The 144,179-nt window shown below is 32.2% G+C and overlaps 13 protein-coding genes and 1 long non-coding RNA gene across 50 annotated transcripts in view; 7 read left to right on the top strand and 7 right to left on the bottom strand.

The window, feature by feature from the left end:
• Positions 1 to 29,210, top strand: part of Mid1 (calcium-permeable channel component Mid1) — a 37,174-nt gene extending 7,964 nt beyond the window's left edge. Inside the window, exons 2-3 of the mRNA XM_088195820.1 lie at positions 23,883 to 24,663; positions 28,689 to 29,210. Of these exons, the coding sequence (XP_088051946.1) occupies positions 23,883 to 24,663; positions 28,689 to 29,077 (1,170 nt within the window). The 3' untranslated portion in view covers positions 29,078 to 29,210. The remainder of the gene's footprint in view (positions 1 to 23,882; positions 24,664 to 28,688) is intronic.
• LOC148230935 (uncharacterized) overlaps positions 1 to 44,534 on the bottom strand; it is a 565,745-nt gene extending 521,211 nt beyond the window's left edge. Inside the window, exon 1 of the long non-coding RNA XR_015811188.1 lies at positions 44,440 to 44,534. This is a non-coding gene — a long non-coding RNA (uncharacterized LOC148230935). The remainder of the gene's footprint in view (positions 1 to 44,439) is intronic.
• Positions 37,599 to 55,779, bottom strand: NaPi-III (Na[+]-dependent inorganic phosphate cotransporter type III). Of its 3 annotated transcripts, none has more exons than XM_088195806.1 (9): positions 55,636 to 55,779; positions 41,549 to 42,233; positions 41,153 to 41,395; positions 40,900 to 41,082; positions 40,677 to 40,835; positions 38,727 to 39,720; positions 38,226 to 38,411; positions 38,008 to 38,160; positions 37,599 to 37,937 (listed from the first exon to the last, which is right to left on the bottom strand). In XM_088195806.1, exons 2-9 carry the CDS (start codon positions 41,739 to 41,741, stop codon positions 37,847 to 37,849), a joined length of 2,202 nt encoding a protein of 733 aa, XP_088051932.1. In that variant the 5' UTR covers positions 41,742 to 42,233; positions 55,636 to 55,779; the 3' UTR covers positions 37,599 to 37,846. The 3 variants fall into 3 exon arrangements, with proteins under 3 accessions (XP_088051932.1, XP_088051934.1, XP_088051933.1); XM_088195808.1 differs by lacking the exon at positions 55,636 to 55,779 and adding an exon at positions 54,000 to 54,377; XM_088195807.1 differs by lacking the exon at positions 55,636 to 55,779 and adding an exon at positions 48,445 to 48,524.
• Positions 49,850 to 52,125, top strand: LOC148230934 (uncharacterized). The gene is made up of 2 exons (XM_088194671.1): positions 49,850 to 49,977; positions 50,268 to 52,125. Exon 2 carries the CDS (start codon positions 50,282 to 50,284, stop codon positions 52,010 to 52,012), a length of 1,731 nt encoding a protein of 576 aa, XP_088050797.1. The 5' UTR covers positions 49,850 to 49,977; positions 50,268 to 50,281; the 3' UTR covers positions 52,013 to 52,125.
• A 1,082-nt stretch (positions 55,780 to 56,861) lies between the features above and the next one.
• Positions 56,862 to 60,736, top strand: rho-7 (rhomboid family intramembrane serine protease rho-7). Of its 2 annotated transcripts, none has more exons than XM_088195501.1 (9): positions 56,862 to 57,059; positions 57,123 to 57,342; positions 59,503 to 59,619; positions 59,687 to 59,849; positions 59,914 to 60,009; positions 60,073 to 60,197; positions 60,262 to 60,363; positions 60,436 to 60,533; positions 60,595 to 60,736. In XM_088195501.1, the coding sequence occupies exons 1-9, from the start codon at positions 57,007 to 57,009 to the stop codon at positions 60,686 to 60,688; spliced, it is 1,068 nt and encodes a 355-aa protein (XP_088051627.1). In that variant the 5' UTR covers positions 56,862 to 57,006; the 3' UTR covers positions 60,689 to 60,736. The 2 variants fall into 2 exon arrangements, with proteins under 2 accessions (XP_088051627.1, XP_088051628.1); XM_088195502.1 differs by having other exon boundaries at positions 56,888 to 57,059; positions 57,126 to 57,342.
• On the bottom strand, positions 60,731 to 65,577 carry LOC148230931 (uncharacterized). 5 transcript variants are annotated; one of them, XM_088195507.1, is made up of 11 exons: positions 65,349 to 65,577; positions 65,140 to 65,278; positions 64,438 to 64,630; positions 64,048 to 64,372; positions 62,075 to 62,187; positions 61,868 to 62,003; positions 61,628 to 61,799; positions 61,427 to 61,557; positions 61,302 to 61,365; positions 61,123 to 61,231; positions 60,731 to 61,064 (listed from the first exon to the last, which is right to left on the bottom strand). In XM_088195507.1, the coding sequence occupies exons 6-11, from the start codon at positions 61,929 to 61,931 to the stop codon at positions 60,867 to 60,869; spliced, it is 738 nt and encodes a 245-aa protein (XP_088051633.1). In that variant the 5' UTR covers positions 61,932 to 62,003; positions 62,075 to 62,187; positions 64,048 to 64,372; positions 64,438 to 64,630; positions 65,140 to 65,278; positions 65,349 to 65,577; the 3' UTR covers positions 60,731 to 60,866. The 5 variants fall into 5 exon arrangements, with proteins under 5 accessions (XP_088051633.1, XP_088051631.1, XP_088051629.1 ...); XM_088195505.1 differs by having other exon boundaries at positions 64,048 to 64,204; positions 64,285 to 64,372; positions 64,857 to 65,576; XM_088195503.1 differs by lacking the exons at positions 65,140 to 65,278; positions 65,349 to 65,577 and adding an exon at positions 64,857 to 64,959 and having other exon boundaries at positions 61,868 to 61,989.
• Positions 65,578 to 66,014: 437 nt separating this feature from the next.
• LOC148230930 (TAR DNA-binding protein 43-like) lies at positions 66,015 to 71,519 on the top strand. Of its 2 annotated transcripts, XR_015811113.1 has the most exons (4): positions 66,015 to 66,654; positions 69,026 to 69,766; positions 69,923 to 70,054; positions 71,425 to 71,519. XR_015811113.1 is itself a non-coding variant. In XM_088195500.1 (3 exons), the coding sequence occupies exons 1-2, from the start codon at positions 66,079 to 66,081 to the stop codon at positions 69,755 to 69,757; spliced, it is 1,308 nt and encodes a 435-aa protein (XP_088051626.1). In that variant the 5' UTR covers positions 66,015 to 66,078; the 3' UTR covers positions 69,758 to 69,766; positions 69,923 to 70,107. The 2 variants fall into 2 exon arrangements, 1 of the variants encoding a protein (XP_088051626.1); XM_088195500.1 differs by lacking the exon at positions 71,425 to 71,519 and having other exon boundaries at positions 69,923 to 70,107.
• A 1,022-nt stretch (positions 71,520 to 72,541) lies between these two features.
• hyd (E3 ubiquitin-protein ligase hyd) lies at positions 72,542 to 92,840 on the bottom strand. Of its 21 annotated transcripts, none has more exons than XM_088195476.1 (46): positions 92,558 to 92,840; positions 87,252 to 87,452; positions 87,033 to 87,190; positions 86,808 to 86,962; positions 86,510 to 86,733; positions 86,230 to 86,447; positions 85,962 to 86,164; positions 85,617 to 85,894; positions 85,370 to 85,542; positions 85,154 to 85,293; positions 84,705 to 85,083; positions 84,495 to 84,617; positions 84,113 to 84,414; positions 81,897 to 82,356; positions 81,712 to 81,825; positions 81,502 to 81,646; positions 81,290 to 81,427; positions 80,999 to 81,218; positions 80,863 to 80,928; positions 80,618 to 80,790; positions 79,851 to 80,286; positions 79,610 to 79,782; positions 79,287 to 79,535; positions 78,997 to 79,218; positions 78,706 to 78,881; positions 78,396 to 78,630; positions 77,980 to 78,324; positions 77,727 to 77,911; positions 77,498 to 77,654; positions 77,356 to 77,422; positions 77,054 to 77,237; positions 76,787 to 76,936; positions 76,590 to 76,723; positions 76,256 to 76,521; positions 76,068 to 76,189; positions 75,851 to 75,997; positions 75,681 to 75,769; positions 74,848 to 75,608; positions 74,501 to 74,654; positions 74,264 to 74,426; positions 73,979 to 74,180; positions 73,693 to 73,899; positions 73,479 to 73,626; positions 73,175 to 73,405; positions 72,878 to 73,107; positions 72,542 to 72,809 (listed from the first exon to the last, which is right to left on the bottom strand). In XM_088195476.1, the coding sequence occupies exons 1-45, from the start codon at positions 92,608 to 92,610 to the stop codon at positions 72,895 to 72,897; spliced, it is 9,339 nt and encodes a 3,112-aa protein (XP_088051602.1). In that variant the 5' UTR covers positions 92,611 to 92,840; the 3' UTR covers positions 72,542 to 72,809; positions 72,878 to 72,894. The 21 variants fall into 21 exon arrangements, with proteins under 21 accessions (XP_088051602.1, XP_088051603.1, XP_088051609.1 ...); XM_088195477.1 differs by having other exon boundaries at positions 75,681 to 75,763; XM_088195483.1 differs by having other exon boundaries at positions 76,802 to 76,936.
• Positions 92,841 to 93,892: 1,052 nt separating this feature from the next.
• Positions 93,893 to 101,525, top strand: LOC148230928 (uncharacterized). Of its 2 annotated transcripts, none has more exons than XR_015810946.1 (7): positions 93,893 to 94,346; positions 98,173 to 98,415; positions 98,494 to 98,620; positions 98,748 to 98,977; positions 99,049 to 99,852; positions 99,930 to 100,227; positions 100,297 to 100,830. XR_015810946.1 is itself a non-coding variant. In XM_088194364.1 (7 exons), exons 1-7 carry the CDS (start codon positions 93,952 to 93,954, stop codon positions 100,963 to 100,965), a joined length of 1,830 nt encoding a protein of 609 aa, XP_088050490.1. In that variant the 5' UTR covers positions 93,893 to 93,951; the 3' UTR covers positions 100,966 to 101,525. The 2 variants fall into 2 exon arrangements, 1 of the variants encoding a protein (XP_088050490.1); XM_088194364.1 differs by having other exon boundaries at positions 99,049 to 99,120; positions 100,134 to 100,227; positions 100,297 to 101,525.
• Positions 101,526 to 101,595: 70 nt separating this feature from the next.
• On the bottom strand, positions 101,596 to 103,420 carry Alg3 (Alg3, alpha-1,3- mannosyltransferase). Its single transcript, XM_088194365.1, has 2 exons — positions 103,334 to 103,420; positions 101,596 to 103,165 (listed from the first exon to the last, which is right to left on the bottom strand). Exon 2 carries the CDS (start codon positions 103,125 to 103,127, stop codon positions 101,676 to 101,678), a length of 1,452 nt encoding a protein of 483 aa, XP_088050491.1. The 5' UTR covers positions 103,128 to 103,165; positions 103,334 to 103,420; the 3' UTR covers positions 101,596 to 101,675.
• A 2,672-nt stretch (positions 103,421 to 106,092) lies between these two features.
• Positions 106,093 to 110,932, top strand: eIF2A (eukaryotic translation initiation factor 2A). Its single transcript, XM_088195095.1, has 11 exons — positions 106,093 to 106,234; positions 106,303 to 106,444; positions 106,507 to 106,648; positions 108,592 to 108,671; positions 108,739 to 108,917; positions 108,977 to 109,065; positions 109,134 to 109,284; positions 109,351 to 109,521; positions 109,592 to 109,766; positions 109,838 to 110,324; positions 110,405 to 110,932. Exons 1-11 carry the CDS (start codon positions 106,213 to 106,215, stop codon positions 110,528 to 110,530), a joined length of 1,764 nt encoding a protein of 587 aa, XP_088051221.1. The 5' UTR covers positions 106,093 to 106,212; the 3' UTR covers positions 110,531 to 110,932.
• Positions 110,933 to 114,125: 3,193 nt separating this feature from the next.
• Positions 114,126 to 123,885, top strand: LOC148230925 (MFS-type transporter SLC18B1-like). Of its 6 annotated transcripts, none has more exons than XM_088193794.1 (13): positions 114,126 to 114,219; positions 119,503 to 119,877; positions 119,935 to 120,181; positions 120,255 to 120,328; positions 120,399 to 120,615; positions 120,689 to 120,783; positions 120,857 to 121,091; positions 121,155 to 121,253; positions 121,316 to 121,411; positions 121,479 to 121,650; positions 121,711 to 121,912; positions 123,446 to 123,612; positions 123,677 to 123,885. In XM_088193794.1, the coding sequence occupies exons 6-13, from the start codon at positions 120,735 to 120,737 to the stop codon at positions 123,758 to 123,760; spliced, it is 1,104 nt and encodes a 367-aa protein (XP_088049920.1). In that variant the 5' UTR covers positions 114,126 to 114,219; positions 119,503 to 119,877; positions 119,935 to 120,181; positions 120,255 to 120,328; positions 120,399 to 120,615; positions 120,689 to 120,734; the 3' UTR covers positions 123,761 to 123,885. The 6 variants fall into 6 exon arrangements, with proteins under 6 accessions (XP_088049920.1, XP_088049918.1, XP_088049916.1 ...); XM_088193792.1 differs by having other exon boundaries at positions 114,140 to 114,219; positions 120,399 to 120,619; positions 120,697 to 120,783; XM_088193790.1 differs by having other exon boundaries at positions 114,154 to 114,219; positions 120,693 to 120,783.
• Positions 123,886 to 123,980: 95 nt separating this feature from the next.
• On the bottom strand, positions 123,981 to 131,179 carry Csp (Cysteine string protein). Of its 2 annotated transcripts, none has more exons than XM_088193797.1 (2): positions 130,533 to 131,179; positions 123,981 to 126,105 (listed from the first exon to the last, which is right to left on the bottom strand). In XM_088193797.1, exons 1-2 carry the CDS (start codon positions 131,107 to 131,109, stop codon positions 126,092 to 126,094), a joined length of 591 nt encoding a protein of 196 aa, XP_088049923.1. In that variant the 5' UTR covers positions 131,110 to 131,179; the 3' UTR covers positions 123,981 to 126,091. The 2 variants fall into 2 exon arrangements, with proteins under 2 accessions (XP_088049923.1, XP_088049922.1); XM_088193796.1 differs by having other exon boundaries at positions 123,981 to 124,962.
• A 2,433-nt stretch (positions 131,180 to 133,612) lies between these two features.
• Positions 133,613 to 140,884, bottom strand: LOC148230923 (uncharacterized). 2 transcript variants are annotated; one of them, XM_088193849.1, is made up of 5 exons: positions 140,700 to 140,884; positions 140,167 to 140,313; positions 135,230 to 135,390; positions 134,973 to 135,161; positions 133,613 to 134,001 (listed from the first exon to the last, which is right to left on the bottom strand). In XM_088193849.1, exons 2-5 carry the CDS (start codon positions 140,303 to 140,305, stop codon positions 133,828 to 133,830), a joined length of 663 nt encoding a protein of 220 aa, XP_088049975.1. In that variant the 5' UTR covers positions 140,306 to 140,313; positions 140,700 to 140,884; the 3' UTR covers positions 133,613 to 133,827. The 2 variants fall into 2 exon arrangements, with proteins under 2 accessions (XP_088049975.1, XP_088049974.1); XM_088193848.1 differs by having other exon boundaries at positions 140,749 to 140,884.
• Between the last annotated feature and the right edge of the window lie 3,295 nt (positions 140,885 to 144,179).

Genomic DNA, 144,179 nt, shown 5'->3' with positions numbered 1-144,179 from the left:
ATATCTTCTATTTGATTATGAACTTCTTTATGAAATATTTATAAATATTATATACATTTTTATCTTATGATTCAATAAGTAAAAATATAATTAATATAATGACAGCGTTTCCTCTTGTTTCTCAAATTCAGTCTATAAAATATGTTTAATTATTACTACTGTACATACTATTTATATTTAGTTTAGTCAGCTTTTAAGTTAATAATTATAGCAGATCACTAACATAAAATAAATTACATAGAATTGACCATTTTCAACTTACTTAATTATTGTGTAGAATACGATATTTTTTAATATTATAAATTATTATACGTGTTGTTCTTATAACTCTATCTCGCGTAGACAAACTAGAGATTGAATTCTTGGATTTCAGTCGTTGGTGGATCAGGGTTGACGTGAAGTTAAAAGCGGCTCCTTCCTCGGTCTTCTCGGTCTATATTGCGCTTGGTGCTAAGAAGTAGAAAAGTCAAGTTCTGACTTAAATCTGATAAAAGTGTATACTAAAAAGAAGAAAGATATGTTCGTACTTATACTGTTATTGAGATAGGGGAACAGTAACAGAAACAGACTGTTGTCTTTTACTTTTCTTAAAATAATTATTTTTGTAGGTTCTTGTAATCCGGGTACCTGCCAGCGAATGCCACCGACTTCTCGGCATTTGTGTTGACCCCTTTTTATTTCTATAGATACTGCTTGTTCTTTGTTAACCTCTATTTGAAAGGTCATTTGCAAATGGTTCTAATCTGTCCAAATATCTGATCGTCACGTGCGCTTCTATAGCACCGCAAGATTATTAAACTTGTACTGCAAGTCTCAAATACTTTAGTTTTAATTAGACTAAAGTTATTGCTACAAATTTTAGTCTCACGCTAATGAGTGATCCTAAGTCTCAAACTTCAGAGTAACATAGTAAAGGGTCTATTCAATAATAAGTTTTTATAGACTTTGTGTAATATTTTATTGCGATTACACTTTCAAAAGAAAAAAATGTCTAACACCTACTGTGCTTAGCTAGCTCATATAACAACATACGCATACAAACTATTTTTAAAAATGTTTGATAATATTAATTTAAAATTTAAACTTTAGTGTCTTTGCATACCAAGATATTCAAGCTTTCAGGAAAAAGATAGCTTTAGAGGTTTCCCATTCTTTCTATGCCAGATTTGTCGATGGTAAATATAAATTATATTAAATTATTAAGAGACATATTTTTAATTATTTTAATACTATGTTAATGCAAAAAAGTATTGTAACTAGAGTATGCCTATTTGTTATCAACAGTGCAAATAATTTGTTCAATTACATTATGATTATGAATTTCGAAATTTTCATAATAATATGCATTTAAAAAAGATTTAGTTTACTTCATAAAACAATACTTATTAACTTTACATTTTTCATTACCTTTTATAAAAAAAATCAATTTTAGTAAAAGAAAAGCGTTTTACTGCTTATTGAAAAAGAAAACTTTTACTTCTTATCGAATAAGAAAATGTTATATTAGTATCCTCAAAATATGCCTATATAGCTTATGCTTTCATATAAGATATATGTAAGCGTACGTTTTGCCTATTTTTCCTCAAACTTATTGATAATATCGACGTAACCTATTGCGGCACAGTTTCGTAACGACCGAAATGTCAGTGGCCCGTACTTTTAAACGGACAGCTCTAATCACGTAATAATTTCTAGGGTAAACCATTTCGAGATTTATATAGGTCGTGAAATATATTGATTTTTACCCATTTTTTCAGTCAAGTCATGCCGCCCACCGGATAGGGCGCGATTTCCCGTTCATTTTACGTTAAGGTATAGGATATGTAGATACTTTTTCTAAGAATCGGCAATGGTCGCTAAAAGGGGTGTCACGACCAACGCTCGAAAAATCGCCCGATCGCGAGTTCGGAACGACTCCGGCCAGAGGGGGTGTGTCGGGGTAGGGGTGTGAGGGGGTGCGCGGGTCGGCCATTGACGGGCGGGCGTCGCCCTGCGCCTGCGCCCACTCGCTCAATGGACGCGTGTTTACGCGCCCACAACACACGCACACGTGGACCTCCGTCTGCACATTGACATTCTGCGACGTTGCAACTCGTGCAAAAATAATTACGCCAGATTTTCCGATGGCAGCGCGTCGTTTGAATTCGCCGCGGCGGACGGCGCGCCGCGCAGCACTGCTACCAACTGTCAAATTCAACTTTTCCGAAAGCGGAGTTGTCTATGGTTCGATTTGAATGAATGCGGCTGTCTATCGGAGCGCGGCGAGTCGTACTCTCACGCGGCAGCCCATCCTATTATAAAAGTAGAATACACATTCTTTTTCAAAATATAATTCAAAAACTTATTTATTATTACATTTTTTTTTATAAAACTTAGACATATGCCATATTAAATTGCAATATATATTTGTACCGTTTCTTTAGTGCTTTTTAAATCATTTATTTGTATTTATAAAAATAAGTTTAATCAAGTATGTATTTATGTGTCATATTTCTGGTAGTTCTGGTTAGGATTTCTCTAACAATTCCTAAGATTTGAATGTTTATGGCAGTAGTTCAAATATGGTAAATATATTAGATGTTGTGGATGCACTAAAACATCGTAGTCAAATCTACAAATAAGTGTGGTCTTGTCACGATTAAACAGCTTTAACTCTGGGCTCTTTCAGTCGAATGTTTCTTTTAGTTTGTTTAATCGTAGAATTGATAGCTTGGTTATGTGTCAGCAGCTCGTAGTATACGATACCCTTCTAATCTCACGGTCTTCTTTGAGCCATATAGCTAGCCTTTACAATGGTCTACGATTGTTGTTGTAATAAATTCATTTTTTATTGCCTTTAAGTAACATATCGCAAGCAGGAATTCGGTTCATGTCCGATTCGGTTCGGTTAAATTTTTATCACTTGATTGATGTGGCACCCAACTATTGAACTTATTCACCATCCGTAAACGGAGCGTTCGTAAACGTCCCAAAACAGTAACGGTACTATCAATCATGTTCTAATTTTATCCACATCTGGACTTACATATGTATATGAAAAGATCTCGATATTCGCCCTGAGCGGCTAAAATAAAATAAGATAGTAAATTTAAATTCAAACTTGTAATATTTTGTAATATATTATCATATCCTTTACATTCGTGAAATTAAAAAATCTTCCGGTTCTGGCCGCAAATTTAATGTGGATTTCTGTGTGCAAAAATATATTTTATGTTAAAATCTGTTATAATTTTTTTTTTGTACTTTTCACTTTAATATTTGCATAGCAGCTATTTGAAAACAAATTTTAACGAACTTAGCCGTGAATTTTAGAAGTTTAACGTAAATTTTATTAAAATGTCAATTTTCCTCAAAATAAAATAAAAAAATTAGCGCTGAAATACGTTTTTTAATATATTTAAAGCATATTCATTTTTGCGCACTATTGTCCAGTGCACTCACGTAGGTTCACAATTTTGACGGCGCGTTTTTGTCCTGCGCGCTATCATTACTGCACAATTCTTGATTAAGTTTTTAAGTTACGGCATGTAACCCTTTGCAATTAATAGTATTCAAATTGAAATTTACTTAATCTAATAAATTTAAATTATTGTAAATGCAAGAATTAAATTTTTCTAGAGAATTTAATTAAGCAAAATATTCGAAAATGTTGCGCTGCTGGGGCCAAACGTTTCTCATCAACTGTCAACAAAAACTAGCAGATCCTTCGTTAAATAGCACTTATACCTCTATCCGTCCGTCCCCATTCACCCTCAGACATACCTTGGCTTAGTCTAAGAAAGTAATGATCTACCACACGAGTAATTCTTAGTGCTGGTCTATATTTATTTTACTTAAAAATTAAATGCACATGTGAAGATGCTCAGCTACGTTATGCGTAGCGCGTGTCACTTTCACAATTTAATGGCGATTCGCGTTCTGTGCGATACGCTAGTACGTATAAGTGAAGCTTAGTACTTTTCGTTGTTGGAGAGAATTTAAAGAAAAATTCTGAGATATATCTACAAGAAGGAGCGCGGCTCGTATCCGTATTTGTATCATATCGTATTTTTGCTAGGAGCGTTGGGCATAGCGTCTACTCAATGCAGCACTTTTTAAAATTGCTAAAGGGGCGGTTTAAACAACCCATCGGTTTTAAAGAGTCGCGATCACGGCCCTTGTTCTTAACCGTTGCGGCCAAGACATCAACGATTAAGTGCGCTCTTCTTGCATGATCTATGCAGCTTCTCAACGAGCTTACCAAACACAAGGATGTTTTCGGCAATATCTATTAGTTCGGTAAAAAACAACAACAATTTCTTATAATTTTCATTACACGGCCAACTCATTGGCATTTTCTTTCAGCGATATAGCAGTTTATGATTAAAATTACGATGACCTTATGGGTAAATTCGCTAACTCGACTTAGTAGTGAATATGACCTATTAATTTTATCTTTGTGTATGTGAATGTACTGATTAAAATGTCGTCTATAAAAATACACAAAATATATTTTTACTGCATCTTTACTTAGACCAATTAAAATTTTATAGATCAGTTTATAAATTTGTAGATAAAGTAACATACATATGTATATTGATATCGTATGTGTGTATTTATATCTCAACTTGTATTTTATTTTAAATTACGGTCTTAAGTAACACACTTAACTTTTTTGTGGGTGTATAGGATAAATTTCAAATAGGTATCTAGTTTAAGCATATAGTTGTATTTGGCTTCCGTAGAAAAATAATTTATTTGCTGCTACACATTTTATTCGTTTTCGAGAAATACGAGTGTGTTAATTTGAAAGAATTTTTTCACAAAAATATCGGATACTTTAAGGTTTATCTGTTATTTGTAAATATTGTTGTATACAAAATATGGTTGAAATTACTCAATTAGATACAACTATTTTTCATGTTTATTCGATTATTAGCAGAAATAGATAATAGATTGTTAGAAATATTCAAGACTATGTTTTTTTCGTAACATTAAATTATGCTATGATGACTAATATTTGAAAATACACAAAATAATCCTTGAATTTATGTAATAACTTTTCTAGGTTAAGGATCACACAAAACTAGTATGAATAGTATGAGTATTTTTTGATAAAAATGTTCATTAAAGTGTTCCATATATATGCGTATGTATTTTGATAATAATAATTATACTATGTATATAACGCCTTTGTGCTAATTTTATATTACTGTCAAACCAGATTCCGGAAAGTGTAATTTGTACCTATCTATTATGTGGTCGGTTGTTAAAGAAAGACTTGCTTTTACAAAGAAAGAAAGCTTTATTTTCACATTGAAAAAATATTTTTTCTTATGCAACTTGGAGCGAAAAATTAGTCTTTTGAAGAATAAATCTAGTGATATTTCACGTTCAAAAATACGAAACGAAAGTATATAAGCGGACTAGATATTTTATATTAAATACATATTCAGATCTTTTGATGTATACATATGTATATCAACTTAAAATAACTTAAATAAAAAGTAGGTTAAAAGATGGTTCAATATTAAGATCACATAATAATACACATCATTTAAAAAATAACACTAGGAAGATTTTTGAGATGATTATCGTCTCATGCATTGAACATTATAGTCCACTTCAATCAATTGACGTTGTTATATCGTCTAAAACTTCCACCCAATATATTGAAACGCCTTATATAACATATTATTTAATTACGCCTATATGTGTTTTATATTATACATCCAACAACCCAAAACTTACAAAACTCAGTATGTTTACCAAACGGCGTGATGTAAACCGCCTATAAATTCTGTCCTAAACTATCTATCATACACTTACATTATTGTACATGCCTTAACATAGTGTGCAATATTTCAAATGATAAGATATTTGGGAAATCATGATATGTATTGATTTTTTGTTCTTTGAATCTCTTTTAATAATAAACTTATTATTTATTATTATGTACACGTACATAAAAATACTCATAAAAACGAATACAATATACAGTTTATTATAATTGACACCGTGCTATTAATACGTACAATCAGATAAATCTTTTAACGATATTGATCGACAACAATTTGCCGATCGATTAATGCACGTCGCGATTGTCGAACGTAACGAAAAGAAATGAGCGCGGTTAACAAGTTGTCGGTTAGAAAATAATAAATTTGCCCATCGTAAAAGGCACAGTTAATGTGTTTTTGTCGCTGTACAAATCCGGACCTTCGCGAAATAGGGGGCAGGGGCTCCTTGCGCCCCCTGCTCACCCTTAGCGAGCCTCAGGGGAGTGACAGACGCCCAAGAAAGGGATTCCCGTAATGCAAATGTGGCAATTCAAAACATTACCAGTATAGTTAAATTAGAACAGAGCAGCGACTTCCGGTTTAATACATAAATAAACACTAATAAAAAACGGTGATCGTTTCCCAGCATTTTTCCATATCGACGGGGGAAAACCGTGTCAAAGGCTTTGTAATAATCTAATGATACGTTTGGTTGCGCGGAACACGTAATTTGTATGAATGCTCTCTCTATCTCCCTTTCTCTCTATCTTTCAAAGTAGTATTTGGTTTGCTACGCTTATGAAAATTTTGATCAATAAATCAAAACGATACATTTAATAATTAATTGTGAAAAGTTGAACAGTAGTATTACCCTTAAAGACTTAAATGTATCATATGAAGAAATATATATACAACTTTTTATTTTTGATTGAGAGTGGGTGTTTTGCCACGTGTATCCTTTACTCGCTTAACGACAATTTTATGGATTCAAATGGCATCGTTAAGATAGGTTAAACTGTATTATTACCTCCTGTCTATATATAGATCGTTTTACGTAGTATACGCGTGTGTAACAGAGCTCTCGTACTTACACATTTACCTTATCTTTGAAATTTTAAAATGGTAAATTTTTATATTTTTAATATTAATAACATTTATTAATAAATGCAGCATCAATGATACATACAAACATACATACTTTTTAATTTAATATCATGAAAAATAAAATTGTGTCAAAAATATTGAATATCATAAGCAATAGAAATCTTTAATTTTTTTTTATTTTCATGTCAGTAAAATATACAAATATTTTGCACTACGCGTTTAAAAAAACTTCTACACCTAGAAAATATCAATTTATGAAAACATTTTCGTGACAACTAACGACATTTTATCTAAAGAAAATAACTTTAAAAATCTTTATATTTCCATTATGTAAAATAACCGTAAAATATCCTAAATTTTCGCACAAGGTTGATCTTATTTTTTATTTTTTAATTAATTAACTATTGTTTAATTTTAGCCCACATGTCTAATAAATTACCGAGTTATGTAGGCCCGAGGCAACTAATATTTTTGAGGCCCTTCAAAATCAAATGTTAATGCTTGTTCAATGGTAATTGATATTTATAACTTGATTCACGTTCTATCTGGTATTTTTAGCGTCGTCAGTCAATCGTCGATCGTAAAAAGTTTTTAATCCTTTTAGGAACACTGAGTGATCTTTATCAGCGACACTCACAGGCTTTGAAAAAATATGCGAATCACGATCGCTTTGTTAGAATCTATTATTGTTAATTACTTGATAATTAATTCTGCCGGTTTAATTTGTAAACACGCTTCAACAATATTAGTTATTCTACGATTCATGTTTATATTTATTTTAAACAATTTCGTTTTTGAAACTTTTAAGTCAATCAATCATATCCAGATTCATTTCATTCAATTTTTTTTAAATTAAAATACTGTATATAGAGAATATGCCTAAAATCTTTGCGTAAGTACAAATCAATGATATTGCCAAAAAAAAATTCTTCAACAAATATTTGGTCCTTTAATCGGCGATTTATGTAGTATTTTGCAATGATTTTATTTTTTTACACTCGACAAAAACTAACTTTTTGGTGTTATTTATTCTAAACACCCTGAAAAAATTTTAATTTGCTAAAGAAAATTACACTTTATTCAAAATAAAATATTTATTATTTATTTTTATTCTAACTTCTACACCCCTGGATAGAACTTGGATGCATGCAAAAAATTTTCCACTGAAACTCGTACAATATTTGAATTCTAATAATATGATTTGTTTACTTTTTAAATAATATAAAATTGTTATACGCAGACAACATACAAATCATTATTTTTTATAAGAGTTCCAGATATTTTTTAATCTTCTGTTAAGACCTGAGATGTGTAAGCCCAATTGCATTACAACGAGATAATACAGTACCAACTGGGTAAATCGAAAAAGCAAACAATACCTACAAGTAATTATTGACCACTGAATGGTGCTATCTACATATAATTAATATAAATTGTTATATCAATACAATTAATATAAACTATATATCTATATAATTAATATAAACTAAAATAGATGCCGTATTGCAGATGAGGTGTTTTTTAATAAAAGCGCATTTTTAAAAAGTCTGCTGCGGAGACTCGAACCTGTGACCTATGGGTTATCGTCAGGGCTTCTCTATTCCGGCCTTTTTTGTCTTAGTTTTGCTGAATTCATTTTACATTGTTGTTGCTATTTTATTTATGTTCCTTATAACCTGTCATTTCAACAAATATTTTTAAAATATTGCTATATTTCAGCGATATAATTTCACAAAAGTGTCATTAAAAGTCGTCGTTTTTGGATAAAAGCGAAGAAGCCTTAATACTAGTATTTGCAGCACGGTATGGTTCATTGGTCGCAATGACCACCGCCAATTTCCATATCTCACATTAAATCATCATCATTACGAATGAGATTTATACAAAAACTAGTTTTTAACAACAACAGAAACAACAAAAAATATTTATTCCTATATTATTGTTACTAAAAATATATAACAAAATAAACTACACCATTATGAACATAAAATAATCATCAAACTATCACTTAATCTTACTCGTATTCTAGATTTAAAAATACTAGAAATATAAAAATTCTCTTACTAACTATTGAGCTAAGTGCTATTTTTTTCATGACATCAAAAAATAAAAACTGTTTTTTTGTTCCATAAATAACTATAACATTTTTCCATATATTATGTTATTTTAATATTCCTCTCAGGTAAAAAAAAAACTAAAACAGAAATGTGTCCAAATGAATTATTTAAAATATATTCCAAAGCGAATGCTCTAAAAAATAGTAAAATATATATTTATTTAAATACATATAACAGTTTTACGCCAATGCAATCTGGGAAAAAAAATATATATTAACAAAATATACATAAAAAATATTTACAGTTATATTTGGATTATATTATATATTATAATAATGGCTAAACGATAATCAATATTATCCGACAGATGGTTAAAAAGTCTTATTGCTGTATTTATTAGGAAGTTGTTCAATACCCTTGTTTTTGCATGCGGCGCTGGTAATTAGGTGGCACACAAAAACTTCCGGATTCTTTATAATCCCTACTAGCAACTCGAAAACGTGCTTTCACAAGTACACTTTTCATATCCCATCATATGTAGCAGTAATACCTTTTTTGTACCTTTTGTATTAAAAGTGAGTCAGTTGCACTATTTGGCAATCAGACCAGAGAAGCATTTGCAAGTGTATTGCGCACTAAGGCACACAGTGGCTTCGAGCTCCTCAATTGCTTCCAAGATAAATCCAATTATTTTAGATACTTTAGAATTATTATCAGTAAATTAAGAAACCCTTATCGGCTACCGCTTCTGTGTGATGAACCACATTGCACATCATGGAATGACATTTTTTGATGCTAAATAGTATAGTCTGAAGTGGAATATATTTTTGAGGAATACTGTAAAGTGATAGGCATTCATTAAAATCATTAATAGACAGATTAAAACCTTGAGGAATTCTTATTGTAACATTGTACATATATAATAACATTGTGTGTTTGTATAAAATACAACACTATTTTAAAGCATTTATGATTGATAATATATTTAGAGCATTTCGGTTGATTTATACTACATCTATATATATCAACGAGTATGTAACTAGTTAAAAATAGCACATGAACAAAAATATATACAAGGTGATTTAAACGCTGAACGCCGTCGATTTATAAAAACGATAATGAATCAATTTAAAGGCGCTCGGAGGTAGCTACGCGAAGAAGGCAGACCCTCGCTCAAATCCACTTCTGACTTTCTTCACTCCTCCACCAGGGCATGAAGGGTGCTCAACAGCGACACAGACGACGGGGATACATTTTTTCGGTTTTACCAATAAGCACGTAAAATCAACGCCGACACAATCGATATCCACGCGCGAGTCTAATGGCCTCCCCGCGACGAAAAATCTCACGCGTACCGCGGACGGCCTTGACTCAGGAAAATTCCACTAGAAGAAAAATCGAGCCTCTGTAACTAGATAACCAGAACTTTCATTTTTCCAATAACATTGTATGTTCTCGTCGCTTTTTGTGCAATTTGTGATATCTACCATTCGACGAAAAAGTGTAATCCGTACGATACCAGGCTAATAGTATTAACTTCGATTCCCAGCAGCAGAATCGATTTTGTATTTACGATAAAAAGACATATTTTAATCATGGTTTAAAAATTAAATGGCAATTAATGTATCCGTTGCAAACCTTTCACTAGAGTGTTAGTATAATAACACTATACTGCTATAATTTTATAATGGTAAAATTTCACTGGTGATGCTCGCGAAACGTATTTTCAGATCTTTCGCCGCAATGCGACTCGGGAGTTAAAAATTCAGTTGACTGATCACGAAATGGAGCTAAAAAGAAAAAGTCATCTGAACACTCAGAAGCCGGCAACATTTTTTTAACACATTTGTGACGATGGTCTAAATTTAATTTAAATAAATAAATATAAAAAATATATAAATAATAATCAAAAACTCTGATTGGAAAACACTATGGTACGTATGGGATTTGAATTCAAGTCTTTCAGATATTAGTAACTGACTTACACCACTGGTCTATTATGCTGAAATAGTGACCAAATTATTATGCAAACGAAAATTCTGAATATAGGTGATTGTTTCATTGTCAAATATATGTTACTCTTATGTAATTCCAACGGCTTAATATTTTTCTCTATTTTTAAGTTTTTTTTTTGCAATTATAGAAATTGTAAGTATATCATATAAATTTAAATTACTAATAGTATCTGAGGCGCGGGCGGTTAGATACTTTCCCTCTCGATCGCTCGCGTGTTTCGTGACGAGAGTGAGCGAGAGATAAGAGCATGCGGTTCGCATGCCCATATTTCTCATTCACTCTCGTCACTTAACACGCGAGCGATCGAGAGGGAAAGTATCTCACCGCCCGCCCCTGATATGTATGTATAATATATATGACTAATCTTTTAATTTGTAATAAAAAAAGACTACCGCAAGATTATATCAAATTTGTAATTTTAAATATTTTCAAATATTTCAATTTTTTTAATTTTGACTGCTAAAGTAATCTATCTTAGTAAAGTTATTTTAATTGTTAGATGAGATATAATAGATGAATATTAAGTGAAGACATTTCTAAAACTAAAATATTATTTTATTAAATTGCATACATACGAATCTCTCAAAAGAGTTGGTTTTAGAAAAATTACGTTTTTATAGTAATTTTCTCTCTCAAAAATATTCAAAACTTTGCAAGAAATTACTTTTTTTAAGGTCATTCAGAGATTTAGTCTTAAATGTTTTCAGAATAAATTACGTTTTTAAATGATCACTTCGATTTTGCATCCACAAAAAAATTAAAACGTTAAAATATAGAATAGATGCAAAAAATATAAATCAAAATACGGAAATTGAAAAAAAATATTTTAAAAATAAATATATGTTAATGTCGTTTTAATAAGTTTGATATCTTATGTTTTTTATGTAATTATTGTGTCAATCTTACTTTACATTTTATTTTGCCACGAAGAAATATATCAAAGATTGATTACCTCTGTTTTATGTATAACGTAATAACATGACACATAAAAGTAGCGCGCTCTGATTTAACTCTAAATGTAAACAACATACAAGCGATACATTTCAAAAGGAAGCTGAAAGATAGCTGTCCGCTTTATACTCGTGTGGCATTTCAGTTCCGGTCTAGACTGACCTCAAATATCAAATCTGAGTGCTCAAACGTGTGAATATTGCACGAAGATGCATCGAAATAATACAAATATGTCAAATATCCTAGCGAGGTTTTCTCGGCTAGGCACAGCAGGTGAAAATGGGTTTGTGGGTCAAGCATGATATACATGCTGCGGTAGATAATCCGCCTCCTACTATACCTACTAGTACCTACCTCACGACGACTGGGGAGAAGCTCTGTTAGGTCCTTGCACCCTCCGCAAAGCCCCACCTCTCATTGTTATCGATGCTACATGCAATCTCATATTGTTATTACACCCACACTGAGTACTGTGCTCTCGTGAATACTATTATCGTCCATAAATAAATTAAAATTATATTTCATTTGCATCAATAAAATCTAATAGCTTTGTACTAGATATTGGATTGGAACGGATTAAGCTATCATCAATCACCTCGATCTGAGCTGATCTCCAAACACGACAAAAGCTATTTAACTTCGCAACTACATATCTATCGCCCTTGTTCATTTATATGTTTTATTAAAAATATGAATATTCCAAAAGTGTGTATGTGTACGCAATAGCGTTAACTACGACCTGTGTGTGTTTATGTTTTTGGCTCTTTGTGTAAAAATTTACATAATTAGGGCGACTGTTTAATTGGGCCAAAGGATAAATTGTACGAACATATACACATATTCATACGTATACTATATATATATACTTTCGTGTTTTTATAACATTGAGGTCGAGTGTATGTATGTATTACTTGCGTGTGTGCCTAGATCAAGATCCAATCACATAACCCGAAGCGACGTGTAAATAGCGCTACACGGCTGAAATAGCCAGATTTATAGACAAATCCTAGAGATTTTTATAAGTTTCAACATAAAAGATAGGATGCGAAAAGTCGTATATAATTTTTTGGAGCTATATTCAAGAAAATTAAATTGTAACACACTGTTTTTCACTGCAGCGTAAAACTCGAAAACAATTGAAGGTATGCAAGGTGGGGTGTTATAAGGGGTTGCTTTCCCACCCGAATGCTAACCAGACGATAGCTCTGCTAAGCTCGGTTGCTGCTGATAGGTTTTACTAAAAATATTAAAAAAGCAAAGTCTATTCATTCAACTTCCAATATGCCAAAAACATTTTTTTTAATAATAAATTTGTTTTTTAACGTACTTTAATTGAAATTTTATATAAAGGGTGGAATAATACCGCACGATGCAATAAATAAGTTTACGACAAGATGAATTGTTTCATCATTTTCCTTTATAAGCGAAATAAAATAAAATTTGAGTATGTACCTTATATTGTAGCTAGAATTGGTCAACAAAATCTTGATTCTTTATTAATAACATACAAATCTTAATCTACACATCACTCTTTACTTAATCATTATGCACAATATCAATGCTTTGAAAACTAGTGTACAAGGAGAGGGATTTATTTTAAGTAACACAAGGTAGTTCCAATTCTTAATTTATAATATAATCTTTCGTTATAACACGCAAGATTTAGTTCAATGCGTTACAACGAAGTCAACACAATCAACAACTACTAAATAAATCGTGAGACGACACACTGAAATCAGGATATGTTAATCAGTGACAATTATTTTGTTAATTTTATACTATGCACGACCTAGCTCGATTTGATTTTAATTTTTCATATGTAAGATTTAATCTTTTTTTATTGCCTCGAATATTAAAAACTGACTTTTAATATTCATATTTTTCATGACTTATTTCCAAGCTTAGAAGATAGTAGTTACAAAAGGTCAAGTAGTAATAGTGGTATACTGTAAAATAAGTTTTTTTTTGTGTATGGTATGGTTTTGTGTAAGATACATTCCCTTTGACGTGACGAGAGTGAGTGATAATATGTGGGCGTGCGAAATGCATGTAACGCACGCCCATATCTCTCACTCACTCTCGTCACTTAACACGCGAGCGAGTGAAAGGGAATGTATCTCACCTTACGCGCCTAGTATATGGTGAGATTGCGAAAGCCTGGCCAAACAATAACAGCGAGCTTATATTGTGATCATCTGAATCGTTTACACGAGAAAGAAAATAAAAAGCCTACATTTGTCAACACTAGTCGAATAGTTTTACAACAAGACAATGTTCGTCCTTATGTGGAGAAATTGACTCTCTATGAGATCAAGGAACTTGGCTGGAATGCTCGGAGAAATAATATTTAAATTATTTTTGTCACATAAATAACTACTACAATTCTGTATATATATGATACATGCATATATCGTTTTAGGATAATATAATATATCTATAGATACAGATGACTAAATTTGGATAATAACATTGGCAGGTCACACAGCTGTACAAGAATCTGGAACACATTCAAATGTGAATTCTCTTCATTAAACAGCACTCCAATAGCGTTTCCTTATCATATGACTATCTTGAAACTAATCAAGTGTAGTTATTTAATACGATACAAACACAAGTATTATTTAATGATGAATATTATCTAATAAAATGTATTTATCATATTTTGTTCTTCATATGCTAATGAAATGCCTATTTTTCTCAGCCTATAAATGGATTTGATTTTCAGTTTGTTCATGGACGTGGTAGTTTGACGTATGCTTGTTTTTTTTTTCGCTAAAAAAACTCGAATCGTGCTATATCATCAGAGTTGGAGAGGAGCCATAATAGTTGCCAGGGAGACCGCTATCTTTCTTAATTGCTTTTTCGATAAATATGGTCCATACGTTATAAAAGTGTCATAAAAAATGCAGTAGATAATTTAATTAGATGATTTTATAAAGTAAATAAAATAATTTTAAATGTTTGTGTTGTGTTTATACGTTTGTATAGTGAATGTTTCTAAAGCACGGTAATTATTTTTGGGATAGCGCAAAAGGCAAAGTTTAAACCACAACGTCAGCAAAACAATCAAGAAGCGAGTTTTAGTGATGTGAAAGCAAAAAGCAAGTAAAGAGAAACTAGAATTTTTTTTATGGCTTTTATTTCATATTTATTCTTACAGATATCTATTTGATTATAATATGATAAAATCTATCGCGTTTATCTTAGCCTTTGTTGATGTACGTTTCTTGCAGATGCTTTCATAGCAGTGAATTTCCAATGAGGGCGCATCTGGATCTGGCAATCATATCTTTACAATTTAATTATACATAAATGCTGCCAGAAAATACTCATTCCAACGTTAGTACCCATGACTAAAATTTTACGCCAAACCTCATAATAATTCTAGTTTGAATTGTTCTTAAAAAATAGCACCCTATTAATGCGAAAATAATAAATTTTATGGATAAAAGTTTCACAAAATCTAGTGCCAAATGAGTGAAATTCGTTGTGGTTGAGCTTGCATTTTCGGCACTGGATATAGCCGGGTTTTTGAGGGTGAAGGAGGAATCTAGCAATGTGGACACGCCGTGTTAGGAAAAGTTTGAAATTGTGTTAAAGCAAGTTAGCCTATCTAGTTTTGCGGGTAAGCTGGCAAGGTTTTTAGTTTCGGATTTCGTTGCATAACTTTTTTCCGCGTTACAGAATTAAACGCTTTGATTGAGAGTACCCAGATTCTGTATTAGACGTGCATGTATAGTACACGTACAAGTCGATAAATTAAGTATTGAAACTACGTTAGAAGTAAACTAGATCGAAACTCGATTTTGCCAACACAATTCCGATGTCTAGTCATGTCATAATAGTATGTATAGCTAATCTTCCGTTATGTGTACATATAACACAACATGATCATATTTCTTCCAGGCGAAAGTCACCGCATCCATCAATTTTGACAGGATTGCGTGACAACGTTTTTTTTTATTGGTAACATAATTCACAAATTGAACTTTATTGTTACTTTATATATGTTATACATACATATATATAAAATACACCACGTGTATGTTGATAATTGATCGGAGGTCAACATATCTATAAGACATGCCTTGCGTGTATTAGTTTGTTTCATATTATAAGACGTTTGTAGTTAATAACTATATGAAATGCAATACGGCGCAGGCCATGTAAAATTTTAATTTGAGATTTGGCGAATGTACTGTTAGTCAGAGAACTGAAAGGCGTTGTTTCGATAAATTTATTATTAACGATATTTCTGCTTTTGATGAAAAAATGATAAGAATCATTGTTGAAGCAAATCCACAAACAATTATTCGGAAAACTCATGCAACCTTTTCACGACATTTGGATGCCATATAAAATGTGAAAAAACGAACAAATGGGTACCGCACAAATTACGTTCAAGAATCATTCATTGTTAAATTGTTGGCAAAAGACCATTTCAATAAATGGAGCATATTTTAATTGTTACAAATATTCATTAATGCTCATTCAATTTATTTAAAAAGTAATTAATGTATGTTTATGATAAATGATAAACACTATACAACATTGAAATTAAAATTATTATTAAGAAAAAGGTAAAAGAATAGTCTAACGAATATATGGAGAAAATATGGTTATTGGGTCATTTTTTGCATTTTCCGATACTTTTACACATCAAACATACACTAAAAAGATAAATAAACATCTTATATTAAAGTATTATTTAATACGATTTTTACATAAAAAATACTCTACTGCATTAATTTTAAAACGTTTGACCTTGAAATTAAAGATGTAAAGATATGAAATTATGCATTTATTGTTGTATTTTAAGTTTATTGCATATACCACTAATATAAAATCGTATACAAATCAGCCTATATTACACAATAAAATCAGGAAAATTAAAGAAAACTGTCTGATTGATCTAAAAAAATTAAAATAACAACATGTTAATGTTGAATATTTGATAACTTTTTAGGTAAGATATTTTCCTCATCATTGAAAATCATATCTTGCTTCTCCTATCCCTTATATTTCCTTCTGTATTTCGACAGTTTATATTGGACCTCTTCAATCATTGACATATTAGTATTTAGTGCTTTATCGTTCAGACTTTAAAAATGTTTGTTAAATAGAGAAATATAAAAAAATAAACCTCAAACTATAAAAATACTTCGTCGATATGGCAATACTTAGATCTCTCCATTATCTATAACTACACATAACATTGCACTTAGATATCCCGATTCGTCTTTTTATTTCCGACTCACATCCAACGTTAACGGACAGAGTTGATTCAATATAAACTAACTCGTTTACAACCTCTAGATGCGGAAGACAATTTGCTCTTTCTAAGAGGTTGTGTCTGTCAACTGCTATGAGTTTTGCCGTCAATCTATTTATTTATCTTAATAATTTAGTTGACTTCAATATGGCGTAATAATGCAGTCATCTGTTTTGGTTTTAACTATCTATGTTATATAATCAGTATTGCTTCTTATCAATAATTTCTCAAGAATCAAATAGCATTTTTTAAGCTTATGGCAAAAAATAATCATTACAATAAAAATTTGTATACGATTAAACCTACGTCCACTCAAAACGAACAGAATTTTACGTTTGCAAATTGTTTTAATGGCAAACTCAACGTTACATTTAATTATTTATTGTAAATCTTTTGTTGAAATATGACAGGCGTTAGCCCAATGTGTTACAACTGGGTAAACACAATCAACTACTATGTAATTAGTGAGTAGGCATTCTGATTCTGAGCAAAAATATAATTTTCTTTTTTAACTACTCGTTTTGATGAATAAAAAAATATAATAAATAAAATCTTTACATATGTAAAATATTTTTTTTACAATATTTATTTGATAATATTCAAGCATGTAAATTATATTATTCATAGTAATTAAAATAAAATAAACTTTTATCATTTAATTAAATATATTAGTAGCAAATTATTTAAATATCTACGTCGATTGATTACAGAACGTCGAGTTACTAAGGAATTTTTGGTATCATAGAGAAAATTGTCAATAAAAGCTGATAATTTTTTATATTTCGAACAAGATAAGCTACTTATTATATGATTATGGGTTCGATTTAACAGGGAATATTTAAAGCGATGTGTGCTTTTAAATAAATACATTGTTTTAAAAAGGAATTGTGTGTGCATTGCAATGATAAAAAAATGATCAATAAATAAATATATCTATGTTAAATAAAACATATCATATTGAGCAACATTTTATTTGTAGTGTCCACTAAAACGAATTATTTGTGCATTAAAATGTTAAAAAGTGGCATTAAATAATAGTCATACTATTGAAAATATAAATTCACTGTAACCGTTATTATTTAAACCCAAACCTAACCTAATGAAAGTTCCAAAACTAATTTAAAAAATAGTGTATAAATATTAATATTTCTTAAATCTAAAAGTTTTTAGTTTTATAGATAATTAGAATATTTCTTAATTTATTATACTTTTTATTGAAAATAGTTTGTTTAATGCTCATTTTTGAATATTTTAATACCCAAATGATTTATTTTAATGCACACTACAGATAAAATATTGCTCGGTACAATATTTTTAATTGAATAAAGATATATTTATTTACTGCTCTTTTTTAAATTGCTTCGTAATCGACTGGCCACCACTAATAAATACGATAAGCAATAACTGTAGATAAATCATATAACATGTATAATATAAACGTCATAGCTGTATAAAATGTTAACAAATATAAATCTCCAATTCAAATTATGAGAAGTAATATTAACGTGTCTTAAAACAATGCACAGAAAATCCGGAGAAATTTCACGCAAACCATAAATATACAACGTAGACACGTAAACGGCGCAAATTAATAAGTCGGTCAGCCGGCCGGCGCTTTTTGTTCACTTTTTAATTAATGTCCGAGTAAATTGCATCAGACGTCTCCCATCTATCACGGCACTATATCGATTTAGTACGCCGCCGCCACGTTCGTATATCCGACGGATATTAAATGAGACTCCGGCTTAGATGGGGTGATCGCTCTCTACCCCATCGACAACACCTTCAATACACCGCCAACATCGCGGCTAAATATAATCGGTCGCGACTCTTATTATCATGCGACCCTCTATCTCTACTCCATAGCACCAGTGCCCAGAGATCGATCTGGCTAAAATGCCTAAAATGCCACTTTTCGGGTTGATTGCGGCCGAATTTTCGCTCAATTTCGCGCACGGGCCCCAATAAAAGCCCGCCCGGTTTGTTAGACAACGTTTATATTGCTAGGTATAACATGTGTATGTATGTATGTGCATACATACATTGTAGGTATACACGTGGGGCGTTTCAGAGAATCGCCATACGTGTGTGACTTGAGTTTATTGTTAGCCGTTGCCCGGTTTGATGATGCAGGGTATATATATTTATGTATATATAAATAAATATAAATACATAAAGGTGGTATGTATTTCAATCCACATGATAAAACAAGTGCTTTTTATACTTCAAGTCATAAGTATTCTAATATGTACTATATTTTCCGGTATAATTTTTTAAAAGTTCTGAGAATGTGACAAAATGACAATATCAGAAAATTAAATATGTAAATAAAACTATAGAAACTCAACTTGTTGAAAATAAAAACTTGTTTATTACAAGTATTTTTCATTCAACCCTTTACCAGAAAATCCCGCATGTGATCAAATGCCCAGACAAACCGCAATCCTGTATATATAACGTATCTTTATGTACATACACGCTTGCAAAATTTGCATATTGTTTCGTAGGCTCCCTTTTCCTGGATGTATTTTGCTGAATGGTTTATGAAAACGTTTTACTAAAATATTTATGTTTTAAACACAGCGCATATCATTGATGTGCAAGAAAAAGTTTTTTAATATCTAATGTTGATATTTAAATTTTATTCAGGTAGATTAGCTTTATTAAATACATAATTCACTTAGTGACTTAGAAGATAGAACATTGTATATAAAAAAAGAATAATAAATATTAAAATAAAGATAAGAGCTGAACCAAACGGGTTACCCCAATGCGCCACAATATTCGATAAACAATACTAAGTATTATTTCAATACACAAAAAATATGTAATAAAAATAATACATATTATAAAATACTGCAAATTAATGGGATATATTAGGGAACGGATAGTAACAAAATATCTTTAAATAAAGGTATCTCAAAAATCTTTTCTAAACTTCTAGAAATAAGATGGAGTACTTGGATACAAAGATCTTGATTCAAGACTGCTGCGAACTAAAGTGTCATAGATTATACTGTAGAGGTCTTATTCTTAACACTCAAAATGATCATCCATTACAAGAAAATAAGACAATACCGTATAACACGAGTTTTGTTCTTACAGTAAATATTCTCCGTCATTGAGAGAATTTTCCTTTATTGCGAATCGGTCACGGATATAATAAATCACCTGATTCACAAGATTCCCGTTGCAATTCAATACGACCTTGGACAATGCCCATCAAGAGAATGTCGCTTTCTAAAAAGCGACTGCAGCGATTGGCTGGATGATCGCTGCAGTATACTTGATACTTGGGGTTTGGAGACCAGCAGCCACTCGATGAGACCAGCAGACGCCCGCGGACAACATACGATCATGGACTCATACATCCTGCCGCCAGCTTCTCCACCACCGCTCGGAGAATATACTGTCGCTGCCACACCAATCAGAACTCTGATGATCGTCCACTGACATCATCCCTCCGCCAGCTTTTCCACCACCGCTCGGAGAAAACATCTCGCCATTTATCGTCTGTCGCAACATATGTAAATATAATATAATATAACTCTAACGAGTCTCGCTGGCTATGAAGTCATTACCCCCTAAGGTTCTTAAACCTTAAAATACCAATAACTGACGGACCAGCAAAGTGAAACGTGTTTATCGTAACAAATGCTAGCATCTAAAAAGATTTTTCGCAGACGTCGTTTACATGTAGATAATCTCCACTTACTCTAAAAAGTGATTCCGAGATCTTTAGTGAATGTTTCAATGGTGAATAAGACAAATAATTTTCTGACACTAAAATGCAGACGGTTACCGGAAGCACATCTCCATTAAAAAAATAGAGAGAAAGAGTCCATAACAGACGAATTTTAAATCATCGGCATACAAAATAAAACTAAAATTTTTAAATACTGTATTTATGTCATTAGTGAATAACCAGAAGACCATTGGACTCAGGTTGCACCCTTGAAGAACCTGAAGGGTTGAAATACTATTCCGACAATCGGCTGCCATAGGTTACGAACTGTCTGCGATCGCTCTAATAACTCAGACAATGGCCTATTATGTATCATATAACTTACATAGTATATGTATATATATATATTGAAACCCTCAAAGTTTCTTGTGACATTTGCCCAGTATTCAAAGTTCGTTAGGTTAGGTTATGTTATAATTTATATAATTTAAACGTTTAACAACGATAAGTTAATCGGTTAATTTAACAGTCTCACTTGACTTACTTTCTCACGGAATCATGTAAACCATTCAGCTATCTTTAAAACGTTTATGGGACCATAAATATGGATCTTTAACTTAAATACTTCGCACATCCCTAAATTATGATATATGCTTTTAAAAGGATGATAGCTCTAGATTATCCATAGAAAATATAATAGGAGTGTGGGTATGTCATATTTCTCTTATGAATATATTTTTATATAAATCTGAAGAATGTTATTTTTAAATTAAATTAAATAATGGACTAAGATTAGAACAGAGGGATTAAATAGTTTAAACATCAACTAAGCTAGCCAGCTCAATATATCAGTGGTATAAACCATTGTTTACCAACTGAAGTGTCGTGGACACAAATTCCAATTTTATCATCATAATAATAATAATAATAATAATAGTTGATATTATATTTATAATTCTGAAAATATATATTTATCTTATCTGTACAAAGCTATGATTTGAGTAAATACGATTAGAAATATTGAGAATGATTAAGGTATAGAAGGCCAAATATGAAACATTTAAGGATAGTGAAAATTATGTAGAAGGCAACTTTTAGATTACAGTGAACTAGAAGCACTGACTTTTTAACAAAATTTATGAATGTGGAGAAATTTCATTTTTTTTAATTTTTTTAATTTCATTTAGTTCAATAAAACAGGCAAAATTTGTATTTATAAATTTTTTTGTAAATATTTATATTGAACATGGTATATTTAATTTAAATATGTAGATAGTTATATAAAATCCATACAAACAAAAACATTCAATCAAAATCCGTTTGTTTTCCAAAAATGTTTGGTGAAATAAAATTAACCGTAAAAGAAGCGTAGATTTACTCAACTCATGTCATATTGATCGATTATACTTCCTAATTATATATTGTCATGGTGAAGGCAATGCGATTTGGGAATTTAAACCACTTAAATTAAAAATTAAAATCACTAACCATATACACATGTTCGCCTACAATCGTTGCATTAATGTGTTGTATTCCTGCTGCACAATCTATCATGTTCTATTGAACAATTCCGATTCCTTAGTAGAATTATGGTGCTTCCAACCTCGAGGTTCTCACTTGTCCATTATTTAGTCAATTAGCGTGCTGCAACTGGCATTATCTCTTCAATGGAACAAGTAATTTCATCGACGTTTGCTGCAAGAAATTATAGTTTTTGTAGTTATTTAAATAATTACATTACGTAGTGAAATGTATAATTATATGAGTAAATATCTTGACAATACTATATATATAAACAGAAAGGCAAATTAGTCTAGATAAATAATGTATACATAAATATATACCTACTAAAAAAATAGCTGGACAGTGAGGCGTGTAGAGCGACCTGCGATTTATTGCTTGCAATCTACTGCGTTTACAGTTTTATAGCTTTCGAAATGGTCGTTACATGATCGAAATGAAATTTTTAATGTAATTAATATGTTTTTTATATGTATGTATTTGTGCAATTAAGACTCCCTTATCTGTCTTTCTTGGTCTTCCACTTCCACGACTTTTTCAGATCCAAATTTTCAGATTAAAACTTCTATAACAATATCTAACATTTTCAATCGTCCAACACTTAGTAAAAGTGTTTTAAGTTGCGGTCTCTTTGATATAGCTTAAAATTTTATAGTGATATAGCATCAAATTACGAATAAATGTTTAGTACAACATAACACAAAATAATAATAAAAAAACATGCAAGTGATCGATAAAAAATATTATTTTTCAATCCATATACTATTTATATGTATAAATCTTTAATCTCAAATTAAAATTAAAATTAAAACCTATAATATTTAAGAAATTATATAATTTAAGCAATTGTAACAACTCTTCGAAAGCTTACCGATGTACGCTGACAAAATAGACGTCATTTCCAGTTCTTACGGTCTTAGCCAATTGTAGAATTAAATTACAAAAATCTCAAATAATTTAATCAAGATAAAACGGTAGCTATTACATTTACAACTCGTAGACAACCCCTACCTTCACCTTTCAAAGGTGGACAAGTAAATAGCATAAAATAGCGAGCGTCAAATGCTTGGGGTCTGAACTCGAAGCTTAAATTTATTAAACATATTACGGAACTAAGACCGAATGTTAGAAAGAAAAGCGCGTGATGGAGAAAAACTAAAATTGTAATTAATACTCAAAAGCGATACAATAATATATAATATACATTAATATAGTAGCTTGAATTAAAAACCGCTGCAGTGATCATACTGAAAAAATCATATAAAAATGTAACGCGAAATCATATTATTAACTTCTAAAATGGAGACAAACCAAACTAAATTTAAATATAAAAATAATAACAAATCCAGGCTTTCTAAAATTCTTGCATAATGTTCATCATATGTAGTATATTCGGCAGGTATCTAAGTTTTGAATATTATTAGAATTACATATTGAAAAAGTAAGATTTTCATGATAGTCGGATTTGTAATAAATAAATATAATAGATTAAATTGGTCGTTTTTTGTTGATTTCAGGATGCATACAGACGCTGGGTTTGCAGTTCACTAGTGCCGCTGTTCGTGTCGGAGACCACGCTGCTGACAGAATGGGGTTCCGAGGCGGGGGTGGGGGCGGGGGCGGGGTCGGAGGAAGAGGACACAGGGCACACGGGACAAGACCGGGGGGCGGAATCCCCGCGCGACGACGCAGCCGAGGCGAGGCTCGGCCGCCGCGCGCGCACCGCGTTCTCCATAGACACTTACACCGGCGGCAAAAACACAAAGTTAAAAAATAATAATTACTTTATTACTAATAATAATAATAATAATAATAACGACGATATGAATACGAATAAATACGACGATTTGTTATTGTTTCTGAACGCGAACGTGATTAGGGAGTACTACGCGGGCGACTACGCGGGTAGTGGCTCGGGTTCTTTTTACGATAGTAGTGACGAGGGCGGCGTCGGTGGCAACTCGACGACGGCGCTATCGGACGCGAGCGTCGCTTTGTGGTCGAACGAGCGTCCGCACAGCAAGAAGAGGGACTCGCGGCCAGAGCACAATATAGTGGAGGCGCGCAAGGAGCTGGACAACCGGTTAGGGGCGCGCAACCACACAGCCGCAACCATAAGTGCCGGGGGCGCGCGAACCCGCCGACAGGGCGCGCGCCAGGAGGAGCCCTACCTCAGGGTCAAGCCCTGCCTCTCCGTGTGTCAGGACGTCGAGCAGGCCTGCCCCTACTTCCTGCCCGCCGACAGGGCGCCCTCCTACCCCACGCAGTACGCCGGAGAACCCACCTTTCTTTGCCTAGGTATGTACATCTTCACTCCAAACTACTAAGCCACACGCAGTGCTGTAAGAGTAGTTTGCACCTTATTTTTTCACAATTTATATAATATATTATTATAAAATTTTGAACAATAAATACATAGATAGAAAAAATAAAAAAACAAACGAATTGAATTGAATTATATCAAATATAATCACCAAATAGTATCCATAATCACTGGGAAGTCTTTAAGCAGATGGAATAAATATTGTATATAAATATCCACTTAAAAATTACAGCAAAATATATATGTAACACATATAATATTGAAACATCAGTAAGCAAATACGTTCGGACCGGTGGTGTCATGCTAAGGTTTCCTTGTGTATCAGAAAATTCATGTAACTTTTATTAAAAATTTCATTTATACGAATGTTTTAAAATTATTTTTAAAACAAGTTAAAGCAGATTCACAATCGAATACATAGAAGATAAGAGGAGGTCCTTTTATGTGTAAGCGAATTTAGCACTTAGCTATTCAATGTGAACTGCATGCACTCAGTCCTTCCCAATAAAAAGTCATAAACTTTGTTTTCCTAGTTGTGGGAATAACGGAACCTGAAAACCAGTCGATATTTTTTCGAACATGCAGATTTACTTCAAATCAAAACGGACATATTTTTATTTCTGTTTTGCTTAATTTAATTGCTAGACTTTATTTTCATTTATTAAGATTTTTAGATTTAGATTAAGACTAATATTTTAATTTTATATAAAAGATTAAAAAAAATAATCTTCACTGTAATTATTAGTGTGAAATTAATTGTTAATGAGTATTATTTGTAAGTTATATTGCATGTTATTTTTTTCCAAAATATATTATTATTTTACTTAAGTTTCGTCACTTTTCATTTACATATCATATACGTTAATTGCATGATTTTATAAACATATATTCGCCTTTTGTCGACGGGTACGATATTTCAAGTTTTTCCAGGGAGGGGGACCAAACTTGGCCATTATGTGGTAGATTTTTCATATTACAATTTCATTAAAATTCATAGTATTTCATTAAATGACATGCCCCTAATATTAAATAAAAACGATTACTGACTGGCTAATTTACGCCTTCCCCCCCCCCCTCCCTGAAAAAGACTGAAATGACGTTCCTGATTTTATACTACAAATTATCGGGTTATCCCTCAAAGAAAATCTAAAAAAACTGCTTCGAATCTATCCCAAAATGTCATTTCAGTGAAATCATATCGATATACATTTTCACCGGTTGATATATATTTTTAACAGTGAAAATATAATTTATCTGGCAGGTGCTTGAAAAATGATATGATTTCAACTTTTTCGTATATTTACATACTTATCATTATTTATTTACAAGCAATGTATAAATCTTATAGTGAATATGTATTTTTTAGTAAAGTTATATATTCACTAGTGAAGTCCAAATACATTTTAACCAGTAGATATGTATTTTAACTAGTGAAAATATAATTTAACCGATAGGCGCTAGCGAAATTATATGCTGCTCTAAAAAGTCTATGAAACTCAATTTGACAGTTGCGAAACATCCATTTATTATTCGAACCCAAATGTAACCTAATGACGGTTTTAAAACTATAATTAGTTTTAGAATTTTCATTACATCAAGTCCAAAATACAAACTAAACCAACTCATCTCTCAGGGATAAATGAAAAGTAGAATCTCGCATATTGCTCCATACTTGGATGGTATCTATGACTTAAAAATATGATAGCTATCCTTACCGATATTACTATGGACTTCTGATATAAGAAGGCTGATCAAAGTATATTCAAACCGAATTTTGGGCAATAGGAGGGCGCAAAAACAATTATTACTTCTCAGAAGTCAAAAATCCACGTCAAAAGCAATAAAGTCGTGTCGGCGCCGTTACAGTTGAAACGCTCGGTAACGAGTGTTTTTTCAATTTTATTCTCTATATAAGAGATAATTACATCATCAACTCATACTAAAACAGAATAGAAGAAAAAACAAAATAAAACGCTATTTCCTAAAAAAGACGAACATCCTTCCTCCATCCATAGACCTCGGTACAGCATAAAATTTCACCTGTACGCCTTGGGAATCCCTCTCCGCGAAGCTCCACGCATTATTCATTCAAGAGTGGGCACTCCCACAACCCATATTTAGAATCCTGTCGTTCATGTCTACATGGGCAATCGCAAGCAAAATTTGAAAAAAAATTACAACTATTTATTTTTCGATTTCCTTTATCTTTCCAGACCATTTAACCTGAATGCACTGCTCGATAATAGTACACTTATTAAGAGACGCTGCCACCTTGCAACAACTGCTTCTCTGTTTTGCTCTTGCGATTGTCGAACATAAAATGACAACTGAATAATACTGCCATCTAGCGCCTCATTCAAAAACGTATATTACTACTTCAATTTTGAACTACTTAACCAACTCTAATGTACTATATGTGATTTGTAGAAAAGCATTTGATCAAAATGTAGCAATTCAATCAAAAGTTTGGAATAGCGCAGGCCGTAACATCTCAGACTATAGTAACACTGTGGTTGCAGTTTTGAGCCCCAACGGGAGCATGCTCTATTTTTTATTTACAAAAATGCGCTATTATTAAAACCGACTCTAGTTTCAAAATTACATCTATTGATTATAAATTATATTACCCATAATAATTAGTAATATAGATATCACCGACTCCCAGACTTTTTCAGTTTGGTAGTTAATACTAACTTCTAGGTATTCATTGTGTCTGATTGACTTACCCGGTTAGTATAACAAAAAATTCATATAAAATATAAATATAATATAAGCATCGCTGCAGTTTCTGCTGTAATTTATTAGATCATAGGAGTATTTCACGAGAATTAAAAAATCATAAAACATTCAATTTTTAAGTTCCTGCATATATACTAATAATTATTATATACACATGCAGAAAAAAATCACGAACTAATTCGTTTCTTATAACTTGATAACAACAAAAATCATTGCATAAAATACCATGAATCTTTGTAATCCAAGATCACGCTTTCTTACTGCCTAAGATTTTCAAGAAATATAAAAATCTAATACATATACAATAAGAATGAGCCAAAAGCATAATGTGTATCATTGAGGCAAAGTCCAAATACACTGTGAAAGTGTCAAAAACTACTTTTTTATGTAAAAACACTACGTACACGAGAAAGTCAAATTTATTTTAGCACTAATATTTATGCCTCTAACTTTTACATAAAGGATTTTTTATAACATTTGTTATACTATATAAAATCATATGTAAAATAAAACAATTATATTTAAACGTTTTGTTTCAAAACTTGTGCGAAACAGTTTTCAAGAACTGAAATTACTTTTTAGTTAAAGAGAAAATATATTATACATATAATCTGAATGTAAAACAGAAGTATTTAGATTAATTTATTTATTCTAAGTCTTCCGTTGGAACATGACAGACGTGCATACCCAATGCTTTATAAACTTTTCTATCATTACCTCTCAACATATAAAATCCAATAACTATCAATGCATTATACAATATCACATAATACACAAATCAGTATATAATAGACATTTTTTGTTGCAATACTAGACAAACCAAAGTCTGGGTTTCGGTGACATCTATATATCGATGGGTGAACTAAAAAGATAGTTCTTATATAATATATTTCTCGGATAAAATAAATAATTCAAGTCATTCGTAATTACATAAAAGATATTTATTTAATTATTTGTACATATGTACATATATAATTTAAAATATAAGTTACTTCAGTATTATGGCAACTAAAATATTTATAACAATATGTATATGTATATAATAAATTCTAATAGCTATAAACGTACCATAATACTTTTATACAATTATCATCTCCATAAAAAACAATATGATTGGATATGCAAAAAATTATTATCAAATGTCTATTGAATAGTATTTTTTAACACTGTCACTGCGGTAAAAGTTTCTGAAATATTCACATTAAAATAAATACAAAAATTATTTATAAACAATATACATTTTGATTTAACTCTTTTTCAGATCCTAATATACAAGAGACTGGAGAACAACTTCTTAAGTCAAATTATGGTATACCAGATTGCTGTTATGTTCACTGCGGAATCAACGGAGAAGAGCTGTGTCATCGGTGTACGCTCCTCCCTCCACAAGATCAGCCGTACGCGCCTCAATGCGTGAACTCTTCAACTATCCTGACGGCGTCATCCGCTTCCGTACCGTCGTCGTCGTCGTCATCCGTTATCGTATTCTTCGTAACTTCGCTCAACTTAATCTACAGTGCGTACAATAAAATAGTGTTATCCGAGCGACGAGACGCTTATCATATTAAATCAGTGAACTTTGTGACTTTCGATACTATTTATTATTACATAAAACAAATTATGAAAATTTTTCCACGTACAAGGTTATAGTTATACGTTACGCAAAGGTGGAGAAGAAGGGACGGATTACCCTCGCTCTCCCCTTTCGGCGTTGGCAAATTGACCGCTCATCTGTTTATGTATGTTCCTAACATTGCCAATTCTCTTACAGCCGTCTTCGTTGTCGCCTTCATGTACGACATGTCATTGAACGTTCGATAACGACGACCATCGCTTAAACTCTTTGTTTGAATAAATTCATCGTTAACGTCTCGAGTGGCAGTTTTGATACTTTTTTTATAACATCGAACCACGTTTGTAACGATATGGTATATACGTACATATATTGTATGATAATATAATATGTATATAAAGACTCCTTTTAATGATTTGTACTTAAGACCCGTTGCGGGTGACGGTGAACGATTGATTCAGTTTTGATTATAGGCGTTCAATATGTGCTGTGCAAAGAGTATATTTTGCATGTAAGCAATATGATTATATTCTCGTCTTATTCGGCACAAATTAACCTATTGAAAACATTTTGGTGTAATAAGTTTAAAACCTTCGTTCGCCTGATGTGATGTTTTCATTTTCAATATCATTTTATAATAAAAGGAGAGAAATTCTATAAAAAATAAATATATAAGATTCTAATTATTAAATTTTAAACGGTTTTCGTCTATTTTCATACTTGCCTTTATGAGATCCTATGATGTGCTAAACGAATTTTTAATTCAGATTTTATCAAAATTTTAAAGACAAGGAAAATATGTGCATATTATTTGTTCTAAATTCCCACAGCAAAATTATATAATATATACATATACACAATTGAGTGTTCTTCTTAATTTCATATTATAGAGAAATAAAACACTGTAGGTTAACCATAGATTTTTAAATAGCAATGACTAAGTTATTTATTAGCTATATATAAAAAAAGGTGATCTACTGCTTATCGATTCAATTTTCTAAAATGATTTTTATCTTTTATATAGTAATATATTAATAGGACGCAATACTGCTAATGTAATTTACAACATGATCAACAATAAAAAGCAATATGAGTTAAATGTAAATATGTATTATGTATTTATTTAAAAGATAATAAAAAATTATATAGTATAAACACCAAAAAAGCATTTTATGTAACTGTTATAATTGATTGATAAGGATTATAAGAAGTAAAGTAAAATATAAATCTGTAGCCATATTAATTGCCTTCATCTTAATAACTGCATTGATAAATTTTAACAATAATTGATAATGATCTCATGTTGGCTGTGAAAAAATATGCGTGTCACTTATATGGTTTTACAGCGTTCACAATTTTTAAGATACATTTAATGTAATAGTGTAATATGAGAAATTTGACAATGTTGGGGATAACATATTTTTTTAAGAAAGAAATTAACAATGATGCGTTTTGTTGACATCTTAATTTAAGAAAATAATATGAGAAAGAGCGGTATGATTGTGTCAGATGCATTGGTCAATTTATTTTACATTTTTTTTTCATTTGTAAAGACTGTGAAATATTTATATATGTATATGTATGTATGTATATTGAATATGAATTAATATGTACACACACATATATACATATTATATATTTGTACTTGAATTGCAAATCTCGTTACCTTTGAGATGCAACGTAGTTTATTATTAATCTGATGATATGATATAGATCATGTATAAAGCATAAAATATTCCTGCAATAGTTATTGATATACAATTATTGTTTTATCTCTTGTGATAAATTATTAGAAATGCATCTTCATTATATTTATTTTTTTATAACTAGGAAGATTATATTTATGTTATGTTAGAAAATAACTTGTTAAAGCTTATTCTTACTGTTGTCATTTGATCTGTGAAAAATAGATTCATAATATATAGTATGTACCCACACCATCCACATTAACAAAGTTGTATTGATAATTTATGATATATATACATATATGTTTTCATGCGTGTTTATAAATTTGTTAAATGTTAGTTCACTTTAATGGTTATTTTTTATCGGTTTTGTTGCACAAAACGAATGGCAAGTTATTTTCTATTTATGAATAATAACAAATAAAATGCTGAATAAATATTTAGTTTAAAGTAATATATTCTAAGCACGAAATGCTGGTATTTTAAATAATATTATATATATATATGAATAATCATTTTGTCCAACAATGTGATTTTAACACTGTTAAGTCGTAATGAAATTTATAAAATTTTAAAATATCACTTAAAAAGAGTGCAAATTTAATTGCATTCTTCTGAAATAATTGAATTGTACAATGTATACACAGATATACACCACTAAAACCTCAACTTATGATATTAATCAATTGCGGACGTTGTTTAAATAACTGAGAAGCGACCGATGCACACGTAATAAATTAACACTAATATATATATATTTACATATATATGAATAAAAGATATGTAATAATGTGATATAATATGCATTATTTGATATGTTATATTATATAATGTTATTTTCATATATTGATGATAAACAATACAAGATTTAAAATTCGCCAATTAATGCACCGTTCTATCCAAACCGATCATTATTATGTTTTATTTAATCATTTATTAAGTTAATTATGGTTTTATTTTTATTTAAATCGAAAATACCTTGTTTGTGCCGAAATACTGACTATAATACGATATAGAAATTTGTGGGGACATCTTCATGAATATATACATATATATGTATATTTATATGTATATATACATATATGTATGTACATACAGAGCTGTGCTTATTATAAATGCATAAATGAAAATGAAAAGAGAAAGAAATAGAAACACATTTTCCTTTGAACACTATTTATCAAACATATATAGAAGAGAAAATATATTACTAGTAGAACGAATATTTACAGTCACTGTGTAATATTAAATAAATATAGATTTTTTTTAAATATTCTTAGTACAGCTCTGTATGTATTATATATATTATACATACATATAATTAACGATTGTTGTTGAAATTTATCATTAAAAGCACAGCCGACGTGTTTGATTATGATTTTTCATATAAAACAGATATGAAAATATTGTTGCATGAAAGTTATAAAATATTTAATAAATGAAAAAAGATTAATAAATATAACTAAAAAATATTTGTCATACAAATGAATTGATTTTTTAATACATATATACTTTGTAACTATTGATTAATTATAAAAAAATTGTTATAAATAATAAGTGTGGTTGAATTATGATATTTATAGAATTTTAAAGAGGAGTAGTTGTTTTAAATAAATGGTATAGTAGTTACTTAAAAATACCGTCTTATGAAAATTTAAATTGCCAAAGAGTGAGATGAAGAAAAAGTTCACCAAAAAAAAACTTTACAAAAACAAATTAGGAATCAATTTTTATTTACATCAATTTAATTAGTAATAAGTTTTCTTGCATTCTCTTCACTCAGTAATATTTCTAGATTTTTTTTCCATTTTTATTGTATTTATTTTACATCCATTGAAACTATAAACCAAAAATATGAACTACACTTTATTTTTCTCAAGAATCAGTGAACAAAAACAGGGCTGAATTACAACAAATTAAACATTTTTTGTTATTAAATAAAACAGTATTAATATTAGAAATAAATAAAATTAAAAAATACACAACCAAAGCAAGATTGTAATAAATAAAAAAACAATACTGTCGCGTGTACTTACACATACCGGTACCACCCCTCAGGGTGATTGACCAATCATAGTGCAGAAAGCACCTGATGATTACGCATTGAACAATGTTGTTGTGCACTGATTGTTGAAAAGAAATGGACTGTAAGTCATTTCACATTAAATGGCCGATATAAAAGAAAATAAAAGTACATTTAAAAAGTTGTAGTGCTTTAAACTAACAAGCTACTATCTCCCTCAGCTTTAAGATTTTAATTATACCAATAATTTCATAACTCAATTATTGCAACTCGATTGAAATGTGATAAATTATTAAATAAATCCAGGGCTCGGAATTGAAAATTCAACAAAAATGAACGAACAATAACTTCTGACACATTATATATTTTAATACAACGTATATAATATTTTTTATTATATGTAAAACTATCAAACGATTAACTTTTATCAATTTTACGAACTGGAGCTGCATTCCGGTTTATTTCTGCCCTTTTTCGAGCCTTACCCGAATCAGTTATTTGACAGTGCCTTTCGATAAAGCAAAATATTAGTTTTTAGCTTTAATATATGTAAAATGACTTATTCAATTAGGTCGATTATGAACAAAATCGGCCATTTAATAAGTAATGACCTAAAGTCTACTTACATTTATTTTTAATTTATTATCCTTTTCTGTATTTTTTTTTATTGAACAACATTTTTTTTTATGAATGTACTATTTTATTTAAAAATATTATAGTTCTGAAAACAGTAATAATATAAATGTGTATTAAAATTATGCAATATATATATTAGGGTTGCCAGGCGTTTCGTAGCATTAAATAATGTCCTGAAAAATATGTGCTATGTGTAGTTTTAATCTGACAACCCTAATGTATATACTATTTTTTAAATAAAAGAAAACACAAATTAAATTCACTGATAATTACATTTATCTTTCAGCAAACTAATTATTACATCAACACATTCAACATACATATATTTATTATTTTATTTGTAATAGATGACATATCATTACTTAAAAAAATAAAACACTAAATTGAAATTTTGCAGGATGAAATACAAAACCATTATATTATATTTATACTATATTAGTTATTTATGATTCGCCTACCAGATATATTGCCGAAACTTGTATTATGTGTGTATTTAGTTTTTATTTTGTATAACTACTAAAATTCCTAAAACCCATAAACAAAGAGAGTAGATTTTTTTTAAATTCATATAATAAATTCTAAATGTATCGTATTAAATATACTTTTTAGAGTATATCGCATAATTAAACTTTAATTTGCCTTTAATTATTTTGATTTATAGAACATTATTGTGATTTTATACCATTATTATATAACAATGTATTAAGGATTGTAATTATTTGTTTGTATTGTTTGTAAAAAATTCTACTCTCTGTACTTTCTCACTTTACTCTCTCTTTCTCTCTCTCTCTTGTTAAATGGATATTAAGAATATTTTTTATTTTATGATAAATACACGATTGACAATGTCAACATATTCTTATGAATATTACACATTGATTGTATGTAATTTAAACAACAAATAGTAAAGGGTTACATTTATTACGAATAACTACTAAATAGTATGGACATTTTTTAAGTGCAATTAGTTTAAAAAATAATGAAAATTGTTCATTTGGATAAAAAAAATGCAATACAAAATATAATAAAACGAAAAATTAGATTATACTCTTTTTAATTCTGTTTACCTCATTCTTCAAATCCACATAGATAATTTGTATGTGGTGCTTGGCACTTTTTTAAATATTTTTTTGTAATCTAGTCATATATGGTGATAAATTTAATTTATAGTTTAATTTTGAAAACTAGAGTATCACATTTTCATAAAAGTTTCATAAAAATGAGATATGAAGTAGGTTTCCCTTAAGTAAATATTATACCTATTAAAAATATTGCCATACCATACAGCTTTATCAAACACATATACAATACATACAACGACTTTTTTTCGTAAACAATTTTAAGAAATGGCTATTGCCTTATTAATTAATAGAAAAAATGTATATGAGAATATAAATATTATAATTTACTCTAATGCAAAATTTTGTATTTGATCACTTTGTATTATTATGTCCATATTCATATTTCAACCTTTTTTAAAACATAACATAAAAAGTTTCAGTAGTTGAGTGGTCTAAAAAATAAATAAAATTTGATTTTAAAAAGTCGATTAAAAGTCAGTTATCATTTTAACAAGACACTCCCATTTTATTGAAATACACATTTAACATATCAAACAATATGAACTATTTTTATGTATACGTACTGTGAAATCTTTCATTGGGTCATTTTATCACTGTGTTATATTATTTTTTGCTTTACCATTTAATGTTATAATTTTCCAATGCAAATAAGAAAGTTGGTGGACAAAATAACTTATACTCATTAATAAATGTGTATATATTGTGTATCTTTTTGGCATTTCATAAATCCGACGATGCCTGGAGATAATCCAAATGGTCGGGTGAAGCTATTCAATTTCAAAATTTGGTCTATGATGGCCCAAATTATTTATATAAATGTGTGGTGTTGCAACAAATAAGTGGATAAAATAATTTTCTAAGAGTCGAAAACATCTATTTTTAAGATCTAAAAATCCAAAGCCTTAATTACTTCACCACAAATGGATATCATGCTTTAAATTTTGTATAGTAATTGCAAGATCAATTGATGATGGAAGTCACAATTCATTTCAAAGGTGTAATGTTTATTTTACTTAGTGATAATTAAATTATATAGAAAAAAAATGTATATTTCTAACAAATTGAGAGATATACCATAAATTAATTTGAGAATATAATTTAACTTATATTTTTAATAACAAATTCTACGATCTGCGTTTTTAATGCAGTTTTATCTGTGAAATAAATCATTTTATTACGTTGAATGATACACTTAGATGTTATAATTGACTTTTATGTATATAATGAATGAAATAAGTCAAAGTAGATACAAACTTAAATTTCTCTTAATAAATTATGTGTGTTTTTTATACTTTTGATATAGTGATCATATTTATTGGCAAAACAATCAATCTTAACATCAATTTTATGATAAACGTTTTTTGCGAGTTTAACGTGAATAATCTGCTTTTGAGTTTAAAAAGATTGTTGGTTAAATGCTAATACGATTAGTTCAAATGAAAAAGTCCTTTAAAAACGTGCAATAATTTACAATGATAATTGTTAGATTAATCTAAATAAAATAACAAGAACTAATGAAATCCAAGAAAGCGGATCAACATGTTTTGTATGTTTACTGCCACTGCCACTATTTGTAGAATATTCATATCGCACAAAAATCGTCATGGACAAATTATTTAGTATGTACTGCTATAAATTTAATATGAATTAAAAGCATAATGTTGACTTTGATTTTCTGTAACATTTTAACATATTTATTTTATATTTTGCACATTTTTTTAAATTATTTTATTTCAAGGTACTCATTTTAAGTCATGAATAATCGTTTAGAAGATGAACGTTAGAAAGTCTATAATATATTAAGACTTTGATTAATAGTATTATTAATAATAACGTAATTTAATTTTATATTACATGTGTTCTTTTTCAATTGTTAAAAAGTTAAAAAAAATACAATAAATATTTAAAAAATACATATGTTAGTAAAAAAAAACTATAAAGTAAAAAATTGTTCACATGTATTAAAAGAGAAAAAAAAAGTTATAACATATACTGGGTGAGCGAGATAATCTTACACCATAGAACGTTCAACGAGAATGAAAAAAACAATAATGTTATTGTACAATATTAGTTCGAGATCGACTGTTGCGATTGTCCGATATTATATATTTTATAATATTAAAATTAAAGAGTTACCTTTTTCGTTCTTCTTGCGCTGCCTATGGTGTACGACTTTACGCCACTCAAGTATATAGATATATATAGTTGAGGACCTTACTTCGTTATATGAATATAAAGGCCCACGACTGTCTTTTAGCCGCACAATGTAAGTAAATTCATATTAAAATGAATAGTTAATATTTAGGTATGTATTTGAAAATTTATATATAATATTTATATTGTTTATTATTTATTGTTCATGTACAAATAGTGTAAATGAATAATTTCATATCTGGGAATGCATTAACAAGTATGTACTATAAATTAATACTTAATATTTACATATACAATCACTTACGTTATTCTCGTAATTATTTCAAACACAATTTCATTTCAGTCGATGAAAGATGTATAAAAATTTGTACACTAAATTTGTCATATTTTTATATTATGTTTCATATGAATGTAAATTGTCTACACCTATGACAATTCTTATGCAAAACAGCTATTGTATTAAGCTTTTTATACATACATTTTCTCTTTTGTACGTTGCAACATTGCAATACATGAGCTTTTACATCTTACGAAGACTGCACCTTTACTTACTTATCTCATCGCCCACACAACTGTCTCTCGTTTGACTTCTCAACTAAGCTAACCGTGTCTATTTAACGGTTAATAAGAAATGCAATCCCAGATTTGACTATTCAGTACGAATACAATGCAAACGTATTTTTTGCGAAACAGTTTTGGTGGCTTTTGATTTTTACCATGTTTGATGTAACAATATCCTATATTGATAATCATTATAAATAATATATATTATTTTAATAAAGTTATATATAAATACATCATTCCAAGAGATGATTTTAGTAGAAAACTGGTATTTTCATTGCTGAAAACCACATTGATCGAAATTTAATTCCCAGATGAAAAAAGGCGATACATCACGTCGCTTTTTGTTTATTCGATTTGATCAGTAAGCCTTATATCAAAGCAATACGATTATTACGTGTATTTATAATTTCCTAAAAAAATACCGAATTGATTTTTTCTAATAAATGAAACGAGAACATGTTTTCCAAAAATATATTTATTAATATACTTTATGTTTCAACATAATAAAAATTGTAAAAAGCAATGAATTTTTTCATTACAAATCTAAGTAACTATATATTCATTCGATAACGCCAAAACAACCATAAAAAATACAAATCCGTATGCAACATTTAGTGACTGAAATACACGAGATGTAACATTTTCCCACTGTCGTTTAAGTTGGTGAAACAATTTTTATTACCGAAACATGGAGTGTAACGAAACTTATAAGACTAACTTCATAAAAACAAACATGCTTAACGCGGAAAACAAACCAGCTATTGGAACTGTTACAACCCAGGCAAATATAATGTTTCTGTAACATAAATAAGATATTGTTAAAAAAATAACATTATTTTTAATAATATTCAATCTATAAATATAACCTGAATATTGTCCAATCGACTCCATCCGACTTTCCCTTTGAATATCCAACAAAAACTACTGAACCGACTTTACAATGCGTTGTCGATATAGGAATCCCAACCTTTGATGCTATCAACACAGTAAGAGCTGCGCCTATTTCGATCGTAAAACCACTGAAATGAACACACATTATTAATAATCAATATTGAATGAAAAATATTCCATTAAGACTGATTACGTTGAAGGTGTTATCTCTGTGAGATCCTCTCCGACAGTTTGTATCACTCGACGTCCCCAGAGCCAAAGTCCCACGGATATTCCGATGCCGCCATAAAACAGAATGAGCAATGGAGTTTCTGAAGTTTGCTTACTTGAACCTTCAACGTATAACAACCAAAGACCGACAACAGGGCCTATCGCATTACTAAAAATAATTGAATATATAAAAAGTAAGCTCATAAGTATGGTCCGGATTCTAGGCGCTAACAGTCTGCGAGTTCAAACATATAACTGGATGCGGGAAAACCTCATTTGATTAGATCTAGAAGTCCATTGAGGCATTTTTAATATTTATATAAAAATAGAATAGATTATTTCAATAAAAATGAATGGCCTATTTGGCCCAAATAATATATTAGTATATCCCATATCCCATCACACTCTTGTGCTATTAGCGCTTGTAATCCGGAGCCAACTCATAAGTCACACTTTTCATTGAATATGTGAAATATATGCTCACCTAACATCGTTACCTCCATGAGCAAAACTACCAAATGTCGCCGTCAAAACTTGCAAAAATGAAAATAAATGTCCGATTCCGCTGCGTCTCTCCTCTTCGGCACCGTGAACTCCGATTCTCTTCCTTTTAGCCGCCTTATCGTCTTTGCCCTTGTTCTTCAACTTATTGGATGTAACAATCAAAGGTACGGCGCTCGAGTTGGGAGTCAAAGCTGGATTTAAGTCAGCCAGACTCACTCCACTCTGCACGCTTTGCATCTTAACAATGGACTTCGCAATAGATATGCTACCAGTCGACATTCTGTGTCCCAGACGATCCTTGTGCGGTCTATTTCCATTTATTTCAGATCCGTTTTGAATCGTGACATTGCCTTTGCAATCGTCGCCTTCCAACATTTTAGAAGTGTCACTCTTCTTCTTCTGCGGTTGGAAGAGAGCTTTCAGATTACTGGGTACATCGCCTTTGTCATGTATTCCATCAGCAAAATTTCTTAAATAGCCGCTTCGGTTTGAATCGTAGCTATTCGCTAGTTCGCACGGATTAGAATCTACACTTTTAGAGAAGCTCATGGTGTCGTCTATGAATCGCAAGCTTGTTACCGTTAAATCGACATTGTTCAAGGAATTAATATTTGACTCTAACATTTCTCTGCGGAGATGCCCCACTTTAGGCGGGCTTAGACTCGTCGATAAAACACTATTGCAGTCTTCGATGGATGCTAATATGGCTCTCGGTATTGCAGGTTTTATTTGAGTTCCGTCACACACTGGTTTCTCCATGATGAAATGATCTTGTTGGAATTCTACGTTTGAATCACCTTCGTTCGGCAGCGTGATAGACTCGCCCAATTGTTGAAGATTAAAATTTTCCGTCGATTCCGATACTGTGGTGAGACCTGTTTGCCAATCGGTCAAAAGGTGTGTCTTTCTATCTGGTGCGTTCGGATCCATGGTGATTTCTACTTGATGGGTCGGAGATATTACAGGTGATATTTCTACAAAAAAAATTCAGAATCAATTAATATGTAATAACACTACAAATTTAAAAATTTTTTGCTACAAAAATACGATAACCTGAAATATATCTACGTAAAACTGTTTTAGTAACTAATCTAATGTAATGACGATGGCAAGGCGAGTTGAAAATTAAAGCGAAAAGGCACATTGACTGTCAGGATCATTGCCAGCCCTGAAAGTTAGCTATCCTCTTGGTGACTTTTTATTCATCCATTAATTTGTCATTTTAGTAAAATAAACATACTATAATTAAATCTAAAAAATATTTCTCAAATATTGTTCCTTTTTTAATCCATTCGTTGTAGATAGTGTGGAAATGATGCGAGCTGAATGATTCTATTATTCCCTCCAAAAAAGAAATATAGCACATTCATAAAATAAAGTTTTGAGTTTTATTCAATAAATAAAAATCATAACTTATTAGCGTTATTTCTATTATTTAATCCAATGAAGATTTATTCAATAAATAAAAATCATAACTTATTAGCGTTATTTCTATTATTTAATCCAATGAAGATTGCTTGTGAAGAATATATCGACTCATTCGAAATGTATCTGATTCTTTCTTCAATGATGACATTGAATATGACAATTTTCGACAAAGTAGCTAATGCCAATATATATATAGATTTTGCCAACAAAAGGGTTAATATCAAGCAATAACGGTCGGTGTTTCTTTATTTTAGTTAATTTTAACTCAAAATGAGTTGTCATTTCATAGAACGCAAAATTTTTAATTCACCTAATTGTTTATAAATCATTTATGACGACTTTAACATAAAAAATCTATGTCAAAAAAAATATGAATTACAGCAATAAACACTAGTTCACTGTGATCATATAATTACAAATGATTTTTTGGTATTTTGTCAAAGCATAGTAGCAATACACATTTTACATGTAAATCAGGTTATCGTATCTTATAACGGCATACCTTCTGATCCCATTGTAAAATTAGGTCGCGTGGTAACAGCAGAATCGTTACGCTTTCCGTGAGGTACGAGAATCAGCCACGCCAAGAAGGCAGCTAATAATCCAGCGCCGATTCCACATAGCAAAGCGCCCCATAGCGGTATGCGATCCATATAAAGTACTACAAACACGAATCAATATCAAATATGCATCTTAAGGTGTTCCTAAATACAAAATTTACTTACATTTGGGACCATCGTGAACGATACTAAATACATTAATCAGTACGGTAAAGCCATAAAAGAGGGGTAGAGCCGTGTAACCGTTCAAAAGCGGTTGTTCAGTATGCAAAATGCAACGCCTTATAATAGAGAAGATAACGACGGAGACCAATCCACTCATCAACGGTGAAATGAACCACGAAGACACTGAAAAACATAGTAAGTAATTAAGAATAGTTTATATTCGATGTCTGTTTTACAATGACTGTTTTCTTACCAACGGTTATGAGAGTAGTCCATCGTAAGCCGCTAGGACCGTGAGCGACAAGGCTGAAACCGACTGTCGCCCCTACGATACTATGGGTTCCAGATATTGGGAGTTTCAGAAACGTTGCCAGCAACATCCACACAGAACTAGACAGCAAACTTGACAGGAAGCCCAGCATCAACTCTACTTCGTGACCTTCGTAAATTGTCACGTCTAATATTCCTTTACGCATAGTATCGGATACTTTATAGCCTGCATTATAACATTTAACAATCAAGTATTTTATTTATAAAATGGGAAATCTAAGGATAAGAGCAATATCTGCATAAATCTAAGAATAACTCATCCTCATTTTCACAAGCAATGTGAATAACTTTATAATAAGTAAATGTATTTAAAACTCACCTATCAATATGGCTCCGGCGATCTCGAAGACCGTTGCAAGATAGCATGCCTGTCTCACGGTCAATACTTTAGCTCCAACACTCGTACCAAACGAATTAGCAACATCGTTCGCACCAATACCAAACGCCAATACGAATGCAATTATAAAACCGACAATAACAATCCACAAAACAGACTCAGAATACGGCTCCATTGTTATTAAGAATGCAAAACTCGAAACCCTCTCGAAGGCGGTGTTGGCGGTCAAACGTAACTATATAATTCTCTTTGCAATCAACATACTTTATAATTTACCAATATTAATAATACACTATATAAACTATTGTTTCCCTTTTTCAATTAGAGAATATCTGCATATTTCATATCGTTTAAGAAAAATGTAGATCGGATCACAGAAATACTATTATAATAAATACAGTTATATTAAGAAGTGTTTGACAGCGAATAAATAGTGTTGTAATTGACGAATTCTTCTAATCTTGTGACGAAAATCATCTTCTTGATTATATGCTCGACCAACTTAGGTTTTATATGCAAGCAAGCAAACTATGGAACTATGGCTCTGTGGGTTATTTAAAGTATTTAATTAAAAATTCTTAAATAAAATTTCGTCAGATAGTAACGATGATCGTTTTCATGATGTTTGAATAGTGACTGCTTCGTAATCGCCATAGAGTGAACATTTCTGAAACAAACAAAATGATAGTTCAATAATTGTATATGAATCATACGAAACGGACACCGTCTCGCTATTAACGACTGTGATCAAATTAAGGTCAATTAGATAAAGACACGTGCAAAACTGTTCCACAATTGTGAACTAATTGTATTTCTATGACGAATAACAAAATTAACCATAGTACAAAATAATTTAATGACACAAAATTATAACGTCTAGAATTAATATCAGTAATGTAACGTTTGCTTACTTGAAAAAAGTTGATTGCAAAAATCTGTTTTTATTTTTTTAAATCATTACTCGTTTATATTGTATGTATATGTCACAGTGAAGTTATATTTTACTAGTATAAATATGATTTCACTTACTCAGCCAGTTAAAATGTATCAAACAACTGATTTAGAATTTCACTGCTCAGTATTAGAGTAAAACTGTATTTGTTCACAAACGGATGATCTAGTATGTGTACTTCACATGAAAAGAGAAGCACAGAATTGTGATAAAAGACTACAATTTTAAAATAAATTAAACCAAACCCAAAACTAGCCTAGAATTAACCTAATGTAAATTCAAAAACTATAGTTAGTTTTAGTACTTTTATTAGGTTTAGTTGGGTTGGGTTAATTTACTTAATTAGGTTGGTTTTGAACGGTAAATGAACATTTCGCAACTGTCTAATTGAGTTTCATAGACATTTTAGAGCAGCATATAATTTGACTAGTGCCTAGTGAAATATATATTTCGATGAAAATGTATTTAAATATGATAATATAACTTCACTAGTAATACGCATTCACTGTAAACCAATAAGGACTTATCTCACATGATATTCTATTTTGCCCACAAATTTGTGAGCAATTTACTTATTTTACTACTGATAGTCTTCTTTAAATCGTGGCAAGGCTACTTTTCGATTAAATTAACCAAAAATAAGTATATCAAATTGTGTATACAAAAATATCAAAAAAATGTTTCATTGACCTATATATTCACTCTGGTCTAAATAAGTATTTCGCAAGTGTAGCTATAATGTTTGATAACTCTGTAAACATCGTTTATGTACATTTCTTCACAAAGAACACATTAAAAGTACACATTTGTTGTATAAAGTGAGACCTCTCCAAGGGCAAACAAAACAAATTCAATGTATATAATGTATTGCATTATGACTATTAAATTACCCTTCATAAGAAATAAATAAAAGTAATTCAGTATATTTTTTCCCGCAGAAGGTTGTGCGCATGATTTCTTGGTTTCCAGGTGGTAGTGAATCCATGCTTATGAAACTGCAGAATATCAGTGATTTGGTTTGGTTCTTTATATTCAAATGCAATATAATCAATGTAGTCTGCTACAGAACTCACTGATTAAGCTTGCTTATTTTACTGGTACTTGTGCTGTAGTGACAGACATTCATCATTTTATACTAAACTGCCAATTATCGGGCAGTCTTAAAGCTATATATAACACTGCTGCCAATTCACAGGACAATACAGTGTTTTGAATCATGATTCATTAACCACGAATAATCATCTTTATCCAGATTGTAATTTGCTATTTCATATCCTCTTCTAGAATAACTGGAGGAGCACATTTAGATATATAGTCTATCTTCATTCTTCAATGATTGATCCAACTTATGCAACACTACATCTACTCCATTTTAAAGATATATTTCTTAACTCTATAAAGAAATGAAAGAGCAACAACATTAATTTTCGTTGATGTAATGATAGATAATTACTTGTGTATGTTCAGTAAATGGCGAATAATAACGTGCCGAAAGGCGTGGTATTACAGAAGGGGAAAACAAGTCTCTCGGGGCAATACAATCGCGAGCAATTCGAATAAAATGGGCGCAGCATGGTTAGACAGACAATGTGTCGCGATGATGAAGGTCCGACCTTTAAAATCATGACCGTGTCGTGTCAAATGTAACGTACAATTTTAACGTGAAAACGATCAGCGTAATTCGCATGCACGATGGGCGCCGGATACAATGACCGAATTTGAACACCTCTTCCTGTCTGATTTGTATGCTATCTTAGATGTGGACAAAAGGTGATAAAAAAACATTCAATTGATGAGGTTAAAGCCATATGAATACACCAGTAGCGGAACTACGTGGCGCCAGAGCTCACAACGCGGGGAAAGCGAAGGGGGCCATTGGATAGATTTTGATCCAAGACGCTAAGATAAAAGATGATTCAACTTCAGTTTTCGAACTTAAAAAAACACACAAATTTAAGGATATCTTCGATTATTCTATTAACCAAACATTGGATGTATTTCATTAATTATGAAAAATACTATCAATTAAATGTCCGCCACTGGACTTTTTGCAGCAGCCGATCCATTCGATGTATTTTTTGAAGACTTTTTCGTACATTTCGGGCGGTATCTCGGCTATAACTTGACGGATGTTGGTTTTTATGTGCTTCAACGTTTCGGGTTTGTCGGCGTAAACATGACTCTTAGCGCAACTTCACAAAAAATCAGTGGCGTTAAATCGCATAAATCTTGGCGGCCAGTTGACGTCACAAAAACGTGAAATACTGCGACCTAAGGACTTTTCACGCAAAACATCCAACGTTGCACTCGATTTGTGGCAAGTTGCGCTATCTTGTTATAACCACATGTCTTCCACATCAATATCTTTGATTTCGAGCGATGGTTAAGCGATCCGTTTCGCAAATGTGTTTAAATTTCGCCAAATAACATTTGCCACTTTGAACACGCGTGATTATTGACAGCTGTCTGATTCACAGTGTTGCCAATCTAAGAAACTCGAATTGAATCAACTTGTATAATATTTCACTATTGTTATTATATGTAATAAAAGCCTTGACAAACATCATATAGCACGTGAAGTTGCATCAAAATATTTTGAATGTGGAATTCAATATTTTTAAAGAATATGACTGCATTTGAAGATATATAAAAAACTCTAGAAATAGTTTAAATATAAATATATACATATGTTTCGGCGATATGAAAGCAATATAAAAGGAATATCAGACCAACGCTTAAATATAACCTAAGCAAAATACCTAAAGAGTATTTTTTATGAATTAATATTTGGTATTTAACTGTCGTTTCAACGCCAATTACCGAAAACTACTGTATAGCTTTCAACAACAAGTTAGATATTATGTTTAAAGGAATGAATCAATAAATTAGAATTATATTTCATTTGTCCCGCGAGTAAATTGAGCATCTTATACAGGGCCACCGAGAAAAATATTTGATCTAATGACGAGCCTTCTCCCTTATTTTTTATCCTCATAAAAACAAGCATTATTCATAAAGATAATCTACCCGTCGCAGCTAAGTATGTAGGAAGGACTCCCAAAAAGCGTAAAAAGTTTAAAGAAAAGACTCGCTGATAGTGAGATTCCGAATCTCGAGCGAACATGAACCAAAAAGGATGTAGATTAAGAAGAACCGTCCACGTACACTTGAGATGTAAAAATAAATCAATATAAAGGAAAGATTTCACTTATTTATTGTAAGTATTCATAATCAACAACTACTAAGTAAGAAGTTAGACAATAGATGGATATCAAAATCTGTAAATCAGTGATTAAATTTAAGATAATTATATATTATTATAAACTCTTATTACTTTTTTTAATCAATAGAGGTCACTACACGCGATCTAGTTCAATTTTATTTTAATTATTATTTAACGTGATATTAGAAAAAAATAGGAAAACCTATATAATTCTATTTATTTATTAAAAACCTGACTATCGTGACTTCGACAAGTTTCCCTGATGCGTGCTTTGTACTATACATAATCTCAAACATTTATTATTTTTTAATCCTACGCGACAGGATTCAATTCGAAAAATCAAATATAACATATTTTTTTACAGAAATCAAATCCTTTTAATAATATAATAAATATAAATGTATGTATATAATTACTAAGAAATAAATTTGTTTTTGTATTGTCACAATGGCGGATTAATAGCTGCAATCGAAGCTTTACTGCCCGTTTATGACAATGTTACTTATGATTTATAATTAATAGTTGGCCATAAATAATATTATTACAGGCCATTCAATATGTTGCCTTGTGATAATACTTTTCCTAACAACTGTATAAAATTTACATTTTAAAGTATAATTAAAAAAAAATATACTCACTACGTAACCTCGAAATAAAATACAAAAAATAGCAGTACGCGGCCAAATACACTTCGGTACTATCCTAAGAAAAAGTATATATATAAAGAAAAAAATAGTTTTCAGTAATAGGTTTTTGCATCTCGAAATATACGTAAAACGACAGGTTAAAGTATCCAAAAACTTTACAGTGCGCAGTAAGAAAACCTTAATTTTACTTTATAACAGCTGTCACAAACGTTCTGGAAAATTAATTCAGCTTTTAATGATAAGGGGGAGGGGACAAAGTTGAAAGTTTAATGCAATCCAGTAATAATCTTAAGAGAATGTAAAAACACTTGAAATTTTTGATAATGAATAAAGAAGTGAAATCTATTTACTACATTTTTTTCAGTTTCTAATAAATAATTCAAATATATTACAAATTTTACTTAATTGTCAATCTTTATTTATCATCGTACACTCTTGAAGGAGGTACGTAAAATCCATATTTTCCTGTACATATCTCTTTAAATAAATAAACGGTAACCTCAGTTAAAGGTCTTCAAAATATACCATAAATTTTCTTCAACATCCCGATGAGAAAGTTCTCTCTATAAGTGCACAATTTGCGTTAAACGTTAATCGTCATTTTGACGTGAATATACCATTACAAAACACGTAATAATACGTGATGAAAAATCGCGCACGACCGTGACATAAACATTGATCGTGTTTCGCCAAGGCCTGCCAAGAAAACGTCTACGAATGTGTGTGTGCAATTCGGGAATATGTACTACAGACTACACTGTACAAGTGATCATCACTCAAAACAGGTTGGTAATGCTACGTAGAGCGTCAACGATTAACTATCTTCAGTGCTAAGAAATTAAATTATTTTAGAAAAATAATAATATTCGAAGCACCTGAACAATTAAGAGATGTGCTTGCAAAATACAATTTTAGAAAATCATTTTAAAAATATCACAAAAAGGTATTTTTAAAAAAAAAATACCTTTTTGTGAGGTGTAATATAGTAAACCAAAAGTGTTCATACTATTTTTAAGACAATATTTTAAATCTTCAAATATTTATATCAACAAATTCAAGAATATCATAGTTTTCAATAAGCGAGAGGAAAATTTTCTAAGAATAAATAAATACAAAGGTTATTTCTTACATATAAACATACTTAGGTCGTTTTATAGGATGATATATAATAGTATATTTCAATAAATTCTACAGAGCTTACAGTAAAATTTTCGATCTAATAATTTTCCGAATAACAACGATTATTTATCGAAAAAAAATAAAGATAGAAGAATTCAAAAATAAACAAATTAAATAAATATGTAAAAAAAATAAGAATTAGATTAAACAGTTTCTTTTTCATTTATATTATAATTTGTGTTACTATTTTTAGGTAATGTCATATTAATTTATTGTTTGCGATATTTTAAAGTAACTAAATAATAATTTGAATATATTCAGATATCAGAGAGCAAAAAAACATTTTGTTATAAAAAAATATAATTATCTTTATAATACAAAAATATATATGTATATATATTTTGGCACATCGTGTAAAACTTGTAAGCAATAAAGGGTAAGAATAAATATTAGAGCGAAATGGTTTACATTCAGCTCATAAATAACTTATTCCCCTAATTTAAAAGAAACCGGTTTTAATGTTTGTGCAAACTTTTTTGTACATAAATGAATAAGTGTAATTGAAGAAAGGTACACCAAACAAATAACACGAATATTTTTTTATGTATGTATATGATATAATTTGAAGTTTCGTTACACATATAATATATGAATCACAAGCGAAATAAGACACGTTCTAAATATAACAGTAAATAGTTAATGAAAAACAAGATTATTTATAATAAACATGTTCCTTATTTACTACACTTATACACCGTTTTTATGTGATTTTTATTTATTATACTTACTACTATATTTAGGTTAAAAACGCCCATTCAATTACAAGGTATTTCACAGCAATTTCATGAAAAAAATGAAAGCCAAACATTCAACAGCGTTTATTGAAGCGACGTTAACGCGGCCAATTACTTTAGAAAGGTAACTTGCGTTTACATACCGCAGATTGCTCCGGAAAATTAATACAAACTGGCGTGGAGATGTAGATTCCAGTAATTACCCTAATCGAATGACGCTTAATTGAACCTCGTCGCGAATATATACCAATATAGGTAGAACGAGCGACGCTCAAACGTTCCAATTAGGTAATAAAAATGTATTTACCTAGAAATGAAGCGAATTCGACATCTGACATTTCTCTCGAACTGCGCTTATGTAAGAAGCAATCAATTAATTAATTTATATTTTCAGCAATAAATATGAATGATATTATATTATATAGCGTATTCTAAAACTTGCAACACCGCAAATATTATTTTTTGAGGAATCATCACAACAGTATTGAAATTAAATTATTTACCACTTAAAATTAATACTGATATAATAGTAATTATATTTTTAAAAGTCATTGGGTAATGTCAGTACAGTGAGTCATCAACCAACACGATAGCAAAGCTTGGATAACAGAGAGAGAGAGAGAGAGAGAAATCCTTATATGTCACACATATCACAACTAGAAAAATATTTACTTGGTTTTAGAGTATCTAAAGATAGGCTAACAAATTGGTGGAATAGCTGCTAGGGATCGCAAAATCAAACCACTTCTAATTTACCACAGCGAAAACTCAAGCACCTTAAAGACTAGGTATAACATCTATAAAATTGCTGCCTGTTATATTCGTAATCTAATTGAAGAGCATGAATGACTAAAGACTTTTTGAAGACTGGTTTCGTCATCATTTTATGTAAGAAGAAGAAAATAATTGCAAATATAATAACCTACAATTGAATATTTTATTTTAAGTTAACGATGCATCAGGTCATCTGCCATATGACTATAATAAAAACATTTAGAAAATGTTTCGTCTTCTTAATACAACATCAATCATTCATCAATAATACATACATTTAAAAATTATTACCTACGGACCACATATAGGCAAGCAATAAGAACTATTGATAGACAAGATGTCAAATTGTAAACGCAATTCTGGAAAGATATTTATAAAGCTAATGAAATTATTGGTAATGCCTGGAGTGAAACTTCTATATCTATGATCAGTAACGTATGGAGTAATCTCTCACTAGTTAGTAGAGAATAGTATCTAAACTAAAAAAGTTGACGATTTTATGGGGGCTAAATCTGGAAGATGTTTCGTTTTCAACGGAAATGAGCAACAAAATTCCAATGAAACTTTAGAACCAGAGAAAAGAATATTTTTATCAGAAAATAAACAATTCTGTAAAAATTATTCTCAATATAGAATATTATAGAAAATATCTTGACATTTTGTAATATGGACTAAGGTAGGTTCGGGTAATAAAGCCTGTCGGGTAATAAGGCCTAAGTAATAAAAATCCAATTTAAGCTTGTTTGAATCACTCAAGGTTACAAACATAAGTAGCTAACACTCAAAGATGGCCCTTCAAACGTGTCACGACAGGATAGCTCGCGCGATGTCGCCAGTGCGTCGTCGTTCATTGTGGGAAGCGGTTGCGCAACACGAATAACAAAAAATCGTCCGTTACAAACGTAAGTATTTTTTGAAATATTTCACATAATTATGTTATTTTACATTATAGATTTCTATCATTTCATACTTTTATGACCTTAGAAGTTTAAATTATAATATCATGATCCGAATCATATTATTTTTATTTTTCTTTACACATGTTGTCGGTGGTTATTAAGGCCTACAAAATTTGATCGTAGGCTTTATTATCCTCCTTTTTGTATCAATATCACAGCTTTAGTTAGTATCTTTTTTAAAATGCTAGGAGTGTTATAAAAAGTAATGACAACTGTTTATTGTTTTTTTTTAGTGACAGCAATCACAATGCCTCCCAAACGAGCATTGTGGTCTGAAAATGACTTGGTGTCGGCTGTTCGAGCGGTAGAAAGAGGAATACTGAGCACCTATAAAGCTGCTGAGAGGTATAAAGTACCCAGAAGAACCATTAGAAATCATCTTCAGACCGGCAGTTTAAAAAAAACACTAGGTCGAAAATCCATACTCAGTGACGACCAGGAAACTGAACTTGTAAGCAGAATCATAAGGTTCGCTGAAATTGGATTGCCTGTGACACCACTGATTCTCCGACGCTTGGTCTTTAAATTTTGCGAACTTAATAACATCAATCATAAGTTCAACCCATCTCATAAAGTTGCTGGTAAAGATTGGTTTAATGCATTCATGAAAAGACATCCAGAAATATCTAGAAGAAAAGCTCAATTCATAAACCCTGCCAGAGCTCAAAAGCTTAATAAATTTATTGTTGATGATCACTTCAAGCGACTGAGTGAAGTTTATGATAATTTGGACTTGAAAAGTCATCCTGAAAGAATTTACAATATGGATGAGAAAGGTTGCCGTCTAACGATCCATCATCAGCAAACTGTTTTAGCAAAGAAAGGAGCTAAAAGAGTGCACTTACAGTCTTCAGAACACGCTGAAAGTGTCACAATCGCCGGATGTATAAATGCACTTGGCATTGCAATACCACCAATGATCATTTTCAAAGGTAAACGACTGAAACCAGAGTTATATGACAACATTCCACCGGGAACATTAGTTCAAAAATCTACAAAGGGTTATATGACCAATGAACTTTTCAAGGATTTCTTGAAACACTTAGCCCGGTACAAAAGTACAGGAAAGTGCCTTTTAATATTTGATGGAGCAACCTGTCACCTAGACCTATCCATAGTTGAAGTTGCCGATTCACTCGATATATCATTATACTGTTTACCATCAAACACCACTCATGAACTCCAACCGCTTGATAAAGCCGTCTTTCGATCATTTGAGCACCATTGGGATGCTGAAGTTTTAACATTTATAGAACAAAACCCAGATAAAAAACTCACTAAGGCAAGATTTAATATTATTCTCTCAAATGTGTGGTCGAAATCTATGACCCATAATAACATTATATGCGGCTTCAGGGCAACTGGTTTGTATCCATTGAATCCACAGGCTATTCCAGAAACAGCTTTTGCACCATCTTTACTGACAGAGGCACCAGCTCCTCCTGTATCTGACGATGTTAACAAAGAAAATTCGCCATATCTCGTCTACCCTAGGCCACCAACATCGGGACCATCAACATCAAGAATTGGAGAAGAATTAATTGGTCAAACCCCAAACAAACGTCCTGGAAGGTTTTACCCTATGGTTTACGGTAGTTCTAGTTCGGACGATGATGAAGATCATGTGCCTCTCGCTAAAATAAAAAGAACAGTATTTAAGCAGCTTATGCCTACACCAGTCAAAAATACTGAAAAAACACCAATCGTTAGGAGAAAAGCCTTAAATTATAGGGGAACTCCAGTCACTAAAAATATGTTTGACAAAAACAAAGAAGAAAAGAAAATAATAAAGACATCGAATCTCAAAGGTAGAAGTGGTACTAAGCAGAAACAAGTGAGCTGGTATTGTCATGGTTGTGAAGAGGATAAGATGGCAGATATGAGGCAATGTGCTAAATGCGGCAAGTGGTATCACGAGGAGTGCGTTGGTTTGTCAGCAGATGATACGGACACTTTTGAGTGTCCTGATGGCTGTTAATCAAAGGAATTTGTTGCTTTTTTAAGATTTCATGCATGATTAATGCATATCTATGATTATTGATCATAATTACTAAATATAAGATGCATATTATGATTATTATAGTATGTTAAAGCCTTAGGCCTTATTACCCGACCATAGTATAATAAGGCCTAAAGATAGAGTTTTACAAAATGTTTAATTTTGTTTTTGTTTACGGCAAAAGTTGCCATTTTTTGTTTTTATTTTATAGTAATGTATCTATAGGTATACTTTACATTAAAATTAGTTGATTTCGATATATAGTTTTTATTTTATTTCAAATCTCCCTTAGCTAGGCCTTAATGCCCGCACCTACCTTATTTTTAAAATGAGAAACACATCAAAAATATAGTAATACTACAATTATTTTATTATTATTATTGCAAAGATGATTCCTAAGATTTGTATATAAAGATTTTGATATTTTACTGTTGTAAATTCAAATTCAAAGTTACTGTAAATACAAGTACGAGGAACTAAGGTCCTTTTATATTTGCGGAACTCCATTTATTTGCCCAGAAACACGCACGTGCGTTGCGAACTCGTATTATGTATTAACTCATTTTTGCTAAATCTAACACAGTAATAAATTGAACGAGAACAAGCGCAGATATTTCTTTCATATTTTATACAAAGAATTTGAATCTTTTCAATCGGACACTGATTAAAAAAAATATTAATACGTCGAAACGTTTTTCATATTCCTATTTTGCAAGAGGAGTAGAAAAATAATTTAAATGGTCATCCCAATATTATAAGCATAGAACTCTTATACCTCGATTTACACGGTACTCGCAATTTCACTTTATGAGGTTAAGAATTTTTTTTTAATACTTCAAATCAAATATGTTTCGTTCCAGACGTCCAGCGCGGCGATATACAAATGCATGTGTTACTCCCAATTCTTGCATTTGCCCTACACTTGGAACCTCTACCACTGCCCGTGTAGTGTCTTGCATTGCTTTTTGGAGTGCACGCGCATCGCTAAGATTTTGCTCGTTTACTTTTTAATTAAAAGAAACGTTAAAAAGTACACATGAATATTATTCGATCATTTTATTACAAATGTCTATGCCTCGATTTAAGCGATTTCCAGGAACATATCAACTGCGTAAATCGAGGGATGAGGAATGAATATTAGTAAAGGATATTTATGAGTAATAGAACCTTACTACATTCTAAATGTATAATATTTTTAAATAAACGATGTTCTGATTGAACCATAGCGAATATAACGACAAATATCAATAGACTTCTAAATTTAAAAACTAAACCGTCTTAATCAATGATAGAAAAGTCGTGCATAATATGCACAACAATGTCATATTTTATATGATATCAATAAATATTTAAATTAAGCTAATAGAGAGTGTCAGATGCATATAAAACAAAAAATACGAAATGATAAATGCTTGTAAGGAAAAGTATTGTAAATAATTATACAGTTTAACTAATACAATTAATGGTTAAAAATGTTTTTCACCACGATAATGCCATACCGCGTGTGGCACTCAACGTACAAAACAATTCAACATAGTAACAATATAGTTATTTTTAATATAACACTTTTGAAATCTGCTTTTGTATTTAAATATGTTTAATATGTTCTTAAAACCTATAAAACGTATATCCTGGAATATGGTCCCGGGCCTAAATAAATTAATTTAAAATTTCCACCAGTATTCAAGGTCAGGCCACTAATTTAAGCCGGCTTTTATTTTCAAATTATAAAATGTTAATGAATTATTATTCTATGGTTAGGTTAAGTTAAATTTATTCAGCTTATTTTCGGGACAGGTCTATTTTTTCACCATGTTTGAACTCAGCTAATACTTTTATCCATCTAGGAAATACTAGATGGATAAACTTTTGACTAAAAGTGATTTTGAGGTCTTTCGGTGAAATAATAGTTAAAGAATTCAATAGCGAGGGTAAATATGTTTCCATTAAACCATAAATTAATTACCAAGAATAAAATCAGCTTGATGAACAAATTAAGAACAATCGATAGAACGTCTTAACGTCTGCACCACTTCGCGTTTCAAAAAGAATAAATACGAAAACTCGTTATGAACTTCACAAACATCTATTTTGAGATAAGCGTTTTAAAAAGCGACAAAGGACAGACAATTCCGACCGCTTCGTTTGTATGTTTCATGCGGAACCTCCCACTCACAAATACTAAATGAGGTTGTAAAATTCAGGCAGATCAAATCCGTTCCATTCTCAACGATCGCAGCATTTCAGAAAGACCCAAAGAAAAAAGAAAAAAATAGTTTTATATTATGTAGAAATGCCGCTATTTCAATATTTTTAAATCGGAACAGCGATCTTTCATATCTGTAATAGGTTGCTTCTTTTTTTTTAAATAAACCTAAAAATGATAGTAAAACCTAACATAATGAAATTTATATAAGAATATAATTTATAAATGAATTAGTAGGTGTATAAATCGCATAAAATATTATAATTATAAATAATATAATTGCTTAAATTATTTATTTTAAGCTAAATTTCTTTCACATGAACCTAATATTTTGGTCTAAAAAACAGGAAATTCGTCTAATGACTTTTTTACGATTCATTTAATGTCTATCTTAAACAGCCGATTTTATAATCGCAGCGTTCGTTTATCACGTATTAAATATTATTAAAATATAAATCCAAAAATACCTCATACGTATATTCAATTCACGATGTTCCATTAATACATTGATTTTGCGTAATTCGTTCCTAGACCCTATAATCCCAACTTTTGGCACAAAACTGATCTATTGCGCAAGAGACTTTTAAATTTAACTAATAAAAATGTTGACAGAGTTACGTTCTGAACGACACTTCCATATTTATTTAAATACAAATAAAAAAATGTACATGAGAGCAAAATAAGTTTGTCTTATCTTTCTATAATAAATAAAATTGAGTAACAAACGCTCGGAGTTGAGGGCTAATAAATCAAAGAAAACGCTCGCGTTTCAGAAAAAGGAAATTTATCTCGAAAATAGACGCAAATGTGCCAAAAATAACACCGGACGCATCGGACTTCGTCGCCACTTTAGGCGCATGGACCAAAGGCCGCGGAATGCGCTCGTTTCGACCAAACATTTTACGAATCGAATTTTCCCGCACGCCCTAAATCGATTTTCCGCCATTTCCTTCGATCACGTTTGGCGCCAAATTACATCATTACGTTGTAATTGCACAAAAAAATCGGCCATAATCGTTATGCAACGGAGCGAAGAATGCAAATGCGCTACATAATCGAGCGTGACCTTGCTCGCCGCATTGGGCGCAAATAGCTATTTTATTGCAAATTAATATAATTACAATAAAATAAGTAAATTATAATTCACGAGCCGCGAAACGAATAGAATCACCATGTCGAGGCGATCGATAAAAGATAATGCCGTTTCGATACAACCGAAAAAACAGACACGTGAATGAAAATGTGTTCGCCGTATCGATTGTGCAGAGCCGCACACGTGGGGTCAATCGGGCAAGTAAGGGATGAAAAGCTCTAGAAGCTAGATTCGAGCCGGGACGAGAAGCAAAGTCCACCGAAACGGTTAAATGGACGAAATAATATCATACATGAAACTCACCTGAGCTTTCTAGTGGCTTATTTCGACAATTTTTCGAGTATTCTCGAAAAATAGCGAGTCTAAGGTGTCAACGCAGCTGCCGGCGTGAAGATAGCCGCACAACAACACCGTGCGGTATTCAGCGCCAAATTCGAACACGCACTGAGTGCTAACTAAATTTAAACGAAATAAAATCGATTTTCACACCAAGCTACAGGGTAAATAAACGATTTAAATAATTAACAAAGCCATCTAATTAAATATACAACAATTTTTAATTGAAACTAACAAAAAAACACCCAACGGCAAAATGTTTATCTAAAATATGTTTTAATATATATTTAAATATTCATAGAATAAATTTAGGATATCTGAATTTTTAAACGATATATTATCGTTTCAATTATTCGCAAATGAATTATAGCAAGCTTTTCTAACAGTGAAAAATTAAAATTAAAGTAAACAATGTAGTGATGTATAATATAAATTGAACAATAAATATGAACACTTGTTATTAATTTCAAATTTTGAGATAAGCATTAAAAAGCGGCGAAGGGCGAACAAGTTCTATTGATTCGCTTGAACGTTAAACATTTTAAAACTTCGGGCTCTCCGTCATTGATATTTAATAGAAACACAATAACTACAATAAATAAATTTTAATATAGAACAAAATAATTAATATAGAATAACACAAGTAACAGTGTTATTTCAAGAAAATATTTTGGATAACCACACTAATTCACTAACTTCGAGTTTTAAAAACTACAATTAACAAAACCTAAATTGAAATATAGACACAACATTTTTTAGAGATAAAGGCAAACATATCAATAGTTAGTCATTAGCTAAATATATTTAAGCTATAATTTACTTATTTCCTTTTCATTATACTGTATTGAAATAATAACAGTTATTTATTATACGCGAATATACGTCTTATATAGAAAAATGTATAAAATAAAAATAGATCATATTTTATTTAAAATCTCATCGCTACTAAAAAATCATTAATTAAAAAATATTTAATAATTAATAGCATTACATTAAAAAAATATTCATTAATTAAATAAATCGTTCCCCTAATAAATCATCGCGTAATAAATAGAAATACGCAAATGAGTGCATATTTTCCCTAATATATAATTCAAATAATGTTAATATTATTATTTATAACAATATAATATTATTTATAACGATAATACTACTTATTTACTTTTAAATAAAAATCTTTATTTTAAATAAATACGCGTTCGTACAAGCAATGTACGAACCCGTTGCGAAGGGCGTTCACAAATCTGACATTTGATATGTCAAACTGGCACTGAATTATAATGTTTAATGACAATAAATCCATATTGACTTGATAAAGCCAAAATATACCGCTCAAAAATGATGCCCTTATTCAAAACTATCATTGCCATTGCGGAAGTTCCGCTCAAAAAGTAAGTCTTAATTTTGAGGTTATGTTTGCATTATACAATATTGTGAAATGTTATTTTATTCAGAAGCAGTTTTGCGATTCAAAGAAACTATCACACTGCCTTTTACGGGAAGAGATATCAAACGTTCTTTCAGAGCAACGTTTTTAAACAGTCGAGGCGGTATTTTAAAAGTGATAGACGAAAACCTACAAGTCCTGGCAATGCTAATTTTGAAGGAATCGCAGTGGATTCAGGACCTATGGGTTTTGGAAGTCTCACCAAACCGTTGATCTTCACATTAATGGTATAGTTTCCTTGTTTTTTTATTTATTTATTTGTAAATACATTAACGTCATAAAATGTTATACATAAAAATAGTATATTATAACTATGATAAATTACGATATATTTGCAGTTTAAAGAGGGCTAAGTCCGAAATTTTAAATTTTGAAAAATCGTAATTTAAAGTTTGTTAAATCATACAAAATCATAGTATTGATCAAATTTTGCCTCCAAACATTTACCTCTTGCATCATATATTACAGAGTTGGGCTTTGAACAAAATTTTCGAAATGGCCTTTTATTTAGCTCTTGCAGTAATTTGTCCTTTATCATCCTTAAACAAAAATTTAGTCCGATGGCAATTAGTCCTTTCTTGTCTTCATTAAACAAGAATTTTCAAGATGCCCTTTTTATTTTTAGTGTCCTCATTTGATATTTTTAAAATCTGAAAACCTTGTATAGTACAACATTTAGATGAACTCAATAATAAACTTCGAGAATGTAAACATATTGAATTAACTGTGTATTTCTGAAATTGAGAAGACATAATTTATTTATTTCAGAATAAAATAACATTAAAATATTTTTTAGTCCAGAAAAAAATAATTGTATGAGCTAATGAATTATTCATAGGGAAATGAGAACAAACACATGGATCCTAAAAATTATCATCCTTTGAATCGATTTTGCTAAGATGTAGCAAATCAATCAAATCACATTTCCTCGCTAATATAAAATTTGATCTTTTCTACTATGCGAAGCTTGTGGTTGTGCGTTTATTTTTTATAGAATATACAGTTATTGTGTATTCCAAAATGTTTGCGCTTATATATTATTTTTGAGATAGGGGTGGTGCTTGGCCCTTTCCTAATCTCGACCATTTTGGCCAATGTGACAATTTGTGGCTGTTGTCTATTATTTTTCTAATAAGAATTGATTTTACTCACATAGAGTAGGGTTCTCAATCGAATATTCGATAATTCAAATTATTCGCCCAATTTTCATCTACATGAATATTCAAATAATTGATCGAATATTTGTAAAATATTCATTTATACTATCTTAAATAAAATCTTAGAGTGAAACAATTTGTATACTTGAGCAACACAAGTAGTCATTTTTTCTCTCAATATACCCGAGTGACTAGTGCCTCACTAAAATCCATCCCCTATGGGTCTTTATTTTGTTTCGAAATACGAGACAATGAGATGCTCCTCAACAAAAAAATGTTTTTATATTTTTCACGTATAATTTCATATATGTTTCATATACTTTTTGAAAGTTCGATTTATCGGCAGTAATGAACCTGCCATGATCACAAGCTTGCATTTTATTTTCCAAAAATATTTTCAACGCCCTTTGTATCAAAATCAGGTATGAATTCTAGACCAACGATAGAGCTGGTTTTTATTCATTAAACCTTTATTTCATATCAGAGAGTTTGATTTTTTTAAGATATGTATAGTTAGAAACCAGAACAGGCTATTGAGCAACATTGCAATGATTTGAAATAAGAAATACCATACTTATACATCACTGATAATATAAACAATCTATATTATTTGAGTAAGTGGCGGCTGGTGAATATTTTAAGTAGAGGTTCTGCATGATTAAAATAATAATAAAATTCAACTTCTTCTAATTTTATTAATATTTTCAAGTACAAAAATATACATTAAAAAATACTATTTAAAAATCAATCTTTCTATTTTTTATTCATTGAATAACTTTGATTATTATGTTGCTTTACTGTGTTGTATAATATTATACTTATAGAATATATATTTTATATTTTTTTGGGTGCTGTAGTGTCGCAGTACCCATGAAGGAGCCGCCACTAATTTGTTACAGTGTCTAATATTTATTTTTCCAATTCCTGGCCAAAGCCATCCACCCGGGTATCTATTTATTCGTTCTCTTTTTTATTTATTTATTTTTTAGGGCAAAAAAAAAAGAAAAAACCTATTTGTTTCTTATTAAGTTAGCTAGCACTTTTTTTTTAAATATTTATGTTACCTTATTAAGGTTCTTAACTAATGGGTTAGAATGATTTTTATTTCTGTCATGGTAATTTACTTTAAGTTTATCGAAGTAATCGCGTAAAGTGTCTATTTTTAAATCTTTATGTATATTTGAGTTTCGGAGAAACTAATTTGTTTTCTTTCTCCATAATTTTTTGCAGTTTTCGACTGGCAGTATAGCGGGATGTGCAATATGGCAATACGAAAACATGAGAAGTCAAGCGATAACAGCCATTAGAAAATCAGGAATTTGGTTTCAGCATACCAATAAAAAAGCCGTAATTTATAAATTATTTCTATTGCTTATAAAATTGGCGAATATTCAATATTATTATTATTTGATAGGGCAAATGGAGGGAAGAAATAAATCAATTGTGGAACTCTCTGCGAGAAGATCAGAGAGTTTTTATTCCTATATTTATTATGAACGCATTAGTATTTGCCGCTTGGCGAATTCCTCGACTTCAACCAGCGATGGTCAAATATTTCTGTTCCAATCCAGCTTCAAGTATGTGTTTTTTTTTAAATGTAGCTGATTATATTATCAATTCATATTATAATGATATTTTCAGGAATTATATGTTGGCCAATGGTGCTATCGACTTTTAGTCATTATTCTCTCTTTCATCTTTTGGCTAATATGTTTGTGTTAAACAGTTTTAGTTCAGGTAAAATAGTTTTATTTATGTTTCATTTTCCTTGTTTATTTTTATAATTGTATATGTTTTAAGGAGTTATACATAACATGGGCAAAGAACAGTTTTTAGGAATGTACTTAGCTGGAGGTGTTATCAGTAGTTTTGGCAGTTATCTTCATAAAATCTTAACACGTCAACCTGGCTTAAGTTTGGGCGCGGTTAGTGTATTATTTATAATCTTTTAATATGATTTTTATATTATTAATCATGGTTTATTTTTAGTCTGGAGCTATAATGGCAATACTAGGATATGTATGCAGTGAATATCCAGAAACTCGTCTTAGTATTATATTTTTACCAATGTATACATTTTCCGCTGGAGCCGTGAGTTTTTCTTGGTATTTTTTAGATTATTTTTAAAATTGATAAAAACAGTCATTTCTGTGTGTGTTTTAGGCATTAAAAGTACTTGTAAGTGTTGATTTAGTCGGAATATTAATAGGATGGAAATTTTTTGATCATGCTGCTCATTTGGGAGGAGCTTTATGGGGAATGTGAGTAATTGTTTGTAATAATATGCTAATAATTTATATTTTAATGATGAATAAATTTCAGATGCTGGTGCTATTGGGGAAACGCTTACATATGGCAAAAGCGCGAGCCGTTATTACAGTATTGGCATAAATTTAGGGGTGGCATATCAAAATAACAGATATACATATATAAAAAGGTTTAATAATAAAAATATATATTGATGTATCCAAATATTTTTATTTATTCATAAAATGTAAAATATTCTTAATATTCCCTTATTTAAAGAGTTGGTTAGCGATTGAATAATATATTTTTATAGCAGTTGTAACAATAACATTTAATTATATCACGTATTAACCAACTATTAGGTCAATGAGATCAGATAATGACATACCTTCGAGAGCTTCATTGGCTTTTGTTAATACAAAAATGCTCATCGCTTCAGATATCATCGGTGAATTTTTATTGAAGAAGTCTGGAGCCATATCTGCCATAATTGCGTTAATTACGTTATCTATATCACCTCCGCCGAGCATTCCGCTAGTTTCAGACTGAAAAACATAAGTAATGTTAAAATAAAATTCAATATACTTTGCCGTTCATAGTTACCTCTAAAGATTCGACGAATAACTTCACGTCGAAATCTCGCAAATATACTCCTTTTATTCCAACTGCAATTTTAGAGGAACCAGTGATGTAAAAGTTTCCAATTTCAAAACTGAAATAAATAACCGCTTTTATAGTAGGTATATCATTACATTGAATTTGATTAATTAACTCTAACGTACTGTGCGGCGCCTTTTCCATAAATGGGAAGAGCGTTGAATACTTTTCCAGTGAAATTATACTTATCTGCAAATGTAAACCAGTTAAATATAAATATATTATACAAATTGATTCAATCGCTACTTACCGGCATGCATTATTGTCAACGGAAATGTAATATCAAATTTCAAAATTAGTCGTATCATATTTAAATCTATGTTATGCACAATAAAATCACTTAATCCTCTTAAAGCTATATCTTCGGCAGCAATGTCCATTCTAATATAATAACAATAATATTAGATTACATACATAAAAAGTATTATATAATATAAATGAGAACAAATACTTCAATGCTCCGGTATCAAATTTTAAATCATAAGCCTTTTTATCTAAAGGATCCATCACGGGAATGCCATTTTCAGCATCTCCTTCGCGCATCAATATTCTGAATTTTTCTAAAGCTTCCCTCAACGATTCACTTAAGCCTCTTCCTGATTTTAATTTGATATTTGTTTCTTCTGTAAATATTATATTATTAATATATAATATATGATTTATATATATAATAATTAATAGAAATATATACCATTAAGATGATTCGGCGCAGAATATGCAGTGGTCAAAAACAATAACAACAAGTAAAATTTCATGGTTGTTTTATATGTTTTATACAATAAAGATATATTTAAATGCGTGTTGGCTTTACAACTGAAAAATGTGTACTGTTTAAATATATATAAATTATTTATATTTTAAGCAGAGATAAAATTGAGATTTAAAGACAAGAATTTACCAAGATAGCGGGGTTTTTATATCAGATATATCCACCATAATCCCTCAAATAGAAATTAAATGGATTTATTATTACTAATTCTTAGCAATGATTAGTAATACACATTTAACACACTATAATCATAAAACAAGAAGGAAACAATAAGATAATATTTTTCATTTTTATAGATCTAGTTTTTAAATTGCTATATTTATAATTATATTTAAATTAATTAACAAACATTTAATTTTATGTTATTATTTAATTTTAATTATTATTAAATTAACATTTGTAATTAATACATTTTTACAGTAATTGATAAAATAATAACATGTCTTATAGTTAATTTCAGATTAATGTGAATAATGATAATGAAGAGTTAAACCATATAAGCTAAGATTTAATAACGCTTAAATTGTTTTTCTACTAAACTTAAGCTACTTTAATTACAAAAATCAATTTTTTTATCATATAAGACATTAATACTTAAATATTTGCATTACTTATATCTCTAAAAAAATAGTATTTACATTATTTATTGTCATTAACTGTTTTTTTTAATTAAAATAAATAAAATTAATTTAAAGATAATATCTAGTACTTTAAATGTATTTTTATCTTTATAAGGCGTAGCGTTAATTAATTAATTAATTAATTTAATAAAGAAACGATGTTTATCTATTAATTTGTCATAAGCACAAATCTGATAATAATAAAAAATATTCGATATGGTTAATCCCACATAAATATATTGAAAAGATTGAACGGGGCCAATCACGATTTACGCAAAATTCAGGTGTTTTTATGTATTATCTTGACATTATCACAAAAAATAAATGTTCCGTCTGATGTGCTTATTATTTTAAAACACAGCCAATGTTTCTCTTTTATTTTCATTCAATTCACAATAATCGCTCATCTATTCTTAGAACATATCCCATTCATATTCAAGTTTCAAATGCGTTACCACCAATCTTATAATGAGTGTGATTTAACTTGGAATTATATACAGATTATGAGCATTTAAATAAATAGTTTGTTTCATAAAACGAATTGTTTGTGCATTAATGTAAGGTAAATTTTTGGATTTTTCTTCAGAAAAGGATTCATTGCAGAGTTATTAATAAGCTGTTCACTGTTCTGACCAATGCTCGTTCACACTAAATCTGTCCAATGGTAATGCACGAACAATTCGTTTTATAAAACAATTATTTTATACATTGCTCATTTAAATTGTCCTCTATTATAATTATGATGACGAGACGTTCTCCTCTGAGAAGGATTATCCTCCTTCGAGGAGAAATTTTGTCGTCAATAAGCGTGCTCTCCTCTGTCCTCCTTAATAAACAAAAATATTGGAAGTGACCTTTTTTAGCTCCCACAGCATCTCTAAATGAACAAAAATTTCCGAAATGATTTTTTTTAATGTTCTCCTTTGATATTTTCAAAATATGATCACCTTATTATCAATGTCTATATTTTTATTTTGTACTTATCAAACTAGACCCATAAATTGTATGAACACTCGACTTGTAGCTTTTATTCGCCTGAAACGATTTCTTCAGCTAAGTTTCTAGATAAATGTTGTTTTGTTTGTGACTTGACACTTGAATTGATCGAAACCGGCTAGAAGATGTAGAACCAGCAAAAAAAGGAACATGTTAATCACAATAATTTCTATGAGTCAAATATATCAGGCAAAAATAAGTTAAGCTTCATAGTTAAAACATACTTCCTATAAATGTGTTTTAACATTAGAAGTTTTATGTTTACGTCGCAAATTCATGGGGGAAAAAATATGAAAGAATTAACCAGAGAGAGGAAGAAGAGACTAACTTCGAAACACACTTGTGGATTTCGTGACGTAGTAACATCAGTTCTTCAATACTACTTTATATCGGACTCGATAATCTACTATAACATTTTTAATAACCTGGACTCTTCCGCATTCGACGCCTGAATTACATATGTGCACTGGTATTGTGGGGACTTACTTATATATTTATGTATTTATTCATTGTCGTCAAAACTTAGCGGCACTCTGGTAGCACTAACGTGATGGCGGCGGAGTGCAGCACATTCTTTTGGTGTACCTCGACAGGAAGACAACGGCGGTGGTGCCACATCCAGTGCTCACTCGAATATATTTAACTAACAAATATGTAATTATTTTATAACTTTCAATAATATTTTATTGAAAGTTATAAAATAATTACATGTTTGCTATTTACAATATATTGTTATTTATACAATGTCCGCTGCAGTGGTATTCTACTACAGCGGCTCAATATGGTGTAATTGCAATCCGTAACCATCCATCTGCCAATAAAATACAAAAGCGATATTATTTGTTATACACAAAATTTACGCAATAAAATATTTACCATACAGATCATCATTAAAATTTTCACGAAATTTCATAAAATATTTTATTTTTATTGAAATGTCGCATCGAGAAATTGAAAATTTTCCCTAACCATTTGGCTGCTAAACAATGGTTTATTGTTATTCGCGATAACATCAAAAACTTGCTAACGACGATCGCTGTTGACGTCATGCTCGAAAAGGTAAATGAACCTTTGAAGACAATAAACACATGAATAAGTAAAACTTTGAAAAATATCGTATTACTATCTAAATATAGATATATAACATAATTAGAAATATATATTTGGTAAGAATGTTATTTTCCTCCAAAGCAAATACTCTACAGCACATATTAAAATGTATCACATTATTTTTTGACTAATTTATTTGCTCCATGGACTTAACAAAACTTAAATGACATTTGACTGCATTTTACCATTTAGGAAACCTCACAGTAGCAAGACGTCCTTATTTTATAAATAGCGCCCAATTTTCACCGTTCATCTTGAATTTTATAATTTAAATTTATCAGGTCGATCTGTCGTAATTACTTTATATTTGTACAATGATATTTATTTTATTTATTTAAATTAAATCAAAACCATCGTTACCTAGAAGGTTACCCCAATGCGCCACAATGGTCAAGATACATTACTATTAATTATTTTAATACACAAAAAATATATAATAAAAATAATGCATAGAAAGAAACTCGTTACCGAGCGTTCCAACTGCGAAAAGCGCCTACACGATTGTATTGCTTTTGACTTAATAATTTTTGATAATTGTTTTTTGCGCCCACCTATTGACCAAAATTCTGTTTGAATAAACTTTAACCAAAACTGTCATATCAGAAGTCTGTAATAATATCGGTAAGGATATCTATCATATTTTTAAAACATAGTGTAATATCGAATTGAAAACAAACTAGGGGGGCAATATGCGAGATAGGACGTCTGTCTGTCCTTTTTCTTCCTGCTATTTTCTTCTGAGAAATGAGTTGGCTTTTTTTGCATTTTGTACTTGGCCTAATAAAAGTTCTTAAACTATAACTACTTTTAGAACTTTCACTGTGTTAGGATTTGATTAGGTTAGGTTAGGTTATTTCGCAGCTGTCAAATTCAACAACTGTTAGTATATTTCACAACTGTCAAATTGAGTTTCATAGAAAATTTAAACATTGTATGTAAATAAATAATAATAAGTATGTAAATGTCTATTTATTTATTTTTATTAAGTCTTCCGTTGTAACCTGACAGACGTAAGCCCAATGCGTTACAACGGGTAAGTTCGTACCAACTGAGTAAATCAATCAGACATAATAAATAGCTACAAGTAAGAATTAATCACTAGACTGAAAATCTGGGAATAGGTGACATATACATATATTATTAATTATAAATTATCATGTGCTATACAATTTTATAATCAACATATCACTGTACGCTACGGTTGCCAACACGGATTATTAATTATTTCCCTGTTGGTATTGTTTTTATAACGTTTTGTTTTATATATTGTTCGTCATTTAAATGAAATTGAAATTGCTACGGCTTTAGAATTATAGCGAGTGGCAACCCCGCGGTGGTCGCGCGTTCGGTTGGCATCGTTGTCGTCGGGCGTCCGGGCGTAAAAAGGACGCGCAAAAAGGCCGTGTAATGTCCGTGGAATACCTGCAGGTGGCCGAGGAGGAGTCCGAGGAGCCGATAGAGCTGCCTCTGGAGAAGGACGGGTGCATGCTGTTGTCGACGGTGACGGGCGTGTTTCCGGGAGCGTGCGGCATGAAGTACCGCCAGACGGAGTCGAACGCGATGAGGGGCGTCCGGCTGAGCGACGGACTGTTGCACCCTCCGGCCGACGGGTGGGACCTCAAGACCGTCTACATCTGCGTTTTCCCCAAGAAGCGCAAGATGGACGACTCGGCCGACAACTCCGCGGCCAAGACCAAGCGGCTCGAAAAGAAGCTCACGTGCTCGGATCTCATCTGCTTGGGGCTGCCGTGGAAGGCCACCGAGGAGTCGGTCAGGGAGTACTTCGAGCAGTTCGGCGAAGTGGTGATGGTGCAGCTCAAGCGCGACGCCTCCGGCAGCTTCAAGGGCTTCGGCTTCATCCGCTTCGGCACGTACACTTCTCAGATGCGCGCTCTGGCCATGCGGCACAACATCGACGGCCGCTGGGTGGACGTCAGGGTGCCCAACTCGAAGGAGGGCCTGGTGCCGCAGATCCCCTGCAAGGTATTCATTTTACTTTTTATACACTATTTTACTTTTAATCTCATTTCTAAGACATTTCTAAGATAGAATTGATTTTAAAAAAACATTTGGATACAATAATCACGGAATTTTTCACTTTTTCGACGACGAATACAATCTTATAAAATATCTCGCTCGCCACTTAAACTTGGTCAGAACAGTGAACACCCCATGAATAATTCTCAACGAATCTATTCAATTGTATGTAGGGCGCGAAGGTATTCAGAGCGACAAACGAAGCGGGGCGAAAAGCATGCTTGGCTTGTTGTGTTGCCATCTGACAACATTACGAGCCCTTAAAACATAAATTGTACCATTCTTCAGCGTTACGGCAACACTACGATACGCTATTGCCAACTGAAAAAAGTGATTCTTTTCACTTAGTATAAATTCGAACTAACTATACTTGTTTCCAGTTGCCAGTTCAGCTTCACATATCTGTTGCCTTTTAGAAAGATTATTTATTTGTTATCTTTATCTTAATCTTCGCAACTATATATTAATTGTAATCTCGTCCTGGCGATAATTTTTCAGATATTCTATTATTATCGTTAAAAAATATATAGTGTAAAGGTCTGTTTCCACTGACTAATGTGTAGTGCACCAATGCTTAAGATCAATTTACAGCAATAATATGATATAAAAAAACTCACTTTGGAGGAACGCGAAAACGAAGAGCATAACTTGAACAGACAATAAACCAGGGCTGTGGAGTCGGAGTCGGAGTCGGAGTTGGAGTCGCGGAGTCGTGGTGTTTTGGCCGGAGTTGGAATCGGAGTCGGAGTCGTGAAAAATGAGCGACCCCGAACATTTTTTATATAAAATGCATTTTTTTAAATTATAAAATTTATGAAATTTTAATTGCGTAATGATGAATGTGTATAGCGTATGAATATAAAACGCGTAGAAAAACATCAAAAATACCTGATAAAATTAAACTTTTTTGAGTCGGAGTCGGAGTTGGAGTCGGAGTCGGAGTGGAGTCGTGTTATTGGTAAATATCGGAATCGGAGTCGGAGTCGTGTTTTTTTTTAAACGACTCCACAGCCCTGCAATAAACAACACCAAACTGATTAAAACTGTATATCTTATTAAATATTATTGATCTTTAGACTCTAACCAAGACATCACATTTTGATACGTCAAAGTAATAAAATTGTCATAATTATGATAAAACAGTAGCACAAACTGTGCGTGCATATCAGGATTTAGTAACAAATTGCAAACGGAAATTTTTACATGTGGCACCCGACTATCAAGCTTCTCCAAACAATAGTGGAATATCGATTGATTTTTGTTCACATCTGCAACGTGAAATGAATATTTTTCTGCATAATTTTTTTAAATTAATTTTAAAGTTTTTTACTCACTGTAATTAACTATATATTTCAATTTGAGAGAAATCCCACTCTCTAATAATAGTTTCTCAACAAGTGTCTAAACTTGCTCCAAAGATGCTGTATTGGCAACCTCTTAAATCTCACAGACAACATTCCACTTTAAGTGTTTAGTCAGCAGGCCGCATGTACAATATATTTCGGTTTGTGCTAGTTAAATAAATTCCACAATCCAATTGATAATTTACAAAAGACTGTCTGTCCTACATGAGATTACTCAATATTGCTTAAAATATATAAGATATCTTACAATCGAAAGAATGAGCAACTATAATTACAACATGAGATAAGTCATTCGGTGGATGTTTTGAGGAACGAGCCAATATTAACTTATGATTTTAATTATATTTCGAACGAATAAATCTTTCAAAAATTCAATTAGCTTATATTATATTACATAATTAAATTTATTTACTGATTGCTTATATGTAAACATAGTGAACGAATTGTACGATTATGGCAAATACAAGGAAATTCTCAGATTCTCAGTGAAATGATAATGATTAAGAAAATAATTCTAGGTGATGTCGAAGAAATATTCACAGAACCTATTTCTATTTTTTTCTGTACGAAAAAACATCAAACTGATACGCTTTTATTGTTTCCGAAATTGTGGTGTTTTTTTTATTAATTGGAAGGAAGCTCAATATTGCGCTTCTTTTAAATAAAGACAAATTTTAGTCAAATAATCGAAATGTAGTGACAAACGTCCTGTTTATAAGATTGCGTATTGACCAATTAATCTGTACAATATTTATTTATACTAGTCTAGAGTAAATCTGGAATTCATCCGAACTGGACTATATTTTTAAAAATTAATTAAATATGGTTCTATACAGATCTAAATCGATATTTAATTCTGAGTGGTAAGGGTTTAATGTTATATGGACGATTTCTTCAATTTTACTTTTTTTTTTAATAATTCATTTCGTAAATAATGTATTCGTCGATCCTAGGTGTTCGTGGGACGCTGTACAGAAGCCATCACTGCGGACGACCTCCGTGACTATTTCTCAGAATTTGGCGAAGTGACCGACGTGTTCGTGCCGAGACCTTTCCGCGCCTTCGGTTTTGTCACTTTCCTGGACCCAGAAGTGGCTCAGAGCCTCTGCGGAGAAGATCACGTCATCAAGGGAGTATCCGTATCGGTGTCGAGCGCAGCTCCTAAAGTCAAACCCAAGAATAACTTCCGCAACGAATGGCCGCAAGGCCCCGGCGGCCCGGGTTGGAACCGCGGTGGCAACGCGGCCAATTCAAATTCGAATCCCAATTTTGACTCCCTCAACATTCAGAGCTTGGGTATTAATCACAACGGCGCAGCCCCCACGGCCAATGTCAATTTGCCCATATCGCTTGTGGCGGCGGCGTTGAACGCCGGACTGCTCGGCGGCGCCGGCGGTGGAGGTCCGCAGCAAGGCGGTCCCCAAAATTGGCCACAGAACTGGCAAGGCAATCAACCGGGCGGCGGCCAGCCCAACGGAAAGAACTGGAACCAAGGCGGATGGAATCAGGGGGGACAGGGTAACTGGGGCGGTCAGGGCGGCGGTGGCGGCGGTCACGGCAAGAACTGGGGAGGAGGAGGCGGCGGCGGCAATTGGCCGCAGCAACAACAGCCCTCCGGCTCTTGGAATCAAAACAACTCTGCTTCCGGACAATGGAACAACGGCAATAAACCGGCGTCGGCGTGAGCCTTCAGGGTATGAACGTATTTTGGTAATTTCATACAGTAGATTCAAATATTAAGATGCAAAAATATCATTTTTTAAATATTTATAAATCAATATATACGTTTTTTTCTGTGACAGCAGCGTATATTAATTTTGTCTTTAGAATGTTATTTTTATGTTCTTTAGAATTCAGTGGGCAAACGACCGTTCAAAATTGACAGACGACCACCCTGACACAGGAGCCGCAGACGGAGCGGTGTATCTTCGTTACCGGCCGGGACGTACATTTCGACGCATATACGCCGACATAAGCCGAACGTAATTGTCCACTGAAACTTGTTTTACAATACAGAGTTAAAACTACAAAATTTTAACCCAATTTTATTATTTAAAAAAATTAAATCAAATATTTAATTTGACAATTTTTCCTATCAAAGAATGTCATGTGTGTATATATATAGAATATAAAACGAATGTGTTTTGTATTAGCATATAAGAAAGTTACTAATGAAAAATACTTGGTTTACAGATGTTTTTGAACGGTTGAATATAAAAATTCAATTGGAATGGATGCGTGTTTGTATGTTTACATAACTGTTACATATTATATATTTAGATTTAATATAAGCGATTAATTTATATGAAGCTTTTTTTTCTCTTTTTCCGAATGTTGACATGTGTTTTTGGGTGTCGAGTTTGAAGAGTTAGAAAACGTACGATAAAATGTATTTAGTAAATATGCACTTTTGATTGTAAAGTGTGTTGTCTCGCGAAAAGCGAAAGTAAAATAGGCAAGTACCTAGATAAGGCCTGACGGTTTTGCGGTAAATATGTATTACGCGGTTTTAATAGTTGCGTTTAATAAAAGTGGATGTGTAAAGTATTGACGATGTATGGTTTTATTTTTTCAAACTTTGAAATCCCGATAGTCGATAAGTACATGTGAAACTAATGAATGTTGGAAAGCCGTCGAGCCGCATTAATTTTGTTGGAAAGTTTGTATATAATGAAGCCCGAGGGTATTTACAAAATTGGAGTAAGCTGTCTTGAATGGTTTTTAGTAAGTATAATGTTTCAGTATTAATTTATGGCTGTTATGGTTAATAATTTTAATTTTATGGATAAGTGGATGTGATTATTTCATAAGATGTATTCCATAGAATGTAGTGGACGACAGTAAGTATTATTATATTTCAACGTTTCCATGCGGTGAGTCGATTCTAAGTCTTGTGTAGATCATTTGTCGAGATGGAAGTTTGCTTCTCTGTCGGATTATTTTAAGACGTTAAGATATGTTTCAGTGATGACTGACAGACTTTTACTATGTAAATATAATAAATCGGGAATGTTTTTTAAGTCCAAAAAGGTGTGGCGTTCCTCGCTATGATACTGATGTTGCCAGAGAGAAAGAAGTATTTTGATGATGCTCAAAGGTTTGACTAAATGAACTGTGACGTGTCGTTTTTAATTAAAAGAAATTTATGATTTTATAATGAGTTTTAGCGTATATGAGGTTCTTAGTGCGGTAACGGCCCGAACGGCGCCTCGTATACTTATCTAAAGGCTTCATATGCTTATTTCGAATTTGTCAAAAGAGCTTATAAATTTATTTTGTTCGATTGCGTGAACCGTTTTAATGTTTTTTTCCCACTATGTTGATAAATCTAACTTAACTTTACTCGTTGCAGGTGGAAAGAGGAGATACTAAATTGGAAACGACAGCTATCGAATTTATCGTTATTTATTTTGTAATTCGAAGAAAATATATCGATTTTTATAACTATTTTATCTTTCATTTATACTCCTTCCTCCTTAATTCGTATTTTGTCAAAAATGGATTCGAGATTAGGGTAGGACGAAAAGAAAAACAGGTTTACAATTCCATTGTTTATGCTTTAAATAAAAATTTGTAAAAAAAAAATAATAGAAGTCGTAGACGAAGAGTACGATGTGAAAAATTAAACTTCATTTTGTACACGTACTAAGTTCATATGAAAGATACCGACACCGTACCCTTCATGTGACATTTTTTATATTAAAATATACATAAAACAAAATGTGTATTCGAGATTGTGCACATCTGATCAGTGTTCTCTCCAAAATAACGATAACATTAAAGCGTACGCTTCCGTTTGTTTATACAAATGCAATTTTTTTCTAAGGATCGAAGCAGAAAGCCGAACATAAGAAATAACCGTATGAATAAACTTATTGCACGATTTTATTTCATACGCATACTCAAAATTTGTCAAAGAGTTGATTTATCACCTACGATTAGTGCTTATCTTAGTAACCAACGTATGCAATGTCGCCTTTCGATTTCATAACAACACTGGTGTTCCGCATTGCACGAAACGATATAACTTATTCGATGATAGTCTATATATTACTTAAGTTAACCTTATGATAATTAAAAATATGAATTTATATTACAAATTTTCATTTTAAATAAATATGTTTTATAGTAGAATTAACTATGATAGTAAAACAACAGAAAAACATACAAGAAAAAAACATTTTACAGAAAAAAGCCTTTATTAATTTAATATAATATATATATAAATAAGACAAATGTGCAATATAAATAGATATTTTAAATAAAAAATCTAAAGTATCTCTCGTTAAGCCCAAAAAATATCAACATAAACAAAAACAAGTAAAAAGTTCTTATTATTAGATAAACCGTGAGATTTTCGCTCTCAATGACGAATAACCAGTGTTGTTACACAATGCGGATACATTTCCAAGGTAGTAGGCAAATAAAAATAAAGCAAAAAATGATATACAATTTGGCAAAACACTTGATTTACATATTTAAATTTTCATTTAATTTTACAAACCATGATTGCAGAGTTAATAAAAGTATACATAATTACTTTCCTTTCTGATAAAGACTGTTCCGACAAAGTATTAACAAATAAGCTTCAAATTTCAATAATCAGTCATGTCGTGATTTCCATAGCGTTCATTGTACGTTTATCAAAATACAAGAAAGTTCTTTAAAGTCAAAATTGACACAACCGTTGTCACCGAATGAGCACAATTATCACCTCAGAAATATAATACATGTGACCTAAAAAAATACAAAATTTAGATCGAGAATATTATATATAACAATCGTTAATGTTATAATTCACATACCTGTTATAATTACTTTATTATACAAAGCCAAAGTTTTTAGTTTTAATAGCGAGCAATAACTTATGACGAAGTACAGCTCGTGAACTGTATAAAGGAACGTAGAGACGAGAGATGCACGTGTTGGCCGTGGGCAAGTGCCCATCGTCCGCCGGCCTGATAGTCACGGTCGGCATCGGTTGGAAACCCTCTTCGGAAGCCGGTAGAGCCGGTGAACCCGTCCAGAAATAAATCTGCAACGAGAGAAACCGTCAACCCCAATCTATGATTTAATACGAGTATAACAAAAATTATAATTACCAAGTCTTGTCTCTCAAGATGAGTCATTTTATCGACGATCGCCCATAGCCAACGTTTGAAACGAGCCAATCTTTCACTCGTCGCTCCCGATTCGTCATTGAACGTCGTATACGATATCAGAACACCGACGTTTATATCTCCCACTCCGTTTAATAACAATCTTAAATCTTCGGCCGTGAGACCAGCTAGAGCGCTCGCCGGAAGTACATCCAGCACGCCATATTTCATCGCCTTAAAGACGTCGATTTTTAGTATAGTCTAATCAGTCGAAGATAAAGAAATTACGATAACGAAGTATAAATACCTCCAAGGCTTTCTCCTGTGACTTGACCATCCGATGGTGAGCGTAGTGTCTGACATAATCGTATACGTTGTTGGCCGTGACGTCCGTTTCGCGACCCCCTTGTATTAATTCCACAGATTGTCCCCCTTCTTCGGGACAAACGTCTAGCCTGTAAAACAAACGGATCGTAAAAACTGAAATCTAAAAAACAACTCGTAATTCAACAAATACTCACGTAAAATTGAGATCGAGAGCAGTGAACAGCGCTTCAGCGTCCTGTCGCTCCGCATCCAACACCAGCTGTCTGAGGCTTTCGTAAACTACGGGATCAAAGAAAGCCAAATCATGGAAACGAATCGGTCGCCCCAGTAAAACTTTCAATACGTGTCTATTCAAAAACATTGGACATAATTCGTTTTGTAAAAGGCATAATCCTATTATTCTGTAATAAAATAATATAAAATATAAAGACATCCATTTTTTTATATATTGTATATAGATTATTTTTGAGCTTATATTACCTTCCGACGTTCCTAAATGCGTTAATTCTTTCCGCAGTACCTTGACCTTGCCTCGGGCTATAGAAACCACATTTACCCGGACAGTAAAACAGGGGAGCTGTGTCTTCTCCTTGAGTGGGCAACGGATCGCCTGTTTCTTCTTTATTTCTACTAGGAAGCGCTCCACTATTAGTTAAAACGCCTGAGAGGAATTCTCCTCGTTCTGTGAATAAAGGTACGATTATTAATAAAAAATTAAGACTAATCCAACATGTGTGAGCTACAAATTTAATATTAGGGACATACCTAATATTACATCGGTAGGATTCAAAGCGATTAAATCCATAGCCTCATGAACTTTTTGCCTAAGGGCCTCCTCGGACGTTAAAAGTGTTAACAGTTGAGCCGAGGACAACTCCAACAACATGCCGGTGATCTTTCCAGCGAACGTCGGAAGTATCACATGAACCTAAAAGCGTTATGAATTTTAATTTTTTAATTTTTATAAGATAATATATAAATTATAACACATTTCCAGCATACTTTCGGATATAAACGTTCTCCTAATTGACTTTGATGCAAAGTGAGATGTTCATTGTGCGAAGAGGAGTTGGACGTTCCGGGCAGACCCGGTTGCGAAGTTCCTCCAATTGATGTTCCAGGAGAATATGGTCGCGCATCGACACTCAATGCCCTTCTGCAAACAATAAAATCATCCTTTATAATAATATAGGACTTGAATTCACTTCACTATAAATAAGTAAAACAATAAATTTAAGAACACAAGTATGTGATTATATCAAGTTTTTTTAAACAAAAAGTTGAGAAGCACTCATTGGATTCAAACAAAATTTTGTATTTCTACAAAAGAAGGCCTAATTAAAGTTTACCTATCTGTCCTCGTTGGAGTGGCCCTCGATACCGGCCTAGTAGGAATTCTGCGATTTGTTTCTTTTCCACGTGTGCGAGCTCCTCCCGGAGTTGCTGTAGTGCAACGATTACCAGACGTTCCCGTGCTGCTACCGCCGTTGTTACTTGCGTTAGTACCGTTTGAAGCAGTGCTACCGGTCGATTCCAGCAACGGTAGCTTTTCATTAGCCAAGAGAGCCTCCGCTATACTCGTGTAGAAGGATCTAGCGACGCCAGAACCTTCTCCAGGCTCGTCTTTAAACGTGACTTTCACTCTGTTGACCGCTAGAGGTGGCTGCGTTCCATGAGTGCGACGATTATGACCGCTAAACGCATTATTCAATTCCATGAAAGTTTGCGTCAATAACTTGGCTCTGTCGCGTTCCATCTTATGAAGCGTTAGATCTCGCTGTTGCGTGCTCCTCAGTTTCTCGGTGTCCCTTCTGAACTTTGCTTCTTTAACTGGGAAGCCTCCGAGCTCGGACACTACCGATCCCGGTTCGAGACCAACGTCTTCCGTAAACACTCTGCCGAATAAGTCTAAAGACAAACGCCAACGACCGAGGAGTAAATCGTGCGACACCCATTGACCGAGCGACGGTTGAGACCTAGGGACGGCATTAGCTTCACGTCCGACTGGTTGTCTTTCTGTTCCGCTAGGACCGGGGGCGGAAGTTTCGATCGTAACGTGAGCGGATATTTCTTGAGCTTCGGCTGGATCACCGAGTCCCAGTATATCGCCCTGAAATAATATAAAATAAATTATATTAATAAATTTATCTATTTATGAAAATGATCGACGATTATCACTTACGGTTCTAACAATTACACTCTTAGATGGACTCCTGGAAGCGGACGAACTTCGTTGATTTTCCGATGTCGACGGATTGTTTGAAACTACAACTTACAAAAATTATATTAAATAACAGTAGATAAACAAAAACATTCCAAATATGACTTATTATTAAGAGCAATGTAGTAAACCTGGAAGAACTAGGTCTGCAAAGTTGAACGATGATGGTATTTGTACGTGTTCAGATGTCGTAGACCTCGAAGCGACTGCGATTGCCGCTTCGACCGCTGCGGCCATCTTCCTCGGTGTTACGATTATCTGTGGTCTAAGTCCCGATTCTTGAAAATAATAAAATCAATATTAATTTCATATACCAAAGATTATTTTATATTTTAATATATCGCTCACCCGAAGGACTATGCGGAGCATGATCCCCGGATAATATTCCTGAGCCGTTGTTTGCCAAGAACGGTGTTTGATACATGTTGTTTAGTAGACTGCGAGAATCATTCGAAACTACTTGCGGTTGTCTGCATATAAAAAGGATTATATAAATATTATATAAAATTATGTTTTTATAATAATCATAAACATACCTATGATGTTTTTTTCTCGGCATATTCTGTCGTGTGTCATTCGAATCTGAATCTGATATATATTCCCCGTCAGTGTCTACTTCCATTTTGGCAGATCCGAGGCTAGATGCGCAAGTGCCGTCTTTGCTACAGGACAAATCTTGGGGTTCTTCGCCTAAAATAGCGTTATTAGTCAACGTCTGACACGATTCTGGTGGTAATTCCGGCGCTCCGGTGACAGGAACGCACTCGATCGGTCTGAACAATTCATTTTGACAACTTGCAGACTAAAATAAAGTATTGAATAACATTAAAAAAATAATTTAGAAGCTAAATTTAATTGTTTAAAATATACCTGTCTGAGTGACTGACTGGCTGCCAAATCTTCTTCGGTGGTTTGAGTCTCGGCAGCTGGTCGGCCGCTCGTAGTAAAACTATGCGTCGATTGTTCTGATGTCCTCTTTGAAAGTCCCAATCGAGTGGGAACGACTAAAATCAAACAATTTTAGAAAATATACATCAATTATCAAACATGTCTTTAATTTTACTTACCTTCGAGAGGATTACCAGAACCGGGTGGACCGTTACCGGACAGCGGCACAGTTATGGACTGACGGGGCATACCGAACAGTTCTTCGCGCCAAGCGTTCGGATGTAAGAGTTGAGGTTGATCGGCCAACGGCAAAGCTTCGTGTAAAGGACCTTGAAAAATTTAAGTTTATTATGTAAGATAATGAAAAGTAAAAAAAAAATTTAAATGAAAGAAATATGAATCAAGTCAGAAGCGTGTCCAAAATATCCCACATATTATTTACTTACTGGCAAATGGATCTGGCGGCGGGCATCCCAAGCAAAGAGTAGACTCTGAACGTTGGAAGAAAGAGTGTTTTCGACCCGAACCGCTAACACCTCCCAAGCTGTCGGAGGAATCGGTCTCCATGACCGTAGCTGCGACTCCACCGAGCAGAAGCTCATCATAAGGATCATCGTTTTCATTCTCATCCTAGAATTATTAAGTATGTAATATTATAAATATTAAACATATGGACAGCCATAGTGTATTGACAGTCAATATACCATTACTGAGATTTATCGATAGATTAATAAAAAATTGTACTCACTGGATCGTGCCAAGTTTGTTGTTGGTTATTAGTCAAAGATAATAAGGGTGAACTATCAGAATCAGATCTACGAATAATTAAAAAAAAATTAATTACACCGACAGATTATTAATACAATATTTTTTTATGAAATTATATTTACCTCATATAAAAGATTAGAGCGTCCAGCACATATGCGATATGCTTCAAAGCAGATATATCTAAGACCGGAAGTGAGTCTAGATGTTCGGCATTATGTGCCCTCATCAAAGACAAACAGTAAGCGAGGAACTCGCGTCGGGCATTATGTCCGCTTAGTCCTGTAAATCAAATAATGAAACTTTATTTTACATTCAACTCAGTGTCAAGACCATACAAATTGACAATATCACCTTGATCTCTATCTCCTCTCGTCCTAACGTGTTCCCCTGCTGAAAAACCAACAATTCTTGTACTCGTTGAATAACTTCCGATAGATCTACGGCGAGGTGCATTTCTACTAGAAGAAAGGAGTGATAATGAACCTGAACTGGCCGCGTTTCCGTTTTCGGAACCTTGCGTAAGAGATGCACCAAATCTGAAACGACATGTATATTCAAAAAAAATCGTTACCGCACGACGACACAAATCAAACGAAGATCATACCTTAGTTGAGCCTCTGTTGCGTCCATGACGGTCACTAACCAGTCCCACGTAGGTTTGAGTCTACTCTCTAAATGAGTTTGGAGAGCTATGGCATCTCTTTGCGAAAATGGTAATGGGCGAAGTCCGCCGAGAAGTGAAACACGCCCTACGCCGGATAATATATCAGCAATTTGGCGAATTACGATGCCGAAGGCTCTGGCGAGGCAGCTAGCCGTAGTGGCCGTCGAATGAGGCTCTTGAGCTGCCGCGTTAGTCGATCGTCGCAAGGATGATGAGTCAATAAAAACTAACGAGGAACCACCAGTAAGTCTCACTCGCTCGGCTCGCGTTCCAGTTAAATGATTCCTAAAACGACGACGACTTTAGATTACTAAACTATACTTACAGTGCATTTCTTTATTTTGTATAATAGATACCTTATTGCCCATTGCATACTCTGAGGTGCCAGGTTGCTCCTTAGAGCACCTGAAGTACCGCCACCTCCTCTTCTTTCCAACTGTTCGCTGACACCGCCGCCACCTCCACCTTCTCCGGGCGACATGTCTGTATCCCTTTCATGTTCGTCTGTTTCACCCGCTTCAGAATCTTCGTCTTCAGGCTGAGTTGAATCTCCGGATTCTTCATCGGGGAATATGAGTAAAGAGGCAATACCTAAATGTAAAGTAATTATTTATTAAAAAATCAGCTCATTTTTTTTAATACATGATAAGCATTTATTACACATACCGGTATCAGAGCCTTGTGTGGCTCCAGGTTGCGCAGATCGTTGAACCGATTCTGTATTATCTTGATCGTCAGAGTCAGATTCAGTATCAGCTTCGGCCAACAAGTCCAATTCTGATTCAGATTCCGCATCGCCGACGTGCTCCTGTGCACCTTCCTCGTGAGCCCTGTAAAAAAATCTTCATCGTTTAATTTATATAAAAATTCTTTAAAGAAAATCGTCGCTTTCGTTATTTTTTTTATAAATAAATTGAGAATTGCCATAAAAATATAACAATTCAACAGATATCAAACCTGTGCTCGACGAGAGATTCGTCCGGTTGGTGTGCTGGAGCCGGATGATCCTGTAAAGGCGGCGGGGGCGCAGCCGTCGGAGGAGGCGCCGCAGGAGTGACATTTTCGTTTTCACCCTCGCCTTCCGATACCTCCTCTTCCACCACCATACCTTCGGCGGAACCAGCTTCTTCAAGTTCCATATTTCGAACGGCAGCTCCCACAGATAGTAATGACGAATCTCTATTCAACGCAACAGACATATTTATAAAAGCTCATTTTAATTATTAGTCATTAATTAAAATACTGACTGATATCTTCTCGGTGGATTTGGAGCGCCGGGTTGAGCTAATGGCTCTACCGAAAACAGATCTTCAGTTCCGTTCATAATATCGACAATATTAGAAGTGAGCGTGAAGGGCGCTGTCGGACGCACGACTCCGAGTCGCACGGGAGCTATCAGCGAATCCGCCGTTTCGCATAATTCTTCGGCAGCTAATCTAGTCAATGCCAAAAATATTCTGCGACATCTTTCAAGCGACATACACACGTGCATCGATCTAAAATATATACACGAAATGATGAGTCAAAGTTTACAAATAGTAATAATTTATTATTTAAAAAAAAATTATACTTGTACCCTCTAGCATTTAATGGCCCAGGGGAAGTTTCAATGCTAAATATGACGAATATTCTGACTACGGAACGCACAAATCGCCTGGCAACGAGATGAGCTCTTTCAGCACGACCGACGTCCGTTTCATTTTGCTGTTCTCTGATCAACGTCTGCATGAGCGTGTCTTGCATCTGAAATAAATCGTTAATAAATATCTTACAAAATAATGTGTATATATGAATGCACAAGCAACACTTACATCAGTGGTGCATTTTACGATGAGTAAGTGCGTGAACTTGTCTAGGAGAGTAGTGCCAGACTGATGAAAAGCTGGACTTTCCGAATTAGACGAGACACCACCTTCAGTTTCTGTGGCGCCACACATCAAAGCAGCTTCGACAGCAGACCAATCGGCCAGTAAGTGAACTAATGCTTTTCGTGCGAATCTTGGCGGTTCGAGATCATGCTCGGGTGTGTCTCCTTCGTCCCTGTCTTCTTGCTGAGCATGCTGAGTCGAATTGGCAGCTGTCGGTGGCTTTTGAGCCGTGGATTGGCCATTTGTAGCATTGCTGTTTCCGCTTCCACTGGTGCGTCCGGTGCCTCCGCGAGGAGTACGCCATGAAGATCTAAACTGTCTATGTTCCACAGCTTGTCTGCCAACAGTTTGCACCAGGAAAAGAAGAATGCTTTCACCTCTACAATGTGCAAAAAATATTAGACAATGGTTTGTGTATTTACACTAAGATAAGATGTATATTAAACAATATATTCATTCATATAAGCTTTTTATATAACGATAAATTTAATTTTTGACAAAATACGTAAAAATAATTTTAGATCGAAAAACATACAAATATACTTGTAAAGGTACAAATTTAATGGGATATGTCAACGGGAAATAAAAGGAAAAATACTTCTTAGTTTAAAATTTTGATTTTTTCGACTTTTTTTGTTATCAAAATAGAAGCAAAATAGTTATTTTTACAACAGTTTCGATTCTCGTGGTATACAAAATGATATACATGCCTTGAATTAAAGTGTGTAACGAGATGAGTTTCTTTGGTGAGTCGAGCTAATAGTTCACAGCGCGCCTCCCAGTTCCCGCTGACAAGCGCCTTGCAACGGCACTTTTCCCAACAATCACAGTAAGCTGTAGGTGAAGTCCTTTTCAATTTACAATCATGCCCTTTGTGGCATACCTAAAAGTTAAAAATAAATGTTTATTATTATAATACGAAACATAATATTTAATTTGTAGTATAATACAATACCTTTGCACATTCCGTGCAGCAACACAACGAACCGGTTAGACCGCACGTACGGCACTCAAATATATCCTAAAAAAAAAACGTCGTAGATAAAATAATGATACATTTCATTAGATGGTATATTAAAAATAATATTAACCTGATTGATATGCTCTTGGCCCGTCCACGTAAAACTACATGTATCGTTGCAACACAATACAAACAACGGTGACGAATCCGGTGGAGCATCGTGCGGGAATATCGCTGCGGTGCGTTGTTCGGCCGTCGGACAACGTTGTGCGGCATCAAAGAGTATCAAAGCTGCCCTATAAGCTCTAGAGCTGACTGCTAACATGAACGGAGTCTGTCCTTGACCATCTCTGTTGAACATAATTATTAATTGATTTTGTATCAATCTTTTTATCCAAAGACAACTAAAAATATAATTTACTTGGCACTGAGAATGTGCGGAAGATGATTTGTGAACACTGGACTTTCGCACATGGCTCTCAAAGCTGCCAAAGCATTGGTCCTTCTTTCCATAGGATCGCACACGGCGACTGATCCACCGACACCTCCCTTCATTCCACTGAAATATACATATTTACAAATTATAATATAAGAGATACATAATAAAAGAATACATATAAAAAATATATTAACCTATTATTTGTTAGGCCCATAAGACTATCCTCATCGCCTGAAGTCGTATCGAAGGTTTCAGGAGGCCAAGATAACGTCGGAATGGGTTCTTCTTCCATCACATTATTGCTACTCCCGTTTCCGACCACTGAAGTGGATCCCTCACCTTAAAATATTAATTTAATTAAGAATATATCATACAAACAATTATGATGATCTTTACAATCATACCTGCGTTCACATCAGGTTCTTTGTTAGATGTAGGCATACACATGCTGACGCAAGCATGTAGTATATTTCGATTTCCGTCACATCTCTCAGACAATATTGTTGGAATTTGATGTTCTAGAATGTTATAAGATTATACGTTAAAACGATAATGATTTAGGATTGTCTTAAATCGAGAATTTACTCACTCATATCAGTTTCGAGTTGATGAAGGATATGCCGTACGCCTTCAATGTCACATCTCAGAACATAAGGCATCAATATCTGTTGCTCTGGAATTAGCACAATCACGGCAACTTGCTGAGTCTTTGTGTTCTGAGCTGCGTTAGTTGGCGGAAGAGGCACCGTATGCGCTATTGCGCATCTCAATGGTGGCAAGTCCAATAGCGGTGGCTCCCTGATTGCGCCCAGACAATCGCGAGCCAAAGGATATAACGTTGAGTTTCCGTCGCGCAACAGGACCACATTTTCAGTTCCTTCGGCGGCGCAAGTGAGCGATATCAATTGTGGATGATTACCAATGAATGCCGCCGAATCGGTTGGAAAAACAGAGTCTGTGAGAGCACGAGCGCCTCCCAAAGGTAAAATGGCATATCCGACAGTACCGCTTGTGCGACGGATTACAGCATGGACTCCCCGAGCATCAACCTAAATAATATACATGCGAACATTAACAAAATGTAGGATAATTGGGTTTTAGGGCATTTGTAATATAAATATTTTAGAGCTTTGTTAACCTTTACACCGCAGATGTCATCTATACAAGTCATCAAAAAAATCGCCAATACGCATTGGGCACCTAAAGGTTCCATAAACATTTGAGCCTTGCAATATGGTGATTATATATAAAAATAATATTTAAAGAATTATGACATGAATAGGTGACCACCACATATTAGCAAAAGTGCAAAATGGCGTGCAAAAATACCAGCTGCGGTGAAAGGGTTAAGTAATGCCAACGATTTGTGGGTTATGCTTGAAGTTATCAGAAAGTGAAATAATATATATTTAAGAAACGGTTTTAAACATGACTAAGCATATTTGCGCCACATATGTACAGTATGTAACAAAAGTTTAAGACCAAAACCTGCAACAACGTTCATAGTCACGAATCCTATTAAACTATTAAAAATATTGTTACCCAATTAAAGAATAGACTATTTTATGTATTATCCATAATAATAATATTGACATATTTTTTTAGACTCGCCCTTTCTTTTTCTACACAAAGGCTCGTAAAAGGGACAAGCGTGACTAATCCTGTCCAGCTGTTAAATATGCAATGGCAAGAATTTAACTACTCTTTTCATTTGTATCTATGCACATTCATTTACGTGTATTCTAAATTATACAAATCACAAACTGGAAAAAATTTGTTCCTTTTTTTCATTTCGTTTCGTCTTATTGAACTTACAACTATTGGACTGTTAACACGCGTTGGTTTTGTGGGCGTTAAAAATAAAAATCTCTTGGGGCGGAAAAATAATTTGATGGCAGTAAAAAATAACTCTTCGCAAGGAGAACAGAACTCAGCGATATATTGCCTAAAAACTAAATATTTTAAAGACCACCGTGCAGGAAGATGTGAAATTTTTTAAAAATACAGGACTAAATTGTGTTAAACCTCGATCTGGCGTCCAATAATTATATCAAAACAAGGGGATCAGCATATAGTAATTTCAAGCAAAATAAATAGATTTACTCAACAGAAATTTGCTCCCAAGTAAAAAATTATTGGTGTTGAAAATATATCAGTGTCAACCGTTCAACGTAGATTAAGGGTTGCCAAAAAACCTTTTGTTACGATGAGAAAATGAATAGAAGAAGTACGACTAGATTATAAGGCATCGAAATTGGACATTTGAAGATTAGTGCAAATTTTTATGGCCTGACAAATCAAAATTTGAATTGTTTGGATCAAAAAAGAGTATTTGTTAGACGAACCGTCAGCGAAAAAATGAGTCCCAACTGTATTGTGCCAACTATAAGACAAAATGAAGGTTGAGTTATGGTGTGGGGCTGTTTCTCAGCAGCGGGAGTAGAAAAATTCGTAAAAACAGATGGAATTAAAAAAAATTGTAGCAATTTTAGAATAGCAAGTTCTACCAATGTGCAGACATTTAAACATGACATGTTTTATTTTTCAACAAGGCAACGCTCCTAAACACTTCTAAATTGTGCAAAGGGTTGCTACAAATAACAGAAGAAAAAATAATAATACAAAATATGATTTGGCCACCCCAATCGCCAGATTTAAATCTAATTGAGCTTTTAGGGGATGAGCTTGATCAGAAAATGATTTCGTCTTAAACTTTTGACCAGTAGTGTATATGTCTATTTTTATTATTTTTAATATATGCTGATTTTTCAACTATTTAAATAAAAAATAAATTGATTCACTCACAGCCAAAGACATTATTGTAACATCAGACGGCACTGATAACTTTCGTGGGGTCTTTTGAAAACAGTCAGGTCCCTTGTTGCTCGTGCTCCATTTGACGACTTGCAGTTCATCTTTACGCATTAATCTGCAATCTTGTAAAAGATTCATCCAATCATCAACGGACGGTGTGGCAGATGCGTTTCCAGTGGTTCCGTCCTTTCCGGGAGCAGTTCCTGTAGCCAAGGCTGTGACGACCTCTTTAGGGTCTTTAGTTATCGGGAATCGAACAGCAGCATAAGCACCATCAACTTTAAGGACACGTCCTATGAAAATATTCAATTTCAAATTACTTTGCTAATTTAGTTTGAGTACTATGAATAACAATAAAAAAACGTATCCATACCTAGAGGTACATTTTTGACATCTTCGACAAAAACGACATCTTTCAATGGCCATTCTTCTTCGTCCCGCTTTCCGCCTTCTCCACCGCTACCTTCTTCCCGCACAGTCATCCTTCTAGTGCGTTCTAAAAATATATTTAACGCATAAATTATATAATTCCAAAATAAATTGATTACAAAAATATATCTAGCAAATTCTACTCATAACTTACTGTGGGAAGTGCTAGTGTCGCTGCAAGTAGAAGAAGCGGGGCTGGGCGGCGGCGGCATATCGAGACGATCGGCGGTCTCTTTGCTCGCAGAAGCTGTTGCGCCTCCCGACGTGCACGTGGCAGATGTACTGCGATTCGAATTCGAACATGAAGAGTTAGTAACGGCGGCCGCACTGCTTGAAGTCACGTTGCTGTTTGTAGCTCCGGAGCGATTCGGAGTCGGGGTGCTATTAGTGCTCGAAGGTGCAACATTGTTGCTCCGCGTACTAGTAGAAGAATTGGAAGTGGAAGGCGTAGGTCCAGAGTTCACGCGACCGGAAGAACTCGGCATACTGCCGCCAGTACCGCTACTACTACTTTTTGTGGATGCAGTGGATGTCTATATAAAGTGTAATAAAAATAAATAAACACGAAAATACTCTATACACGTATATACAAAAAACACTAACCTGTGCATCTTTCTTGTCTCTTCCGTCTGGTCGATCTGGAACAGGGGGCGGAATCAATTTAAATCTTCCAGTGTCAGTGAGATTCCAAGCTGCAAAGAGAAGAACGCCGACTTTGGGAACTCCGCAAGATATAGTGAAACCTGTATACGTTTGAAGATATTGTAAAATTAGCGTTTTATAAAAAGTATAAGTTTAAGTTGAAGTAGATTTATTAACCTATAGCGCCAGGTTGATACATTGGTGAATTTTTCATCGTCACGGTAGCACCTGCGAAAACTTCTTGTCCTCCGCTGTGCGAAGACGAACCTCCTCCTGCCGGTCTTTGCTTTCGTGAACGAGCTCTATGTTTCTCCCACAATTTTGCCCTTTGAGCTAGTGGTAATACTCCCCTTTTAAAAAGCAAGCGTTATAAAATCAAGAATAATTATAGATAATACTATCCTTAATTAATAAAAATGCTCACCACCAATACATTGCATCGCTCTCTAATCTAGCGACAGTATATAAAGAACAAACGTGCAACGACATTATTTTCTCGCCACCCAACTCAGGGAATTCGCGAGCAGAGTGTTCCAGGCGAGAAGCCGCATGAGCAAGTGTTTCATCCAACCATGTAGCTATACGACCGTTTTCGGACGCTATAGAACATCGTACACCAGCACCGGCTAAACGTCGGACACGCTCTCCTCCTGCCATACCCATTCCTAACCATGGCGCTCTCGGATGATGCACGTTCGGATTCTGAAATTTATAAAATCATATAAAAAATATCGAACACAGTATTAGTAAATAATGTCATAAAACATACATCTGCATGTCTGAACGGTTGAGAATCTGTCCATCTCCATTGGTGTAAATGACCTTGAACTGACAGTCCGACGAGCTCGGAGTGCATAGCTGCAATATGAGTGAAACGGACGCCTTCCCAATACTCAATTTCGTCCGACGTCCACATAGGGCTAGCTGCGCATCCAACTTCTTTTTTCTTATTCTCGGCTGTCGATTTATGAACTATGTATTCGTTATATAGGTATTGAAGACCTCATTTGATTAAAAAATCTTAAACTAATTCATACCGGTGTCTTTATCCCATCCAGAATCTCTGAGTGCTGTTTCCAGCCACCTCCTGGGACCGAAGTACTGTCTCTCCCTCCATCGGGTGAACGATTCATGACTTCTTTCACTGCTGCCGGGGTCCCTGCTGGTCGATCCGCTGGTTCCGGCGTTTCCGGCATTGGTACCGGTAGAACCGAAGCCCGTAAAACCCCGAGATACATTCCCTCCGCTACTACGACTTAATATGCAAAGATTAACAAACGTCCAACGACGCATAAGAATGACATAAAAAATAATCACCTTCTCATGCCTGTATAACCAAACATGTCTTCAGAAAACATAGCATCGGGATCGATGATGACCGAGTGATCGGTCGGAGTAGAGTGAAAACCTCCATCGAGCAAAGATATGAGATCTTCAGGCACATAACCGTCTCCACCGTCCCCTCCGTCGCCCTCTTCGGCTTCTTCGTCATCTCGTGATAACAAATTATTAACAGCTAAGTTCACATCTAAATTTGTACGCTAAAACATCAATCGAAATTAAATAAATATCAGCAATTCGAATACAAACACACAATATTAAATCAATGTATTACTTGTAATTCTCTGATTATTAAGCTTCTACTTTTGCCTTGTAAAACGACTTGAGCTTGGGATATGAGATCTTCCGGAACATAAGGAGTGGGAACAGACACCACTCTTCCGGTTCCGGAAGCTCCGATTATGACGCCGGCGGCTCTGCTGCTAGAACCTAAAATTTACAATGTACTCGTATATGCAGAATTAAAGTTGACATGTATACATTCAAAACCAGTGTCAACCTTGAGATGTACACGTCGTCCGTATAGAATTTGTACGCATAATTCGCGCTCTAGTTCGAGGTTGTTGTCGAGAGCCGCTGGTGGTTCCGCCGGAGTTTGCGTTTTTGTTTCCGGCTCCTCCCAAATTACTGCCGGCTCCGCCGGGTCCTCCTCCTCCGCTGTAATATCGCATCGTAAGTATATATTGATTTATTGATCAAATTCTACGCTACCGGTTACCTCTTGGATGAATCATTTTTTCCAAAATCCAGTCGATCTGGTATTATAGAGTATGCCACACGACACACTTGTCCATCTTCCAACAGACAGGCTATGTGCGAGGGTCCTACGACTGCTTGCTGAATGCCTTTTAGATTCGATAAAGCGGGTGAAATTCCACCAAAGCCAAATCTGTTTAAACGTTCAGAAAACTCCTTCAAGCTAAAAAAAAAAAAAAATCTAAAAACGTATTCTTTAAGTCTAATGCTAATTCACAAATAGCTACAATACAGAATGAGCCAATTCGAGTTTCTTATAATGGCAACACTGTAGATCAGACAGCTGTCAATAATTACGCGTGTTCAAAGTGTCAAATGTTAGTTTGCAACAACACATTAACGAAATGGATCACATAATCAGTCAACACGTTAAAATTATTTTATTATTCTACAGAAATAACAATTCTGTACGAACTGTATATTGAAATTTACGGGAAGACTATGGTCAATTTCATCGTCCTACTGAGCGAACAATTCGCAACGTAATGAAAAAATTTGTAAACTGGAAGCGTTGGAGATAGGATAAGGCATGTGCATCATCATGGCGCCTGTTTAGCTGAGAATATTACTAATGTAAGTGAAAGTGTGAAAGGCCGAAGACCAGGAATTGGCAATTCGTCAGCGTTCGCAGCTTTTGGGCTTTTCCTTCAGAGGAGTTTGCATCTGGATTTGCACCTACACCCGTATAAAATTCAGATAACACAAGAACTGAAGCTCAGAGACCGTGGACAGCAAGTAATTGAAAATTTCTTGCTGTCCATTAAGTAATTAAAAAGCAGATTGTGTCCAGCAAGTAATTAAAAAGCAGATTGGGTGTTAGAGCAGCAGGAAGTTGATACTGATTTTTCAAAAAAAAACTTTTTTTCTCCGATGAGACATTTCCATCTTTCTGGGTATGTTAATAAGCTAAATTGACACATGTGATGCGAGGAAAATCCCCCATGATATTCATGAGACCATTACATGCTCAATAAGTGCATATTGTGGTCACTGGGTTTTATTTTTTTGAAAACGACGAAGATCAAACTTTAACAGTTAACGGTGAGCGCTATAGGCACATGATAACCAATTAATTTTTGCACAAAATCGAAGATATTGATGTGGAAGATATGTGGTTCCAAGACGGCGCAACTTGCCACATATCGGATGCAACGTTGGATGTTTTGCGTGAAAAGGTCCCAGGTTGCATTATTTCACGTTTTGATGACATCAACTGGGTGCCAAGATCATGCAATTTATCGCCGTTGCCTTTTTTTGCGGGGTTACACTAAGAGTCGTGTCTATGCTGACAAATGTTGACTACCGAAACGTTGGAGCACTTAAAAACCAACATCTGCCAAGATATAACCTAGAGACCACCCGAAATCTACGAAAAAATCGTCGAAAACTGCTGCAAAAGATCCAGAAGCGGACATTTAATTGATTTTATTTTTATAATTAATGATATACATCAAATGTTCGATAAATAAAAAAAATCTGAAGATACCCTTAAATTTTTATTAAAAAAGTTCGAAAACTGAAGTTGGATCACCTTTACAATTCACAAATAGCGCATTTCATTTTCCTGACACAATATGGATTAAAAAAATTATGATTAATGCTCAATTAGTATTTATTACTTTTGTACCACGACTGATAAAAATGAACAATTAGGTGTTCATGATTTTTTTTTTTAATTGTTTTTTGAGATTCTTTAACAAATGCGATTTAACAGACAATTATTTTAAGAGATATATATTATATCTATATACTCTCATTCATAAGTAATGGGACAAAACATACTTGCTGATTCCTTTTACAATATCTCTTTTAATTCAAATGATTTTACAAAAAATAAAATATCGAAATATTCTTCTTCATTTCTAATAAGAAAAAAGGGACAAGTTTGAGCAATAAAGTAGACTTTTTATGTTCGCAGGAAGACGAATTGTTCCTTATAAGGAGAACGATTTTTCTGGGAATTTTGAACAGGTTTGCATGAGTGCATCTTGTTCTATAGAACTAAGACCATTTTGATGGGTTTTCGTACAAATCTTGTCAGTTTTAGACCAGCTTTCAAAACGATCCGACGGATTTTGTTTGCGTGCGAAACTTCTTTTGTGAAAAAACTAATTGAAAAATGGGAAGAAAACACTTGAAACAAGAGCAGTTATTTCTCTTCGCGATCAGGGGCATACGATATGAAGAATAGCTGAAAATTTGAAGAATAGCTGAAAGCTTGCGCCAAAGTCCACCGAAATTGGTCAACAAATGATTTGGGCCAAGGTACTTTGGTCCGATGAATCAAAATTTAAACTTTTTGTACCCAAACGTTGAATTTTCGTCCTATGCACCCTTTTTGAAAAATTCCTCCCTGCGTGTGTAGTGCCAACTGTGAAGCATTGTGACAATCTATCATGGTGTGGGGATCCTTCTGTGCAAATGGAGTGGGCAAACTTATAAAAATTTAAGGTATTTTTAAAAAAGAAGTTTACAAAACTGTTAGAACAGTAGATGCTGCCTGCGGGACTTGAACTGATTGGCTCAGGTTTCGTCTTTCAGCAAGACAATGATCCGAAACATACTTCCACTCTTTGTAGAAAGTTTTTACAAAATTTGGAGAAAAAAACTTTTTAAAAAATATGACTTGGCCATCACAATCGCCCGATTTAAATCCTATCGAGTTGCTGTGGGATGAGCTAGACAGGAAAATTAGAGATCAACATCTAACCAGTGTTAAAATTTTGTAGACTGTTAGAAAAGGAGTGGAAAGCACTATCTACCGAAACGCTAAAAAAAATGTGGATCGGATGCCCAAAATTTACAAATCAGTAATTTCAAAAAGAGGTGGCCATTTTGACGAATAAAAATTTAATTTTTTTTATTTATCTATTTCTTTTAATGCACATTTAAATTTACAGTAATCCTGCATTTATAGTATTTTATTAAATCTTTTTAAAAAAAGTTATGATCAAAAATCTGCTTGTACCTTAATTTATGAACAGGAGTGTATGTACATTTAAATAAATACTTTGTTTCATAGAACAAATTATTTGTGCATTTATGTAAAGTAAATCCTTGGAATTCTTATTCGCAGTGATCCATAAGGTGTTCACTGTTCTTGCACCTAATCTGTCCAACAGTAATGCACAAATAATTTGTTTTACGGAACAATTATTTTATATATTTCTCATTTAAATTATCCTCTTCTCTAACTAGTCTGTCTTTTATTTGTGCATAATAATACTTTTTATCCATTATTCAATTTTTAAAGCTTTTTGAATATTGGGATCGATATTTCTCACTGTATTTTCAAATGTTCTAGCTAATTGAATAACTATCCTTTCTTCACATTTTTAGCAGTAAATAAATGTAGTTGGGAATTACTGATAGATTTCCTTCATGTTAACAAGATATTTCATCTACCCAGAATAATTCTTTCAGTACCCTGAAAAAAATTCATTCTTATAAATGAAAATCATTTTTTATAAAACTAATTTATGTATTCTGTGGATATATGCTCAATCGCTCAGGTGAGTTTTCGATCCCTTGTTTATAACAGTACTTTTTAAAAATGACTCAAAAGCTTTTAGCACGGACCTACCCTTCCTATGCAGCGAAATAAAAATATACAGCCGTTGTAAAACATTTAAAAAAAAAGGCTATGATAATCTTGAGAAATTTGCTGATATTTTAGATGAGAATTTACAAAATACAAATTTACGAGTTAACTCGAACATGACCGGGAAGGGGTTAACTAATCTAAAAAAAATGTTGCAAAAATGACAATCCGATGGCGATAGACCAGGGCTATATGGAAGACGATAGAAAACTTTCCATCCTTCTTAATCTTTGCGGTATGAGGATGTGCATTATCATAATGCAAAATATCAATATTTCTTAAGAAATCTACATAGTATCGTATGATTCAATACAGCGGGTCTCTTTTGTTTTTAACGATTGATGCAATCGATCCAACTGTTGGCAGTATCTCTGTCCACCAAACAGTAATATAACCTGTTTTGTATCCCCCAACAGTATCCATTTTTTATCCCCATTTAAGTATATTTATCATTGAAAAAAGGCGTAATTTTTTCCTATGCAGCCAGTGTCATACTTTGGTAGGCACATTCATATCCTTTGTTTGCAAACCTTAGACTTTTTAATGCATTTTAGACACAACCATAAGAGCCAAGTCTTGTAAACTATTTTTTTAATCGACATCTCTAGAGTGGTCTCAATTCAATTCTTATTTATAACTTAAAAGGTTCCACTTTAATGTTTGTCTTCCGACACAAAAATGTACAGATTTCAATCAGATAAATAATTATTGGCATTGTAAACATGCAATCCGTCACCATAAACTGAACAAATGATTATTGGTGAAACTCGAAACAACTTATAATGTATGAAAAATGCTGAATAAACTGATACTAAAAGTGGAGAGTTTAAGCCTGTAGGCTTGTGTGTTCTCTAATCAGAGGTGAAAAACAGAAGATATGGTTTATGGTAATATAGAGTAATAACATTATTGCGAATGAAAGTATTCTGATTTAGAAAGCCAGGTTTGTTTTATAATAAACACCCCATATGACTAATATAAATAGAAGTTTCTAGATATAAGAAACCGTAGTTTATCTGGATAGAAAGTGAGGTTTATAAGTATATGGTCTATCTTTAAATAGAATGCATGTTATTTACAAATCCAGCATGGCATTCTTAACCTATATAATAATTGAATATTCCATTTAGACGATACGAGTGGTAAAATGATGGCAAGGCCCCGGAAACAAATGTTAACAATAGCGAGCATTCGACAAGTCCACGTCGAAGATGACTTGCTGTATGAATTTATTTTATATATAAATTTCGAGGAGTGGGGGAGCTGAAATTTAATTTAAAAAAATTAAAATATTTTTTTGGCCATAAGTATGCGTCGAAAACGAAGAAGACACGTCCATGTCAAGTGTGACGCATTTGGTCGACGGGACTCCGTAAGGGTAGAAGTGAGGGTCGTCGTAGGGCGGCGAAACGTCCGATTCGAGCTTTCATCGTTCAGATACGTTTTTCAGGCCGACCCGGGACCATAAACGCGAATTCGTCTTTCGGAACAAACGTCGTCGGAAAAGAAGAAGAAGACGACATGGCGTAGTAATTACGCGAGCCGACGTCGCCGTGCGGAGCGCGTGGGGCGCCCGGCGTCGTCATTGTGGGGCGCGGGAGGCCTACCGCGCGTCGAGGGCGAGGAGAAGAGGCTCGCGGGGGGCGCGGGACTCTTCGGGTCCTTACATGTTAATGAGCTGGTCGTCGGTGGCGGGCAGTGGGTGCACCAGGCACTGCATGGCGAACCGTGGCCGGGGGGCGCCGAGGCCCTAGCGCGTGGCGCGGGGCGCGAGCGCGGGGGCTTCGGCTACGGGGCGCGGCCCGAGCGCGACACTCCGCCGGAGCCGACACAGAGCGAGTGACAAGGACGGACGATAGTCAAAGAGCGTTCGACGCGCTCGCGAAACCGCACACGGTCGTTCTCTACTGCGGAAACCGATGCTGCGCCGCTCGCTCGCAAACGCGACCCAACGCGAGCGAACGCTCTGACGTTTCCTCGTGTCGCGAATCATTTCCATTTTATCAAATTATATTATACGTTAGTTTTCAATAAATCACAATTTACCATTTTAAACTGATCGTTGTATTTATTTTACACCATGTATTCATTTTTCAACAATTTATTTTCATTTCTCTTTTGTAAAATACCTCTTATTTGGAATCAGGATAATATCGTTTTATATGTTAGCTGAATCATTTTATTATTGCTTAAAACTATTTTTACATGTTCAAATGCGCGTGTAAATTGACTACATTCAGGCGAGCCGCAAAAATCCCATTTATTTTTTTGCTGCAAATCGATAAAATTTTTAGCCTTCGTCATCCTTTTTAAAAGTATTATTGATGCAAGTCAAATAAATCTTAATAATTTATTTTATTATAATAACTTTACCAGCACAAAATTTTAAGAAAATGCGTTGCACAGCTACGCACAGGTATGTAGGTATGTACAAGCTTTTGATAACATGATAGTTTATTAAAATCGCGATGCATTTGTTTGAAAGGAAAATTTATTAATATACCTAATATTTGATGCTGCGTGTGAAAATAAATCACATGATTTATTGACTTTTACAATTACTTTTTTTATTAATATCATATTATATTTTTCTGAAAGACCCAAGCGATGCCGCCTATATATAACGAATAATCGAAACCATAATACAATCATTGTTAACCAGACGTCCTTTTTTTGCTTTTTTGTCCTTCGTTTTGTCCTAGTTGACATTTTTTTAGTTCTAGTGGCATCCCTAAATGAACAAAAATTTTCGAAATAAACTTTTAATTTTTTTAACTCCCGCAGCATTTCTAATTGAACAAAAAAATCCGAGATAATCGTTTTTTAGTTTCATTTGATATTTTCAAAATCTGGTCACCTTATGAATGTACACACCTAAATAATTGAAACAATGATAAAAAATGTATTTTACTGAAATTTTACAAGTGCAACAATTTGAAATATAAAATTGAAAGAAAACATATTGTTACGTTCGATGAGCAGGAAAAAATTTGCGCTCTGGTAGCACCGTCGGCGCTGTCAAGCGAGCCGTCAGCCGGGCGGCGGGCGACGGTCGCCGGCCATGGACTTGGATCTTGCGCAGTCCGTGAAATGCACCATCTGCCTGTGTTTGATGCTAGAGCCGGTTAGGCTGCCGTGCGACCATTGTTTTTGCCTACCGTGCACGCGCAAATGGCAAGAACTCGGCACGCTCTTCTGTCCGCTGTGTCGTCGGCGCTACGGAGCCTGGCTGCGCAGGGCGGAGCGCCGAGGGCAGCTCGTCGACGCCGAGCTAGCCGAGCGCATAAGGCGCATCGCGGCCGAGCTGGCGTCGAAAACGAGCGAGGACAATCCTAAACTTAAACTGAGCGCCCCCGGCGAGATTCGCTCCGAGTATCGAGCCGAGTTTCTCAAAGTGCAGAAAGAGAGGGAAACTATACAGAACGAGCAATCAAAAGAGACGGAAAAGCTTATAAGGTAGGGAATTTTTATTCTAGTCCGTTTACAACATTTTTGACATTCAAACAATTTTTATTTTATCAAAAGTTTCCAAAGATTATTACAGTTTTCGAAGATAACAATACAAGATCCGTCCCATAAATAAATATGTTGCCTTCCTATGCTAACACTTCATTGGTGGGTGTCCAGACTTGTTTTATCTTGATCGGTTGAGTTGGTGTTGCGCTTTTTAAGTGGCTCAAAGCTTTCAAAGAGGGTCAAGAAAATATTGAAAATAAACCTCGTTCTGGAAGACAAACAATCATAATGTGAAAGTCGTTCAAACTGTGATTGTGAAATTCCACTGATCGAATGTCAGAACAAGTTTTGTCAGGATTTGCTGAAAGAGCTAAAAATTATAGTTTTAGTGCGATCTCAAGACCAAAGGGCAAAGTGAGAAATAACGCGCCTGCTCATACAGCGCTATCAATTTGAGTTTTTGATGAAACACACATCCCCGCACTTTCTTAATAACCCTACCGCCCAGATTGATGGGTTGTCATTAGAGTCTCTAATTCGAGTATTCGATACTCGAGTAAACTCGTCTATTTTTCAAGTACTTGATAATCGAGTATTTTGAAAATTACTCGATTAGTACTCGAAATTTGAAAATTTTTAAATATCTTAGAAACAACAATAACTTTAGTCTTGCTTTTATTTGGTGTTTATGCCCGAAGTCCCGAGTTAGAGCGGTTACTATCAGGTAATAATTTTTTCGCATAGTTTCGGTCTCGGCTATGCTAGTGGGTACGACGGAGAAATTTCTTTTGTGTTTTGTGTCCTACAGTTCCGACTTATCTAATTTATGACAACGAACAATATGAATATAAAAAAAAATATTTTAGGTTTTATGACTATGCAGTTGTAGCGTGAATTGTCCCTCAGCTAAAAATATAAACCAAAACAATTGTGTATTTTAAAGGCATTTAAAGTAAAGTCAGTTCTTTGCGAACCATTTAGCTCTAGAGTGAAAGGGATTCACCCAAATATATCTTCAAAGGATATTGTTGCGTGTATGGATACGCGTGCTGGTTAGTTCTTAGGTCTAAATCCAAAAACACGTGTGTTTGTATAAAAGCTTTATTGAGCTCGGCGTGGTCCGATCGCTTCGTAACGACGATCAGAGCCGACTGTTGTCAAGTTCGGGTGCATTCCCGAACGCTGTATGACGGCGTTCGCGAACGCATACAATTGCTCGAAACGGGCGTCAACAGATATAAATTTAAATTCTTCACAAGAATCAGGAGTAGAAGATTGTATATTGTTAGAAAAAAAATCTATTCAAGAATTTATTTTGTCAATAGTTAAAGAAAATAAGGGAAAAGTAAAGAAGGGAAGGAAAGAAGAGAACATAAAAAAAAAGTTCAAAAAATTTTATATCTATAAAAAGCGAACAGATAATTTAGAAGCATTATTCAACGCGTTGATGACAATAAGACCAACAGCAACGGAAAGGGTTTTTTCCACAACGGGAATAATAATGCATTATTGCTTTTAAAAAATATGTTCTTAAAGATAAAATAAATGTAAAAATTAACATAAGTCTTTTATTTATTTGTTTATATGTGCACAAATTTAAATAATAGCTATTTTGGTACATTTGGTAAATACTCGAGAGTACTTGAGTATTTTAAAATTTTAATATTCGATACTCGAGTAGTTGATGGTTCGAGTAATTGGAGACTAGTCGTCATTACGGGCTATATAAAACATTGAATAAATTGTAACTGATAAACTAAACAGACTTATGGAAAATGACTCAATACTGAATCAGTGAGGAAAACGTATGACCCCCTCCCTCCCTCAAGGATCGCGACTCTTAAATCAAGTTGGTTTTTTTCTTACATTTGCAAAAATGTACATTTTTTTATGAATTAACAATAATTTTAGTATTCTTTCGGTGTTTGTTGAACAGTAGTCGTATCAAAGATGCTCTTTAGTAACGGGATTATTTTTGTGGAGATAAAATAATCTCAATTAAGCTATATTATGCTTTATAAGTTTCAACTCGGTCATAATGCAACAATAGCAGTTAAAAACATCTGTAATGCAATGGACAGGAATGCCATTAAATTTAGAAAGTGGTAAATGTGGCTCCAAAAATTTCGTTCTGGAAATTTTGCCATTGAATATTTATATAAGAGCAGGCAGTCCTTAGTGGTTGTTAGTGAGGATATTTGGGCTGCCATCAAACCAGGTCCGAGATTAACAGTACATAAGCTAGCACAAAAGTTCATTGTGCCGCCTATATCAGTTCACAGACATTTAAAAATTAGGAAAGATGTCAATGTGCAGAATATGGGTATCCCATAAATTGTCTGAGGAAAACCTCATGCAACATATCTCAATAAGCCATTCATTAATGATTCTGAAACAGAAAAAAATATTTTTGAGTCGTATTATTACTGGAAATGAGATGTGGATCCTTTACTTAAACACGTGACGTAAAAGGCAGTGGTTGGATGACAATAAACCTCCAATTCCAATCCCGATAATAGGATTACACTCCAATAAGATAATGTTATGCATTTATAGACAATGCAGTTAGTCGCGACCAGATCCCATACTAGGCGGAATTGGCGCGCAGAACAAAATATTTAATTACGATTGTGTTCATTTGTGTCTCTGAAAGTTCGATACTAAAGGAGCGTCTTTATTATTTTTGCATATCTCAGGATTCTAAACTGGACCACCTTGAATTTAGCCAAAAAAATTATGTCATTCAATGAAATACTATGAATCCTAATAAAATAAAAATATTAAAAAAACGACCACTGATTGGCCAACTTCCCCCCCCCCCCTCCTTGGAAAAATCTGATATACCATCCTTGCTAATGGGTCACCGATTTTAAATGTATTGTTTCGTTTATCTTTATTTAGTTATAGTTATAAGATATTTGTGTAATAAGATATTATTTTAAATGCAGTGTTAAAAATCACTGAATCTACCCAATTATTGTGGCCAGTGCTGGAAAGATTTTTTATAATCTATATAAAACATACCACGTTTTACGTTAAAGATGACGGCTGAACTTATAGAAGTGTTAGTTAATAGATATATATATATATATATATATATATATATATATATATATATATATATATATATATATATATATATATATATATATATATATATATATATATATGTGGTTGAATGCGTTTTCGCGGAGAAATATTTGGTTAATATTTTTAGGAGTCGGATTACTCCGCGTACTTTTTTGATTCCGTGTGGAATCATGGTCCCTACGTTTCGGCCAACTTCGCCCAGCCATCCTCAGGGGAAAATTGAGAATATGAACATCCGGTGTGGGCAAAACCTTTGCCCACACCGGATGTTAATATATATATATATATATATATATATATATATATATATATATATATATATATATATATTATTTTTGACAAGAACACAGTAGTTAATTATAAAACGACATCTAAATATTTCTGTTTAGTTACAATATAAAATATAAGGACATTTGATTTCCTTAGAAATATTAACGATATTGTTATAGTGGGCAAGCGTAACATAACCTTAAATATGTTTATATTATTTTTCGGTAATATAAAATGTTTTTTTCTCTTGAAGTCATATTCTATAAAAAAAAAAACGCAAACCTACAGAGCCAAATGTCGAAACACATTTAATAATCATGTAATTCACATTCTTGTTGTAAATTATATGTTGGCAACTATGGGCAGTTAATATATTAACTTGTTGATAATATAAATCATTTTCGATAAATATGTCGAAATTGAACCTTGAAATGTGAACTCATTGAACTTGTATTTAATTTCACAGCGAATTGCAAGAAAAGGAAAGAATCATGAACGAAACTAGACTACAAGAGTTGAAAATCGACGAAGAGTACGCCCGTAAGCTATCCGTTACGCTGAACAGCCCGACAATTGTCCGTGAAAATTCGTCTGCTTCAAAAAACACCACTATTCAACAAAACACAAACGGTTTGGAAAAGAAAAATGGTTTCAAAAAGCAAACCATAAGTAATTATTTTGAAAAACTCAATAAAACCACTTGTACAACGTAAGTTACTTTTCCTTTATTCGTTGTGTGTTTTGAACTAATATAAATACTAACTTTTTATATGCATTAATTCAATAGTAACCAATCTACAATAAATGCAGTTTCTCCGGAATTAATACCCACCGAACGTCCAACTTTGAAAAAGGTATGCAACGGAAGCTCCGACAATTCAAATAAGAAACAAGATGGAAAGTTAGAACCTCAGGTATGTAAATTAGTTTTATTTTTAAAATAATAGTCCAGAGTCCATGTTTTATTTTTTCGATTGTATTTTACACATTTTAGCAATAGTCGATTGATTATTTATTTAATTGTATATTTTTTTATTAAAGTTATGGGATCCTCAGCTACCGACGCCTGGTCAAACTAAAGAACTGTCGGTTTATTCCGGAATCGTTACCGAAAGAAAGGCCTCCACGTCGTTAATAAAAGATACACAAAAAATTGTGGAGAAAGCTCCAACAAAAGAACCTAAAATATTAGAACCAGATATGAGAAGTGAAGATTCTTTAAAACAGGAACTATGCTATTTTAAACCAATTCATTCCATTCCAATATCAAGGTTAATTTTTATTAAAATAAATTAATAAAAATAAACTAAATTACTATATTTAATACATATATTGTTTATAGGTTTAAAGGAAAAGTTGTGAAATGTATACCAATCAAAATACCGAATTCTTCTGGCGGTTCTTTAATAGCTAGGTATTTTTTTAAATATAATATATGTACATATATACAAGGGTGAGTCAAATGAAAAAAATAAATATTTTTACGTCATGTTTTATTAAACGAAAAATATTTAATATGGAGTAATTGTAGTCTACATTACAATTAACTGTTTAACTTTAAATTTATTACATAATAAAAAAATACATTTGTAATGAAAAATGTTATTTACAACTGGAACAAATACCCATCGGCTCATTAATAAATCGGATTTTGGCAACCAAGTTCTTCAGCCCTTAAAAAATGCTTGGATACAAACAAAAAAGAGTAGGTGAGCATCTACTTGCCTACCTTTTCCTTTCTATCGTCTCTTCTAGTGGTCAAAGATGTGTAAGTCAGCGATTATGGAGTTTCTCGCTCTTGTGGCGCTCCAATAACCTCTCGTTAATCGCAAAAAGAGTAAGTATAATATATTCTGCAGATTGTTGTATGCGGAATTTTTTCGTTTTCGATGAAGGGGTATGGCTAGTAGGTTTCTCCAGTAAAAATTCTTCATAAGAAGCAATCATTTATGTTATCAATATGTTGTTCTTTCATTTCTGTATCTGTTTTGCAGAACAACAATAAGACTTTTGTTCACTGATACTTGGCGATTTTTCTACACGTCGCAATCTACTTCTGCCTTGGACTGATATCTAATTTAATCTGCTATAGACCTCACGCCTTTTCGAAAGGTCCACTCGTACTACACTTGCTGAAATAATAGACGTACATCACCGTATTTAAATTCAACTTCAATTGGTTTCACTCCTTCACTACTCATAAAACATTTTTGTCCCACTTAGGTGCACGTCATTCAAAGCCACTGCAGCAATACCTTTGTGTTTGTAACTGTTGGCCACTCTTCTGCTAATTTAAAGAACAATAGAGCGGTGTTTTTAATTTATACTGCAATTTTACAGTTTTCCTTTGACTCGCCTTCATATATACATGTAATAAAATTAAAAAGTATTTGTATTTTTAATTAATTTTTTATCTCTAATTTCCAGTATTTTAGCTGTAAAAACAAAACCTCTAATAGGCTTTTGTAAAAACTCACCGTTTGTGAGATTGTCTAATTTTTCTGATATTCCAATTGAAGAAGTAAGTTTTTCTATTATATTAAATATTATTATGTATGTTGATATGTAAATGTATTTTTTTATGTTGAAGGAGAGTGATATTGTTATTAAATCTCCTCGGAAAAAGTCACCTAATAAAAGGAATTCCAATAAAAAGAGCTCACCGAGAAGCAGGAAGAATAAGTCTAATACGCCATTGAAGAGCTCGATCGATGTTACGTCGAACGGTAATTCTAAATCGAAGAAGAACGGCAAAGGACCCTTCACTTGCTCCAAACTGTCAAATGGTAATAAGAGAAGCCCTGCCAAACGTATAAAACGAAGTTTGTCATTTAGTGACACTGAAGATTGTCGTAAAAAACCTTTGAATGACAATAAAAATGTCAACGGTCGCACTTTGAGGAGCAACGGAAACAATCGCAACATCAACGGTTTTATAAATACCGATTACGAAGATTTCAACAAGAACACTACAAACATGAACGGTAGACTGAGGAATAGAAACAGCAAGAACTCGACTAATTCGTTGCTGGACAGCGATGCGGAGATCTCCATCGAAGACATAGATCCGTTGATCATAGAAGAGCAAAAGAAGATCGAAGCCATGATTTTGCAAGAAAAGAAAGATTTGCTGCTAGCTAAGAAGCTGCAGAAGCAAATGGGCAACGGTTCTATATATACCGGTTATACGACTCGCACGGCCGTAAAGCGACAAGCCACTCTGACGGAAATAATGACTTCCAAAAACATGAGGATTTAGAAAACTTTTTAACACTTATTAAATGCCATGTATATTGTATGTTTTTTTAAGGAAAATATCTAATACAAACTCATCTATAGATATCTATAAATTATTTTTGTAATCGTTATAATGTAATAATGTACGTATGTAAATATTTTGTCCCGATTAATATTATAGAGTGATATATTTTTAAATGTTCATAGGATTCAAACTGTTCTTAAATGTCGTTCCTAGAATACGTGCATCTCAGTGAATATGATGAAATGATGTTTCATTCAATTTTTTTCAAAGATAGAATTATTTTATTTTTAATTACTTTTAATTTATTTTTATATGGTAATGATATTTTTTAAAAGTATTAATAATTATGATTATTAACATTTTTCCTATGATTTCATAGATACAGCTCTCAGTGAGATTTTAATTGTTTTAATTATTATTTATATTTTAAAATTCTGTGATATGTGATTTTAGCAAATATGATTGTGAAATAAATTTAATAAAAAGTATATTGTGTATTAAGATATTGTTTTTTTTATGCATACATGAAAAAATAATAAAATAACTCAGTTTTGAAATGGATTTTTCTTTAAAAGTCCTATATGAAACATACCTGTAAATCGTTTTAGAATAGTAGAGAAGAAAATACGCATTTTAAATAGTTTATTAAAACATTTATAACATGTGTACATAATAAAATATATGACAGTTTATAAATTACGTAATTATTATGAACTGGTTTTGATCTTATTATTATAAAGACTGAACAATATTGATACATGGCAAACATGTAATAGAGCACTGGAAAATATAGTGCTAGGATAAGTGTTCCAACTTAATTCTATCAATGCCAAAATGAGGAAACGAGTCAGGTTAGAATATGACGTGCACCATACGAGATACGGAAGAGTATGAAAGTACCAAGAGTAAAATTGATAATGAAGACTTCTAGCGCAAACTATGCCTATAAAATTACTCAAAAACATAGGAAACACTAAAAATCTATTGATTTGGTCGAAATTAATACTATACATATCTTCTTTTTTTGCTACTTCTTCATTTTGCTCGGAAGATTTTAACGAGCTTTCAAAAGAGTTTAAAAATTTCACCTGATCTTTAGAAACATCTCTATTTTTCGTTTCTTCTTTGACTTTTCTTTGTCGAGCAAATAAGCTCTTCTGTTTCTTTTCCTTTTTCTTAGCATTAATTACTTCTAGATTTTTCGAGTCTATCTGCGGCTGAATTTGACCTTGTACATATTTTAACTCTGCATAAGTTTTCATAAATTGTTTCGCTTGAGGATAAAATATTCCCAACAACACCAAATGCAGTAACAGCAAAGTTAAATGAAACATCTTATTTTCGAAAACTTCGACGTCCAAAAATCTATAATTAACAGTCCAAGTGTGATTGAAAACTCGACCAACATCAAAACTGCCTTTCATATAATTAAGTAAGTTACAACAAATAAAAGGTAAGCCTAAAACTATTTGTACTACGCTGCATAAAGATAGGTGTTTCACAGTATTTATGATCCCTAAATTAGTGAGATAAAATAAAAGCAAAGCCGGAGCAAAAAGTAAAATATTCATTTTGATCGATACCGCCAAGCTGAAAAATATACTACCTAAAACCCAATACGAGTCCAAGAACAAATTTAATGACGCAAAAAACAGCAAAACTGCAATGGGATCGTTGAAAAGTCTCAAAACATATATAGAATGAATTCTATACGACGTCAATATGGTAATCAACAAAACGTAGGGTGGTACTTTCAAAGTTTTATGATAAACTCTAAAAACTAAAATTAATTGCAATAGATAAATTACAAGAAAAATATACTGAGCCACTTTAACGTTTTGTCCATATCCAGTTATGAAATAAAGTATCGAATATATGTACACGAATCCCGCGGGATAAACGAGCGGTCCTGTGTCACCTTTCAACTGCGAATAATCTAAGGTTCCGTTTAGGAATCCTTCACATTCTTGCATGTAAGCTTTCCAGTCTATTTCCGTGTACGCAACTCGCTCTATGATCCACACGTTGATGAAAAATTCGAGAAAAATTACTACGAAACCGACGAAAGCCGTGTTGCTCGGACATGTAAACAATTTTTCTATTTGACTCCATCGTTGGTATTTTTTGAAAAATTGTTTCACGGTCTGAAGGTGACCCATGAATGCAGATTTGTTATAAATCCAGCGTGAAAAAATATCTGAAATAAAATAAATTAAATATGTTATGTAAAAAATAAATAATCGTATTAGAAATACATTATTTTGTTCATTATTTGATATAATGGAAGTTGTTGTTTATAAAACATTTTCTATATTTAAGACAGGTGTAAAATAAAAACATTTTATTCAATAAAGGTATAATTTACCACCACGCGTTAAAATTCTAATCCGAAACAGGTCGGCCCAGATAAGTTATTTTTGTAACCTATTGCCCGGCTGACGTTTATCATTCTAGTTTTAATTTGGCCATTATCGTATTTTATTTTGACCTCTAACCCATATTTATATTATTCTCGAAAATGCCAACAAATAATTTGATAAAATGTATCAAAATATTAAATCATAAATTAACTTTAACCATTAGGTAGAATTCTAAGCACATTGGTAGTTAAAGCAATTTTGAGTTTAATTTATTAATTATAAGAATTTTTGAATTAAAAAGAGAAAATAAGAACATTTAATACAATTAATTCAATTTCCCGTTTAAAAATCAAATCTCTTGAGAATAAAGATAAAAAAACTTTATAAATATCGAGGGAAGTTATAATAATTATTGCCAGATATTAGTCTTAGATTTAAAGAGCTGAAGAATTTAAATATTAGTATCCCATTCTTTATTAATCCATTAGAAATGATAGTTATCAGCTATGGATTTCTGATTTCTCAATTGGTGTTTCCTAAATTGTAATTAGTAGAAATTCAAGAAGATCTCGCCCTGAAAATTATAAATCATTTACATCTTAAATAGAATTGCTAATTGGTTTAAGAATCACGCTCGTTGACTTATTTCGATTATCGGTACAACCCATTCATGTGAATCCCTATACTCGTCTATGAAATTTATTAAACGAAAGCATCGTGCATCATTTACGAATCAACACCTTGCGGCTTACGGAGTTACTACGTACAGCCCTAACAAAACTACAAGCCAGACTGTGAATGCCTGGCAAAACAAGTCCAAAACCACAAAGTCAATAATTAATTTATTATTTATTTTAAAAATAAATAAATACATTTTCTTATTTTCTCATTTCCTGTTAAAAATAGTATGCAAATATACAAAATATATTTAGGTAAATATTATTTATAATAAACATTTTTTTATATCATTGTTTTTGATTCCCTCAAAAATGTTTATTGCGGCTCCCCTTGAGAATCTTGAATATGGCTCATACTGGCATGAATTTAGGCCACCCCTGGTTTATACCGACCAATAGCGCAATTTACAGTAATCATAAATCTATTTACATACTGACCAATTAAATATTCGTAAAATGTCGTTAAAATTTTAAGCTATTTGCTATTGTTGCGTTTTGAGGTATTGGCATTTACTTTTCTAAAGCCCAGCAAGTTAAAGAGATACACGGAAACGAAGCATTTCAGCTCTAGAAACAAAGATTTTGTGGTCATATAGATAAATTCTACATATCCCTTTCTTTGGGAAAACTTTGCTGAGACAAAGTATTTTTATCATTTCTGAGATTAAACCGGAGACCAGAAAAACATGCAACCGCATCCATCTCATTAAAATGTTTTAGTATGCTTACTATGTGTCTAGTTTTTTTTTAAATTTGTTTACATATACGTACCTTTATATATTTTTTATAAAATATGAACATGTGTGTATGTATTAATTAATAGTAATACTTAATGCCAAATAAAAGTGTTTACGACAAAACATGTTTTTTGCTCAGAGGGACCGCGGATTATTTTTTCAGATTTAAGAGGCCGTTGCATGAAAAAGTTTGGGATGCACTGCTGACCACGATAACACAATATTCAAGCGCCTACAAATGCTACTACCGTCTTTTTCCGAAAATAAGACACTGTCTTACTTTCTTTTTTGGTCCGAAATATGAGCTAGGTCTTACTATCGGGGGAGAGCTTACTTTTTACGTACAATAAGTACATTTATATATTTTCGGTTAATATTTATTTTTATATAGGAATTTTACATTTATTTCAAATTTATTCAAAAGGAGTCGTTTCATTTTCTTTTGGAACATAGTCATAACTAATCAAATTCTGAATTCCATCCTAAATTTCAATCAAGTCCATTTTCTGTTGAATCATTGGTCCGAATCTCTCATGTCCTGCAATATAGCTATCCTTAAATGAGTATTTATTGTCTAAGTAGCCTGTTCGAAGTGCATTGGAAACACAACAGTCAGTTATTTTATCCCATGAATTCTTTACCCAATTCGCAACTTCTTGTAGACCTTCACAAAATTTCCGCGTTGATTTCTCACCATTCTGTTTTCAATCTATTCATTCATCTCCACGCGCAAATTATCCTTAAAGGGCTTGCTTATTGCGATATCAAGTGTCTGGAGATAGGCAGTCATTCCCGCTGGAATCATAATTTTTATTTTCTTTGTCACGAATCGTGTGAAGTTTATGAGTCCTTGATTTCTTTTTGTTCTTATCAATACTAAAGTTTATCAGTTTCTCACTCACGTTTATAATTTTTTTTTAAAAAAAAAATTTTAATAAAAAAAATGTTTTTTTTTAAATGTGCGAAATAGCGAATTGTGCGAAAGTCAAAGGCTGCCTGTAAATAGTGTAGCACTAGCAATAATCGCCACATGTTGGCGTTCACCTTATTTTAACTAGGGCTTATTTTCGGGGGAGGGCTTATATTCCAAAAACTCCTGAAAATCACGCTAGGGCTTATTTTCGGAGGATGTCTTATTTTCGGAAAAAGACGGTATATGCAATATATCGTTTCATGCTGCACCATACCCTGAATATGTATACGCCCCTGCTAAAAATGTTGAATTAAGTAGTTGAAAAAGTATTATTAAAATGTACTTTTAAATATGCTTAACGCGTGTTAAGGGTTAAAAAGAAATAAAATGTTAATAGCATTTTGATTCTTAATTTTGACGAATTTGAGATATTAAATTAGCTCTTTCGGCGCTAAGCGAAACTTGGGACCGGCCTGCCATCAATTTGCCGGCGTGCAGAGCAAGGCAGCGAGTAGTGCGGTCGGCGTTGTCAGCTTTGTCAACGTTGTCAGAGCAACATGGCGATCCCAGACATCGCCGGTAAGTTGATTGATGACGTTCAACGTTGATTTTGAGTTCTGAGCGTGGCATCGTCCGTGTATTTCCAGTTCGAAGCAGCAGCGGCGTGGCTCTACTGGAAGGGCCGGAACGCTTCACGGAGCGCCCGTCGCCCCGCGAGAAAGCCAGCTCATGTCGCGCCATGGCCTTCAACCCCGCAGGGGACCGTTTCGCCTGGACCAACGGAACGAGGTTAGTCGCGATGCACCTTAGTTCATTTAAACCGGCGTTTCGATCGATGTGTTGTATTTCAGCATCGAAATTGTGCAGTCCAGTGGAAAGGGGTGGTCCAACTTCAAAAGCATTCCAGGGCCGAAGATATTCGACATTCAATTCTCTCCGTTGGGTAAACATCTGGCGTGCTGGGAGGTTTACAACATCGCCAAAGGAAATGAGGTTATAATCTATTCCAATAGGAAAAACGTTTTCTTAGATGTACAGTAAAACCCCGTTAATTGATATAACTCGTATGTGTACTTTTATCCACAAAAATGTAGATCGCAAAACATATCTAAATTTATTCCAATAAAATATGTGACCCATTATTTTTTATCAGTTATGATTATCTGAAAGAACCTTATGAGAGGAGTGCGGGCAAAATTGTAAATCTGTATACATCTTATTTTTTTAAAACAGATTTATCTAACATACTTATTTATTTCTAAAATTACCATTAACTACATTTCACTTATAAATGTTTATATATATATATATAGTACATATTATAGTACCAACCTCAATACTGCATAACCTTTTTAGTCCCAGACAATTTGGTCTAACATTGATTTGTAATGATAGGGGGTAATCCCAAACTTGCCATCTCTTTCTCAATTATGAATAATGATGAAATGGATAGCTCTTGAACTGACTGTGTTATCGCAAATATAGTATAGTAATCGCTTACAGATCAGTATAATTAGAGATGTCGGAACTCTTGTCCAATTGACTTTTGAGCACTCTTGAAATTAACTGCTCTTTTATATTATATGACATTTTCAATTCTATTCTTGACCGTTGAAATCAAACATATTTTTTGTATTTGTAGCAGGAAAAATTAGTTGCTCTTCTATATTATGGGATTTTCCAGTTTTTGCTATTAGTAATTGCTGCTTTTTTATTGATACGACCAGTTGCGGTCTTCTTAATCAGATTTGACTTAAAGCAAGTTCTTGTTTATTTATTTCAAAAAATTGACAGACTTACTAATGTGTTCACTTTGTTTTATTTCCAAATAACGTCAGAGATTGTCAAGCTGCGTACTTTCGAATGATAAACATTCGTGATATAGAAGTAATATACATAAAGAACTCTTTCCACGTCATCATTGCAGATATAAGTAAATCCAAATGATAAACATGGATTTTAAGATTGGTGCATCATCATCTGAGTCGCTCTCATCTATATTTTGCTTCATTGTTTTTTAATTTTAACATTAATACGTTAAAGTTGCTTTGCAGACCTCAGTTTGAGAACACTGGTCTAATACAACTATCTTTAGCTAGCAACAGAAAAAATAACATTGCAATATTTTGAAATGAAAAAGGTTTTTTTTTAAATTCACGCAATTTTTTTAGTTAAATATAATTATTGCTAATATTTAACACAATATTTTAATATTGTTTAGCGAAGCATATTCCGTAGACTATTTGGATAAAAATATGTCTGAATGAAGATAAAAATGTACAAATAGTAGAAAGAATTTCGTGTATGCAATACCTACTTTTGTTTTCATTTCGCCAGCCATCCCTATCAAATAAGTGGCCGGTAAGCCACAGCGGTGCATTTTTTTCTCTGTTACATAACATAATTACTGCTAGGCACTGTTAGGCTTGCCAGAGATAAAGCAAATGTATTCTTTTTATGTCGACACCTTAGGCATATCGTACAAAAATATCGAACATAATAAATTTAATTTTTTTAATTTGCACCGAAATATCTTTGCATAGGTTGGGTAGGTCGATATTTCGCCCCTCTGGGACTAAAAGGGATATTATTTTACTTTGTTATCCTACCCCGATATAACTACTTAGGTTAATTCCCTATAATGAGCATCATTTGATTCTCCACTTCTGCTTTCAAGTAAAAATTAATAAAAAAATATTGGTACAAAAAAAATTGTTATATTCACTATCAAAAAATAAAGATAAAATACCACATCTAATTTATACACATTGTAAAATCTCCACAATACGAGTTACTTTTCGCATTTACGTGTTTAAAATAGCAGGGTTTTACTGTGTTTATAATCTAATATTTTTAATTAAATAATAATACATAATTTACAAAAAGTTTAATTGATTTGCCCCGAAAGCCAGGATTAAATAAAATTATTTTTCCAGGGTATGCACAATATGTACCTGTACTCCGCTGAAACCGGAGAGCTCATCCAATCTTTTGTTCAAAAACAGCAAGCTAATTGGTTATATTTTGTCTATTTAAGCATATACATATAATGAGGATGTTTACTAATGTTTATTTTTACTTAGGCAACCCATGTGGTCATCTGACGAGAAGATTTTCGGTCGTCTTGTCAACAATGAAGTTATGTTCTATGAAAATTTAGACTTTAGCAAGCCGGCTGCCGTAGTCAATTGTTCAAAAGTGGCCACGTTTAGTTTGTCTCCGACTATTCACAATCGTAGCTTTGTCGTTTGTCATATGCCAGGTAATTTTCACATTTATATTTACTTTTTATGATTTTTAAAATTAATTTTTCAATATCAGGATCTACCAACTTGCCAACGCTTTGTAAAATGTTCCGTTACCCAAACTTTGAAATGAACCAAGCCCTGGCGAGCAAGGGATTCTTCCAGGTACTATAAAACAATATTTTCTTTATCTTTAAAAAATTATATTTTTTATAAAAAATGGATATTTGTAGGGTGATACGGTACAGTTTTTCTGGAATTGCAAAGGAACTAATGTATTATTTTTGACATCAACTGAAGTTGACAAATCAAATACAACCTATTACGGTAAACAAACGTTGCACTACGCCACCAGCAAAGGCGAAACAATCACTTTAACTCTAGGCGAGTATTAAATACGACTTACACATACATATATAACCAATTCTAAATCGACGATTGTTAATACAGACAAAGAAGGGCCAATCTATGATGTCGCGTGGAGTCCCAAAGGTCAAGAGTTCTGTGTGATCTACGGTTTAATGCCCGCTAAAGCCGTCATGTTCAATTTGGCATGCGATCCTGTGTTCAAATTTGGCACGGGACCACGTAATAGCATTTACTTCAGCCCGAACGGAAACAATATCCTTTTTAAATATCTATGTCTATATATTATGCCTTATATCATTATTTTTCTTAATGTAATATATAAGAGTCTTATTGTGTGGATTTGGTAATCTTCCTGGCCGCATGGAAGTGTGGGATACTGAGACTAAAAAGCAATTGTCTACTTGCGAAGCTCCTAATTCGACTGGTATCATTTGGGATCCTCGATCTGAGTGTTTTGTCAGTTTTACAACTGCTCCGAGATTGCGAGTCGATAACGGGTGTGTATTTTATATTATAACGTATTATTGTTTACAATATACATAATACATTATAATAATTGTTATTTTAGATTCAAAGTATGGCACAGTACTGGTGCGTTGATTTACGAATATAAATGGCCGTCTGGTGAATTGTTCGAGATGCTCTGGCAGCCTGGAAACTTCCCGGCCAGTAATTTGGCCAACAAGAAACCCAAATCGATAGCGCCGACTAAGCCAGTGGTTAGCAAGCCATATAGGCCTCCAGCTGCTCAAGGAGCCGAGTCATCGTTTAAGGTGCACGATGATGAAGAAAAACCGCATTTACCGGGACAGGTCAATTCCAACAACGGACCTTCGAAAGCAGCTTTGAAGCAAAAAAAGAAGCGCGAAGCCCGAAAGGCTAGAAAGGTCGAAGATCAAGTCACAGCTCCTGTTGTAAGCTCTCCGTTCGAGGACGATAGCAGCGACGACGACGGTTACAAGAAACCTTCCGGCGGAAAGACTTACGAACAGAAGATACGCGCCCCCGTTACAAACGATCCCGACAAAGACAAGAAGATGAAGAATATTATCAAGGTTTTATTTAGTTGCTTATGTATATTATATATTCTTTAATAAGAATTGTTTGTTTATATAAAAAAATATTTGTTTTACAGAAATTGGAAGCTATTGCCAAGCTGAAGAGCGACGTAGCTTCCGGAAAACCATTGGATACCAATCAGATGGCAAAGATAGCAAAGGAGAATGATTTGCTGAAAGAACTAGGCGAACTCAATTTATGATAAAATTGCATTTGAATCATGCTTAGATGTAATTTATATAACTATATATTATACATACATATATGAAAAGTATATAAGTTAAATAATATGGATATTAACAAATTTGTTAATTTGAGAGTTCAAATTTTTTACATTGTGTTGAATTTTTATCACCATCTGCATAAATTATTTTCAATTTGGTTTATGTATACTACTTCGATTACTTTTTTTTTTAAATTACATCTCAACAATACTGCTGAAGTGGATCGATTTATAAGTTGACTATTATTTTTTAACTATTACTGCCAACTTAATGTAATATGTACGCTTGAATGAGACGGTGTGTCGAACTTGAAAGATTTAATAATGTGAATATTTCAATAAAATTTATTTACTACGGAAATACATTTTAAAAAAGCTTCATAATTGTGTTTTATTTTTAATTTGTATTGTATGCTTTATAAAAAGCTTTGCTGCAGACGTAACCTTCCAAAAATTTCAATGCAGCTTCTTCGATTATCAATACTGGCCTCACTCAAAATGGCTACTATTGAAAACTATAAAATCGCTGAAAAGTCTTAGAGTGAAAATAGTACAAAAATATTTTATAATATATTAACTATTTACCTAAAAAATAAAGCCTTTCACACAGATATCTACATGATTTTTGACGCCTTTGCTGTAAGTATTTTTTTATTGAATTTTGTTAATGGAAGGATCCAGATGAGATTGTTGAAAGTTGTTCAGTGAAGTATATGTTTTATTATACTACGTTATAGTTGAGCTCGACCCAATTAACCCTTTACTGAAAATGAATTGGCAGTAGATAACTACATGCATTCAATTTTAAAGTTGAGAGTTCAACTTGTTTTATCAGTCATAATAATATATTATAAATAAAATATGTTTCATCGTCATTTATTTTGTTAAAAACAATACAGTAACTAAAAAATCCATGATCTATTAAATATGCTAATACTAAAACATTTTTTTAAGGAAAATATTCAAGAAATGGTAATATGTAATTCGAATTTAGAAACCATTTACTTGAACTAGTTTATTTTTTATCTTTTATTTCTGGTGATACTATTAATATATTTTAAGAATTTATTACCGGGGACTCGGAAATCAGCTTAGATACTATGATCATAATTAACTGTATTATTTTAAAAACTGCTCCATTAAATTTATGCTACTTTTCATTATAAATAAGCAGAAAAGTAAGTTTTGTAAAAAAAATTCAAAAAGTTTGACGCGTTCCATAAGTATACTTACAGTTTATGAAAAAATATATAAATTCTCAAGTAATTAATTGAGATATGTAATTAAAATCACAAAAAAAAATATACTAGGGTGAATCAAATGAAAACTTCAAATATCTTGTAATATAATTTTTTTACCAAATCTTCATAGCATTCAATACAAGTTTTCTAGAGCTTAAAACATATATTGTTTAAATGCACAGCAATCAGTGCATCGCCTGTTGCATGTCTTCGATCGATCAAACCTCGATGTGCAGTACAAAAATTTGAACATCAGTGGAAAGCCAGATCTAGTGAGTAAGGCGAATATTAATCGACCGTTGCAAACGTTGATAGGACAATAGGACCGAGCATTGATACCTTGCAACAGAACTGCCCCAGTTCCCAGTTTGTAGCGTACCCACTGCTACGGGGCCGATACGATTTTATTGCTTTTGACTTCTGAGAAGTGATAATTGTTTTTGCGCCCTCCTATTGACCAAACTTCGGTTTGAATATACTTTGACCAACACCCTTATATCAGAATTCGGTAAAGATAGCTATCATATTTTTAAAACATAGTGTAATATCCAAGTGCAGACAAACTATGGAGATGTGGCGTCTGTCATTACTTCTTCTTACGCTTATTTTACCTTGAGAGATAAATTGGTTTAGTTTGTATTTTGGACTTGACCTAATGAAAGTTCAAAAACTATAATTACTTTTAGAACTTTCATTAGGTCAAGTTGGGTTTTGTTAATTCGTGTAAGTTAGGTTTGTGTTTGAACAGCAGATGAATGTTTCGCAACTTTTAAATTAAGCTACATAGACATTTTAGAGCAGCATATAATTTCACTTGCGCCTGTCAGTTAAATTATATTTTCCTTAGTAGAAATATATCTACTGATGAAAATGTATTTTCATTTCACTGAAAAATACACATTCACTGTAACATTTGTACATCTCATGTAAATAAATAATGATAAGTATATAATATTACAACGTATGAAAAAGTTGAAATCATATAATTTGACTATCACCTGCAGGAAAATTATATTTTTACTGGTTAAAATATATATCTACCAGTGAAAATGTATTCCGATATGATTACACTGAAAGGGCACATTTACGAAAATATTTTCGAGATTGATTTTTTAATTTTTTTACATTCATTAAACCATTGATTTTATACAAAAATTCAAAAAAGGATCCATGACCTAATGAAACTTTTAAAACTATAATTAATTTTAGAACTTTCATTAGGTTAACTTTGTGTTTGAACAGTAAATGAACGTTTCGCAACTGACAAATTGAGTTTCATAGATATTTTATTGCAGCACATAATTTCATTAGCGCCTATAATTTAAATTATATTTTCACTAGTAAATATATATATATATATATATACTGGTGAAAAATACACATTCACTGTAACATTTATACACCGCATGTAAATAAATAATGATTAGTATGTAAATGTATATATATAACTATGTATGGAAAAGTTGAAATTATATAATTTTACTTTTTTTTCTTTTTTCTTTAGTTTTTTTATTTTCACTAGTATTGGTTCAAAATCAGTAACATCATTTCAGCATTTTCCAAGGGGAGAGTCAAAAATTAGCCAGTCAGTGGTGTTTTTTTTAATATTTTAATTTCATTAAAATTTATAATACTTCATAAAATGACATGCATTTTTCTGGACATTCTAGGGGGGGGGGGCAAGTTCCCTCATCTGCCCCTCCACCCAAAATGATCTTCCTGATTAACTCAAAGTAAATAAATAGCTAATTTTATAGATTCAGTTTTTGTTTATAATTTAATAAAAAAGCCTAATTAAAAATATACATATGAATGTATATTTTTAATTAGCAGTTTTTATTATCTTAAAAATATTAAATCAGAAACTTTATGAATCACTATTGAACTTTCAATCGTCAATAAATTGCAGTTTCACTCCTTAACTTCCCATGGTGTAGTGGGGCCAGAACTGCGTTCCGTCATATTTTCCCAAAAACGAGTCGCGTTCTGTCACAATTTGTTTGATCTATTAAAAATTCTTTGCGCCTAATTTAATTATCATCAACAGCTCATTTTTAGTTGGCGTACGTTGCTAATGCGATGGCTACTTTAAGCTACTGCTATGTTTTCGTGTTAAATTGCGAATCTTAAAAATATATGTAATACTGCTGCCAAGTTATAGAATAGCTAAATTTGTATTGCAGTTTAAAGATTTTATTTGACACACTTTTCCTTGGCATTAAAAAAAGCAAGTTGCTCTAAATCATTATAATCGAAAATTGAAACTAAAACACTAAAAATATGTATAATTAAAAAATGTTATGAACCCCTGACTCTGCTAGTCGATATTATATATAGATATAAATGCTGGTAGTTGACATCGTGCAACCGGCAATGTCACTTGTTCACTGGTGATGAGCGTTATTGTATCAATTTTAATTGATAAAAGTAAGTGTTTATTCTGCTACTTATTTATCTACTCTACTTGACCTACGTATTCTCTTAAACTTGTGTAAAACATTAAAACTGCATCTGTAAATGTACCATGACAACAATAACGTGAAAGAGATTCTGAATTCTAATAGCTATTCACGTCTATATATATTGTAAAATATTATAATCAATAATTTTTAATTCTTCAACTACTAAATATAAGAAAATTCCACAGCGCTTTTAACATCGTCAGATTTTTTCAATATAACAATTTTTAGCATACGTTTTATAGTATAGTTAGTTTATTGCACGATATGATTTTTTATCTAGCTTACGTGATACGTATCATATTATTGTTTAAGCACATGTGATTAATTGGACTTAATAGATAATACGATATAATGATATGGTAACAAATCGAAGTGCTATGATTTTCAAACTCATTTTTATACAGACTATTATCTATTTTCTTACATCTTTACAATAAAAAATAGTTTATAAAATAATATTGTATATTTTAAATAATAAATGCAGCGAATTAATTTTATGCAACAATTTAAAATCATCGTTTTTGTTCCACAGATTGTAAAACTGTTGTCTCTTGCAGTATAACGTTTCGATAACAATTTTAAAATCTTGACTTTGCCTTATCTTTACTCGTCAGTTTTATCTGTGATCTATTTACTTGTTCTCTTCTACTCCTTCATTTACCGATGCACGTAAACGTAGATAATTTTTTTCAATGTATGATTTTTTATTAATAATTATTGTCATAAATAAATTTATTTTTAGAGTCGTTGCTTTTAGCTGAAAATCATTTTTTACTTTTTTGAATCAGTGAGTTGCATCGAAACCAGTTTCAAATACAAAAATAAAAACCAAAAACGCAAAGTCAACGTCCCGATAAGGCTTTAATGTGGAAAACATCCTTCGTTGAGGACATCCAATAAGCCTTTTCAAGACATGCAAATCTTAGTAATACTTCCTCGGTAAAAAAATATCGATCTGGTTTTCATTCGATACGTTCAAATGGCTTCTTTGCACGCATACTCGAACGATGCTTTCCTATCGATGCACACGCTGCATCAAATTTATAGTAATATATTTTAATACCTAATCGACGATTGAACTTTGTACATATTTCCAATGAATGACACTTGACCGCTTATTATCAGAAAATATGAATAATAACCACGTGACTAACGTTATTTATAAAAGGATATAACATATAGTGCAAGGTTGAAATTATTGACCTTCAATTAGAAAAGATAAACGTGACTGTTACTCATTGCATAAATAACTAGCATATTGCACTATTCAGACTAGTTTATTCAAATAAAATCGTCATCGTTAAGAAAATGATAATAAATTATTTTAATTAATCCTTATATATATATATATATATATATGATATAACTACAACTATCCGCTATCTACCTACACTAAATGATTAATCTTATAAAGCTTAACCTTTTATAGTCCATAGTTTTTTAATAAATGCTGCTATAAGTCCATGCCATTATGAATGAATATATTTAATTAAATAATTTAACGATCATTAAATATAATAAAAAGAAAAAATAAATATTTCTTCTATATATTATATTAAATATATAAATTTTATTTTAGCAGAATTAACTTTAGAAGTTAAATTAAACAAAATTAACTATTTTAATAAAATTTTCAATCAATAAATATATATTAAAATACATTTTATTTAATCTAATATTCGTCAGCAACGTATTTTAAATAAAAAAAATTGTTGTTTTGTTTGTCGCTATTCTCTCATTGTTTTAAAGTAGATATTGTTTATCAGGGGTAGCTAAAATGTTGAACGAAAACATTTTAGATAAGATCCCTAGCGTGTAGTCACTCCAATATCGAATAAATCATTATTTAAAAGCTAAATTTATAGAAGTAGTAAAAAAACTGATGTTATTTAAAAAAAACAGCAGTTTATAGCAATACATACAAATTTTCCTACTGAGCGGCCAAGTACACCTCATCATTATATTTCTAAAGATAGCAGTTAATGAGTATAACAGCAATGGTTATACGTGTAAATTGGCTAGCTCCACTAGTGCCACTTTAATCCCACTATTCTGATACATATCAAAGGAACGTATATTGGTCAAAATGGATATAAAAAATAAATCGTTTAGTAATATTATTTATATTGTATTATATATATTGTAAATGATTTTACTTAAAAAAACATTCAACGTTCACACACTTTTAGAAACCCACTGAAATTTTTTCTTAGCTACTTGAACTCAAACTCCAAAAGATTGACCTATTCATATTTATAGTTTCTTCGCATTTTTTGAGTAAATCCATTTACTCAAAAAACACTTCAGGAACGATATGCAATCTAGATTTATATTAACATTCTAACTACAACCATTGCTGCCAATATTTCAACAGCTAGTCTAGATTTTTCATTTGTCCAGATATCACTGCAAATGGAAAACATTCGCTCTAAGTTGGTAAACACAATTCCATTACAATCAAAAATTTTATATTGTCATAGGCAATATTTTGCTTTTTCAACAAATCAAAAATAGTCATCTATTTCTTATCAATTACATCTTCAGTCCACTCTTTCTTTAATGGTATTGTTGATTTTGTGTACTTCGTCAAATAACAAATTGTCGTTGATGGAAATGTTTAAATTTTCCATCATGAATAAATCTGTTTCAAGAATTTGATTCCATTCAATACTATTCAGTCAAACACAGTTGTATATTTATTAGATTGCTGAGTCCAATTTTACAAATACTCAAAAGCATTTTTATGAACTACACTGCTTCTTTAGTTAATTATCTTCTTACTCCCAGTATCTCTTCCAATTTATCAAAATGAGTAATTACAACTAATGGTAGAAAAGTTCCATCAATACAATATTTAAGCTGTTCCTTTAATATTTTACATTGCACAGATATTTCTGTTGGAGTTATATTTGCTCTTTCAATATTTTTTACAAGTAAATGAAACATAGCTGCTTGTTTGCAAATAAAACATAGAATTAGTTTAGCAGATTTATTTAAAAAAGGACATTTTTCCAAACTTAGGAAGCATGACTTTAAAGAGGTTCGAATAATTGCAACACTCGTTCAACAGCCGGCATTGGAGTCAACCATCTCGTTTTGAAATACCTTAATAGTTTTTTTGTAATCAACCGAGGCTTCTTCGCAATTTATTTTAAGGAGGTGACTCGTATCGTGAATCGCTCAGAATGTAAATATATTTGAGGTATAACAACTTCAAAATCAGTTGCCATACAGTTAATGGCATTGCAGTGTTAATGCAATGGAAGCAATATGGGCATTACATACAATTCCAAGAATTATTTTATGAAGTAAATGCATTAATTTCTTATATCCATTTTTATTCCCTTTGCGATTTATAGCGCCAAAGTTGGTATTGGTATTATCAGCACACACAGCAATAACCTTATCACTTTAATTATGACTATCTATTAATTTTTATACTAATTTGATAATATTTAAGATGCTTCGCCGTTAATTGCTGGTAAAGTAAAAACTTTAGTTTGTATTCGTGTTTCAAAATTAAAATAACGCTTCTTTATTTCGAGGCATCTGAGAGAAGCGGTTCAAATTTTACCTCGTCTAAATCGATAGGAGGATAATACATATATTTCTAATAATAAAGTTTTCTGGCAGTCAGTAAATAAAACTATGCTAGTAAATTACATTTTTTTTATTTAATTTTAATTGACCTTTTACCTTTTTTCTCGTTGTTTTTTTTAATGGAGTTTTTTTTTATAAATAACCGCTATTTTAAAATAAGATGGTAGTTCAAGCTGGCTTACGAGCTTAGTTAATAAATTTATAATTATGTATTTTTTTCTAAAAAGTTTAATGAAATCTGCGACATAAACTACGGTATTTATCGTGTCCCCTATATCCATTATATTAACTCATAAAGAGAAATAATATTTCTACACAATATTAAAACTAAAAGGCAAATGTGGCTCGCGAGTCTGAAAAAGTTACCGATCCCTGCTCTAGAAGTACAATAATATTTTTTAAGCCGATAAATTAGCATTAACATGTCATGTGATATTTATATATAGTTAGTCATATATTTTACAAATGTTCACATATCGCAATTTCTGTATTTGTATTGTTTATATCTGTGACATTCGCGTTTCCATTTATAAACCAATTGCGCAATAGTACGCAAGAGACTGCCAAAATCTGAAACTCAATCTATATCAACTGAAAGAATGTTTTTATTATTCTACGCTCAATTAATGCAGCATTGATTTTCTCATGGTCTTATAGTTTATCCAACTCGAAATCTTAAACCTGATTTTTCATAAGCAATTAATTAGTAATTAAAACCATTGATCATTAATAATTAAAAATGCGCAGTGAAATGCCATAGTATTTTATTTTCAAAATTTTATTGCTAAAAAAACAATAGAGTTTTTAAATTTACAATTTTTTTAATTATTAATTTCTAAAAATGCAATTTTAATGCGCAGTTATATTATTTTTGTCGAGACATGCGAATATCGTATTAGTACTAGTAGTCCCCCAGAACATCATGGATGATGTAGTGTTCTGATTTTGTTAAATATTATTTAGCGATTTTCTTTCACATTCTGAAAAAAGTCTGCCATAGAACTTTCTAGTCCATTCGTACACTTGCTTGAGTAATACTCTTGCATCACCACACTGAACTATCATTCTACTGTTGTTTCATGCGTGATTCGTACTGCCTACTACTGATACATAAAATAAATTACTGATAATTTACAGGACAATTGGTTTGATTTTTTATTACATATTTAAGGTTTTTGTTTGACTCGCTTTTGTATAATTTTATTATATTTACATTTAAAATAATTGGGAGCAAATAATAATTTTAATTTCAAGTAATTTTATTAATTTTAAAACAAACTACTTAGCGAAATATTTTCATTTTCATTTTTTAATATAAAATACAAACCAAACAGATCTAATATATTTATTATTAATTATATTTAGATAAATTGATTTTTATAAATGCTTCTTTATTATTTAAACTATTTTATTTATTATATAAACCTGAATCTCTGAATTCAGTGATGTTATAATGGCAACACATACCACATCTTTAGTTATTGTATGTACATACGAAGTATTTATGTATGTACATACAGATCTCAGGGTCACTTTGTAAATACATAGTCCCTAGCGTGTAGGAAAATCAATAAAGCATGTTATCTAATTAAATGGTTTATTAATGTTCACTTAAAAATTCTTAATTATAACATTATTTCTATTTCAGATTTACATTAAAAAATCACTTCAATGATTAATATATAAAAATGGATAGTGACAATATATTATTGATAGATAACGGAGACCTAAGATCCATCGAAGTTAAGAATGTACGGCCCGAGAAGAAAATCAAGTTCTTGGAAAGTGAGGAGGACGAAAACCGAATCACTAACGATGTAGCTGGAAGTTCTGCTATTGACGCTCGAATCCAAAATCTCAGGCATGTGTGCTCAAGTGACGACAAAGCGAGTACAGAACAGGGTTTAGTTTGTTCTTGTAACGTAACTAAATCGCCAACAGTTGATATTACGTATAGAAGAAGTAGAAGTTGGTGCGGAGTAAGTGATGAGACTTCCAGTGAAGCCAGAGGATTCAGAGAAAGGTATAATATTATAATTTTTCATGAAATATATAATCCTATTAAATTGTATGTATTTAGTTTCAGATTACTGAGGACGCAAGCACGACCTTTACCTACTAGAATAAGAACATTTTCAAAATCACAAATATTAACATTGATAACGATCGCTTTAGTCGATTTTATGAGTTTTTGCTCAATGTCAATCATGGCTCCGTTTTTTCCTAGAGAAGCTCAAGAGAAAGGATTGAGTGAAGCAATGTCCGGTCTAGTGTTTAGCTTTTATGCGTTTGTTATGTTTCTAACTTCTCCACTATTTGGAAAACTTGTAAGTTAATACTAATAGCAATCTATTATCTTTGTAATGCAAATTTGTTGTATAGTAATAAGTTATGTTTCAGTTACCAGTTTTAGGCGCAAAATTTGTTTTTATATCTGGCGTGTTCGTAACAGGAACATGCAATATTTTATTCGGGTATGTACATATATATTAATTATCTCTATATTCTTATTGATATTGCAATATTTAATAACCTAATTTTTAGATTTTTGGAATACATTTATGATTATGAACGCTTTACTACATTCTGCTTCATGATTCGTGGTTTTGAAGCTCTCGGAGCCAGTGCTTATTCTACCGCAAGCTACGTTTTCGTAGTGAACGCTTTTCCAAACAATATTTCAGCCGTGCTTGGTATTTTAGAAACATTCATTGGTCTGGGAATGTCAGTTGGACCCGCCATCGGAGGATTACTTTATTCCGTATGTGATGTTTAAATCTTAAACATACAGATGCTTGTAAAATTATATGATTAAAATATTTTGTTGTGTTTAGGAAGGTAGGGGGCTTCGGGCTGCCATTTTACGTCCTCGGTATTGCAATGGTTTTGACTATACCAATAAATTTCTTCTTGTTACCAGCTGAAGAAGGTTATTACAAGTTCAATTATGATTATTAAAACAATATTAAGTATAACTAACCCATTTCCATGACTTCTTCTAGAAAACACCATTCATAATCTAACTGGATCTATATTGAATTTGTTCAAAGTTCCAACAGTATTTATCATTAGCTTGGTGATCATCGTTGTATCCAACACCTGGGCATTTTTAGATCCGACTCTAGAACCGCATCTGAGACAATTCGATCTATCGACCGAGCACGTCGGATTAATTTTTCTTCTTTTTTCCGGACTATATGGGATTTCAAGTCCATTTTGGGGCTGGCTCTCTGACAAGTATGGCACAATTGATCATTATTTCATTTATTCATAAGAGTAATAAACAATTTTATGTAACAGGATTGATAGACATTGGTGTATGATGGTATGGGGTCTAATGTTCTGTACGGTCGGACTATTACTTCTTGGACCATCGCCATTATTACCGTTTTTAAAAAGGTTTTAATAACACAATATAATTATATTTTAATTTTCCTTTATTTAATGAATACAAATTTCAGTTCGTTAACTTTAAACATAATAGGACTATCCATTATTGGCATATCTGTAGCGTTGACTCTCTTACCGACGTTTCAAGGTGTACTCTTGAGCTCAGTGTAAGTTTTCTCCTATTCTCACTTATCTTAAATAAACAATTAACGGCATATATTAAAATATTTATAGAGAAGAAGGTGGTTGTAGTTACAATTTGGCAACTTATGGAGCCGTTGCTGGTGTATGGAGCTGTATGTATTCGTTAGGCGAAGTTATAGGTCCTTCGTTGGGCGGTATCTTCTTAAAAAATTATGGTTTTCCCATTTGCTCCACGATTATGGCATCGTTAACGTTCACATTGGTACGTCTTAAAATGAATATGTTTATTATTTATGTAATGCATATTGTAATTTGATTATAGGCTATCATAACACTATTGTTCTTTTCTATCAAAGAAAATATAAAACCATCGAGAAGTTCGACTACATCAGAAATAACCGTTTCTGATAACGGATGTTCGAATAGCAACGATTCAGAGTCGAACGAGGGTCAACCGCTGTTATCTAGAAGTGGGGAGTTTTATAAAAGTTTCGAGAATCATAGTGAATTGTTCAATGTAACTGGTGAGTTTAATTTATTAATTCTATTATCTAAAATTAAAATTATTAAAAATAACTAATATATTTACAACAAACTTGTACAAAATGAAATATAATCAGCAAAGTACATTCAAATAGGTGTTCGTATTCATATAGATATACAGATAAAATGTAGTTGTCAGTATATTGAGTGGTGGTGTTGAACGAGGAAAAGTTCAGGTTTATCAAAAAGGGATTGTAGCAAACGATCGGGAGTAATGTAGACTTGTAGAGTAGTACTCCTCGTGGTGCTGAGTCGAGTGGTGCTCTCTGAGTTGTGTTGATGTGAGGAAATGTCATGTTTCTCATTTGTTTTCTTGGACAAATGGGAGAGAATTGTTGCTTCCGATAATGACAAAAATATCTGTTTAACAATATATATGGTGTACGAGACAATGGTAATTGATTGATGCCTGTTTTGAAGGTACTTTGGTGCGGTTAAGTAGTTTTTGTTACAGTAGTTAAAAATATTAGCTTTTGAAAGCTTGTGTGGCTATTGTGGCTTTGTTGCTCTTCATATTCACATAATTTGTTATGCATCCTAGTAAACTTAGCCCAAATATAATTGAAATGTAGAGAATTTATATTTCTTTCGAACGTAATACCGAGGTCTTTAGTGTAATTCTCTAGTAATAAGAAAAGTACAATGGTAATAAAGATCTGGAAAACGACACGTCATGGCACTTCCAATGCTAAAAGATATCCAGATCGGTCTGCAAAGACGAATTGAACACTTTCGAGTCTTAAATATATGTCTGTCGTTTATGAATAATAGAAACAACACTGGTCTCAGGTCTCAAATGATGCAATCTAAACAATCGTACATACCTCTCGATTTGTCAGCATCTGCAAGAACTTAAGCAACGAATTTTACACACATAAAATTAAGCAATCTTTATTTTTGTAGTGCTTTTTAAATATTGATTATCATTTATAATATTTTATACTTTAAGACAAAATTTACCGTCTTTGTTATACCAATGAATAACATATAATATAAAATATATTAAAACTAGATTTACAGAACCAGTAAAATTGATGGGTTTCTGATTTGATCTGTATCACACAGTATTTTTTATCACTTTTTATATTTGAACAATGCAAATATTTACACTATTTTTATTTTTGAAAATCTGGCCACTATATACCATCAAACTGACAGGTTTATATCCGTAAATCTAGTGTTAGGGGAAGAGCAATTGTCTGACGTAAAGCTTCTGATTCATATATCTTTACATACATCATACCCCCCAATAACACGATAAATTGGGAACGTGCTATTCGGGTGCGTGTAGTTGGGGGACTAGAAGATACAATTTTTTGCAATACGTACTTACGAATCAGGCGCGTGGCGAGATATCATCCCTTTGGCTCGCACATACATAAAGTAACGGGCACCCAAACAGCACGTTCCTAATTTACCATGTTATTAATAACAATTAAATATGAGCTAAATTGTATTAATATATATGCCAAAAAATATTACTGAATTAATGTAAATAAAACTCAATGTTTTAGGTGAGACGGTAACAAGAACCAGAAGTCAGTCGATGCCAAGAACACAATTTTTTGATGTTTCAAATACTAGTGAAAAACACGAGGAAAGGTTGAGAGTAATAGAAATGTTGAAACATAACATTAACAAAGTGAATTATTATAAACAAAACAGAAAGGATAGTAACGACGTAAGTTTGAACATGCTAAACAAATCTTTACGAAATATGCATTTCATGAAATTTTTAATTTCAGGATGATGATTTAGATAAATTAGATGAAAAGACTGATGTACGGGGCACAATAAATATATCTTTAGGTGGTGCTTGTGAAGTATAGAAAAACATCTTAATTAATTATTGTGATATTTCTTTTAAAATAATAAAATCTTGTTATATTATAGAATAAAAGTTGTATATGCATGATTATGTTTCCGTTTATGCCTATTAAACGACTTTAAAATATATTAATTTTCATTATCGGAACACGTTCATCAAATTAACAATAGAAGCAAAACACGTTTAACAAATCCCCGATCTTTTAATAAATAATACACACATTAATCGTTTGACTTAATTATATTTCACATAAACGTTATAATTCAATATTACAATATTATTTGTCGTCAAATTTTACAACAGTAAAAAGTTCAAATTTCATGAAAAATTTAAGCTAGCATACATACATTGTAAATTTTATGATGTCATTTAATGTACAAATGTATGAGATGATTATTAAACGCTTAATTCGATGGTATTGCAACACAGTGTAATTTTTTAACAAAAACAATAAATAATTGTATATTTTAATTTAATTCTAGAAAACGATTTTAAAAAGTTTGTGGAATGACGTATTATAAATATTGGTTTTTGTTGTATTTTTATAACTAATATAAACGATACTCTAGTAGTTCAATGAATTTACATATTTACACGGAGTACGCGAATAATGATCGTTTATTCTACTCTCACAATTCGCTAATAACCGCACTTTTTGTTTTAATTCAAGATTTGTGTTTATTTATAACGTATAATTTTAATAGACTATGATTTATTAATACAATAGATTACGCTAACAAATATAACACTCAACTTTGGTTAGCCGTAGCTTAATAATAACCAAAAGTGCAACACTCGAGATTTTCACAGTAATAGTAAACATGAATTTAACTCGTTAATGTTTTGAATACATTTTTTTTTATTAAATAATGGTAAAAATCAAGAAATTCGATGACTAGATCATATATTATAGAACAGTAAGTATAACTCATGATTTAATAGATAAAAATACATAAGGAGATAACCTTTCATGTTCTCAATTATCGATATTCATTGTTTTTCAAAGTGACCGAGCGCCTTTTTAAAAGTTTATCTTTATTCAAACACCGAGTAACGTGAAAGTGCCTTATTTGTTCAAAGATTGTGTGAATATAATGCAAATAAATATGGAAAAAACATATAAAAAATATCATAACAAGGTTTTTTTGCAGTTTATTGCCAAAGCAAAAAATATTCTGCATTACGTGTATTTTGGACCTCCACCTGTAAAAACAAAACAAAATAGAAATTATAATTACAAAAGATCACTTAAATAAACTATATTATAAAAAGTGGCATTTATTATGTTGAAAGATAAAACAAGCGTAATTAAAAAAAGTAGTTTATTATAGATATTGAATCTTTGAACGTTAATATCGACGATTTCCATTTAAACATAAAAATGTGAAGCACATTAAGGTTTGTGCAGGTAATGTGTTTGAACCTTACTTGAACAATCCATTCATTAAGCTTGACCTATAACAAATAAAAATGTCGCGATGAATGATGTGTCTACTCGTAGACTATTGTTAATATATATGTGTAGTTATTTTTTTGTAAAACGAATACCACCCAAAGTAAGATAGTCGAAATAGATAAGGTTATTTCTTTAATAAATGAAATGATTTTTTTATATGGTAATTTGTATAATTAAACCAAAATACAAAAAAATAATACTCGTAATACAAAATGAATGATAAAAATATTACAAAACAATTACATTTTATGTACACAGTAACATACACACATACATATTAAGTTTTAAATACCCAAACGACCGCTCCTATGCAATTTTTGACGAATATCAACAAAAAGTAGCAAAAGGAGAGCCGTTTGTGCTTAATCAACTAGCGCATTCTAACAAGTCCAAAATTTATATATATTTACAAATCGTAATAACAATTTTAAATGCTATATAAAGTCGAGAGCGACTAAATATTACTAAAAAAAATCAAAGAATTATTACTTTACGTATGAATTATATATGTTATAATAATATAAATATAGATTACAAACAATTTGGTGCAATTATATTATCACATAACGGTCAATTAAAACGATACATTTCCTTCCTCTGATATGACACATAAACACCATTGGGATTAAAAAGCGGAAGTATAAAATTTTACAAATAATTACATTTAAAAAAAGCAAAAAAAAGTATATATATAATATAAAATAGCAAATATAATGATCTTGTGTCTAAAAAAAATCATCACAATATAATCTCCGTATTTTTAACAACAGTGAAACGTGCTTATTTTTGTTAATACCGTATTGCAATACAACGTAGTTAATATATCTTGAAATCGGCCAAAAACTAGAAACTGGCAATAGTGTTTATAACCGTCACTTAGTATTTCGGATCTGTAGAGAACAAAATAAAAATAAGTTAGGACGATACTATTTTAATACATAGTTAAAATAAATACACTACTATAACATATACTTCAACTTTTCTATAATGTATCTTATTTCATTTTGAAAACCCGTCTAATTCATCATTTGATTGCGCTCTATCAATGAAGTACCTCATTAATATAAATAATACATTATAGAGAAGTTTAGTAAGAAGCGAAAATCTCACGAAATACACTACTGCAGCTAAAAAATACAATAAAAACACAGTACTTACAAATCTATGTATAAATAAAATTTAAAAAAATATGCAAATACGACTATAAAGAAGATTTATCATAATATGTATGTATATACGTATTACCATGTACACGTAATATTTTAAATATATTAGTTAATAAGCTGAACATTTTATATATTAATAGGCATGACTACTTTGTCGTTAAAGGAAAAACAAGATTGACAAAAATTAGTAACATAAATGAATTTTTATTCTAATAAATGCTTAACGATTATTTTAACAAGTGTATAAGTACTGTATGATTGCATCTGTTGTTATATGACAAGAACATGTTAACTTACATACATACTCAATTAGGTGTAATGGATTCTCTTCACGTTGTACACTGGATTTGTTTTTATTTAAACATATTTTTAATAAGCAATTATCGTTGCGATAATGCGAATTTTATTACTGGTTATTTATATAGCATACCCACATTTCTTTATTGTTTACTCTCTGATTAACCATTTATTTTTTAAACATGCTCTTAAAATTATTAATCAGAACAATCAGAAACTTGACCAAAGAATTGATATATTTAATATGATGGAAATCATGATGACTTCTTAATTAAATTTCGATAGAAAAATAGGAACTAAAAATAGATTTGCATATAGTGGCAATTCACAAACATTTTTGTCTTTACATTCCCCTTGACCTATTTCTTTATATTGGAAAATAAATTGCATTAATTTTAGTGGCTCTTAATCTTCACTGACAACTTTAAGGATTGGGTTCAAACAAAAATCTCTAGATTTTAATCGCTTAACCATGTTTTGGATACGTCGCTTTAAATTGACAAGTGTCTTTGGTCGCTGTGGTTGCTAAATGTATTTGGTACTTGTATAATATACTTTTTTAGTAATTAATCCATTGTAAATGTGGCTTGTATATAGAACATATTCCAAAAGAACTAAAAAGTCAAGCTGACAGTTAGCTACAGTCTTATTATTTTCAGCAGATAACACACAAAAACGTATGATTGGTTGGTCGCCCTGAGGGGCAGTACCGGTATGTATAAATACACAGAGCAGCATTAGTCTTTTGTTATTGAGGTACAGTTTTCGTAATTATTATCTTATCGCCCCCCATTCACTATTGTAATAGTTATATATGTTTTATTAATTATAATCCTTGACTTTTTCTAATCTACGAATATTTTGTAATTTTTGTCTGCCATTCAATTCTGAATATACCCCTAAACTACAGTTGGAAATCGCTGATCTATAGTAATAAAAATATCCAGATAATAATTATGCTACATATGTTAGTCAACATGTTCATGATATATGCGTGAAATGTGTTCAAATCTACCGTCGTTTTTAAAAACGTCGTTACCTCGTCGAGTCACATACGCAGACGATCTTCAAACTTATTCGGCATCGATTGACTTAGGCACCGATCGATTATACGATCCTTCTTATGTAAATTACATTAAAATTAATTTAACCGAATAAATAAACACAATATCGATAATTTTTAGTATGTGCATGATTTAAAAACATATAAACGATAAGGTAACAGAAATAGATAACTAAGTACAAAAAAATGTTGGATCAAAAATAAGGCTTATCTCAACTGATTATAAAAGAACATTCCAGAATTGGAGAAAAATTAACGGGAACTCTATTTTAAATTTTAACTGATCCATATTTTATAATATAACATGTATATTATTATAAAAATTACTAACGTGTATCGATAGTCTGTATACATAGTTTTGTTATAACATGTGACATTTATAATAATATATCGTTAGCGCTATAATATGAATATTGTTAAGTTTATCTTATTATATTATATATATATTTGTAAATTTTTAACAGAATTATAAAATCCCAGGGTATTATGTAAACGTGGAATTATATAAATATCAATAACGCTAAAGTAAACGTCAAATATTATTAAAACGATTTTAAAACATGCATCCATGATTAAAATGCGTACAATATTTAAATAAAAAGCTTTGGTTTTATAACTCGATGGTCGACGGCGTCGAATGCGGTTACGGGTAAACTGACTGTACGTACGGTGTCGTGTTACATCCAGTAACGTTCGAGTCCATCGACCACGGCCGATTAAAATAACAAAAGTCGAGGAACTCAAGAGAACGGATCGATTAAATATTACATATTGATCCATTTTAAAAATCTAAGCTGAATTTCCACTACACTCTTTAAATGGAAGGCCTTTTATGGAAGTGCATACAAGAATATGTATATGTATTAGTCGTTTTTCTTCTTCGTTTAGTTCCTAAACCACTTCATCGTAAAAACTGATCTTTGTCTTTTTTTTTTTAAATTAATATATTTCATTATAATTAATAATTGTTTGCTAACTAATCAATAGTTTCTTATATAATACAGAGCAAAACTCGCATTTGAGCGTAAACATTTTAATCATAAAGTTCAATGAAAAAGTCACACAAACTTAAATACATTTTCAACGATTAATTATAAACACAGTTTCAATTTAATATTAAAGAAAATGTATTTCGACTTTATAGCTTATTAACAATTTCGTCTTTTACAAACGTTTTGATTAATTTTAATTAAACAAACAGTATAACCGAAATAAATCCATAACTATATATTTCTGATTAAGTATTTTTTTTTGTCATGCGATGACTTATTTTATTGTATAATTTTTAATATAAATATTGTCGTTAAAATATTAACAACATCAGCTAGTTGTGAGTAATGGTACACAGCAAACGTTAGTTATTATAATCAAATAACAATTGACAATATCCTGCATAATGGGCAGGTTTTTAGTTGCCTTTTGAACAGTTTTGTCGTTTGATCGGTGCGGGTACATCGGCAGTGATTGTTTTAAGTAAAAAAAAACGTGCTGGTTCATGTTAATTTACGATTGCAGATGTTTTTTGGTGTATTACAACGAAGGAGACCAAGAATTTGTTTATTCCAATTTTAGCCATCACCACCAAAAAGCATCCGCGATCCGAGACTTATGAATAATGACAGCCCAAAATTGACAGTGATACAAATTATTAATTTTTCATTCCTCAGATATTAGCTCATTTGTAATGTTTCACTGCTTCAAATATGAACATATAAACGAGGGATGTTTAATAAGTTATAGGAATTTTGTGCCAACAAATTTTGCCATTACTGATTATTGGTCATTTAGTTTGTCAAATTACATCTGTAGTTTTTGAGTCACGAAAGACAATTAATTCACTAAGAGCGATCATTTTCTATTTATGGAAGAAACGAGACGAAACGATCTGTGTTAGTGAATTTGTTGAATCGAAAAGTAAACACTCACATAATAACATTTTAATATCTATTTATGTATACTTAACATATAATTAAAACTGTTGAAAATATGGAGGAAGGTTGTTTTGAATTTCAGCAATGTAGGAAGGTATATCAAATCATACACAAAGTGAGTATTTTAAAATACTATTATGCATATAGGTTGTCTATTGAGTGAACTTTTGGCAGATTTGCAATAGGAATCATTCACATGAATGAATAGTAAAATAAGCATGTTTCTCATTAGTAACCCATAAATTGGCAAAATCTGATATATCGTCTTTAGATACTTTGGCGAGAATTGTAATTTTTATTATGTAAGCATTAAGTACACATGTCCAGGCTTATTTTAATGGAACAAAATTTCACAAGCACATGTGAGTCAAGGGCCTAATCGTATTTTTTAAGTATTGAATGTTGACAAGCGTGTGTGTGAACACAACGTTAAAGATTATCTTACAAGCCTGAAAGATGAATCACAGTCTGCCATACAAATATTTGTTTTAATATAAACATGACGCTACTTTTTCCAGAAAGGTCCGTATAAAACGTAGAATATTAATCAAACATAATAAAAAAAAGAAAGGCAACCAATTAAACGGTCAGAATAAAAATATAGGAACATCGAATACCCCATGAATAACTGAACGAATCTATTTAATTGTACTACTTAAAAATATGAATATAAATTATGACCTAAAATAAATCATTCAATATAATCAAGTGAACATCAAGGTATCGATCAGTTTGTCAGTAAATTGAAACTTTGTAAACATTCCTCGCGTATATATATATATATAGTAGTTGTTAGAGTCGACTGCCGATGGAAGAACAAAAAGAGACGCCTTATTGAGATATACCATAGTTGACCCCACCTGTGTAGAGTCCGGTGTTCTCGGAAGCGGGAGCGGGGGCGGGGGCGGGCGCCGGCATGGCGATGGGCGGCGGGGGACGGTCGGGGGCCGCCGGCTGAGCCGTCACCGGCGCCACGCCGTCCGAGTCGTCCCTGTCGAGGGTGTGGTAGTCGCCGGTGTCCTCGGGCGTCCTCGGCTTGCACTTGCCGCAGCAGCAGTTGAAGCAGCAGCAAAGACAGCAGCAGAAGTAGCAGCCGGTGAGGACGCCGCAGCAGATGAAGAGCGCCTTGCACCAAGTGGACGTTACCACGAAGTAAGCGTTGACGTTCTCCTCGCCGAACTGCTCCGCGATGTAGAGGCCGAGCGAGCCGTAATTATCGTAGATGTTCCTTTTGGTGGGGTCGATGAGGATAGAGTGCGCTCGGTTCACCTCCTTGAACTTCTCGGCCGCCCCCGGGTTGTTGGGGTTCTTGTCCGGATGGAACTTGAGCGCCAGCTTGCGGTACGTCTTTTTGACGTCCTCGGGCGCCGCGGTCTTGGGCAGCTCGAGGATCTCGTACAGGCTGGTGCCCGAGGTGGATAGCTTGCGCCGGTCCATGGCTGGCGGTCGAGCTGTCTTTCCGCTGTCCGCTTTCCGCGCCTCGACTCGACGGCGACGGTTCCCGACCGAAGCGAACGGCTCGCCCAGTAACCCGCTCCAAAACTCGGCGCATGCGCCGCCCGAATGCGTCAAAACATGGTTAACTTATCTTCACAAAATATTTTTCATAAAGAAAAAATACACATTCACTATAAAAGACTACATTAATAAGATTTATTTTTATTTTATTACAACTCTAGGGGGGCTTATTTATATATGTGTTTATTTTAATTTAGTGTGGCCAAAACTTGCCGGCACTCTGGTAACACTGGCGTGACGGACTCTCTTCACTTTACAACACTGGCGGGCTCGCACGCCGGTGCGTGTCTCGCGCACTGTCGTGCAATTACAGTTTTTTTTACTAAATTTACTGATAGGAAGCGTATGAAATACATTTCGACTGATTCGCCACAAAAGTAGTAAATTTAAAAAAATCTAAATGCCTAGCAATCCGGTAATATTATTACTTAATGTATTTGACACACAGTTCTGTGACACACACAACACGATAAACGCGTAATTTTATTACCAAAACAAAAGTTACACGTACGTCTTCGTCCAATATTAGGAATATTTCTGTTCGAAGACGATGTAGAAAGATCTTCGGGGGCAAAATCTTCACGAATAATTCTATTGCTGATTTTTGTGGTTCGTGCAAATAAACGTTCTTCTGTCGATTGTTGATTCGCAATTCAGAATATTTATGGATACATATCTTATAAGCACTGAAAACCATAATATCAATGAGCTCCAAAAATATTTTAAATTGTCAACTACTTATCCTCCTGTGCAAAAATATTTACGAGTCGTTTTGCTTCTTAGATCAACTCCGCTTTTTGTTCTGTTATAAAAGATAATCACCGGTGGTCGTTTGTTTTTGCTGCCTTCTCTATCTGTGTTAAAAACTTTTGCACTGAGCAACAGAATCGTGTGATTTTTTTTGAAACATAAGACGCCAAGCACATATTATCAGCAAAACGAAACAAAAAAAACAAAGATAGAGGACGTGAGCTCCAAGCATGCGATATATAAAAAGATTCCTGCAAAATAATATTTATTTATCATAACAAAATGATGATATCATATTTACATTATACGGATGTTTTGTGTTCTCGTTACACTCTCGATGAATCTGATATATTTTATATCAACTATAAATAATGAAAATTTATTATTACTGTTTTAATAATAAATAATAATTAGAAATATAAACGTGAAAAATACTTACTTCATAATTACAATAATCTTCATCTGATGATGAAGGGTTGTTTGCTATGTCTTTGAGCAATTTCCAAAAGTATATATAAATATGTACGTTTATATGCAATTATATAAACATTTCTGCGAGTTGCTAATGAAACGTATACTAACGCTTCCAAAATGAAGCAAAAGGAATCCATATAAAAGAACCAGCTTCCAGTATGCTACGGACTAGATCATCATAAAGAGTGCGCAGTATTTAAGTATTTCTGAAGTAGCGCGCATTTCTTAAGATAAAACCGAGCATCTTTAACTATCTATTGTGGCGTAATCATAACTATCATTTGATTAAATCCAGCAGTAGCTTATTCTGGTTTTGTTTTAATTAAACTGCGCGAAAATGCTTTTCTCACTTTACATTTTAGTGTAAAAAGGCAAATAGCTTCGCTGATATGACATGTGATGTGCTGCTAAAATTAAATATCAAATACGTCTGGCAGCACTTGTGACCATATGGACAATTTCAAGTTGACGAAACGTACCACACACCACAATCCGCACATATTTAATGCCCTTTCTTTACATTTTTAAACCGTTTATAGTTTTTGTCGTGTCACAACGTTAGAAACAGTATTTAAAAAATATTATTAATTATAATAATTTTAAATTATACGTATATGAAACACATTTAGTACTATAGAAATACAATATTATTTTTATTTGTTTTTGAAAATTTCAATGATATTTTTTGGTAATTTTTAAATACCTTTAATTTATTTTAATAATATATTTTCTTAGGTTTATTACAAACTCGCACCTCTACCTTCCCCCAAACATATTAATAAGAGTTATAAAAAAATCGTTCACACAAAAACTTACTTTAAATAAAAAATAAGTTTTGGAACAATTTTGAAGAACGTTGTATTTTCTAGTTTATGAAATATAAAAAAGCTTTAAACGACAACTGTGGCTATTTATTGAATCTGTTCAGCATAATGAAAATAAACGCATTCAAAGCAACGTATCATAGTTCGAATAAACGCTAAAGTTTTGCATTTTGATAATATTACTCATTAACCTAAAGCACATGACATTCGTTGAGACTCGCAACATTTCACACTAAAAATATCGATTATATGATTCGCGTTCGGCCTTCCGTCGGCGCTAGATAACTCTGATTAGACTCTTCACTAAAATGATTTAATCTGCGACCGAATAAACGAAGATTGAATATATTAAAAATAAATAAAGTAAATCAAGATTGTTGTGGTGGCAGTCTTTATTTTTTTATTTTATACATCGATTTGCTGCTGCATTCGCTCACATCATATAAAAACACGAACAATGCTCTTTCGATCCTGTTTCAATAAAATAACAGATAATAATAATTTTACTTAAACACTAGTTAACTAAATGGTTACAGAATTGATACAATTGTACAAAATGACACACATGAGGTTTTTTATTTTTTTTTATTTAAACTCTCAAAGTGGGGTTGGTGTATCTGACGTATTTCAAAAGGGCGTCATTGTCTTCGCAAACTATCGGTTTCACGTGGTGACAGGCTACGTCGTGCCAGTTGACTCCGTCGTTATAGAATTGATTCAGAACAGCGAGACAGTTTTCAGGCGCTCCTCCTTGCAACAATTCCTGTAAAAAACAATATATTTAAGTTAATAACAGTTATGATTCCATCTTATTGAACAACGCTTAGGCAATCCACGTTATACTATTATATAAAAATAAGTCAAATAACAGTTCAGACAGTTCAAGTAGGATAGAAATAGGTAAGACTCACGGACGGTATTTGGGGGCAGGGGGGGCATTTGTAGTACAGACTTAAAAAAATATGACAACTATCCTCATTGATATTATTACAGACTTCTGATATAATAGTGCTAGTCAAAGTATATTTAAACCGAATTTTGGTCAATAGGAGGGAACCCTCTTGATTTTGGCCAGAAAATGCATACATTTAACGAAATGGAAATATTAAAAAAACGATCACTGATTAACCAACTTGACTTAAAAAGTTCCGAAACGACAAACGTTCTGTAGCAGACAAGTGATAACATCAGATGCAGTAAAAGCACTGTGAAGGATTTTAGAACACTTTACATGTAGTATGTATTATACATGCTTAGAGAATAACGACGTGCACAAATATCATAAATATTTGCCGTAATCGCCAGATATTTTTAACTGCCGGAAGATTTTTATTAAATGCTTATGAGATCATGTAAAAAAATCATTCGTTCAGTAAATTATGATATAAAATTATTATATATATATATTATTATTTTCATTTGACTCACTCTTGTATATCGAGTTTATTGTTATATCTATTCTTGAATACGAATTGAATGATATTTACAAAATAAAAAAATCCAGTCATAAACTAAACAACACGTCTATAGCTTTTTATGTGTAATGAATATATTTTACTAGAAATTAATTAAATATATTATATTGGCAATCGTAAGAATTTGGAATCATGTCGTTAAAAACAGACAACCGGCTTGTGAAAGCCGGTTTCACACTTCTTAGCCAATTAATTTTATATTCTAGATAGATTGCGAATATTTTGTGGATTGTATTTAAATTTTAACTGAAATATATACCCTGTTGTCCGGTTGAGGTTGTCCGATTCCTCCATTTTCAGACCAGTCGTTTTGTTGCCTGTTTGTGGTTGGGGCTAATTTTTGGAGTACTGCGGTCCAGAACCATCCATTGGCGCGAACTGGGAGAAGATCTGGCCTATCGCAACCTTTGAAATCGCACACTCGTCCTGAAGTCCAAATATATTTGACCTGAAAGATTTAACAGTTTATCTAGAAAAGTCCTGATTCGTCGCTTTAAACTTATAAAACAAGCTTACATTTTCTCTGACTAGTTTGCTCTTGATCCATTCGTTTTCGTCTTGAGTCTCGATGGAAATCAAATCCATACACCTTTGTCTGCAATAATTGCGACCGTCCAACCAGTCTTGTTCGACGTTCTTCAAAGCCGGGTCTCTCCACGAGAAGAAGTATCCCTTACCTGTAAAATAATTAATTCCACTTTTGTATTGAGATGTAAAAAATATTTAAAATATGAAGAATAAAGAGAATTCGCATAATTTTCAAGGTGTAAAAAATGAATGAAAGCAGCGACTGCCATTGAAACGATATGCAAAATAGCTAAAAATAATGACCGTGAAAAACACGTGAAAATTATTCGAATATGTCTATTTGAAAAAATAGTATATTGGGATGATAAATGATGCTTTGACAGTTGGCAACCCTGTAATGTAAATTTGCGACAACCCGTTTGTAGCGAACGCCGTATCTGTTTTTTACCGCTTTCTTTTAATAAGAAACGATTAACTTTCAAAGGCTTCGATTGTTTTATAACTACATATTACAAATTGCTCGTGACGTTGCGAATAAAACTGCGTGAAAGTAATATTGCCATTGTTGCGCCGTCTTCAATCATATTTTTTTCCTGATTTATAATTTATCTAAGCCGCCTACTGATTTAATAAAACGCGTCTTCCTGATTTAGATGAACGTTTTTTATCGATCGTTCTTTATCTTGATCAAACCGTCTTCTAATGCGTAACACAACATAAACGCGGAACTTACACGCGAACTTAGCGCTAATGAGGAAAAGTCGTGCGACATTTCATTGAGCTAATTAAAAATGAAAATTATTGAACACACATTCAATATTTTATTTTTCATTTGAGCGTATGTGAGTTGCTTATATATTAATTGACGTTTGAGAAACATGGCCATCGCAAATAAATAAGTTTTGGTGTTGCCGATGAAAAATAATTTAACAATTACACTCTACATTTTTCTTAATTCACCACCAGGTGCAAGCGGTGACTTTTGATTTGAGTAATTTAATATCATATGTTTGTTTTTTTATATAAAATATACAATTAAATATATATTATATGTAAATTGGGTCACCAAGGTTTTATCACATTAAAAATTCAGAAAAGAAAAAGTATATATGCTAAAATGCTATGCTGTTGTTTTGAATCTTACATTCAAGTATTGTTATAAAGTTCAGAAAATATTTATAAAATATGCTGATCCTTAGAACAAACTTATTTATTTATAAATAGTTAATTAATTTTAGCGTCTTATAAATTTCACGTCTGATAACATAATATTTTAATAAACGTTATGCACAATTTTTGAAATTGTTCATAAAGTTTATCGATCGTATATAAAAGCATATGTTTTTAATATAATGAGTTAATCAATGACAACGGATGATTTTCTCAACCATCTAATAATATATAAGGGGATCGCGAATATAAAATGTAAATGCCACTATATTTTCTAAGAAGATATATGCAAGTATGTTATTGAATTCATAATTTGCATTATTCATATTCGGTAAAATGTTACATAATGCATATGCATTTTTGCATTTTCCGACCGTGACACGACAACGGCCGCAAAACGCACAGCGAATGACAAGATTAGCGTTGACCACCAGAAAGAACAAGAGGAATTATCTCGAAGCGTATCGTCTGCCTTGGCACGTCGAGAGAGCGGATCCGTTGAACCTAAACAATAGTGTCATGCGTGCCAGGCTTCGAAATGGCTCGATTACCATTTATGAAGCTTTTATGTGGGCGCGAAAGGAGGTTGCCGAGAAGTGTGTTTAAATCGATTAAGAAGGAAGAAAACGGGCACAGGTGGGACAAAACATACACTACTTTCTTCGCTTTTTATGTGCATTCCTTCGTCACATCATGTGCAAGTGTGTGCCAGTCGCTTTCGTTATGCGTCACCGTCATTCAACATCAATCCGATATTGATAAGTATAATAATGTGATAACGTCATAGTTACGTTGCAAAGAAAAAAATCATCGTCTGGCAACACTGACATAAATTTGAATAGTCCATTTGCTGAAATGATACATGGCCGTTTTATATCATAAACGAAATATGTATTTTATTTATTTAAAAAAAAGCTATAGTATAGAAATAATGAAATATACTGCTGATTATTTTATTCAAAAGTATTGAAAACATGAATCAATATTTTTTGCTTGGTAACCTTGGATTAAATCATATTTTTGGTACTGTTTTGTCATTATTAGTTGTATGATATATTTAAAAATATTTGATTTTCTCTATGTGTTGTTTTTCAATACATATAATTTTTATTTGAGCGATAAATAAATTAAAGACATATTTATTACAATTAAATCAATTTTAAGACTCTATATTAAAATAATGAATTATTATTAAAAGTTTTTTTATTTAAAAATCGCTACAAAAATTATATTTTTTGTTATTGTAGTTATGCAGTTATTTTTTAATAGCCGCTATTTTGAAGCAAAATGGCAGATCAGTTTAATAAATTAACGTAAATTTAAAGTTACTGTAACAACTCTAAAACTATGGTAGTAAATGTGTGCATTTTATATATTATATATATACAAATACTATAAGGTGAATCTGGATACACATATTTGGCAAATTTCAATGTTCTAATGTCACAACTTTTAAAACTTTCAAAGATTTAATGCGATATCTTCACTAGAAGACCCAAAATTCAGTCAATAACTATAAGCAGTGATGGAAGTGATTAATATTACGGCATATGTATCCGATATTTTATTATTTTTTTACGTACATTTACGTATTGAAATGCTGCGAACGTTGATAATAGAACGGACCGTTTTAGTCCAAATTTTGAAACCGCAGTTTTTTGTAATAGCAATGAAACGGTTAGAATTGTCCGTTAATTGAATAGACATTATGTTTTTTAATTTTATTGAAAAGTTCTCCAATTACTGTACTGTCATCAAAAAAATTACTGTAATTACTGTGATTGATCGATTTTTCGATCATAACTGTTAATTAGTAAAGTCAACTTTAATTTAATTAAAATATAATTGTCTTTACTTAAGATAACTGCTGTTTTTAGTGTAGTTAACTAAGATCATTATTCAGTCTGATCAACCACTTTATTGAAATGGCGGCTATTTAAAAAGAATGTAACCTTTTTTTGAAAATCATATGTATTCGATTTTACAGAGAACATTCATAATGCATTATGTTTTAAAAATCATAAATACTATTGTTGTCTTCATAAATACCAACAATAGATAAAAATAAAACTAAAAATTTAAGTTTTAATATTATAAAACAGATAATATAATAATTTCTGACTGCATAATTAAGTTATTAATCAAACTCAAATTACTGACCGAATTAATACAGGTGAAAAAAAACTTTTTCTCTATAAATATGATTATTCTACAGCACAATAAAAAAATTCACACACAGAAATAAACCTGATTTTTGCGATCAGTTCTAGGGGTTACATTTTTTGTTATAGTCGTTTTTATTAATGTTTTTCATTATTTCGCTAAAATTAAGCTTGACACATTTTGCCACCTAGTTTTAATTACTTGATGTATATGTAAAACTATATATTATTAGTTTTCTAATGTATAGTTTTTTTTCGTTGCCCATTTATACAATAGGATGCAATAATATACATTTAATTTAAATAAATAATTGTTATAAAAAAATATATGGCAGATCAGATAGTTAAATAGTTATTCCAAAAAACTAAGTAAAAATAATAATCATAAGAAAAATGAAAAGCTATTATTAAATATATACATTACAACAATAAGAAAAAAAACTGTAAGTGTATAAAAAAAAATCAGAGAATTTTTAAACCAACACTTAAAAAAGTTATAATGTTGGTTAATTATTTTAAATTAATTAAGTATACATCATATTACTCAATCGTAACAATGAAATTAAAAAGATAATTAAAAAATAGCAAATTGAATTATTATGTGGTATAATTGTTGTACTGTAAATTATTAACAGGTCACTTGAATAATAGAAAAATAACTATATAGAATACATCACATTATAATTAATTATAAACCATGTATAAAAATAAATCCGAAACGTATATATCTCAAGCACACCTGAGTTTATATTTAGAGTTCTTTTTTTATGAATGGTTATTTAAATACATAACTGGTTGAGATATTTTTTTATCATAACTCTTCTCTTTGGTACCGTTTGTTCGCTGCCACACCTTGTGGGAGTGTGTTCATTGTTTGAACAAAAAATATGTACTTTGTCGGAACATTAACAGGATCTGCCCATGGCCGTTGGAATGCAAACTAAAGACGCTTTCGGTTTTTTGTCTTCCTAATGAGTTTCGCAAACGAAAGCCGATAAAAGCTATCTGACGTGCATTCCAATTCGACGCTTCTTCGTAGGAAACGAAAAATTTTCATTATTCCGCGCACTTTGTAAATTTTATTGGCACTTTCGCTTTTTTCTGTTAAAATCGAAAGCTGTCATTTTGTGGGTCAGGAAATCAATATTGTCAGCGAACAAATCAGACGAAAGACCGCAAAAGCACGTAATTAATACAAATCAATTGCGATCGAGAAAAATTAATATATCTTTTGAATTAAAAAATGTTTCATGCAAATGTACGATACTTTCTTCGACCTGCTGTACAAAAACCTGACTTATTGTGACTCAATGGGGTCACAATATTTTTTCGCTCAAGCCTTTCGCAAACGGATTAAGCGATGTGTGTATAATATACTAAACATACGCTAATTGCTTTTTATTAGCACGCGTTAAAACGCTTCGGAATGAAAGTTGAGCAAAAAAATAAACACATTCACACACATCTATCGAATGGAGGAGCTCTTACATTCTCACAGATTTACAGTAATTAATGACAATAGTAACACAATAATGAAAAATATGCATTCGATTATTAGCATGTGAAGGAAAGTTCAATAAGAAAAAAACTCACCGTCTGCTCTTCTTTCATGGATAGCTCTTTGAGCGCATAGATTTGGCACTGGGGGTTCAAGGATTCTTCCATTGGCAAATTGAGCATAAGCTGCCGCACACAACGTCGCAAATAACACTAATCCCGTCAAAACCTTCATTTTTATAACTGAAAATATACGCAAATTGTTAAATATAATGTGAGTTGATTTTGGAACGCTTATAATTAATAAAAAAATATGTGTTTTATCAATGGTAGTAACGATTTAAAACATTTAGGATATTTCGCTTAATATTTTTTATGTAAAATTAATGGAAACTTAATACAAATTGAAAAACAAAATTGAATTTTAATATTTATAGAATAAATTGTTAATAATAAAGGCAAAATATAACCATAATAAATTAAATAAAGCTAATGATATCTGCGATTACCAAAATTTTGATGATAGATAATAAACAAATTTATTATGAATAATTCGTTGATATTTATTAAACTATAACAGTATGTATATTATAGCACTGTATGTATGCATATATTGTGTGTGATGTTACCTTTGATTTTAATCACAGGTAATATATTATAACAATAAACACTACACACCGTCCGAGAGCGCTAGAAGAACTGGCAGGTGTTATTAAGTCACCCCTATTTATAGCAGGTTTCGAGACTGAGCTGATGGGGACAGGCACAACCGCCGACTGAAGATGCTGCCACCGGCTTTTGACTTGAGGAACACGTACATTCATTCAACAGCGTGGTATATATACGGGCAGTTGTCCTCAAACGCTTCTAATGACCGATATTTTGAAATAATAACAATATCATTGGTATAATCCGCTTTTCAACATTTCACAATAACACATTAATAAATATTTCATTGAAATTTAATAATAATAAATATTTCATATTGATTTTAAATCGTTAAACTTGAATAACATCATTTTATCATTCGAGTGTCGCGCTTACGCGCGTCGATCTCTCCGCAAATTTTGAGAACGAAAATTGATTGAAACGAACGTTTTTTACAAGTTTTTTAAGGTTTATCGTTAATTTTATGCTTTTAGAATATTTTGTCCGTAACCATTCAGGTTTTGCGAATATTTACCGGTCCGCTTGTGCAATTTTTTTAAGAAGTTCAACAAACTCTGCGCTGTTTATTAAGTTTAAAAAAACTTGTAGTGTTACTTATCCATCTGGTGACAGTTTCAATTAACATTCCTATGTATATGTAATATAATATGTTATGTCGTTATTGAATAATAACCGCACGATTATTTCATTCCAAAAATTATTGGTAAAAAAGTATATTTAAAGATCCCTGGCTTTTTAATGGCTTAAAGCGTTCAATCATTATAAGCCTTTAGGGCACCTAAACTGGTGGCATGACTAAGTTTTTGTAAAAACAACAGCCTCGGGTGAAAAGGTTTTCGATGAGCAATTGTGATTTGGTAATAAATTATTAATATTATATAAACGCTAAATGTCCATTTAAACATGATTGTTTATTAGTCATGGAAAAAATAAGATAAATTATATAAACAACAAAACAATTATATTATAAATATGTAACGTGCTATATACTATTTACTAAACAATCAAATTAGCACTTAATATTTTGTTAATTATAATACACAAGTTTTTAGTTTTTTAATTCATATTCTATACTACTCGTATTGACAATAAATAAAATTGAGCTTTTAGATTTTGAGAACCAATCTGATTTAATTTTAATTTATTATTTATTTATTAAAATTATAACCATCGTGACCTGACAGGCAAACCTAATGCGTCACGATAGTCAAAAGTACTAATACATCATAATACATACAAATATAAACAAGACAAAACAACAGACACAAATCACCTCAACAGGTGTGCATTGTCCCATACGAATTGAACCAAAACTCCATAAGTGCAAGAGAAAATGTCAATATTACTATGGACAGAATTGAGCAGATAAATGGCCTTGGCCAGAGAAGAGTTGGCAAGTGCTCCAGTTCTACACTTAACAGGCAAGAATAGTGGACGCGACCGAGAACTATATCCACCTTCAGGAGCCCACATTTGAAGCTGCTCGAGCACTGAAGGATTGTCTACGATGCCCTTGAGCAATTTCCAGAAGTGTTTAATTACATAAACACTTCTGCGAGTCGACAAAGAAACAAAGGTTTTCATCCCACACGTTTTACGGTCACCGGTCTTTTATTCATTAATTCCGGAATTCAAGTGGATACGATCTTTATGGATGTTCCTGCGAAAACTCTCAAATCTTTTCTTTCCTTCTGATTTTCTGTTTATTCAAAAGTGATTTTGAGTTATGGTGAGATGAGTGTTTCACCCCTTCTGGAGATCCGCAAGATTCCATCTTAGGAACACTGTTGCTTATATTATTCACAGACGACATAGACATGGCCATTTTAAACTCTTTATTGCATACTGATAACTTAAAGGTATACAAAAGCATCTGAATGATTTCCGATTCGTGGAAACGCTCGGTAACGAGCATTTTACTATTATATTTATTAATTAATATATTTTTAATGATATTTTTAATGCCTAATTAAAATATTTCGCTTGAAATATGATTTCAGAAAATATGTCGCAACGGTGGCTAAATTTTTAGTATTTCAATTGACCTAAAAACTTATCTTATGTGCCCGTATGAGCTAACCTGACTTCCTATCATATTTCACCCTCATTTATGTTTTGACTGTTATCAACATATTTTTTTTGCTTTTTGATTTTTAACCAATTGTTCTTAACGGCCGGAATTAATAATTAAGTGAGTGATATTTGCTTATTTAAGAAAAACAATACAAATTATACATTATCGCTAAATAACTATTTTTCTTTTCCATTATTCTTGCTAGATACGTCATATGTATTAAATTAAAATAAAAATGCGTCTTAAATACTTTTTATTTAAATCTGCTTTGATGTTACCTATTGATGAAATTAACTTTACTGGCTTATTTTATGTTGACAAAATTAAAAATTAATCAATCAAGAATTAGCCATTAACGTCATGAAATCATCCTATTATTATAAAATAGTTTCTCCTCACTTGATCAAGCGCTAGCTCACTGTTTTTCTTTGAAATTTTTTAGGGCACGTCTACATTTACTTTTCATTTTTACAAGATAATTATTTTGATATATTATAATGTAAAGAATTATTTTTGTCTATATAAATTTGTCATATCGTTAAAATCATATAGGCCGAGGTCTAAGAACAATTTTGAATTTGGTATTAAATATACAATAGTTATGGTTAAAAGAAAACCTCTAGACTGTATCTAAGATATAAAGATATAAATGTGAAATATATTATATAAAATTGTGTGAAAATTAAATTATTTTTTTACTCAATTCACTCACCAACCTGTTTATTACTATTTTACTATATAAACGAAACTTTAAAACATACACCGCATGCTCTTGAAACATTCCCACGAACGACACGAAGCATTTCAATAAATTTCCCATTGGGTCACACGCGTACTCAAATGAAAAAAATAAATAATAATTTTGGCACGTGACCAAAATCAATAAGACGAGTTCCATCCATATAACCAAGGTTTTCCACTGACTTGGCAGTTGAACGAAGTCTCATTAAAGGTTGTCAGTACAATTAATTAGCATACTAAGTGTTAGTTTAAGGATTTCTAATTATACTTTTTATAATTTATATAACCTTTTACGCTCAAGTCCTATAAGAATTGTCTATAGAAAAAGTATTTCCGTTGCGTACATAGCAACTCATGCTCTACTGCGCTTGACCCGGTAGAGGAGTCTGTGACAGACTTTCGACGTTTCGGAACTTCCTACTCTACTCGTCCATTTGCTAAAGTGACAGGTATGCATCAACGCAACTGAACCTTTATTTCATAATAATATACTAAAGGTTTAACCACCTCACAGCTAAAAAAACATAAAACATGTTTTATATAATGTGGGCGATTTTTACTTAGTCAGAAACGGACTGTGATTGGAACAAAACGTTTGATGTAAATGATCATATTTCAATTATTT

The sequence above is a fragment of the Plectrocnemia conspersa genome, unplaced genomic scaffold (genome assembly GCF_051122295.1).
Source record: "Plectrocnemia conspersa isolate PC_06_02 unplaced genomic scaffold, ASM5112229v1 ptg000010l, whole genome shotgun sequence".
Taxonomy (NCBI): domain Eukaryota; kingdom Metazoa; phylum Arthropoda; class Insecta; order Trichoptera; family Polycentropodidae; genus Plectrocnemia; species Plectrocnemia conspersa.
The sequence above is the reverse complement of the archived record's forward strand: the minus strand, read 5'-3'. Positions and strand labels throughout refer to the sequence as shown.

Coding starts and splice junctions, on each gene's coding strand:
- NaPi-III (XM_088195806.1), bottom strand. CDS start 41,741: ATGGAGCCGTATTCTGAGTCTGTTTTGTGGATTGTTATTGTCGGTTTT. Junction 38,412..38,726: donor CATGGAGGTAACGATGTTAG/GTGAGCATATAT, acceptor AATTATTTTTAG/TAATGCGATAGGCCCTGTTG. Junction 37,938..38,007: donor GTCGATTGGACAATATTCAG/GTTATATTTATA, acceptor TTTATGTTACAG/AAACATTATATTTGCCTGGG.
- LOC148230934 (XM_088194671.1), top strand. CDS start 50,282: ATGCCTCCCAAACGAGCATTGTGGTCTGAAAATGACTTGGTGTCGGCT.
- rho-7 (XM_088195501.1), top strand. CDS start 57,007: ATGATGCCCTTATTCAAAACTATCATTGCCATTGCGGAAGTTCCGCTC. Junction 57,343..59,502: donor CGTTGATCTTCACATTAATG/GTATAGTTTCCT, acceptor AATTTTTTGCAG/TTTTCGACTGGCAGTATAGC. Junction 60,010..60,072: donor GTTAAACAGTTTTAGTTCAG/GTAAAATAGTTT, acceptor ATATGTTTTAAG/GAGTTATACATAACATGGGC.
- LOC148230931 (XM_088195503.1), bottom strand. CDS start 62,112: ATGGTGGATATATCTGATATAAAAACCCCGCTATCTTG. Junction 61,366..61,426: donor GTTGACAATAATGCATGCCG/GTAAGTAGCGAT, acceptor TTACATTTGCAG/ATAAGTATAATTTCACTGGA. Junction 61,065..61,122: donor TATTCGTCGAATCTTTAGAG/GTAACTATGAAC, acceptor TATGTTTTTCAG/TCTGAAACTAGCGGAATGCT.
- LOC148230930 (XM_088195500.1), top strand. CDS start 66,079: ATGTCCGTGGAATACCTGCAGGTGGCCGAGGAGGAGTCCGAGGAGCCG. Junction 66,655..69,025: donor TGCCGCAGATCCCCTGCAAG/GTATTCATTTTA, acceptor CGTCGATCCTAG/GTGTTCGTGGGACGCTGTAC.
- hyd (XM_088195476.1), bottom strand. CDS start 92,610: ATGCAGTGCCTGGTGCACCCACTGCCCGCCACCGACGACCAGCTCATT. Junction 78,631..78,705: donor CACACAAGGCTCTGATACCG/GTATGTGTAATA, acceptor CTTTACATTTAG/GTATTGCCTCTTTACTCATA. Junction 73,627..73,692: donor GCTCTCGATCTCAATTTTAC/GTGAGTATTTGT, acceptor TTTGTTTTACAG/GCTAGACGTTTGTCCCGAAG.
- LOC148230928 (XM_088194364.1), top strand. CDS start 93,952: ATGGACTTGGATCTTGCGCAGTCCGTGAAATGCACCATCTGCCTGTGT. Junction 98,978..99,048: donor CATTCCATTCCAATATCAAG/GTTAATTTTTAT, acceptor TATTGTTTATAG/GTTTAAAGGAAAAGTTGTGA. Junction 100,228..100,296: donor CTGATATTCCAATTGAAGAA/GTAAGTTTTTCT, acceptor TTTATGTTGAAG/GAGAGTGATATTGTTATTAA.
- Alg3 (XM_088194365.1), bottom strand. CDS start 103,127: ATGGGTCACCTTCAGACCGTGAAACAATTTTTCAAAAAATACCAACGA.
- eIF2A (XM_088195095.1), top strand. CDS start 106,213: ATGGCGATCCCAGACATCGCCG. Junction 108,918..108,976: donor TGTCGTTTGTCATATGCCAG/GTAATTTTCACA, acceptor TTTCAATATCAG/GATCTACCAACTTGCCAACG. Junction 109,066..109,133: donor CGAGCAAGGGATTCTTCCAG/GTACTATAAAAC, acceptor GGATATTTGTAG/GGTGATACGGTACAGTTTTT.
- LOC148230925 (XM_088193792.1), top strand. CDS start 119,543: ATGGATAGTGACAATATATTATTGATAGATAACGGAGACCTAAGATCC. Junction 120,784..120,856: donor CTTGTTACCAGCTGAAGAAG/GTTATTACAAGT, acceptor GACTTCTTCTAG/AAAACACCATTCATAATCTA. Junction 121,412..121,478: donor GGTGTACTCTTGAGCTCAGT/GTAAGTTTTCTC, acceptor AAATATTTATAG/AGAAGAAGGTGGTTGTAGTT.
- Csp (XM_088193796.1), bottom strand. CDS start 131,109: ATGGACCGGCGCAAGCTATCCACCTCGGGCACCAGCCTGTACGAGATC. Junction 124,963..130,532: donor GAACACCGGACTCTACACAG/GTGGGGTCAACT, acceptor TTGTTTTTACAG/GTGGAGGTCCAAAATACACG.
- LOC148230923 (XM_088193849.1), bottom strand. CDS start 140,305: ATGAAGGTTTTGACGGGATTAGTGTTATTTGCGACGTTGTGTGCGGCA. Junction 135,391..140,166: donor CCATGAAAGAAGAGCAGACG/GTGAGTTTTTTT, acceptor ATTATTTTACAG/GTAAGGGATACTTCTTCTCG. Junction 134,002..134,972: donor AACCTCAACCGGACAACAGG/GTATATATTTCA, acceptor TGTTTTTTACAG/GAATTGTTGCAAGGAGGAGC.